Source organism: Euleptes europaea, chromosome 10 (genome assembly GCF_029931775.1).
Source record: "Euleptes europaea isolate rEulEur1 chromosome 10, rEulEur1.hap1, whole genome shotgun sequence".
Lineage (NCBI taxonomy): Eukaryota > Metazoa > Chordata > Lepidosauria > Squamata > Sphaerodactylidae > Euleptes > Euleptes europaea.
The window spans coordinates 69756100-69900278 of record NC_079321.1 but is presented as its reverse complement, the minus strand read 5'-3'; the positions used below and the strand labels follow the sequence as shown (position 1 = coordinate 69900278).

The 144179-nt window shown below is 42.8% G+C and overlaps 4 protein-coding genes across 5 annotated transcripts; 1 reads left to right on the top strand and 3 right to left on the bottom strand.

The window, feature by feature from the left end:
- Nucleotides 1-11799: 11799 nt before the first annotated feature.
- On the bottom strand, nt 11800-37363 carry NUS1 (NUS1 dehydrodolichyl diphosphate synthase subunit). Its single transcript, XM_056856337.1, has 5 exons — nt 36958-37363; nt 18659-18781; nt 18076-18228; nt 13872-13971; nt 11800-12022 (listed from the first exon to the last, which is right to left on the bottom strand). The coding sequence occupies exons 1-5, from the start codon at nt 37361-37363 to the stop codon at nt 11932-11934; spliced, it is 873 nt and encodes a 290-aa protein (XP_056712315.1). The 3' UTR covers nt 11800-11931.
- Nucleotides 37364-39840: 2477 nt separating this feature from the next.
- LOC130483559 (nephrocan-like) lies at nt 39841-51570 on the bottom strand. Its single transcript, XM_056856335.1, has 3 exons — nt 51382-51570; nt 43925-44826; nt 39841-40288 (listed from the first exon to the last, which is right to left on the bottom strand). The coding sequence occupies exons 1-3, from the start codon at nt 51568-51570 to the stop codon at nt 39841-39843; spliced, it is 1539 nt and encodes a 512-aa protein (XP_056712313.1).
- Nucleotides 51571-59315: 7745 nt separating this feature from the next.
- Nucleotides 59316-85001, top strand: GOPC (golgi associated PDZ and coiled-coil motif containing). Of its 2 annotated transcripts, XM_056856372.1 has the most exons (9): nt 59316-59612; nt 71844-72008; nt 73861-73884; nt 75752-75927; nt 76460-76625; nt 79155-79250; nt 79855-80019; nt 82854-83034; nt 84862-85001. In XM_056856372.1, exons 1-9 carry the CDS (start codon nt 59316-59318, stop codon nt 84972-84974), a joined length of 1383 nt encoding a protein of 460 aa, XP_056712350.1. In that variant the 3' UTR covers nt 84975-85001. The 2 variants fall into 2 exon arrangements, with proteins under 2 accessions (XP_056712350.1, XP_056712351.1); XM_056856373.1 differs by lacking the exon at nt 73861-73884 and having other exon boundaries at nt 59405-59612.
- Nucleotides 85002-98353: 13352 nt separating this feature from the next.
- On the bottom strand, nt 98354-140057 carry DCBLD1 (discoidin, CUB and LCCL domain containing 1). Its single transcript, XM_056856218.1, has 14 exons — nt 139973-140057; nt 129930-130142; nt 126964-127098; nt 124489-124540; nt 123622-123694; nt 115490-115623; nt 111794-111834; nt 109990-110205; nt 105453-105574; nt 103246-103393; nt 102291-102381; nt 101839-101885; nt 100381-100500; nt 98354-99113 (listed from the first exon to the last, which is right to left on the bottom strand). The coding sequence occupies exons 1-14, from the start codon at nt 140055-140057 to the stop codon at nt 98596-98598; spliced, it is 1995 nt and encodes a 664-aa protein (XP_056712196.1). The 3' UTR covers nt 98354-98595.
- Nucleotides 140058-144179: the final 4122 nt, after the last annotated feature.

The window sequence follows — 144179 nt, the reverse complement described above, 5'->3', positions numbered from 1 at the left end:
GTCATCTTCCAAAATTCTGATTGGTTTTCTGGGCTCAGGTCACTGAGAATTTTGAGCTAAAGCAACCTTTAGCTTTGCAAAACTTATGGCGTCTTGAGTGCCTGCTGGCACTACGGCCCATCACACTGACCTCTTGACTATTCTGTAGGCCAATATGCTGCTTGAGCTCTGAAACTTTGATTCTGTGCTGGAGGATTTCAGCTTTTGGGGGAAACCATTTGAGAACGCTAGTAATAGTTATGCCTGTTGAATTTTGAAACTCTGTCTGCTTTTGCTCAAGCTTTGAACCAAACTTGTTTACTGTGTAGTTCAGGGGTGGGGAACGTCAGGGCCGGGGGCTGTATAAGGCCCGTGAAGTCATTCCTGGCAGATCTCTAGCTCAGAAGGATTTAAGACTGGCGATCCACCACCTCCCGCGGACAGGAATAGCCTCTATTCAAGGCAGATGTGAGTTTGTTTTGCCAAGAAAAGGAACCTTTTCCCCCCTTGCAGAAGAGTCGTTAGCTATGTAGCTGCTAGGACCGCCCAAGAAACTGTGTTAACCCTTTCCCACCCGGGCCATGGAGAAACGTATTCCCTCTGTACTACAAGAGGGCTGGGAGCGGAAGTGGCGAATGGCCCGCGAATAATGGTATAAATATCCAAATGGCCCTTGGCGGAAAAAAGGTTCCCCAACTTTGGTGGAGTTAGAAACCTTGCAATTTAGTTTTCTTTATTTTGCTGTTTCGCTGCTTACATTTAAACTTTGATTCTGTGGTCACTCTGACTTCTGAGTGGCTTCAATCTAATTCTAGTACCTTAGACCAGGTGATAAACCTACCAGAATTCTGTTTTATAGAACCCACGTTGCGGGTGGTCTACCATGCAAAGACAGTTTTATTAATTAAGTCTTGAGAAAGGTTGGAGGGTTGCTTTTTGGCTTCTGTTTTCTGTGGTTGAGAAAAGAGCTGGTGGCAGATTCACGCCCCAGACTTGTTATCGGTGTTACTACTGCTGCCCCCAAATGAGAACTCCTAGGGATGTTTGCCCTGTGATTTCTCGACAGTAAGTAACTGGTCTTGTACTTTCCTGGATCCCATTTTAAAACTTGTGCGTTGTGTGTGCTACTTTTTAAACTGGCAAAGCAGATCAATTTTTGTTGTTGTATTATTCATTCAAGGTCCAGTAACATCATGTTCTAAAAGTTCATCTCTCACCATCTATATCTAACTCAGGTTTCTCAGATCTGCCCTCAGAAAACAGTGGCTTCAGTGTGCAGCATCTTCCACAGTGAAGACCAATTCAAAGAATTCGTTCAGTTGCTTTGCTGTTTCTTTTAGCAAAACTTTCTTTTGTTATTTGAAGTGCCAATTGCAATTTTTGGGTGGTTTTATGCTTCTCAAATATTTAAATAAATTCCTTTTGCTTGCCTTATTGCCGACTTGCATTCATTTTGCCAGTGCTGATACTCTATGTTCATATTTGTGCAAGTTTTCCAGGTATTAAATTAAGCTTTATTACTTTTTACGGTCTTGTCATTAGAATTCTTTTTTATACCCTGCTTTTCTCTACCGAAAGTCTCAAAGTGGCTTACAATTGCCTTCTCTTCCCCCCTCACAATGGGCACCTTGTGAGGTAGGTGAGGCTGACAAAGTTTGGAGAGAAGTGCGACTAGCTCAAGGTCACCCAGTAGGCTTAATGTGGAGGAGAGGGGAATCAACCTAGGTTCTCCAGATTAGAGTCCGCTGCTCTTACCCACTACATCACACTGGCTCTCCTTAGCCATACTGGTGTCTTGCTAGGTTTATTATACCTTTCTTAATCTGTAACATATATTGTGTCTGGGCTTCACTTACTGTGGCTCTATAACCTAACATCCCCCCAAAAAAATTTGACCATCTTCACTTATGGCTACTGAGAGCCACCAAAGGCCCTAGAAAAGATTCCTCTTCACCTGATCATACCACGCAGATATCACTAGGCTCATAACCAGAAATTTTGTGGTGAGAGGATATGAGGGCAGTTATAAACCCACTGGGTGGGGCCTGATGCTATCACTGGTAGGGGTCTAGCAATGATTTTTCACTGAGAAGTAAAAACCGTTCTGCACATATTGAGAGGCAAGCATTCCTCTATGCAGGCAAGTTACAGAAGGTAGTTTGCAATTAGTGATTAAAACAATATTCCAGGCTGAAAGACACTGGACATTTTCTGTTCCTACTCCTTCCCCCAGCCCAGGGGTAGGCAAACTGCGGCTCGAGAACCGCATGCGGCTCTTTGGTCCCTTGAGTGCGGCTCTGGGCTGCAGGATCGCGGCCCCCCACCTGAGAGAAGCCACCTTCCCCGGGCGCGGAGGGCGCGCGGGGTGGTGGTGGTTTCCTTCAGTGGAGGATTGGGGCTGCACGTCGCAGCGGAGGAGAGCCTGGCATCCCTTCCCTGCCCCGGCTGGGCTCTGCACGCACTCAGAAGTCCCACAAAAGTTCTCCGCCTTTCCGCCAGCCCAGAGCCACAACCACGCCTGGGGGGGTGGGGGTGGATCTTTGCAACGTGCTGGCCCGATCACCGGGGAGAAGGAGGGAGGCCCCGATCCAGCACACACACACCCTCCCCCGCCTTCCTCACCTGCAAGCTCCAGTGCGTCACCCTCATGGCCTGCCCTGCCCTTCCACCGCTGGAGAATGCCAGCAAGAGGGGAGGGGGGAGGACACCCCTCCGCCTTCCTCCTCCTCTTCTTCCTCCTCCTCCTCCTCGGAGGCTGAGGCGCTGAGGAGGGGTGGACGGGCGGATGGCAGACCGGCCGGGGAGGGAAGGAAGGAAAGAGCCCAGGCAGCGGCAGCGAGGAGGCGGCTGCGGCCGAGAGGCGAGCGCGGGAGGCCGAGTCGGCCGGGATGCGCCAGGGCGGCCGCCGAGAGGTCAGTGGGGGTCGCAGAGATGCAAGGCCATTGTTCACATTAAGTGTTTGTCAGTCATTGTCATGATTTAATTTTATGGATACCTTACTTACAATTTAATATTTATCAATAAATAAGATAGTTACTAAGTATGAAATCAAGTTTTATTCAGTGTACCTATAGTTTAATTAAGACTTAAAACTTTAATTAAAGTTTATTAAGTTAATAAACAGTGTACCTACCTATATAATTTAAGAAATTTGGCTCTCAAAAGAAATCTCAATCGTTGTACTGTTGATATTTGGCTCTGTTGACTAATGAGTTTGCCGACCACTGCCCCAGCCTCACCTACTCACAAAGTAAACTCCCACTGCAAACAGAAGTGGCAGCCCCCCCCCCTCCCCAAATCTCTCTCCAGATTTCTGTCCAGTGTTTTCACTATGGACAATAATGTCAATAATGTCAAGGAACTGAATCCCTTATTGCAGCTTCATGTTCTCTTACACATTGGTTCAGGCTTCAGGCCTACAACAGAAAAGTTTAAGTTGGGAAATAACCGTGCTGTTACTGAAGATGCAGCAAGCTGTGACCTTTTGCGACTGAGATAAAAATCCAGGTGCTGGGAGGAGGCAGTTTCTATCCTGACTCCCTTCTAGTCTCCAGGGCTGCGAATGGTGGTGCCACATTCCATCCAATTAGCAAGATGAAATTATGGGCCTTGTCACCTGTGCAGATAAGCTCTACCACTTCATCTCACTCGGACCCTCTGGGTCATCTGGCTGGTTAACAGGGTTACGTAGTTAATTGACATCACCAACCCTGGATCTGATTGGTTCAAATGAGCTCAGGCCACTTCAGACCCCTGGTCACAAAACTTTAGCATTTTCCGTTTAGTTTTGTTCTTGGTGCCTTATTCATGGCTCCTTGATCCAACTTTGGAACTCTAGATTTCGTGCCTGCTTTATGGGTCAGAGTGGATGTTGAATGCTCAACAATTTCACCTGGAAGGGTAACATCTGGTAATCTGAACTGTTATTACTGTGCAGTTAATTCTTTTGATCTAGTTTTGTTATTTTAATCCTCACTGCTCTTTTAGAAATATTCTTGCAGTTTTAATAAATCACTTTAATTATATCTTGTGATGTTTTTTTTTCAGGGGTCTTCAGTCTAATTCCAGTACCTAGGCATACATGGCTACACCTACCAGGTTAATTGGAGGAAATTCACTCTGCAAGTGGCTGACCTCGCAAGGGTGACTTTCTTGACTTTAATCTCAGAAAGCTTGCCCCTTGGCTTCTGGCTGTTTGGGTAGTGAAAAGGGGCCGGTGGCAGCTACTAAGACTGAGATGGGGTTTTGTAATTTTGTGTGTTGCAGATCCATCCCAAGAATCCCTTGGGCTAGGGGTTCTTGACAAATAAAGAAAACAGGAAAAAAGGGAAATCAGAGAACCAAGGGAGCAGACGAGTATGAATTTGATCAGGAAGGGGCTAACTGCTTCAGCTCCAGCCCTCTTTTAGCTACCCAGCCTGCTTTTCTCCCCAGGCAATCATGACAAAAACTACTTGTACAATCCCCTTTATATTTCTGCAATGAAAAGGATTGGTGAGCTTTTTAGAAATGAACACGTGGAATTCAGAAGCAGGGCATGACATCTGCCTGGACATCACATCAAAGCACATTACTTGCCCCGCTCAGTGGACCCACCCCACCCCCCAGGCTGACAAAGGATCCTAGGCTCTTGCCCACTTAATATTCTCTTCTCAACAGTCTGCTCTTTCCTTTCCAGCTTTTGACTGATCCCCCATTTGAAAAGTGTGCTCTTCCAAAATGAAAAGGGCTGTGTGTGAGCTTTGGGGCAGAGCTTCATTTACATAAATGCTGAACTTCATAGCATTGAAGTCACTGTTCCCAGTCCATTCAGTAATAATTGTATCTCACACTAAGTCTTAGACATTATTCTGAATTAAGTTCTGGTTGCTTTCTTGCTTGTTTCAAGGCACTAATTTCAAGGTACAAACTTTTATGGTACCTAATACATTTCGTTTTTATGGCCTGAATATGCACTTACCAGCCAGTGTGAAGATATTTGAAGTCACCTGTTATTGAAAAGTATTATCCTTTGGCTTTCTCGTTCTCTATTTCAAGATCACCGTCATAGTTCTGGGTGGGAAAGTGATACTGCATTCCCAGTTTTGAATGACCTTTCAGCCTAATATTTCCATCCACAGTGATTCTGTACCAAACTCTATTCCTCTAAAGTTTACTGCACTCTATCTGTTTTTTGTCAAACAAAGCCACCCCCCCCCCAATATATCCTTCCTTGCCTTTCTATATTGCTTTGCTAGGGTGCTAATGCATTGTGGTCTGAAATTTCAGCTTATATAACAGTGATGGCGAACCTTTTAGAGACTGAGTGCCCAAACTGCAACCCAAAACCCACTTATTCATCGCAAAGTGCCAACACGGCAATTTAACCTGAATACTGAGGTTTTAGTTTAGAAAAAACAACTCATACATCAACATCTTTTGTCTTAAAAGACAAACACAATAACAGAGCTTTCAATGATACAAACAACTTTTTATTGAAAGGTAAAAGTTTGCATTTGGCATGCTTTTGAATAATGTGATTTTTGCTGTTGTGTGTCTTATCTCTCTCCCCCCCTCTGTGCAGAAATCCCCTTTAGCCTTAGGACCGTACACTATCTCTGCAGAGACTCGCTTGAGTGTTTCTAAACTAGCAGCATGAATTTTGACATGCAGCAATTCAATAAATACAGGAATATTTCATTTTGAAAATATTTGCTTATTCGGCATTTTTACTTTCTCAGCCTGACCTTTGACTTTCTGTAGGAATGGTGCTATATTAGGAGGCATGGTATGCAGAAGGCTGCTGCAGTGCAGGGCTGTTTTGACCTTTGAGGTAGGACTCATTGGGGCCAGGCCTAACAGCAACCACTGGGCAATGTGATAACAGGGTTGTTGTGAGGATAAAAAGGAGGCCAGGAGAATGGCACAAGCTGCTTTGATCCCCACATCTTGGGAGACCCAGATGTGGGGGGAGGGAGCGAGGAGGCAGGCAGATGGAGGGGGGTGGAGAGGAGGGAAGGGGCGAGGAGGAAAATGGATGGCAGAGGGGCCCGGAGGAGCAGAGAGGGAGGGGAGCAGCGAGACAGAGAAAGGCGGTGGGGGGAGGGGAGGGGCAGGGGGTTGAGCACCTGAATCCTGGAATGAATGGAGGCGGGGGATGCAAAGGGTGGAGAGGGGGGAAGAGACAGAGAAACGCAGGCTGCGGGCTGAATGTGCGTGTGCATGCATGCATGGGGGGCAAGAATTGGGCAAGATCAGGGGAGATCGGGCAAGATCTTGGCGGGCGGGGGAGGGGCGCGGGAAGCTGCCGGGAATGGCGCAGGGACAGAAACGTAGGGAGGGAGGAAGAAAGAATGAATGAATGGGAGGTTGGTGGGGGAGGAGGGAAAGAAAGGAGCATCGGGCCCCAAAGGACGCGGCGGCCGCAGCGGGTCCGCGAGGCAGCAGGGGGGAGCGGCAGGGAAAGGGAGGAGCCAGACGCCGTGGCAACACGGCACAGGGGCGGCGGAGCCCGAGAGATGCTGCGGCCGGGAACCGCAACACGGCAAGGCGCTCAGCCACAGCCTCATCCGTCCACGGGTGGGCAGAGCCGGAGAGGCAAGCAGGAGCCGGCAAACAGCTGAGCGAGAGGGAGGGGCCCAGACACCGACCAGGGAGGCCTTTTGGAGCCCCGGAAGTGCAGGACGGGAGGCTTGGGAGGGGGCGGAGCCACTCCAAGGCAGACCTGCGCGTGCCCACAGAGAGGGCTCCGCGTGTCAACAGCGGCACGCGAGCCATAGGTTCACCAACACGGTTATATAACATTCTCACTGGTGCTCATTCATTCAGGTTTCTTCTAATGTATTTAATGTCTTATATTTTGACCATTTGACATTATTTATATTCCTTTTATATTATGTTTCAGATCCCCAACAAAGCTACAGCAAAACAAGGTTTAAATTTTTTTAGTATTCTATCAAATACATTTTCACTTTACCACTGCAGTATTCTCATTTTATTTATTCAATTTCTATCTTTTGTCTTTTTGCACACATACATTTCCCTTTCCAAGCATCTTTGCAATATACATTTTCCACATTATCTCAAGCAGCTCTCATTGACTTCCATACATTATCAAATTCTAGCCTATACCACTATGGTCCCTGCATAATTGTATAGATTGAACCAAACCCACATCACCCTTAAACTACCCCTCCCTCATCTAACTTCAAGTTGCATTTTCAGAAACCCTGTTAAAGTAAGAGCCATATTTTGGGAGGCCATGATGTCAACATTATGTATATGATTACTGTGTTCTTATGAAAATATAATTACTGGAAATGTTGAGAAGATGCAGTGGACTGTGTGGGCTTAAGTGCAGCAGAGTATGGTTGAAATCTCTACTCACCAAGGAAGTTCTTTTTCCCTGTCTCACCAAGGTCACAGGTTTTAACATAGTTGGTTTCCAACATAATAGGAAAAAGAAAAGCAACTTGACTGTGCGGATTGTGAAAGTCACGATCACAAAGATGTGCAAGGTTCTTTACAGAAGTCACCTGAAGGCCCAACTTTCACACACTATGCAACGGCAGATTTGCTGCTGCAAGGACATCCAGCAATGATCTGCAGAGAATGGTAGGGCCCAGAGTACCCTGTATAACACGTTTGCATTCCCAGACTGGCTCAAGGTCATCCGGCAAGCTTTGATGGCAGAGTGGGGATTTGAACCTGGATCTCCCAGATCCTAGCCCAACTCTAACCTCTACACCACAGTAGTGTAACATTGATTCCATTTGTAAGAATTCAATGTGATCAGGAGCATCATTGCCAAGTGTCTAGCTCTCTCCGTACATCAGTGCTGGTGGAGTGCAAAGCTCTCCACTAGCTAAAGAACTCAGCAGTCCCATATAACTCAGCAGGGGAGGATGGCACAGAGCACCTCTCCCTGGGGGAGGCAAGGTGGAGAGAGGAAGCACTGAGCATGCTCAATTACTAGAGGGATGTTGTAGGTGTTCATACATTTCAAACACAAAGAAAAATAGAGAATATTTTTCTGCATCCCAATAGATACCACCTGGATAAGCAGAAACCTCATATCAAGTATGCAGTCAATTTTACTGACTTGCACCTGACGCAGGACCATCAAGTTTTCTATTAAAGCATTTTGCTCTTGGTGGTTGACAAGAGCCAGTGACATGAACTTAAACCAGAGGTCTCTACCAACATCTTTCCTGGCGTTCACGAAATGTTTTTAGAAGTGAGTAGGGCTGGATGGGGCTTTTGCCCAGGGATTGCCTGTGCAATTTTTTAAAAAAATGTTGCTTTGTCAGCAGCTGCCACCATAGCATAAGGATCTTCACAGCATGATCAAAATGCTCTTTTAAAAAGTGTTAAACAACAGTTATGCATAAGCTCAACTCCCTGGCATTTTGTGGTTGGCTCCATCTCCTTCAGCAGCCATTCTGTGGTGGGAGTGGGACCCCCTCACCCTGTGTCAGAATTCCAAAGGTACTCGCAGGTTCAAAGAGGCTAAGGAGCCTTGACTTAAACTAAGGTGAAACCAAACAGTGCAGATGGCATTGTGGAATAGCATAACCTCTAGGTAGTAACAAATTTGCGAAACAAAAATCTAACAAAACAGATCCAGCTTCAGAGAAAGAACAAATTAATACGAGAGCAAGCCAGGCAGACATGAGTTTCAGGGAGGAGGCAATAGAGAAACTGGGGGTGGAGGCAGGAGTAAGAGGGAAAAGATTAAAACCAGCAACTCCACAGGACTAGTAGGTTGGATTTCTCAATAGCTAACAAGTACACACTTGCTCAACAACTAGCAGCAGGTAATGGTAAGATACTAAAACAATCACAAACAACATTGAGCCAGGATAGCCAAACCTAGAATCAAGCATCAGCTACTACAACAGCAGACAGAGGACTGGCTACAAAGGCCAATGCAACTAGATCTGAGTGACCAAGGATTTTTTGCATTTCTCCAGTGGAACTCTCCATGCCTCTATCAAAGCCAAGGAGTCTTTCAAAAGCTAATTGTGGTATGGTATTGGGAGGGTGAGGTCGGTCAGCTGCTTAAAGCAAAGTCAGAAATAAGCAATGGGTTTTTTCCCCCATCAGTTAGCGGCAAAGGGTTCTTTCTATGAATAAGATTTAAATAATGGCCAGGTATTCTTAAATTTTTTTACTGTTGCTAGCTTGTTGATTCTGGACTGTCAGAAAGCTAGAATACAGGTATTTTAAATAAAGCTCACTAGGTGCACCCAATATCTGAACTTGCTCTTTGGATCCCAGAGGCAGCTTATATTTTGCTCACCCATGTTCAGAGCCAATAACGATTTTAATTTCAGACAGTTATTTTGCATCAGTTTCTCTCACCCATAAAGATGGGCTAATTCACAAACATCATTTCTTAAATAAATAAAAATCCATGGACTGTTTCATATGTGTAAAAACATGGATCCCTTTGGAGGGGAGTGGGGGAAAGGTGGGATATTTTAAACATCTTTTTTATAAATATGTTGACAAACGCCAGGAATGTTCAGGACTGCTTTTCAAACTAAGTATTAAATGGCATTTCCTGAAGGCCTCTAAGACCAAGGCAACATCTTTTCCCTGTACTTTATATATTGATAGCCAAGAATACGCAAAAGGGAGAGAGCTCTGTATGCAGAGAATATCCATGTAACACCATTTTCTGTAGAAAGATATATTTGTTTTACATGTTCAGATTTTATTCTCAGTAATGAAGTCCAATAAGTCAATTATTTAATCATAAAAACTTGCTTTACATAATATTTACAGGTATGCAAAGATATACAGAATATCACTGCTGCAGTCTACACTTTCACAAGACAAGATGGGGGGGGGGGGAGAACTTCCTGCAATGACATACATTCAAAGAGTAAATTGTGGATATGCACAGTGTTTTTGGCACAGTTAACTCCATTTTATGCTCTTGCCCCCAATACAGAACATAGGTAAGTCAAGAGGGAAAAACAAACACAGCTTGGATACTATAAATATTCTTTGGCAATCTGAAGCAGACTGGCTTAAAACAGGAAAATAACTGTCAGGTGTAAAAATGGATCTGATCCCCTCACTCTGCCTTCCATGGTTCTGGTCATTTGTGGTACCAGAAAAGCTTCGGCAATCTCATGGTTCTGGAGTTCAGATGACAGTTTTATCCTCAAATGATTCAATTTACGCAGGTTTCACTAGTTAACATTTCCTCTGTTAGGAAAGTCAAGTTCTTTCCTCCTAATGAAGGATATATTTCTAAATGGTGACAAATATTACTAAAATGCACTGCACATAATCATAATCTTCATTCACAGCTGAAATTAGAGGAACCCAAGCGAAGCATAAGCAGCTTCCGATACTCCAATAAATATGAATTGGGTCACAGCAGCAAGCACCATGAACAGATCTTCTTAAAAACAAGCAACATAAAAATTGACTAGTTTACTTTGTTAAAGACTTCTGTACAGATTTGATCTTTTAAAAAGGGGGGGGAAATACTGTTTTCATTCTTAGTATGATCTGGTACATTTCCCTAATTTGTGGCATTTATAAAAAAAGCCATTTACAAAATATAATTCAGTTCCCTTTTTTAACCAAAAAAATTGCACTAACCTAAATTTGCCATTCCTAATAAAATACACATTTGAAAAGAAACACCTGAACAGACACTTGTTTTTTTAATGCTTGCCAATCATACAGTCTGGGGATACAATATTAGAATAAAGTATTGAAGCAGCACAGCACGCTGTAAACATTATGTAGCACCTAAAAGGAGCTGTAGGAAATCAGTTGACAAAAATCAGTCCATGGATCTTATTTTTTTTATATTTGTTATATAGATTGCAATCACACAATAATAGAATAATCGCCACAGTCATTTATGCAGTTATTCATGTCATGGTTTACAATCCCAAAATTTAGAAATCTTCAGTGCATTGACTTAATACTGTCCTTCCCTTTGCCACAACGTGCAGACAAAACACAAATTGAATAGAATCACACTACACTTTGCTGAAAAAGTAAATACATCGATTGACACGTTTAAATGAAGACAGAATGGTGGATCTGAAGTGTAATCAACAAAATCAAATCAAGTTGGGTTTTTTTTAATATGGGGAAAAGTGTCATCACTCACCTTAGAACCTGCTTTGAACTTGTAAAATCATGGTAATACAGATGACTTAAAGCTTATATTATATATGGGCAAACTAAATTTATAGGATTCCAATACATATGATAATCCAACCAAACATCTACCAATTTCTGCCAAAGTCTTTACACAACTCACCAAGTGCCTAGTAAACCACTGTTTTCCAGTGGGAGAAAAGGTGGACTGTAATTAACAGATGAAGCCATTAGTTGTTCAAATGCTTGTTTAATAATACAATCAATCTATGATTTAAAAGCATTTTCACATTGTAAGAACTGCTTAGCTGAACTGTATATGCTTCTATTCACTTACAGCTCATTATGAGCTGCAGGATTAATTCCATTTAATTGCCAGAAGAACTGATGTGCAGTCTTAAGAAACATTTGAAGGTAACTAAGCAAATATACTCCTAGCTGTTCCATTATGGAAGTCCAAGGAGGAAGCTGTGACAACAGACCATCTTCTTCTTTTATGAGGTCCAAGTTACCTGTTGATTGTAGCTACTTTGAGCAGTTACTTCATAACTAGATGCGAAGTACGCCTTAGATTGAGGATTTGGTCACTGGAAGGAGGAGACAGCCCGCAGTGCTGCCTTACAAATTTCTGCTATGCCATATATCACAGCAGTAAAGGATTGCTTTCCCACACCTCCAAGGATGATGAGTACACACACACACAAAGTCTAGAAAGGTAAGACACTTTATTGAATTTGATAAATTAAGAAAGACTACGTACTGGACTTATATATCACGGATATTTGTAAACAGAGACACTGGGTCCTCTCCATGGAAATCCTGATAATGTTCAGCAAGAAATCATTTTCCCCAGCGCTGTTCACAGGTTGCATAGTGACAGAGGGCAGAGAAAAAGTCTTCATAGCTGATGTTCACATGTGAAGGCAAAGAACTGGGAAAACATAATTGGAAAAGAAAAACTAAGTGTTTTAAATGTGGCCAATGTGATGTGTGCCCTAGATGACGCCGATACCATTGATCCCAAACTGTAACTTCAAATAATTTCTCTGTTTTGAAAAGTTCTTCATTAGTCATTCCTTAGGAGATTGCTTAGAAGCCACAGGCAATTCCAGAAACACGAAAAGTTAACAGAAGAAAAGAAGATGGTGGAGAAAGGTCACCATAATAACTAGGGTTCCAAGCGACAGAGTCACTAAGGCCCAATGGCCACCCAAACTGGAATTCTTCATAATTTCACTTTTATAGCTTTTCTTAGCTAAAGTATTATTTAAAACAATACTGGCAATAAAATTATATCAGTTCTTTAGACCGTCTATCTGTCTCCTACTGGGTTGATGCCAAGTGAAAAGATTACCCTTGCTTCCTTGATACCACGTTACCAAAGGAAGATAATGGATAACATTCTAATTTCTGATTTCATAAACAGCTATTACTTCACATTTGACGTTATTTAACCTGCATATTTTTATTTCTCAGCAGATTTCAATTTAAACAATTTTTCCACAAAGCTCACAGTAACAACTCAACATTCAAAGCTATAATAAAAATATATTACCTTGGGATTCCACAGGGAGAAGTTATTCCTTGGTACTAAATTAGACCCACCCTAGCAACCTAGGATGCACCTTTGACTGAGCTAAGTTGGTAATTTAGCAAGCTTTCTAATTGCACAGAACATGTCTAGTATGTTTAGGGAAGGCAGTAAATTTTATGTACTGCCCACAGCAAGTATTTTTCCACCTGGTCCTTCAAAGTCTTCACACTAGTAAATTGTGCCCATATTCAGCTATCCATTTATGAAATGTGCAATTCAGTTTATGCTTCAGGGAGTTGGTTCTAGCCAACTGAAAAACACAGCCACTTCCCTTCTCACTACAACATCCTATTCTATCCCCTCCAGCAGCACATAAGGGAGAGAGGACCCTGGGAAACAATGTGGCACTAAGAGTATTGGTAGAAGGGTGGCAAGAAGAGTATTGGCAGAAATCTCTCTTCTCTCTGCTCCTCCATAACTGGAGCAAGACCTGGTCAAAGAATGAAGGGGTGCTTTTTTGCTATTTTCCCAACACACTGCTGCCCCAAATCAATCCTTTAAGGAACAGCAATTGAAGAACATGGAGATAGTAGTTATTCTAGGTCATTAACTAACCGGAATACAAGAATATAATCTTAGGTGCACATTAGAACATAGAACTAGGATCCCTAACACTTTTATGTTACCTTTTTATATAGACTAAACAGCAGCATATTTTCCCCTTCCTTCCGTATCTGTCTATTATGTCCTGAAGCATTTACTATAGATACAAAAGCAACATTTTCTGCCTGTGCACCTCCACCTCTCCAACCAGGGCAGAAATTGTCTATGATTCCTTCTGCAGGATGCCAATGCATGCCATAGAGTCCTTTGAAATGCTGCTTCCGTGGGGTGACCTTAATGCCCCCTTAATGCTCTATAACACTAAATACGTTTTTGGTCATCAATATCTGCCACCACCTGTTCAGCTACATGTGAATCTAGGGGTACAAACAAATATCCATAGTGGCCCCACACATTTTTTGCATTTGTGTAAAAGTTGGCAGACTACATCTCATTGATGAAGAAATCATCAAATTATCTTTAAATAAAACATTTGGAATTTCCACTGTACAGAGAATGAAAGGAAGAACAGACGACACTTTCATTAACACAACTATAGATACTCGTGTTCGTAATACAAGTCTACAGCCAATTCAAAGAACAATATTTTTTAATTGCAATATATTAGGCACTGTCCACTCACATGATCTCTGTCACTCTGATGTGCCAAGGAAGGAATCCTAATATGCTGTCCACAGGACCAAACTTCAGTATTAAGTCAGGGTCAGGAAAGCCTTTAGTACCTATACAAGGAGTAATAAGTTTGGTTTGTATAACTAAGACCCACTTAGTTCAGTAGAGGTTTAGCTCATTTCACCATAATATGTAACACACATTTGCAGACAGATGATACAAAGAAATTTTACAGGCCTCGAGGATGATGGCTTGGATCCCACCCAGAATTTCCATAGGCAAGGGGGGTGATTTTTGCCAATTTCCTTCTTCTATAGGAGACATGGGATTCCAACCCCACTAGCAATTCCTGGTGGTCCCCTGCTCCCAAGGAGCTTTGGGGGGGGCATTTCTTGTGCATGTAAAAGTTCTAGGCAAGATCCAAACCAATATTAACATTTTACAATTAACACTGTGTATCAGTTTTCCTTGCATAGCAATGAAAGCTGTAGTAGTTCTTCGCATTTCTCTCTTTCAAAGGAAAGGAGGTGTAAGCAGTAGAACTGAAGGTAGCCATGTAGCCCTTGTAATAATTGCATTGAAATCTGAACACATTTACTTGAGAGTAGTACTACCAACCTCAACAGATATTATTGCAAGCATGTACACTTATTCGGACCGTGCTTGATTTGCAATGCTATTTCACTTTTAATTGTACTATAAGTTTCCTGATTGAACCAAGTACAAAGCGAAGCATATACACAGATGGAAACTTCATTGACATTTTTCTTAACAGTAGCTGCCACAACCTAAGTAATAAGATACTGTTTTAGATTGGAGGCATTATTATTTTTGTAGTAGCAGCCTTTTCCAGAAAGCCTACACCCATTTGTTCAATTTCCCTCCATAGTGACGTAAAGCTTCCTTGAATCACAGCATATTGGACTACCAACATATAAGGCGTTAAAAAAAAAAAAAACACGCTGGAAACCATGGCTATAACTACTGCATGAGAAATTCTTTAAGATGACTGGGATTGTCATTGCTAACCAGCCATAGGTTGCAGTCACTACCGACCCTTCCTTACCCTGACTTATATTACAGTGCTTGAGAAGGTGCAGAAAAGAGCAACCAAAATGATTAGGGGACTAGAGCAACTGCCCTATGAGGGGCGGTTAAAACAATTAGGGATGTTTAGCTTGGAAAGATGGCGGCTAAGGGGACACACAATAGAGGTCTATAAAATTATGCATGATTTGGAGAGAGTGGACAGGGAGAAGCTTTTCTCTCTCATAATACTAGAACGTGGGGTCATCTGCTGAAGCTGGAGGGTGAGAGATTCAAAACTGATAAAAGGAAGTATTTCTTCATGCAATGCATAGTTAAATTGTGGAACTCCCTGCCCCAGGATGTGGTGATGGCTACCAACTTTAAGAGGGGAGTGGACATGTTCATGGAGGAGAGGGGTATTCATGGCTACTAGTTAAAATGGATAGTAGTCATGATGCATACCTATTCTCTGCAGGATCAGAGGAGCATGCCCATGCTATGAGGTGCTGTGGAGCAAGGCAGGATAAATGCTGCTGCAGTCGTCTTGTTTGTGGGCTTCCTAGAGGCACCTGGTTGGCCACTGTGTGAACAGACTGCTGGACTTGATGGGCCTTGGTCTGATCTAGCATGGCTTTTCTTATGTTCTTATGACTTGGGGAAGAACTCACACCAAGCTTCAGAACCATAAAGAATCCTGTTTCCTAGTTCTTCAAGTCACCAAGATGAAACAAACAAGCCCTTTTCTATGTCCTGCTTTGTACTGAAGCATTTGCTAGGTTAGATGTGCCTCCCAGATCACCAGAGGAAGACATTTTTGTAGACCCCTGAGTGTTTATCACCCAAAAAACAGAAGCTGCCATCTTCAAGCTGTAGCTAGAGATTTGAACTCTAGAGGTAACAGGCTACTTACTTACTGTAATGATACTGTTCATATGGCCAATTCTCTCTCTCTCCCCCCCCTCCCCTCCCCCCTTGGATGAATATCAATCCAGATATCCCGTCTCCTGCTTATAAATTTCCTGTTCATGAATGGTTCTCATCGCAAACAATACTGGCCTTTGATTGGATTCTCAGATGTTACTGATATGCATATCGACTTCTGATGAATGATGTGTTGACACACAATTGGATAGTATTGTGTATGCCAGCACTTGCAATATATGTTTGGTAGGCCTTTATGTCAATATATATATATGTCAATATATATATATATATAATGTTTAACTAAACATGCTATTATTTTTGATACCTTCAGTAAATTAACAGTTTTTAAATAATCTAAGGCATTGTAAGTAATCTAATAAAATTGGAGCACACCCTCCTCAAACTGTCAAGTACAAATTATTGTTTTCAAATTACTTTAAAAATTTACAAGTCTACACTATTCACAAAACTACTTCTCTTATGGCACTTACATGTGGGGGACCTTCAAGGACTTACAGGGGTCATCTCATTTTCCCCTCCCCTATTATTTCTTTTCATTTCCCTGAAAGCCTTCATAGGTCTCTCTCTTTGCTTGTGCCCTTCTCTCCTTCCCACCCACCAGCCAACCTACCTTTATCTGTTCCCATCTTCAGTTTAATCCCCCCATTAAAAATAACAACAGGATATCAGGCTTTTCTGAAAACCTGGGGCTTTTTCATGTGAGCAGAAAAATCTAGTCTGGTCATGGCTCCAATCTACAGATTTCGTATCCACAGATTTGGCCATACTGAGAATTAGATATATTGATGATTTTAACAATTACTACTGCTATAAAAGTGCAGTCTACCTATTGACAGTATTTAAAAAATCTAAATCTTTCAAGCTACATTTTGGAGGTCTTACAGTTTTTCTAAAGCTACATTTCAGCTATCAAAAATTTCTATGCCGATTGTTTCATCCAATTTTTCTTCAGTAATTTTGTGCATTGCAAAAATTATAAATAACGTCAATGTCTTCATATATTTGGATGACATTTGTACACAGTGTGCTCGGAAAGTCTAGTAGTTGTAGATGAATTTGCCTCACAGATATTATTTCTGTGTATGACATTCCATACACTTCTCCCATGTAGAGTACTCATCACACACAGGCTTGCTTTATTACAAAGGCAAATACATGACAGGCGCACAAAAAGGTCTGTGGGAAACAAGTCTCATGAATGCCATTCAACTTTACCAAAAAGAAAAGTGTAAATTCAACATTGGGAATAATTATCATTTAAATAGTGCTTTCAATGTTCAAAGCACTTCACACATCTCATCGTGCAATCTGCACAATATCCTGTGAAGCTGGCCAGAGGCCATGCCCATATTGCAGATCGGGGGGGGGGGGGAGAGGGAGAGAGGCAGGCAGGCATGACTGTGGCCACCTAGTGAGTTGGTGGCTGAGATGCTGTTTGAATGGGTGACCTCACAGATCACTCTTTTTGCTACCTCACATACACAATTTCTTATGAATTCCAAAACCAGAAATAAGTGCTTGCTTTGAAAACTATTGATACTGGACTGACCACTTTTCCTTCTACCGGTAGCTGTCCTTTTGAGTAGATAGATGCGCTCTGTATGGGGCTGCTCTTAAATACAGCCAAGTTACAACTGATGTAAAAATGCCTGACTGCCTTTTAGTAGGACCTGGATTATTTTAATACACTTTTACTATCTTCCAACTTGCTTCTCAGTTCAATTCAAAGTGCTGGTTCTTTATCTATAAAGACATCTATAAGCTGTATACCTGAATCACCATCTCTTCCTGTATGAGCCCATTCACCAATTTATCTCAGCTCAGCACGCCTTCCTTATAGTACCCTCCACTTAGCAGTTTTGTACAGCTTCTGCTAGGGCTTGTGCCTTCTTTGTTGCAGCTCCTGTCTTATTTTATTACATTTCTACCCTGCTCTCCCCAACCCAAAGGTCGGGCTCAGAGCGGCTCCAGACCACTTATAGAATGGTCTGCTGGAAAGAGTCCATAACACACCCACATTGGTATTCTTCATCAGGCTTGTTTAAGGTTGTCTTGTATGGTTTTTGAGTGCATTTGGGACTGCATACTTCTGCAGTTTCTGTCAGGTCACTTCATTGCTTTTCACAGCGCATTTTAGTATGTTTGTTGCCTGTTAATTTGAGTATGGTATCTTGAACATTGTAACGGTGGAACACATGTTATAAAATGAGCAAAACAAATCACTCCCACAGCATACTTACTACTTAGTAAGTTGTCCAAGACATTCACGTCCAGATCTGTGCATTTTCTTTGCTGTTGTGCTACTAAATGGCAAAATTTCTGAGCTGCTCTTACTATATCCGTCTTTCCATCCTCTGGAGACAGCACTTTTAATGTAGGTTGGCAATTTAAAACTGTAATAAAATATTTCAGTGACATTAAACCTCAGATGGAAAATGGCATCAGTGCTTGAAAAGCCAGCTCCCGCCCCCCATAAGTGAATGATGAATAACGCTGCATTTTTCTACCCCTTCGTTTTCTTCTCCAATTGCCCAATATGTCTCAATCAGCATTTGGAATTCATCTTACAAAAAATTAATTTTGCATATATGCTCAAGACAATATTTGCTGAGTGTGCCACATCTCAGCAAAGTCCAAATAACATTCATCATGTCATAGTGTAAATGTATGCATAATTTCAGAGACCTGAGCATACACCTAGAAATCAACTTGATCTTTTGTGTTCATGGAGATGCCATTCATTCCCACTGAAAGATCAACGGGAATGAATGCCAGCTCTTCACATCAGTATAAAGCCAAAATAAAAATCCAAAGCTGTTTTACCTTGATCTGTTTTGTCTTGATTTGCAAATTCTACTGTATATTTGGAACAGTCAAGGTTTAACAATTCCTGTTGCTGCTTTAGGATTTCATCCATCAGTCTTGAATTATTTCTCTTGAAAATACCTGGGCAGGGAGAGCAAATGGAAGACAGAAGGGTATACATGTCAGCTCACTATTCTTTTTGAGGAGATCGATGGTTGATCTTAACTCTGGCTGCAGAAATTATTTGACAGGAACTGACACAAACAATACCTTTTCTAGAACTAAGGAAGTCTGGACTTGTTAGATATTTTGAATTGCTTGGAAGAAGTGTGGATAAAAATGAACCCAAAGTCCACATAATGAATCCACAGCAAATCCACAGATTCTACAACTTGGGGAACTTAAAGTAGTGATTCAGACATTACATGATAATTGTCAAGTGTTTCTTAGGAAACCTACCTTCAGATCCACTTAATTATTTACTTACACAATTTATACCCTGCCTTTCTTCCCTCATCAGGGACACCAAGGTGGCTAACAAATCAAAAACATATAATAAAAATATCTTAAAAACCATTAAAACCAAACAAAAACACATGATTCAAATAATTAAAAGTTAAAATACATATACAATACACTAAAATATAAGGTAAAGGTCCCCTGTGCAAGCATCGGGTCATTCCTGACCCATGGGGTGACGTCACATCCCGACGTTTACTAGGCAGACTTTGTTTATGGGGTGGTTTGCCAGTGCCTTCCCCAGTCATCTTCCCTTTACCCCCAGCAAACTGGGTACTCATTTGACCGACCTCGGAAGGATGGAAGGCTGAGTCAACCTTGAGCCGGCTACCTGAAACCAACTTCCATTGGGATCGAACTCAGGTCGTTAGCAGAGCTTTTGACTGCAGTACTGCAGCTTTACCACTCTGCGCCACGGGGCTCTTACACTAAAATGCACACACACAATACCAGCAATTAAAAACAGAGCAGGAAAATAGGATCACCAAGGTAACACTAGACAAAACAAAAAAGTCTTCACTCACTGATGAAAGACAGCAAAAAAGGGGGACAGTAGGAATTCCCCTGGGGAGAAAGTTCCAGAGTTTTGAAGGAGACCCACTTTCAGGTTGCTACCCATCTAATCTCAGAAGAAGAGCTGGTTTTTATGTGCCAGTTTTCTCTACATTTTTTAAGAAGAATCAAGCCGGCTTACAATCTCCTTCCCTTCCTCTCCCCACAACAGAGGCTGAGAGCTCGAAGAGAACTGTGACTAGCCCAAGGTCACCGAGCTGGCTTCTTGTGTAGGGGTGGGGAATCAAACCCGGTTCTCCAGATTAGAGTCCACCCCTCTGAAAAACTACACCATGCTGGCTCTCTTGGCAGGGAGCAGGGCTCCGGAAGATAATTGTAGTGGTCAGGTATGTTTGTAAGGGAGTAGGTGGTCCTTCAGGTATGCTGGCTCTAAACCATGTGGGACACCTTAAACATCCACACCTTGAAATGTGCCTGGAAAAAAGTTTGAAACCAGTGTAGATGGGCCAAGAGTGGGGAGATATGGTCCCTACAACCCACTTCAGTTAACACCTTGATTGAAGCATTCCGTACCAATTGAAGTTTCTGAAAACTTTTCAAGTGCAGCCCCACGTAGAGTGTATTGCAGTAATCTAATCTAGATATAACCAGGGCATGTGCCACAATGGCCTCAGCTGGCTAACCAGTCAAAGCTGATGAAAAGTGCTCCCGGCCACAGCTGCCACCTGCTTACGCAATTTTAGGCCTGCACCCAAGTGCACCCTCCAAGCTGAAGACCAAGGGGAGTGCAACCCCCCCCCCATCTAGAACAGGTAACACCTTAAATCCTGGGTCAGACCTTCCACTCCCTATTAACACTTTTGTGCTGTTGAGATTAAACTTCATTTTATTAGCCCACGTCAACTCCAAAACTACCTCCAGGCACTGGATCAGGTTTCTACAGCCTCTCTGGGATTGGCTGGAATGCAAGACAGAGATGAGTGTCATCTGCATATAGATAACAACCCAGCCCAAGTCTCCAGATGACCTTACCCAGCAGTTTCATATACATGTTGAAAGACAAATAGGATTAGATAGATACTTGTGGGCCACAAGTCAAAGGGCTGCGCATTACTCCCTCAGCACCATCTTCTGAAGATAGGAGGACCATGAACACCACAAAATAGTGCCTCCCAATCTCAGCCCAGAAAGGTGGTCCAGAAGGATACCATAATCAAAAGTATGGAAAGGCACTGACAGGTCCAGGACAATGGACAAAATCGTACTCCCTCTGTCCATCTCCCACAGCAGGTCATCAACCAGGGTGACCAAGGCTGTTCCAGTCCCACAACCAGGCCAGAAACCAGTTTGAAAAGGATCAAAAGTGCCTTCAGATTAAGAAAGGGGGGTGAAGGGTCCACCTTCAAAAGGCCAGCCCAATGCAGACTAACCATAACTATACAAGTATAGACAGGTTGTTGCGAAACATTTCAGTGGATACCACATACTTCACATTAAACTCTGCAATACTGTCATTCCAGCAATTTTTATACCATAAACAGTCTTCACAGTAACCTTGTGGTACATAAAACTCAAGAAACCAAGACAAGTTAATTTTGTAGCAAACAGCAATCCTGGCCATGATCCACAGAATTCACTTCAGCATACCCAAAAGCCTGCATAAAGACAGCTGGAATTCTTACTGTGCATATGTGATTAGTGCCCTAATCCATCCCAAAGTAGAAATCTTGTCTCAAAAAAAATGTATATGTGTAGCACATTAAGATACAATGAAAAGAAAAATCAAACATATGCTATTCATATGGAGTTTGCTCTGTGAATCTTTGGATTATGACCACAGTGAAGTATTCATAAAATATCCTAAACAGAATTAAGCAGGAAGACAATTTTAGAAAGGGAATAAGGTTGTAGGTTTAATTGTCTGAAAAATTTAGCCCCCTCCCCAGCATTGTTCACTAGATTATTACACTGCCTTTAATTCAGTGATCTCAAATCAAGTAATCCACTTTATTAGTGTTATCATATTGCTATTATGTTATGTATAATCCTGTTTTATTGTATGTATTTACTTGTATTTTATTACATTGCTTGTTAATCTACTTTGAGTCTCACTGCGCAAGATAGATGTCAAATTAAAATTAAGCAGGCAAGGCAAACATTGTTACTATTAGAAAGAGAGCAAGTAACTAAAGCTAAAAAAACCTATGAACAGAATTTCACATAATTTGAAAATATGAATAATCAAAGATCTAGAAGGTTCCTTTTAGTAGGCTACTTCATTCATGTGTGTATGCGTGTAAAGTGCCATCAAGTCACAACCGATTTACGGCAAGCCAGTAGTTTTCAAGGCAAGAGACTAACAGAGGTTTGCCATTGCCCACCTCTGCATAGCGACCCTGCTATTCCTTCACGCTCTCCCATCCAAGCACTAACCAGGGCCAACCCTGCTTAGCTTCTGAGATCTGACAAGATCAGGCTAGCCTGGGCCATCCAGGTCAGGGGACTTCATGCCTAGTAAGGTTTTTTCCCTTTTAAACATTTCAAACAGCTTTAGAAACCCCTTTGGTTTCAGAGTCTAGAGGAGTGTACCACATGGTAGGCTAAAGTGCTGTTTGATGCTCATTAGCTACCTTGGGTGTGCAGAACTAGAAACTTATTTTTTTAAACCCAGCCACTATCTGCAATACTTCTAACAATTCCCCAAAGTTTGCCTTTATGCTAACTAAGAGTTAAAAGTTTTGATGTCCACCAGAAAAACAGGTCTGCACTGTTATATAAACGAAGTTAGTGAACACCACTCTTGTTAAGTCTAACCTTTATTTAAGAAAAACAAAGCAAAAACAGCACACTAGCTGCTTGTTTGAACCAGTAACAAGACTGCAGAGGTGACTTTGCAAAGTAAGATGTCGCAACATCAATCCTCCACCAGAATTCAGCAAGTATTATTAATTTGTTTCCAGTCAAACACAAATAGGACCTAATCTACAAAGCATACCTGACAGTGTGTTGCTCCATATTGCTAAGCAGGAATGACATGGTGCTTACAAGACATAATACTACCTGCCGCCTTTGAGTTTGAAACTGGACCCCAATTTAAAGCAAGGCAAATACAGTTGGTGCAAGTTTTCTATATTTAATATATGGTGCTCTCTTGAGACTCAAACTTGATTTTCTGTAAACTACAAAGAACAATACACTTGCTGCCCTTGTTCTCCCATATGTGTCTTCAAGTTGATTGTTAGCTTTCATATCTTCTCAAAATACATATTTTGGGTCTATCTGGTTTCTACAGTTTAAGTCCTTCTAAAACATTAATACTTGTAACAACTGTTAAATAACTGTTCCAATTCTTTTATTTTCATCCATTTCAACTTATTCTATAGGTCCCCCTGTATAAAGTCTTAGCCTGAATCCCAAACCTTATTCCATATGACCTTTAAATATTGTAAATAAATGTTAAATTTATAGTCTGCCTTTCTCACTTGAACTCAAGGCTGATTATGATCCTATTACTATGATCATTATTTTTATATATTTTATTAAGATCTATGTTAAGAGCTTACCTTCTGCCTCTCCTGTAGGGTTACTAACATTTGTGCATCTGAACTACCTACATTCAAAGACTCTGTTCTTCCAAAAAGCTTTGTTAACTGTGTAGATGTAAAGGCCAACAAACTTTAAATTTCCTTAACAGGGCACAGCAATTTTGACGAGTCCCCCCTCCTGTGTTGCAGCCCACCAAATGCCTTAAAAATTTATTCTTAGAGCAGTAGACTCTCAAGAACAGCAGAGTGTTGGGGGGTTGGGAGGAAGAGTATTGAAAAATAGCACTCCCTTAAGAAAACGTAAGAATTCCTAAATTTTCACAATGTAGCTCGATACAGTCCCATGGCTAATGTTTCTGTCACTGAGTTCATCCAGTAAGCTACTTCTATAAACAGTCATTAAAATGTGATCATATTGTTGAAGAAAACAATTTTTTTAAAGAGATCTATTGCACTCTCTTTCCGTTTTTGCATTTAAGTCCTTGTAGAAGCTAAGCAGGGTCAGCCCTGGTTAGTATTTGGATGGGAGACCACCAAGGAATACCAGGGTTGCTGTGCAGAGGAAGGCACTGGCAAACCACCTCTGCTAGTCTCTTGCCATGAAAACGCCAAGAAGGGGTCGCCATAAGTCGGCTGCGACTTGATGGCACTTTACACACACACATAGTGTAGTGAGTAAAGTGTCAGACTAGGATCTGGGAAATCTAGGTACAAATCCCCAGTCTGCCAAGGAAGCGTCCTGGGTGAGTGTGGGCCAGTCACACACACTCAGCCTCAACCCTGGCAAGTATTTGAATGGGAGACCTCCAAAAAGTACCAGGGGCATGACGCAGAGGCAGGCAATGGCAAACCACCTCTGAACTCTCTTGCCTTGAAAACCCTTTGGCAGGGGTATCAACCATAAGGCCCGGAGGCCGGATTCAGCCCTTGAGAGCTCTTATCTGGCCCGCAAGCCAGCCTAGCCAGCCAGCTTCACACACACTCTTGATCTGGGCTGGCCAGGCATGGCCCGACCAAGTGGTATTTATGTCATATCTGGCCCTCGTAACAATTGCATTTGACACGCTTGCCCTACGGGGTCGCCATAAGTCAGCTCTGACTTGACAGTAATACACTCTCTCTCACACACACACTTACACATTAAAAATAAATAATATCACCACAGTTCTATCTGTCTATCACTGCTCATACAGCTATAGCCTTGAGCAGAAAATAAAGGAATTAAAATGCCTTATTTAGTGTTGTTCTTTTGGTATTTAATTATTGCCCCTATAGATTTTGCCACAGACAGAGTAACAGAATCATTTGTATCTGATAATGGTCTCGTCACCTGCACCTTCGTACTGCCAGATGCCACATTGGACATTTCCATATTTTTAAATAAAGGAGTAATTAAACCAGCCCTCAGCTCATTAAATATAGGACAATCCATGATCATAAGTTCATTAATGGCCATATTCCTCGAAGATTCTAATTTTTCACTTGTGTCTTTCTATTTGCCTCAGTTTTGTTTCAATGGTTTTCGCTATTTTCCTTTCAGTCCACTAACCCTTTTTCCTATTGCATCTAATCCTTGATTTACATTTTGTCTTATGTAAACTGTTGCTCATTCATAAAAACCCTAAAAAATGCTTATGTTGATTTAGAAAAGTGCTTTCCATGTTTACAATATTTATATCCTGTACTCTCAATTCATTGAGTTGCCAGGATGGCCAGTTAAGATCAATTAAAAGATTAGGCATGTAAGTCACCATAAAAGGGTAAAGAAAGAAACCAAAAATAATGCAGTCAAAAAAGTAGAATTTAAGAAAACGTCTGGGTGAAGGAGTGTATCGTTACATGAAATTTACCAGATACCATGCCAGGCAAAAAGCTGCAGGGAGAACATTTCAAAGTCGAACCACTACGATGAAAGAGAAAGCCAAGTTCACACACTTACCTCACTTCAGAAGGCAATGTTAAGCAGGGCCCTTGATAGGAAGGCAATGATGGGCCTAAGCAGTTTAGGACTTTAAAAGGTAAAAACCAGCAGTTTTAATTAGCCCAGAAGCAGATCAGAAGCCAGTGGAGCTCTTTAATACTGCTGGTGTATGTTCCCTCAAAGTGGTGCCAGTAACAGAGCATTCCTGACCTTTAAGGGCGAAAGCCCTTAGGAAGCCAGGAAGGCGCTGTGCTGGCATTGGGGCCCTCCATGCCGGCGTCCGGGCTACTTAAGCTCCCATAAGTGGCCCCAATGCTGGCGGGGAAAGCTGGACACTGGTTGCCACTGCAGCAGTAGCACCCCGCCAGCATCCCACCAGTGTAAAGGCCCTTGCCGGTGTCCCAGGCTGCCATTAGGTTGTCTCAGGCTGTCCCCATTCACCCTGGGTACGCTGGCAAAATGTGACACACACAAAAGCCTTTTTTGTCTTTCGGCAGCCGTGGAATGGCTTCGGAGGTGGTGCGGCAGCGCCTCCTCCCCACCGTTCCCAGCCGCCACCAGATCAGGAATGGGCTGATCTGCATCCTGATCTGCTGCATCCTGTACTAGTGGAAGACCTGGAGTTTCTTCAAAAGGCTGTCGGCCACCTACCTCGCTTCAGACGAGCACCCAGAGTAATGCACATAAAGTGTACTGCAGTCACGTTTAGCATTCTCCGGAATCATAATATAGAGATGAAAAATAGCATCTCTCTTAAATTAACAAAAAAGCCACCTATCAGTTTAGGATGTTCAATCCAGTATAGCTTTTGATTTCATATATACTTGGAAGTAATTTTTTGTAAACTGCATACATTACCCTGAATTAATTGCATCAGCCAAATTAAATAGTACATTAATATGGACTGAACTATTCAAAATAAGTTACAGCATACAGAGTCAGGTATTGCTCCAAAAAAGCTACAGCAACATCCAGTCATTACACAGTTCAACTGCACTTATTACATTGCTCACCATAAGTTGCACACACAGGTAAAATCAAGTAGCTGAATAAAGACTGCACTTGTCATTTTTGGGTTTAGCCAAATATTTCAAATTCTTTTTCTTTGGAAGTCTAATAATTGTTGTTTTAGTCTATGGACGGTTCTTAGACCAAATACAAGGTGATAATAAACAATGAGCTAAGCATCAAATTTCATTAAAGAGAGAAAGCTGTTTTCATAGTAGGAATACAAAATAACTTGGATCCACTGGTAATTTCCACTGATGGCAGAGGTTGGATCTGGAATAAAATGGCAATTGCTTTAGATTCCCCCTTCCTTCAGCAGACTCCCCATATTTCACCCCCTATCCCCCAAGAGCAGCATTTTGCAAAGATCAGGGACCTGCAGTGAGAGAGGGGAGCCAGAAAAGTTCCATTCTGCTTTGAAAATTTAGTCTCGTTTCAACCCAAGGAATTTCTGCCAGCAGAATGCAACTTTCTCCCCTTCCATTGCTGTTTGTTTGCAAGAAAATGTTTTTATACAATTTGATCATTTTAAAAGGCATCCTGTTAAACAGAGAGTCCGCTTGGAATGTTGAGTAAACATATTTGTGTAAACTTCAATATAAGAAGAATACATAAGCAAACAGACAGATCCTAAATCCAGACTACCATTCCTGGAATCCAGAGAAGATTTCAGTGTTCTCTCAACAGGGTATCCTCAAACCAATGCCATAATCCCACATCAGCACAGAAACATCTGTGTGGTTCCCTGAAAGAAGTTCAAAATGGCTATATAAAAAGTTACTAGATTCAGAACACGAGCTGCAGATACAAACCATCTGCACAGTTTTCTTAAGTCTTCAAGGGAGGGACTGTCCTGAACTAGCTAGTCTTGTCCAGAGAACTTAAGAACTTCAATACAAACTGAACTCTTTGTTTACACATGAACCCAGCCCCTGGCCAAATCACTTCAATGTTTTGGGTTGAAGGTAGATTTTAATGCCATGCCAAACAGTTATACCTGCACTGCAGCCTATGTTAGACAGTCCTGGTAAAGTCACATCTTAGTAGATAAACTGATATAGTTCTACTTGCGGCTGCTTCTGTGCCTGGATCAGAAATAAAATCTTCACTGAAGAAGAATGCATGCCACCCCCCACCCCCATGGTTGGGTTACTGAGGTTATTGTCTAGCATATAATTACTCAGTTTGGCCCCTCTCTGTATGCACCATTTAAATGACCTATAGGAGGGATGCATTATCTATAACAGTGGTTCCCAAAGTGGGCATTACCATCCCCTGGGGGGCGGTGGGATTGCCTAGGGGGGCACTAAGAGGCAACGGGGCAGCAGGGGGGGCACTAGAGGTGGGACCCTTCAGCTGAGTTGTTCACTAATTTACAATAGATCAAGCTATGGCACCATGCTGGCAAAATTGGTGGATTTTTTCCCCCAGACTTTGAAGAGCTGGTACCACTGGATCAAGTTCATCAGTTTTGCTGAATAAATTTCAACTAAAAAGTTTTAATTTGATTTTGAATAATGTGCAATTAATTGTTACTGTTTTGAAATTTTTATTGTTATTATCGTCTTTAGTGCATCATGCAAGCCCCTATTTTGAACAATGCTTTTTATAGGATAGGGAGGCTCTGGGGTTGAGTTTGTGGATCCAAGGGGGAAGTGGCCCGAAAGGTTTGGGAATCACTGATCTAGAAGAACACACATGAGCAAGACTACACCAGTTAGTGCAGTCTGGCTGCTTCTCCTTTTAGTTTCCAATATGGATGTTGTGTTCCAGGAATATTGTAGTCAAACAAGCCCTGAGATGAATCATTTAAAGTTTAAAAACGACATTTTAACAGATGCATAAGGGGGAAGGGGGGGGAGAAACTCTCATGATACAGTCCGAGAATGCACATGACTGAATTTATCCACATCTAGACATTTCAGCAGCCATTCATGACTGCTGAACAATGCTGCCATAAAGAAGCAAAAAGACACTTAACTAGCAAGTCTGATCTCAAAATAAGAACTTTCTTTTAATAATCTGCACAGAGGCAGCTTTGTCTAACTCCCCAACCCCATTTTGCTGCCATATACAGTTTGCTGACATTAGGGAAGGGAACTTGTCCCAAGCAAGTGCCATACTTGTCTCCTCTCCCCCTCTTGAGAGCCAGTGTGGATGTTGTAGTTAAGCAGCAGACTCTAATATGGAGAACATGATTTAATTCCCCACTCCTCTGTATGATGCTTGCTGGGTGACCTTGGGCCAGTTACAGTTCTCTCAGAACTTTCTCAGCCCCACCTACCTCACAAGGTGCCTGTTGTGGGGAGAGGAAAGGATTGTGAGAAAAGTGGTGTACAAAAACTAACTCTTCTCTTTCTTCTTCTTGTAATTGGGAATGTGGAGCACACCGCTCATTTTTCTGAGAACTCCTACAATTATTTCTTCAGAATTTTACTTTAACAATGTGGTCAGAAACTACATCCAGCTGTGATCCATTTCTCTCCTTTCCACAAGGCACACGGAATGGGAAACACCATTCAGTAAGATTCCAACTGCATTTCTCTATCAGGGACAGGTTGAACACTTGCATTCTCTTTGCAAGTACAATGACTGCCTTGTCAGCCTATAGGAGTCGCAGTGTGGAAGTGCTGGTTCGGTATGTCAGCATGGTGCTGCTCAGAGCTGCCATTTGTTATGCCTACAGAATGGGAGCTAGAGCCTGTTGCTGCCACTACAGAGCACAGTGCCACCAATCCTGATGATGAAAGAAGAGAGGCCCAGTGCAATTGTTCTGCTTCCATTTTATCCTCACAACAACCCTGCGAGGGAGGTTAGGCTGATAATGAGACTGGCCCAAGGTCACCCAGCAAGCTTCTATGGCAGAGTGGAGATTTGAACCTGGGTCTCCCAGTTCCTAATCCAATACTCTAACCAAATCAAATCATTGTTTTGAATGTTCAACTCCACTGTTCATCTGTTTGAACATGTTTGTAGATCTAGTCTTTTATTCTGTGAACAATCACACACTACTTTTCCACAACTGCTTTCCTTCCCATGGTTGCTGCTACCTGCAATTAAAGACAGATTGTTAAAACAACACTTCGCTGCTGCAAAGTGAGCAAACTCACCCTTCCTCTGCCTAAGGTCCTCTGCTCAAAATACTAATCCAATATTGATTTCTGCCCCTTCCCTCATGGTTTTGTATTTTTAAAAAAGCTATAATGAACCAACCCTCTGCCAACATTTAAAAAGAAAATTATCTTGCTTTTTTACAGTTTGAAACAGTTCTAAGTTGCTTTATATAGAATCCTTGTTATGTAAACTCATCTATTGTATTACAGAAAAAGCGGAGGTAGTTTTTAGATCATTAGTCAGGGAGAAGGCAGATACTATAAGGGCTAGAAACAGGGAATTTCTGACCAGTTACATAGTTCTAAATCAGTATTTCATGTACATGATTGACAGAGTAGAAAGACCTGGCTATTCAAGAGAATACCTATATTTGATGTAATTTTGACTGAGGCATTTAGTTTCTACCATAAGATAAGGTATCTTGCTGTAGAAGGGATGTAAAATTGTACTTGTATTAGTTACAGTTCAGTGTTTAAATGTCCATGTATGTTTTTCTGTTTGCTGATTTTTCTTATAGATTTTTTCATTTTCTGCTGCCAGGCCACATTTACAGTGGGCAAAATAAAAGGCATTTCAGTTGCAAAGAAGTCCAAAGTGTGCTCCAATATTACTTCTGAACAGTAAGTATTTCTAAAAGGTAATATCTGAAGACAAACACAAATTCTGTGTGATGCCTTTTATTAGTACCAGCCGAAGTGATACAAAACAGTATGCAAGCTTTCAAGTTCTCTAGGATTCTTCATTAAGCTTAAGATCATGACCCAAGCCTGATTAAGGCTGCAATCCTGAAGGGGGGAGTGTGATGCTCCTTAGGAGCCGGCATGACCCCGCAGTGGCATAAGTGCCCATTTAACATGGGATAAGGGGCACCTACGCCATCACGGGTGGCATCCATGCTGGCGCTGGGATACAGTGGCTCGGGGTTCAGGCATCAATGCTGCCTCCTAGCAGCGTTCCCATGACACAAGTCCCCACGTCAGCATCTTGGGAGGTGTTCCTGGGGCATAGCTACCTTTAGGTAGTTTCCTAACCCCCTTTGTCCTGGGAAACCCCTTCTTGCAGCGGTAAGGCTACGCCATCTTTTTGAGTGGCACAATCCCACTGATTTTTGGGTTTATTATTTTCCTTTTTTGCGGCTGGGAAACCTCTGAAGAGGCAGCGCGGCCGTGCCACTCCCGACTGCAGTGGATCTAACCCCCACCCCCCGCCCAGGACTGGGCTACCTGAGTTTTGGAGAACCTGAAAGCTTACATACTGCTCTGTGTCATTTTGCAAGAGATTTGTGGTACCAGCCACCATCTGGACAGGACACAAAATAAACAGAAACAGTTTTGAAGCTACTACTCAATTTGAGAAAGCAAAGACATGTAAAACGAAGTCCAACATGTCTATACAAACAGATGGCCTAGTACAAAAGAGTTACAACTAAAAACTATAAAAAGGTTTTTAAAAAATCATTACTACACCTATTTTTATTTTACGTTGTTCACTTCAAACACCAAGTAAATGAAATAAAAGATGTATTCTGGACTTCTCATTTTGTCTTGGGGAGGGCCGCAAAAACTCTTGGGCCAGCCCTGAATAGAAGAGGAAAACAATGTAAGCAGCTTTGGGTCTTCACTGAGGAGAAGCTGATAAAATATATTATAAATGACTGAAACTTGGGAGCAGGCCATCAACTGAACTTGTGAATAAGCATGCATCCTTGACACCCTTTTCCTTGCAATGTATAGGATGACTACAACAAATAATACAGATGAATAGAATTGAGTTTATATATTGACTTTACTCAACTACAATTTGTTGTAAGGCTGAACCTTCTAAAGAGATCATGCTTTGTTTTTTTAAAAAATCATGCTCGAGTACAGCTGAGAGGCAGGATCTGTACATCTCTGCGCAGCTTCCTAGAACCTGAAACACTTGTGCTTGGCTTTTAAGGTATTCAGTCTGTGGAAAACACTTCCCTTTGCCATACAATTCCAGTGATTCACTTCTAAATTTGACAAAACACCAGCGTGTTAATAACATGCTTGTATCCTTAACCAAACAAAATAAAGTTTAGCCTACACAGAATTGCATCATTTGCTGGTGCTCCAGATTAATTATAATATATTAAAAAGAATACTACAATGTATGCTGAAAATGAAAAAAAAAAGGTAGCGAAGTAGTGGCAATACAGCAGTCCCCCCTCCAATTTTTCCTATTAATTAATTCCGCTACAGAGAAACAGTTTTACATGGGATCCTACTGCTGTTACTTCCAGTTTTCTGTAATTCATTATATCAGATAAATATTGATGTAAAGAAAAAAAAATACACCAAAAAAAATCTATGAATTGTTTGAGAAGCACTCATTATACTCTTATGGAAACAAATTCCTTGATCTCAGCTACAAAACACATATAGTGTTGACTAGCTGAGTTTAGGTGTGATGCACAGGTGTTTCTTGTTACGCAACTCTTACAGAACCTCTTTAGCGAAAACAATTTGACCAGATTCTTTCAGGTATAGAGCTGTGGTAAATAATGGGGAAAGCAGAACTAGATTTGTTTTGTTCATTACTGACCCAGGAATTAAGAACAGATGAAAACAATCAATTTCATGAGACACGTGAAAGGAAAAAAATATACTCTTAAATGATTTTGAACTAGACAGTTGCCTAGTGTTTCTCATATGTAACCAAATATCACTGGGTGGGTTTAAGTGCAATTATATATTGTTCAAACTGACATAGTAAAACAGTGCAATTCTGGCTATTGTTCTGTCCATTTTAGATATATTATGGCATCATCAGAATTTCTCAGTCATTTGCTGAAGGTACAGTAGAGTACCAGACAGGGCCATTGTATTGATAACATTCTGTAACAGTGTGATACTACCCACCCCAAGAAAAAATGCTCAGTAGGAATCACACTGATTAATAGGGTTACCATGAGTCAGAAGCGACTTGACAGCACTTAACACACACAGGAATCACAACCCATCTGCTGCTTTGTTTGCAAGAGATGTACAGAGGCGGCTGTGACTAAGGCGAGGTTGAACAGGGCAAGGTGGCACTGAGCCCTTGCAAACAGAGCCAAGGTTGAGCAACTGGTCCCCATGACTGTATCTGCAACACGTATCAATCACCTGTTGCAAATATTGTTATGTTCAGGAGAATACATATTTCATTCAAGCTACTAAAATTTTGATGTTACTTTTAAAACGGGTGGGGAACCTTTTTCCCACCAAGGGCCATTTGGATATTTATAACATTATTCGCGGGCCATACAACATTATCAGCTTAAAAATTAGCCAATACGTTTCTCCACGGCCCGGGTGGGAAAGGGTTAAAAGTTTCTTGGGCGGTCCTAGCAGCTCCATAGCTAACGACTCTAAGGTTCCTTTTCTCGGCAAAACAAACTCATATCCGCCTTGAATAGAGGCTATTCCTGTCCGTGGGAGGGGGCGGATCGCCAGTCTCCGATCCTTCTGAGCTAGAGATCTGCCAGGACCCACGAAGGGCCAGACCAAATGATTTTGCGGGCCTTAAATGTCCCCCAGGCCTGACGTTCCCCACCCCTGTTTTAAAAGAAAAATAACAGAGTTCTATATAAACATTTATCAGTTTATACAGAGGGAAAGATTTAGAGCTTCATACTCTCAAAATGTTTTTGTTTGGGTACAAAGAATGATGAGATCTCTTCTCTCAAATAAATCCACAGCATCCCTGTATATATGAACATTCAGCAGAAAAAGACACAGAAATCTGACAGTGAGCCATTGCTATCTACTGTTGCTCTATTCTAGCCATTCAAGATCAACAGCAGCAGAACTAGCAGCAGGCAATAACTGGCTGACACAGAACTGAGACGGTAAAGTGTTTCTAAAGCACCCTTTAAATATCCAAAATACTCATTTAAATATTCATTTGCCATTGTTTACAAACAATATGATGTGCATTGGAGACCACAAACCAATGGTCTGTGAGGGACTGAGTGGGGGTCCTTAACATGACCAAAGTTCCTGGAAGATCTGTTTGGATTGCAAAGACATTTTAAATAGATAAATAATAGCAGGGATTGAGATTTGGGTTGAGAGCAGGGGGGGTTGCCCCTTGCTTTTACATCAGCTTTTCAGCCTTTGAAGCAATCTAATGTTCTGAGGAAAATACAAATAACATATCTTCATTTTACAAAAGTTATAGCTTGCTTTTCTGCATAAGGGCCACCAAGTGTGAGATTCATGCCCTGTGGGTCTTGGCAGAGATGTTCTACCAGGCCTATAGTTGAGGACAGCAATGGTAATACATCTTTAAATTGGCCTCCCTTCCTCTTTTTAACTTCCCTCTTTCTCTCCAGTCTCCTTGTCCCTTCCTCCACCTTCTCTTCCCCTTCCCCCTTGCCTCTCCCCTTGTTTTCCTTTCCTTTATACTTCTGTCTCCACCTCCTTGAAATGCACAGCATCAATCGGGACTAGCAGTAGAAAAGAGTAGGAGTCCAGTAGCACCTTAAAGACTAACAACATTTCTGGCAGGGTATGAGCTTTCTTAAGCCACAGCTCACTTCTTCAGATTCAGCTAGAATGTGATTCTACCTAGCCTTAAGTACAGACGAGTGAAACTGTTGGCCCACCTCTTGTTATCTGGGATTACGGCTACCTGTAGAAACCTCCTCCCCAATGGAAAAATAGTTGATGGCACCATCTGTATGGAAATGTAGTAAAATCGGTCCCATTTTAAATTATATTATAAATTTTGTATTTACTATGTATATAGGTATGACATTAGCCACCCAGAGGCAGGGTGTAAATAATATTCATTATTACTATTATGTTTTACCTTATTGGGATAAACACAGTTTACAGAGACCATTTGAGATCAGAAAATCAACACATGATGATAGGATTAAGTGCTCCCTTCCCATTCATAGGTTTCACTTTCTCTCATCTAATTTGACACTATGCTTAAGGTAAGAAGTCCACAGAAACACTAGGGTTGTGAGGTCCCTCTTTGCCACTGGCAGGAGGTTTTTGGGGCACAGCCTGAGGAGGGTGGGGTTTGGGGAGGGGAGGGAGTCCAATTGCTAAAGCGGCCATTTTCTCCAGGTGAACGGATCTCTATCAACTTAAGATCAGTTCTAATAGCAGGAGATCTCCAGCTAGTACCTGGAGGTTGGCAACCCTAAGAAACACTGAAGGCACTATTTACAATTATTCACCCCAAGATGCTATAAAGAGACTCACACAGGATAAATACAGTTACTCGATTTGAGATTCCACGCCTTACTTATTCAGTCTAGGCTACCCTATATTACAATCCATGCTTTAAAGACTTTTAAGCACTTCCCAAGTGCTTAAGTGGGGCCAGCAGCCCCTAGATGTCCTTACCAACACGGCAGCGGAAAGGGAAGCAGACGGAGGAAGAGGGTCACACATGAAGCTGCCTTCTACTGAACCAGACCATTGATCCATCAAAGTCAGTATTGTCTGCTCAGACCGGTTCTCCAGGATCACAGGCAGAGAAGGGCCTTTCACATCACCTACTCGCCTAGTTGATATTGAGACTGGGAAGGGGAGTCATGAAGGAGCTAGAAAAGATTCTGAAGTGTAAGGATGTGTCACTGGCCACCAAGATCAGGTTAATTCATGCCATTGTATTCCCTGAAGAGAATTCACAGTGGGTAGCCGTGTTAGTCTGCCTGCAGTAGTAGAAAAGGGCAAGAGTCCAGTAGCACCTTAAAGACTAACAAGAATATTTTCTGGTAGGGTATGAGCTTTCACATTTACATACTGTTAACATTTACATACTAATGCTTGTCTGAATTCACTCTACTTAAAGACAGATGGATTCACATTCTAGCTGTATCTGAAGAAGTGAGCTGTGGCTCACGAAAGCTCATACCCTACCAGAAAATGTTCTTGTTAGTCTTTAAGGTGCTACTGGACTCTTGCCCTTTTCTACTATTGTATTCCCTGTTACTATGTATGGGTGTGAGAGCTGGACAAAGAAGAAAGCTGATAGGAAGAAAGTAGATTCCTTTGAAATGTGGTCTTGGAGGAGAGTGTTACGGATACCCTGGTCCGCCAAAAAAACAAATCAGTGGGTTCTAGATCAAATCAAGCCTGAACTGACCCTAGAAGCTAAAATGACTAAACTGAGGCTGTCATATTTTGGCCACATTATGAGAAGGTAGGAGTCACTAGAAAAGACAGTCATGCTAGGAAAAGTTGAGGGCAGCAGGGAAAGAGGAAGACCCAACGAGAGATGGATGGACTCAATAAAGGAAGCCACAGCCTTCAATTTGCAAGATCTGAACAAGGCTGTCAAAGATAGGACATTTTGGAGGACTTTCATTCATAGTTCACAGCGGGTAGCCGTGTTTGTCATGTTAGGAAAAGTTGAGGGCAGCAGGGAAAGAGGAAGACCCAACGAGAGATGGATGGACTCAATAAAGGAAGCCGCAGCAGCCCTCAATTTGCAAGACCTGAGCAAGGCTGTCAAAGACAGGACATTTTGGAGGACTTAGGGCGAAAACGCACGGCCGCTTGAGCCTCCTTTCTTCCCTGTTCCAGCCAGGATCGAACGAACGGCCGTGCGTTCGATCCTGGCTGGATCCTGGCTGGAACAGGGAAGAAAGGAGGCTCAAGCGGCCATGCATTTTCGCCCTTTGATTCATAGGGTCGCCAGGAGTCGGAAGCGACTTGACGGCACTGAACACACACATACGCTCGCCTAGTCCCTTTGTGGCTCCCAACCTTTTTCTGACACCAGGGACCACTAGGACTTTTTTGTTCGGCGCAGGGGCCCCAAGGCTCAGACCAAAAATCCCCGAGAATCTGAAAATAAACGTCAGTTGTAGCCGTTAGTTAAACATTAACCTTAGAATAACATCCGAACACATATATTTTTATAACAGAGAACTCAATTGAAAAATATTAACGTATGACGGGTCTATAACTTTGTTTCGCGGACCTTAATTCCGTTCTCGCGGACCCCCGGGGGTCCACGGATCCCCGGTTGGGAACTACGCTACCTTTCCTTTTTCCTTTTACCCCTTAGAAGCTCCTTGATCCATTGATCTTGAGCAGCCTCTATCTAGTGTTGGAGGGATACAAGGACTGAAACAAATCTTGCCACTGACCATGTAGCTATGACAGCAGGTAGACTTCCACTGACTATGGAAGATCCACTGATTTAGCAATTTGTAATAATCTCTTTTCCTTTCTGTAAATGTATTGAAATGTATTTGGACAGCAAGGGAATAGCTTGTTGCTGGGCAGGATATCTCTGTGTGTCTGTGAGCTAGTAACTGGGGCAAGAGTCACGGAGGGTTACAGTAAACCATAACAAGAGCTGGATAGAACTGAACTGTACTGCGCCGCCTCTATGTCTGGAGTGTTGTCAGCGCTACCCTGAATGTTGATGGGTTGTCATATCTTGAATTTGGATCAATATCCCTCAGTATGATCGGGGCTCAGAGATTTCTGCCCATTAGGGCCTCTGAGTCGGCAGCTGCAAATAAACGGTGTTCTTGAAATAACGCTCCCAGGTCTCTCTCCCCCCCCCCCACGAACCCTTGTTTGCCATCTCATAGCCTCGGGGTCCCTGTCGCTTAGCGAACGACGCTCCCGCGGCGGCCGCCCCCCCGCTCCCAGGGCCTCCCTCCCTCCCCCCGGCCGGTGGGCAGCGGGCCCGCCCCCGTGGCCGACGCCCCTCACCGTCGTGGTCGTAGACGCTGACGTAGGAGATGCCCACCGCCATGCACCACACCACCAGGCTGGCCATGTCCGCGTAGCTGGGCTCCTCCTCGGTCACCACCAGGCCCACGTGGCCCGGCAGCTTCTGCAGGGCCTTCCCGTCCCGCCGCCACCGGCTCGGGTTGCTCAGCGCCTTCCGCCCCGCCGCCGCCGCCGCCGGCTTGTGGAAAGCGAAGAACTCCGTGGCGGCCGCCGGCACCAGCAGGGCCCGCGAGGCGGCGGCGGCCACCGAAGCCGCCCCGCGCCGCCAGCGGCCGAGCCGCGAGCCGCGACCCCCGAGCTGCTCCCGCAGCCAGGCCAGGAGCGCGCGCTGGGCGAAGAGCAGGCCGTGCAGGAAGCGCCATAGCGACTCCAACGCGCCGCTCATTGGAGAGGGCGGCGGCGGCGGGGCGACCGGAGGGAGGTTCAGCCGGAGCGGCGGCCGCGCACCATCTCGCTCCCGCAGCCCTCACTGGCCCGGTTTTATCGCCCCGGCAACCTCCTCGGGCGCCGCCATCGCCACAGCCGCGGTGACCTTTGCCCCCGGGCCCACGCGCGGCGCGCCCATTGGCCCCAACTCCGCCGCCTCGTGCCGTTTCCGGGCGGATGGAACGAATGACGTGGCCCCGGGGAGGAACCGCCTCCGACGGCCTTCTGAGTTCCCAGACGAGCCCGCGTTTTCCCTCACACGCAGCGCCATCTAGTGGGTGGGGTGGGCATTCCGCTGAAAAGCCGCGGACATAGAAGCAGCAAGCGGCTGTTTTGACAATTCAGATGGGGGAAATGTGCATCTAGAGAGCGGCAAATCCAAGGTAGAACCTCCCATGCATAAGCAGCCTGTAATTTGTACCTTGGATTTGCCGCTCTACAGATGCACATTTTCCCCCATCTGATTTCTCAAAATTCTGCAGGGGGGCTTATTTTTGAGTTATGAGAATTCAGATGGGGGAAATGTGCATCTAGAGCAGTGGTTCCCAACCTTTTTTTGACCAGGGACCACTAGGACTTTTTTGCTCGGGGCAGGGACCCCAAGGTTCAAAATAACAATTCCGAGATTTTGAAAATAAACTTTAATCATAACTGTTAGTTAAACATTAAACTTAGAATAATATTTGAATATATATATATATATATATTATAATAGAGAACGTTTAATTGAAAATATTAATTTATTATGGGTTTATAACTTTGTTTCGCGGGCCTTAATTTAGTTCTCGCGGACCCCTGGGGGTCCACGGACCCCTGTTTGGGAACCAGTGATCTAGAGAGTGGCAAATCCAAGGTAGAACCTCCCATGCATAAGCAGCCTGTAACTTGTACCTTAGATTTGCCGCTCTACAGATGCACATTTCCCCCATCTGAATTCTCAAAATTCTGCATGGGGGCTTATTTTTGAGTTTTGAGAATTCAGATGGGGGAAATGTGCATCTAGAGAGCAGCAAATCCAAGGTAGAACCTCCCATGCATAAGCAGCCTGTAATTTGTACCTTGGATTTGCCGCTCTACAGATGCACATTTTCCCCCATCTGATTTCTCAAAATTCTGCATGGGGGCTTATTTTTGAGTTATGAGAATTCAGATGGGGGAAATGTGCATCTAGAGCAGTGGTTCCCAACCTTTTTTTGACCAGGGACCACTAGGACTTTTTTGCTCGGGGCAGGGACCCCAAGGTTCAAAATAACAATTCCGAGATTTTGAAAATAAACTTTAATCATAACTGTTAGTTAAACATTAAACTTAGAATAATATTTGAATATATATATATATATATTATAATAGAGAACGTTTAATTGAAAATATTAATTTATTATGGGTTTATAACTTTGTTTCGCGGGCCTTAATTTAGTTCTCGCGGACCCCTGGGGGTCCACGGACCCCTGTTTGGGAACCAGTGATCTAGAGAGTGGCAAATCCAAGGTAGAACCTCCCATGCATAAGCAGCCTGTAACTTGTACCTTAGATTTGCCGCTCTACAGATGCACATTTCCCCCATCTGAATTCTCAAAATTCTGCATGGGGGCTTATTTTTGAGTTTTGAGAATTCAGATGGGGGAAATGTGCATCTAGAGAGCGGCAAATCCAAGGTAGAACCTCCCATGCATAAGCAGCCTGTAATTTGTACCTTGGATTTGCCGCTCTCTAGATGCACATTTTCCCCATCTGAATTCTCAAAACTCAAAAATAAGCACCCATGCAGAATTTTGAGAATTCAGATGGGGGAAACGTGCATCTAGAGAGCGGCAAATCCAAGGTAGAACCTCCCGTGCATAAGCAGCCTGTGATTTGTTCATATAACAAAACGCTAGTACCTTTGTGTCTTCAGGCCGCTGGAAGTGGAAACAGGTATAACTTTGGATACACCTAGATTCCCCCAGTGTGTACTCTTAATCATGAACAGGCAATGTAGAAATGAGCATAGAAATCTTTATCCACTTTTAATGGTATACTGCCACTTTATACACATTTGCATTTTTTAGTCCCAACCTTTTTTGTATTAAATATATACTAAAGGAATTTCTTTAAAAGTATCTTGTGATTTTAGAACCATTGCCAACATACCTACCTATACAGCATTAATGCATAAACACCATTTATACTAGCTCTCTATCTATTCTGAAGCCTTGGGAAGACACCCCCCACCCCCACAGACACACACAGCCTCCTCATATGCACCTGCCTATTAATTTCAATAAGCCTAAGCACTCTTCTCTCCATAGGATGGATCTGATGGCCTGTGTGGCCTTAATAAAACTAAAAGAGAAGACACCGTGAGTTAATTATTTGTTTATAGTGCTTCTTTAGAAAACACCAAATAACCTATAATTATAGGAAAGGTATACTTAGAAGTTTATTGGATATCTGTACTTAATCTGTTTCATAGTCATAATAATCATCCATGTCTACTCTGAGAATGGGAGGATTATCAGCATTTGCTTTCTTTCTGATTTCCTTGCCCTCTTCATCTGAATAGAGGTTGTCATGAATGCACAAACGCACAATCCTTTTTGAAGACATCCAGTTCTCTCCCTTGCTTTCTGCAGGGGCAAAACACTGTCCCCCTTTGACATCTGTGCCTTTGGCTATGAGCACTCTTCTGGTTCTGAAGAGATCACAAGTGCAATTCCATGGGTTGCCATCCAGATACAGGTGCCTGAGACGAGGCAAATGTTTCAAGAGGCCATGGTCCAGGGCAGTTATCTTGTTGTTTCGTAGATTTAAAACCTGTAGCTGCCTTAAATTGTTCACTTCTTGCTCTTGAATTCTTTGTATGTTGTTTCCTTTCAGATCCAGTCTGGCTAGGGTATGTGGAAGGCTGAAGGAAAGAAGATAAACATATATCTTTAATACAGGCCACCTACTTTACAACACTTATCCCATTTATCCTCACAAGAACCGGGATGGGTGCATAAAGCTTCTTACATTTACTTATTAATACTCTACCTTTCTCACTAAGACTCAATGTGGGTTATACAGTGTATGACAATGCAATCAAATTGCATGAGACAATGCGGTAGGACTAGGATCACAAAGAATAGAAAAAATGCACAAAAAAGAATCAGACATGTGTAATAGACAATGCAAAAATGGGATTATAAGCACAGAAAGTAACGCAGTACTACAGTAATGCACAATAATGTATACAACAAACAGTGGAATTCACTACAATATTGTTGCCTTTATAAACCAGACTAGATTGGTATCGCCATGAGTCGGAAGCGACTTGATGGCACTTTACACACACAGATTGGTATCTAAGGTTGCCAACCTACAGGTAGTGGCTGGAGATCTCCCACTATTACAACTGATCTCCAGGCAACAGAGATCAGTTCACCAGGAGAAAACGGCCGCTTTGGAAAGTAGACTCAATGGCATCATACCCCACTGAAGTCCCTCCCCTCCCCAAACCCTGCCCTCCTCATGCTCCACCCCTAAAATCTCCAGGTATTTCCCAACCTCGGAACTGGCAACCCTATTGGTATAAGTGAAACACAGTCTTGCTCTGTTTTCAGTGCCATAGTGCAGTAGTGTTTAGAACTCCATATTATTGAGTTGTTCAACATTTCAGAGTATAGAGCAGTTCAAAACCAGATTCTACTGAAACAGTTGAGAGGATGTCTGAATATCTCATCCATCTATCAAATGCAAAGCATAGGCTCATGCAGCCTCAATTTGCCTCAGCATTGTCAGCATTGTGCTTCAACCTCAACTCTCTTGTTAATCAAAACTGAGCTCCCTAGTTATTAGCATTGTAAAAGGAAAGTTACAATATCAGAGGAGCATTAGGTGCTTTGGAACACAGGCAGGATGGTGCTGCTGCAGTCGTCTTGTTTGTAGCCTTCCTAGAGGCACCTGGTTGGCCAATGTGTGAACAGACTGCTGGACTTGATGGGCCTTGGTCTGATCCAGCATGGCTTTTCTTATGTTCTTATACATATTTTTAAAGGACACAACATTTTTCTTTCAGTGCTTTTCCTCCTTTAAGTGCTAATAGCACAGCAGGGGAATTGGTTTTGATTATTGAATCCACACATATGATCGAAGCTTCTCTTTCTTTCCCACATGGCTCCGAGGCTAATTGAGGCTGCAATATGCAATTGAGACCTTGCAATATGCATTTTATGTGTGATCTTCTTCTCTCTCCTCAGAAACTCTCTTCTGGCCAGCTTAATCTACACAGACAGCCATGAATGTGTCTGGGATCCCTTGCCCAATATAGTTTGTACCAACGTTGTTCTAATAAAATCAGGCTTCTCTTGGAAATGCACTGATAGGTAAGCAGGGGCAGGAATCCTACTGCCCTGGCACAGGAGTCCTTGTGTGCTTTCTTCATTCCCCTTGCAAGAGGCTGAGCACCACACACACAAACAGCCAAAGCCAGTGCTGTGTGAGTTTGGGGGCAGCCCCAACCAGCTTCTCCCAGCACCATGCTCCATGTCAAGCAATGGGGTGTACTCTAAGGGAGGTGTTCCTAGGACACCTGCCTACAGGGGAGTAGGGGAGCCTGCAGTCCCACACTGGCCTGTTAGCACACTCCCTTGCCAGAAATACCCACAACAGGTGGGGGAAAGGGCATAACTGTGGGTTGGGGTTGCCAACCTTCAGGTGGTAACCAGCTAAGGAATTATTCAGTACGCAGCAGAACGCATATTATGCCAACAGGAGGCTAGATTCATTCATCTATTCCAATCTATTCAACCATATGGATTGAACTCCTCCTTGGATTTCTTTAGTTATATTTAGCATGGTAAGTGTAGCATAGACGTATTATTTCATAGTTCAGGATAGATGTAGAGTAAGTAAATAGTATAGATTACAGTATAGACTGCAACATATAGGTTTTGCAGGATTTTTACCATGACACAACAGTTCAGAGATAGAGGGTATTGGCTGCACCTGCCACAGGTATTTTCCTTACATAGCATCGTGCTCTGGTTTAGCAAATTAATGGACTAAGAGTCACATTCCAGGAGCTGCAAGGTTGCGGCAGGATGAGTTTGTAATATTATTGTATTGGTATGAATTCCAACATTTGATGTACTATGCATGTTATCATAATATACATTGTGCCTATTTTAGATATATGATATTAATATTCAGAGGAAACCTACGAAACGAGATATAGCCGGAATCTTGCTGGTTTATATATAGTTAGAATTTTATAAGGGACATTGTTCTTCTGAGTAAGATGAATTATATGAACAGTGATATATCTGTGTATATATATTTCCCTGTATAAATAATACAACAGCTTTCTAACATATTGTATAAAAAGTGCATATGATGGTTTATCTTGTAAAATAAGTATATAATTGAATACTTGAAGGTTTTTCCTCTAAAAAGTAAAAGAAATAAGTGTGAAAAAAAGTAAAAGAAATAAGCATGTTGGTGGCTGCATACTGAATAATTCCTTAGCCGGCTGCCAAATCTTTCTATTTAGTATGCTCCTATTATTTGGTTTTCACATAACCTTCAGGTGGTGGCTGGAGATATCCTGGGATTACAACTGATCTCCATTTCACCTTGAGAAAATGGCCTCTTTGGAAGGTAGTCTCTATGGCATTATACCCCAAGGGAGTCCCGCCCCTCCCCAAACCCCACCCCCTAAGGTTCCACCCCCAAAATCTCCAGGTAACTCCCAACCCAGAGTTGGCAACCCTAGTTGGGGGTTCCTAGCAGCTGCTCCACTATGCTATGCAGATCAGCTGGCCAAGCGACCCCGGGACTCATTCCCTTGCAGGATCAGAGCTCTATGCAGCAGCAGCAGCACTGGATCAATCGGCTGCACTAGCAGACCACTTCCTTATGGATCAGGTAAGTATCACTTGGATGGCAACCGCCTGTGCCTCAGTGGGGTCTCCTGGCAAATGCTCCTCCATGGGGGTGGGACTGGGACTCTGCTGGGGGCACCACAGGCATGGCCAAGGGCAGCAAGCAATGGTGCTGTTTGACATCACTGCACATGTCTGTTTCATTTCCGTGCAGGTGGTGGAACATGACCATAACAGTTCCTGCCAATCTGCCCAGCCACTGATTTCAGCCCACCTAGGGTTGCCAGCTCGGGTTGAGAATTACCTGGAGATTTTGGGGTTGGAGCCTGAAAAGGGTGGGTTTGGAGAGGGGAGGGACTTCAATGCCATACAGTCCAATGGCCAAAGCGTCCAGTTTTTCCGGGGGAAATGATCTCTATCACCTGGAAATCAGTTGTAATAGCAAGAGATCTCCTGCCACCACCTGGAGGTTCGATAAAAATAACAGCACTCTTGCTCAATTATTTTTAAATTTAAATAAATATTTTATCAAAAGTCTGTTACACTGAGGAACCGCTCTAACTGTTGGACACTAGGAAGCATGCTGTGTGGCTTTGGGCCAGTCACGCTCTCTCAGCCTATCATACCTCACTGGGGAGAAAGGTGAGATATAAATGAATTAAAAATAAAGTGTCACTTACCTTAATGGTATAGAAGTAAGCAGGTTTTGTTCAAGTGCTAGATTAGACAGTAGTGGGCATCTCTGAAGTGCCCCATCCTCAAATGACTTAACAACATTTTTGTCAAGGAACAAATGCTTAAGGTTCTGGAGATTCTGGAATTCTTGGGCTTTAACTTTCTCTATCAGGTTATTGCTGCAGTCCATCTTCTGTAGTGTGGCTGGCAGACTGAGTGGAATTGTTTGGAGTTTGTTCCCAGCCACTTCCAGCCTAGTTAGGCTGGAAAGAAACTGGGCCCCATCAATTGATGAAAGCTGGTTTTCAGACAAGCAAAGTTCTGACAAGTTTGTCAGCTGTTTCATGTCTTCAGATCTTAGCATTTTGAGTTGGTTTCTCTCCAGTATCAGTGATAATAAGGATTTAGGCAAGTCTGGAGGAGCTTTGGTTAGCAAGTTGCCATTTAAATTGAGGAACAGAAGAGTGTGGAGAGCTGTAAAAAAGCTTCCTGGAAAAGATTGCAATTTATTATTTGCCATACTCAAGTATTTCAGGTTCAGAAGGTTGAGTGGTCCTGACACAGATTCCATATTATTTCCATCCAAAGTCAAACTCTGTAAACTGCTAAGTGAGGAAAGGGTACTAGAAGAAAGAGCCAAAATCAAATTGTTTTGTATATCAAGAACCCTTACTTTTTTTAAATCTTTAAAATCAGATTCATTTAGAACGCTTATTAAATTATCACCAAGCTTCAGTACTTCAAGGTTTGCTGGGAGCAAGGTAGGTATATGTCTCAGTTTATTCTTCCAGAGTTCCAGTATCCTCAAGGCAGCCAGGGCTTTGAAAGTGTTCCTCTCCACTGATTCTGTCCCACTGCTGGTCAGAACGAATTCTTCAAGGGCAGACATTTGACTGACATCAGAAATCTAAAGGCAAAAGCCACAGCAAAATCATTTTTTGGGGGGGGGGTAAAATTACTGTGATAATGTGCCTTCAGCTGGATCATCTCATTAGTTCCTCCATGGATAGGGTTGTCAGGTCCCTCTTTGCCACCAGCGGGAGGTTTTTGGGGCTGAGCCTAAGGAGGGCAGAGTTTGGGGAGGGAAGGGACTTCAATGCCATAGAGTCCAATTGGCAAAGGGGCCATTTTCTCCAGGTGAACTGATCTCTATTGGCTGGAGATCAGTTGTAATAGCAGGAGATCTACAGCTAGTACATGGAGGTTGGGGAGAAAAACGGCACCTCTGTACTTGTACCAAAAGGTTATGAAAAATAGTACAGGAAACTGACATATACACAAAATGCAAATATTTATAAGCTACTGGGGTGAAACTTAGACCATATACTTAACATATATACAACACAACTACATACAATATATACAATTCACACAGAAAAATAGAATGTAAGTTCCAAAGGTCTCCGCAGAGTACCAAATTCTTCTGTTCAGACACATTTAAATGAATGGGAACGATTGGCAGTAAAGAGTTACACTGAATGATATAGTTAAGAAAAAGTTAATGTTTGGAGGAGAGCAGGCCATATGCCTCCTGTTGGTCTCTGGGATGAAGATGCTGGGTTGGTTGTTGTTAGATGGCTGCTGGAGTTGTCGCAGTTAGAGTCTCTAGGCCCACATTGTATATATGTAAATAAAACCCATTGAGTTCCTTCACAAGTGGCTGGGAATAATTCTCTGGGGAATCTGGAAGATCTTCCTAAATTCCCATTATAACAAGATGCAAGATAAGCAATCCAGCCAAAATTACTTTTGTTATGAACTGTATGTGCTGTGCCAAGCTGGCACCCTCTAGACCAGTGGTTCCCAACCTTTTTTTGACCAGGGACCAGTAGGACTTTTTTGTTCAGTGCAAGGACACCAAGGTTCAAAAAAAAAATTCCGAGAATTTGAAAATAAACTTTAATCATAACTGTTAGTTAAACATTAAGCTTAGAATAATATTTGAATATATATTTTTATTATAGAGAACTTTTAATTGAAAATATTAATTTATTATGGGTTTATAACTTTGTTTCGCGGACCTTAATTTAGTTCTCGCGGACCCCTGGGGGTCCACGGACCCCTGGTTGGGAACCAGTGCTCTAGACACTTGGCATCCAACATACAGAGCATTTTAAAGGCTATAGTCCTAGGCACATTTAGAATACATGAACTCCGTGAGACTTACTTTTGCGTAAACATCCATAGGCTCAAGATGTTGGTGCCACTAATTTAAATGGTTGGAAATTGACAACACACTCAATCCTCAGCTGATATCACTGGGGCATGCAGCATGGTTTTCAATATATTCACTTACAAGCTTCTGTGTTCAATGATACTTGAAGATAAAAAATAAGGCCAAGGCCAATGGTACAAAATATATTTTATTACTCAGTTAAAATCCCCACAATTCCCTGCATGTTTCGCCAAGAGGCTTCTTCAAGGGAATCTGTTAGTTCTGCAGTGATTTTCCAAAAAGAGAATAAGATCAGTGAGTGACCGAGTAATAAAATATACTTTTACTTTATTTTACACCATTGGCCTTGACTTTATTTTACATCTCCTAATGACTGGTGCGGCCCTTTTATTTTTCCCAGTGGTACTTGAAGACACATGAAGCTGCCTTATTCTGAATCAGGACACTGGTCCATCAAGGTCAGTATTGTCAACTCAGACTGGCAGCCATTTTTCAGGGTCTAAGGCAGATGTTTTTCACATCACCTACTACCTGGTCTTTTCAACTGGAGATGCTGGGGATTGAACCTGGGACCTTCAGGATGCTAAACAGATATTCTACCACTCAGCCGCCCCCTTCCTCTTTAGTAAGTGGTTTCTGGATCACAGCCATTCTGTTTAATCTTGGACATGTTTGTTCAGAAATAAGCCCTAGTTTGTTCAATTTAGCTGTCACAAATAAATTCACAGGGCTGTACTCTTAAAGATATTTAACTTAATTCTGACTGCATTTTGTGGTTTATTTAAAATGTCCTATTATTTCAGAGACATTTTCTTTAAGTGGATAAATAAGAAACATTAGCACTAACTTCCTATTTATTTCACAGAGAAAGACGGGAGGGATTACAAGTTGAAAACATATTGTAGATGTTTATTTCAGAGATTTAAACTGTCAGAACAATGGTTCTTTGCAGAGGCACTTTTGAAGCTTGTGTTGCTACTGTTATCAGGTTGGTATTTGACAAAATAGTAAATTGCATTGATAAAGAACCTCCATTTTTCTTTCTAGTCATGACACGCAAATACTATTTCCTCTTGTCCACAAAATTATGGTTATAGTTTATACTAATGAGCAAACAGGCCTATTTGTACAAGAATAAATACCACCGGCAACTATATCAGAACTACTCTAGTAAATTTTGGCTGCAATCCACAAATCTGTCCAAAACGCAACTTCAATATTTTTGTTCAAATAGAGTGTGGCGCTATCTAAATGTTTCTTTTAGGCTCCATGCCAGCAGCTAGAGCTCTTGAGGGGGCAACCATGCAATCCTCAGCAAGTATAGTCAGGAGTAAATCTTACTGAGTTCAATGGAACTTCATCCCTAGTATATAGGATTGCTGCCTACGCTGTAATCCTGTGCACATTTCTCTGATAGTAAGCCTGACTGAATAAAGTGGGATTGAGTGCTGAGTGATCTTGCATAGGATTGCACTGCAAGGGATATTGTTGGCGCCACCCTCTAGAAGATGACCAGTCAGGTACCTGGAATGTGTGCTTTCCCCAGCCATGGTAATGAAGAAACTGAGGGCCACTGATCTTACACATTGCATTTTCAAATTAAAAAACACACATGGAAAGAAAAAATGTTTGAAGTATAACCCTAAAATCATATGTGTGAATGCTAGAAGTAGAGAGTTGCAAATACATATATCATACAGGCACACTTGCCAGAGAGCAAGATCTGGTTGTGACTTCCTATTGAATGGGCACTTGGTAGCAAGTGAAATTTCAGTGCAATCCACAAGGGGGGAGATGAAAGTGTAGAGGAGGCGGCGTGACCCCAGTGCCGGTATAAATGCCATTTGCGCCGGCGTAAGGGGCATTTACGACAGCGCTGAGGCACTTATGCCAGTGGCAGGGAGCGTTGCAGCAGCGTCACACATGGGCACCAACACAGCCATGCACACTGGCACACCTCCAGCACAGGGGGCTTGTGCTGGTACCAAAGGGGGCATGCCTGAAGGCAGGGTAGGCGTTAGCTCCCTGAGCCCTTTCAGCACAGGAACACCCACATTTGCTGGAGCAAACTTGAGCCGGCAAAAACATAGGCACCGCCCATTGAGCTGCATTCAGCGGTTCCACAGGGGTTGGGGAAATGTCCCTGTCAGGTTGCAGGCTGTGGTACAGTAAGCCACTTAGGAGGTGTCTCGGCTATACCATTCCTGGCCATGGCGCAGCTCCCCCCCCCCCCCCCCCCCGATTGCGCTGTTTGTTACAGGACTTTTAGCCAAGGCGAAAACCATAGATTAATTTTGCCTTTCATAGTGCATGATGTGTGATCAGTAGCGAGAATACCTGATTACTAACCATTCATTTATTGAACTGAAGGGGTAAAAGCAAACAAAAAAACTTCAGTGGGCTTAGTAGGATGTAACTCTGCTCAGGATTGCACTAGTAATGGTGTTGCAAAGCACAGTGAATTATGGACTAGTGGAAAGAACAGTGGTGGAATGATTACCTTGTCCCTTTTTAAATGCTTCAAGCCAGCAATAGGTATCTAGCAATAGGTAATCTCTCTCCTAGAAGGCGTTTGTAGTATTATTTTTTGTTGTTGTCAAGTCACAGCTGATTTATGGCAACCCCTGGTAGGGTTTTCAAGGCAAGAGAGGTTCAGAGGTGGTTTGCCACTGCCTGCCTCCGTGTCACGACTGGTATTCCTTGGTGGTCTCCCCTCCAAATACTAGCTTAGTTTAGCTTAGCTTCTGAGATCTGGCAAGATCAGACTAGCCTAGGGCTATCCAGGTCAGGGTATAGCATAGTGTAAATCTGGGAGATCCAGATTGAAGTCCTTTAGACTACCATGGAAGTCACTGGGTAACGTTGAGCCACTTGCTCTCTCTCAGGGTTGTTGAAAGGGTAAGATGGGGAAGGAAGAATCATGTGTACCATGAAGAAGGGCAGGATATAAATGTTCTAGATAGATTTGTAACAAGCCTATATATTTTCAGATCAGTTTTTAATAATGGATGATGAGAAAGGGCATTCTGCACATGTTCAAGGGAACTCTGGCCCCACAGCCTAGCATTTGTGAATTCTGTGTCAATCCAGAAATCGCAAATTCTTTGATCCAATATGGTTGCATTCCTAAACTACATCTTAAGCTTTCATGATACTAGATATTAATGCAGGGATCAGATTTATTGATGCAAAACAATGCTTCATATTCTTTGATCTGGATAATTAAAAGGTGTACTCATGGCTACAAGCCTGAAAAAGGAAGTGTCTCATTGAACACTAGAATTTGCCTCTCAATAAACATGCCTATGATTGGCCTACACATAGTAAGTGCACCACTGATGCTGTAATCCAGAACTCAGGAGTACTCACATGGATATAAACAGGGCTGCTAAACTCAGCAGAAAGTCAGCTGCTGATAGAGTAAAACCACCTCAGTACACTGTCTGTACAATAGCATTGCCACTGTTTGAATCAATCCCTGTAGCTGTCCCTTAAAAAAAACCTGATTTGCATCTGTTGGTGATAACATTTAGTTTCATATCTCCTAAAATTTCCTCTGCTGATTTCTGGATCTCAAACCTGTTATTAGGAAAGGAGCAAGTCAGGACACATTTAAACGTCTAGCTGGTAGTTTTCTGTAAGGCTGGCCACATGATATCAGTACCCTGAACTTGTATTGTACATGCTTTTCTTATACATGCTCAGATACACTGGATTTTCTTTTCACAATGAGCATGGGAAAGAGCCATGTCAGCATGAGCTACAGAAATATCTAAGAACTACTAACATTTCAAAATGTTAGTAGTTCTTAGAATGAGCCCAGTCTCAGACTAATCCAAATCTGGATTTCTATAGATTTCAGTCCTAAAAAATGCTAGACACAAGCCAGATAAAATTTAAGAATTAAATATTAAATCTTTTCAATCTTAACTAGACTCCGCTGCATCTAACTTTTGTTTTCTTACACTCAAAGGTGCAGTCTGGCTAAAAGCAGGTGTGGCTAACAGTACAATGACAATCCTAAGAACATTTTCCTCTTGAATAGATTGGAGAAGGATTCAGAGCAAACTTGCTTAGGATTGATCTAAGTCACAACTAAATTTAGTAGGGACAGGACCAACGTATTTAGGAATTGGTGTGCCTGTTCCAAGTACGTCTAAGGAATAATGTTTCTCATTATTTTATGGAAATCTTTCTTCAGCAGGTTTTGGGTTCAGGACTCTTTGCTGCTGCTAATAAGTGTAAGACTCAGCAGTGAAGCTGTTGGTAGCCAAGGCTGTCATCGTCTTCTTATAACTACTGGGGTTTTTATTTCTGTAATGCATATATTTCTATGGTCTTTATTAGGCAGACAGAGCAATATGCTTAACATTGTATGTTTTCATCTCTAAAACCTATGAATGAAAAAATAAAGCATCTACAGAAGGCTTAATTTATAATGTAAGCTGTATAAACACTTCAGGGACTCAGTTTTCATTGAGGAATATGGGATAGATAGTGTAACCTTAAGCAGAGTTACACCCTTCTAAACCCATTGTCTTCAAGGGACTTAGTAGCATGCAACTGTGTTTTTGATAGTGCTGTAAAGGATGTTGGAATCATGTCATCGGTTATTTCATGAGATGTAGGTACCATAGTAGTATAAGTAGAATCCAGCTCAAAACAGGGCTGAAAGGGAGCAAAAATGACTTACACTTGCCCAAGTGTTTCTTCAATGGCTTTTGCCTGACAATTCCCATTAAAAAAATCTATGCACAGTTACATGCATAGTCTCAATGAAGTCAGTGGGACCTACTCTTCAGTGAAATGCCTGGGATGAGGCTGCATGAATGTTCAAACTTAACTTTCACCACGTTACCTGCCATCAACATCTCCCCCTCCCTTTTTTCTGTTCTGTGAAACTCGAAAGCTAACTCACTGCTTTGTAATTGTTAAGCAATCCTAATATATTCAGTTACTGTATGGCTGTATTAAACAAAAATATCCTAGGTACATTTATGCAGGTTGGTTAGAGTTATTTCTAGACAAATGCAGTCAGGATTGCAGCCTTAAGGTGGCCAGACACAAAGGAGAATGGAGCTCTTCAACTTTATAAAGAAGAAGGGCTTGTTTTTCTTCTCTGCAAAGCAGCTGTAGTGAAAAGCCCCACTTCTACAACCCCATCATTTATTTATTCATTTGGGAAATGTCTCTGCTGCCTCTCCAGGAAACCAGGAGCCTTGTCTTCTAGTACATTTTGCTACCCTCAGGAAAAACTTGAGCTACTCCATGAAGAAAACATCTTACCTGGAGCTGTTTGATTTTGCTGTGGCTGATGTAAAGTTTCCTGGTAGTGGAAGCCATCTCTTTAGGCATCTGTCCAACTCTATAGCACTGCACTCTCCTTGACAAGTCACAGTTGCATTTTCGTGGGCACGTAGCAGCAACATCACTGTGAAAAGGAAACAAAAGGAATAAAATGTAAAACACCAGCATCTTTCCTAAGTAGCGCCTTCCTGAAAAGCACTGGCTAATTGCAATCCGGAACATGAATTTGTAGGCATCATGTGCTCTTTTATTCCATGGCATCTGATAAAAAGATAAATACAGCTGTGGGTTCTCCTTTTGCAAAAAGGCAGCAGAGACAGTCCCTTTGGTTAAAATATTAGCAAGCTTCACAAAGAGCAAAAGGTTTAAACAACGATAAGGAGTCTTTATTTTGGCTGGCATGGGAAATCGATCTTATTTATTGCCTGAGGTCTAATCTGCAAACACTTCTGTTATCTGCAGTTTCCTAGTTTGGTTCAATGTGACACCATGTAATTGTTGGGAGGAAAGATAAGAGCTCTTTTATAAGGGGCTATAAAATATCTGGATTTTCAATGACCATGTATTTTTAAAAAATAAAAAAAGGATCTGAAGCATCTCTTTCATCCTTCTCTGGTCACATGATTCAAAAGGAAACAAGCAACCTTCTTTCATGGGTAAAATAAATCTAATGGGTCTTTCCGTTGATTCTCTGTTTACACTTCCCTTCTTAAGTGCATATCAAATGGTTAAACGTAGAATTCTGGACATTGAATTACAAACCCTTGATAGCCTTGCCAAAAAAATTTGCTCCCCTTTGAGTTTTGAAATTTCCCTAACTACCGGTCGACTGGTTCCTTATTTGTCTGCCCTACATGCCCCGCAAATGCGTAGAGCATTTGCACTTGCTAGGTGCAATGCTCTCCTGTCAGCTTACCTTTGGAAGATATAACCAAACCAGACGTTCGGCGAGGCTATGTCTCTGCAACTCAAATTCAATTGAGTCAGTTTCCCATATCCTTCTTTATTGTCCTCAGTTTGATGTTATTCGTTACAATCTAATCGATCCTATTTTAACTAATATTTCAGGACACTCGGAGGCCCTGAAAGTTTGTCTTCTTAATGACTTGTCAACCGAAAGAACAGAAAAAGTAGCTGTTTTTTTAAGCTCAGTAACCAAAAACAGATTGGATAAGGTTAATGATTGATGGTGTCCAATATTCCTTATTTTCCTATAGCTATTCATCATTTGTATGGATCATTTATTGTATTGTATGCCAATAAAGGTCTTGAATTTAATTGAAAACCTTCTTTCATTTAAATAAGCAATTTCCAGATTGATTAAGCAGTCCATTACACTGGTCAGTTGGCATAAGGTCTTTTGAAAGTGGATTTAAAGTCTTATGGCGATACTGTCTTGTGCAAAAAACGTTACTTGAAGAATTTGGCTGACCTCTCACCTTTGGCACCTTGGGAACTGAAAATCTGTAGAATACTGGAAGAATAACTTACTGTATTTATAGGTCGACTGAGTTATCAGTTCTTGATTTTTCTGTTGAGAACCTTTTAACTTTATGAGTTACCTCAGGTAGGTAACCTTTTCTCATCACTGCATGTACTTATTTGGGAATATGGATATTTCTTATTACAACCATGGGACAAGGGAGAAATAGTCAGGGCATACTAAGTTCTGGGGGAAATTACGATTACAGGTCTATGTACACATAATTTGAAGTAAGTCCAATCGAACTTGGTGAGATTTAGTTCTGAGTCAACAGGCGTAGTAGTATCAGACTACATGTCTTATTAGATCTTCTGATTAATCAGAAAAGAAGATTTTTAATCTGCATTAATTAATTAAAATGTTTAAGCCTTATTATATTTTTAAAAGATTGCACTCATGATTACAAATATTTTTGCAAATACATTATACCAATTAATTTTCTTAAACGTTTCTTGAAAGCAAAATAGTGAGGGCACAATCACAAGCGATTTCTAGGAGAAGGAAAAATGGGAGGAGCCTAAAGAGGCCAGGGTGGCTCCATAAACAGCTTTCTAAAGATTTGAGAAATAAAAAAGAGTCATTTAGGAAGTGGAAGGAGGGCCCTATTACCAAGGATGAATAAAAACAAATAACCAGTGCTTGTAGGGAGAGTGTTAGAAAAGCTAAAGCTTAGTATGTTCAAAGTAAGAAAAAGGACATGGTAGGCCCATTGAAATGACAGGAAAGTGAAATTGAGGGCAAGTGATGAAGAGAGGGCAGAACTGCTCAATTCCTACTTTTCCTCAGTCTTCTCATGCGAGGGAAATGATGCTCAACATGGCAAAAACAGAACAGATTATGAGGAATGGGAATTGTAGCCTAGCGTCAGCATAAGGGTAGTATATAAGCACTTAGTTTCTTTAAGTCCTCAGGGCCAGATGAATTGCATCCAAGGGTACTCAAAGAACTTGCAGATGTAGTTTCTCAGCCTCTGACCGTTATTTTTGAAAATTCTTGGAGAACAGGTGAGGTGCCAGAAGATTGGAGGTGGGCAAATGTTGTCCCCATCTTCAAGAAGGAAAAAGAAGAGGATCCGGGTAACTACCGACCCATCAGCTTGACTTCTATACCTGGCAAGGTTTTAGAACAAGTAATCACACAGTCAATCCTGGAGCATTTAGAAAGGATGGCTGTGATTACCAAGAGCCAGCATGGGTTTCTCAAGAACAAGTCATGTCAAACTAAACTTATCTCCTTTTTTTCCCTTTTTTTTCTTTTTTTGACAAAGTGACTACTTTCCTGGATCAGGGGAAAGCTGTGGACATAGTTTGTCTTGATTTGTAAGATTTTTGATAAGGTTCCACATGATATTCTTGTTGACAAGTTGGTAAAATGTGGTAAAATATGGTTTGGATCCTATTAATTTTAGGTGGATCTGTTACTGGCTGACAGATCGCGCCCAAAGTGCTTGTTAATGGTTCCTCATCCTCTTGGAGAGGAGTGACAAGTGGAGTGCCTCAGGGATTTGTTCAACATCTTTATAAATGATTTGGATGAAAGAATAAAGGGGATGCTTATTAAATTTGCAGATGATACTAACTTGGGAGGGGTAGCAAATATGTTAGAAGACAGAGCCAGGATACAAGATGATCTTGACAGGCTGGAAAACTGGGCTAAAACTAATAAAATGAATTTCAACAGAGATAAATGTAAAGTTCTCCATTCAAGTAGGAACATTCAAATGCATAGTTATAGGATGGGGAATACTTGTCTTGGCAGTAGTGTGTGCCAAAAGGATCTAGGGGTCTTAGTAGACCATACACTGAACGTTAGTCAGCAGTGTGATGCGGTAGTTAAAAAGGCAAATGCGATTTTGGCCTATATTAACAGAAGCAGAGTGTCTAGATCAGTGGTTCCCAACCTTTTTTTGACCAGGGACCACTAGGACTTTTTTGTTCGGTGCAGGGGCCCCAAGGTTCAAAATAAAAATTCCGGGAATTTGAAAATAAACTTTAATCATAACTGTTAGTTAAACATTAAACTTAGAATTATATTTGAATATATATATTTTATAATAGAGAACTTTTAATTGAAAATATTAATTTATTATGGGTTTATAACTTTGTTTCGCAGACCTTAATTTAGTTCTCGCGGACCCCTGGGGGTCCATGGACCCCTGGTTGGGAACCAGTGGTCTAGATCATGCAAAGTGATGTTATCACTTTACTCTGCTCTAGTAAGACCACACCTAGAGTACTGAGTTCCGTTTTGGGCACCACAATTCAAGAAGGATGTAGACAAGCTGGAACGTGTCCAGAGGAGGGCAAGTCCTATGAGGAAAGGTTGAAGGAACTCAGTATGATTAGCCTGGATAGGAGACGACTGAGAAGGGATATGGAAAACATCTTCAAGTACTTGAAGGGCTATCGTTATAGAGGATGGTACAGAGTTGTTTTCTTTTTTTAATATTTTAAAAAACAATTAAGTTTTTTTAAAAAAACTTTACTACATACATAAAAATTACATACATACAATCCATAACCATTTCTCCAGTGGAAACTGTATAAAATCTTGTTCAATGTTGACAAACAATAAATTATCTTCAGGGGCTTTTAAACCTTCTATTTTAGCAGGTAAATAATATGCAATAAAAATCGGATACCCCGTTCCACCTTTCTCTCTTAAATCATATAAATTATTATATTTAACTCTTGGGTTTTTATTCTGCCAAATGAATTTATTGCAGATCTGTTGCCATTCTAAAATTAATATTATTTAAATCAGAACATGGAGTTGTTTTCTGTTGACCCAGAAGGTCAGACCAGAACCAACGGGTTGAAATCAAATCAAAAGCGTTTTCGGCTAAACATTAGGAGGATCTTTTTGACAGAGCAGTTTCTCAGTGGAACAGGCTTCCTTGGGAGGTGGTGGGCTCTCCTTTGCTTCATTTTTTTATGTAGAGGCTAGATGGCCATCTGTCAGCAATGATGATTCTGTGAACTTTTGTGGACCTTCCTTACATGCCCAGGGTACTGCTGATTGCCACTTTGGGGTTAGGAAACAATTTTCCTCCAAGCCAGATTGGCCAAAGATCCTGGAGGTTTTTTTCCTTTTTTTGCCATCTTCTGGGTGTGGAGTAGGGGTAACTGGGGGTGTGGAGGGGAGGTAGTTGTGAACTTTCTGCATTGTGCAGGGGGTTGGACTATATGACCCTGGTGATCCCTTCCAAATCTATGATTCTCTGTTATTCTATTTGTTCCATGCTCTCAAGCTAATGCTGATAGTTTTCTTTGCAAGATACTTCATTTGCACTGAAGCTGAATGACAAGCAACCAGCCCAAGTACAAGCAAGAATTAGAATTAAAGCCTTTACGTTTGTTCAGACTGCTCAAAAGGTAATCTTTCCTCACTTTGTTTGCCCTGGCTCAGATGTAGGCAGATCTCCAACACTTCTCAGTGGATGCCCAGAATCCTGTTATCTTCTCTGCAAACTCCTTGTCCTTCTTCAATAATCCCTTCACACCTTTGTTTTCTAAGAATGCCTCTCTAAGCAGAGTCATGCTCTTCTAAGTCTGCTTAGGATGGCACTGTAAAGGTACTACCAACTTGTCTGGCTGTTTTCTGCCCAATGTGTTCAAAGAAAATGTCATCGGTTTAGCTGTTTGCTCCTCAAAATCTATAATTGTTCACCGTATAATTCATCTACAGTTTTATCAATTTAGGGAGGTATTAACTACACCTTGGCCTGGAGAAGTCTGTCAGCCAGTGACATTAGTGTCCGGATAACATCCAGACTAGGATTACTATGATGCACTCCACAAGCTGCTGCTTTGGAAAGGTGCTCTGAAACTACAGTTGATTTGATTGGATTTTCTAGGAACTTTCCTCTTATGTTAAATTTGATAGTGTTAATCACCACAAGTCTATTTGTAACCACCACCACCCCTTTGATAGGCCCTTATACTGTGAAGCCCATTTTGTCTCTTTGCCTTTGCCTTGATTGATAATGATCTCACATCTTCTCTTTTGGTTGCCACCCAGATTCTTTCTCCATCTCCCAGTCACCATCACAGTTTTGATCAGGATGGCAATATGTTCCTAGTACTGCATTCATCTTTTGGCCCAATAGCTCTATTCACAGTAATTCTACTAACAGTTTGTTTCTTCTGATGTTTCCAGCATTTTGCACTGTAATCCATAAACTGTAGTCCGGTACTTCTCAAGTTCTGGAGTAGAAAGCAGGTATAAGCAAAACAGGGATTTGTCCTTGGATTCTGGTATTTGAATGAAGTGCACCTGTCAGTGATAAAAATCTTTATTACATGTGGAATGTTTATTTTCTACTGTTCAAACCTGTGCCTCTTCAAGAAAAAAAGCTTGTTTGTCCTGCCAAGAACAATTGCTGCCCCCCTTTACACACACAGTCACTCAGAAAACTCAAAGGAAACTACTGCTTTCTATAATCTGTCCAAAGGAACCAGGCTGTTTCTTTACCCTCCAAAGGAATCAGGGCATTTCAGCCTTTTCTCATATGATGGGGGCATCCATATGCATTTATTCACACATTCACCAATTCACAGGTTAAAAGGAGGCAGCGTGAGGAGGTTCAGAAGAGCCTGTGGCTTGCTAGTATCAGCCACATTTCATCTGGGTTGACTTTTTCTTCTGCAGGTACTTGGTGGGGTGTGGACAGAGGCATGAGCCCTTGCTTGTGAGCCAAAGGGCTCTTGGCACATGGCTTACAGCCTGGGGCGTATGTCAGCCAGCCCAGTGAACAAGGACCTGGCATGTGTCTGTTTGGTTTGTCTTGTTTGTTTAAATGATGTTGTTTAATTTTATGAGTTTATTTTAGAAATTTCTGTGCTTTGGATCCCTTTGGTATTAAAAAGTGGTATAAAAATGTCCCAATAAAATACACAAACGTCTATGGAAAAAGAGTGCACAGGTAAGGAGTGGCAACTCCCCCCCCCCCACACACACACCTTACCTCATTGGGCTCAGCTGATTAAAACTCTTCATTTTCAAGCCCACCTCCATAGAACTGCTTCAAACAACATTGTTATGCCAGACACAGGGGGGTCTCCTTTATTGGGGGAAATTAGCTGGAGACTAGATAGAGCTACGCAAGAGGCTGGCGAGGGGACCTTTTAACCAATTCTACCCCTTAGGTGAGCTAGCCAGTTGGAGAGCAACCCAATTACGAGAAGGCTTTTATGAATTTTAAGGGTTTTATTAAAAGTAATCACAGTTAAAAGAAAGTTAAAAGAGAAAGTTAAGAGAGTTAAAATTGAAAGTTAAAATTGAAAGGGCCAAAGCAGGACTACAGCTGAACATCAAGAAAACAAAAGTAATGACTACAGGAGAATTACACGACTTTAAGGTTGACAATGAGGAAATTGAAATTGTTCAAGACTTTTTATTCCTTGGCTCCACCATCAGCCAAAAGGGAGACTGCAGCCAAGAAATCAGAAGGAGATTGAGACTGGGAAGGGCAGCCATGACGGAGCTAGAAAAGATTTTGAAGTGTAAGGATGTGTCACTGGCCTCCAAGACTAGATTCATTCATGCCATCGTGTTCCCTATTACTCTGTATGGGTGTGAAAGCTGGACAGTGAAGAAAGCTGATAGGAAGAAAATAGATTCTTTTGAAATGTGGTGTTGGAGGAGAGTGTTACGAATTCCATGGACGGCCAAAAAAAAAATCAGTGGGTTCTAGATCAAATCAAGTCTGAACTGACCCTAGAAGCTAAAATGACTAAACTGAGGCTGTCGTATTTTGGCCACATTATGAGAAGACAAGAGTCACTGGAAAAGACAATCATGCTAGGAAAAGTTGAGGGCAGCAGGAAAAGAGGAAGACCCAACAAGAGATGGATGGACTCAATAAAGGAAGCCACAGCAGCCCTCAATTTGCAGGATCTGAGCAGGGCTGTCAAAGACAGGGCATTTTGGAGGACTTTTGATCCTGGCTGGATCCTGGCTGGAACAGGGCAGAAAGGAGGCTCCAGCGACCGATGCGCGCTTCCGCCCTAAAAGACTCCAATGAGAAGTGGAGCTCAAACCGCGCACGCGCGCAGCTCCTTCGGCTCAACGCTCGAAAGGGAGGCTGCCTCGGAAAGCGCTGCGCAACAGCGCCCCCTCTGCCCGGCCCTTGGCAAGCGCGGGAAGGAGCGGCGGCTTCCAATCGACGATTCGGGAGATCCGCGCAGCCGACCCGGCGGGCCCAGCCTTCAGGGGTGGCAGGCCGAGCGAGCCGACCGCCGATCTTCGCGTCAGGGTTCTCTCTCTCTCTCTCCCCTCCCCCTCCCGCCCAAAGAGAACGAACCGTCTCCGAAAGCCTGTTGCGCATGCGCCGGGGGAGGCGGAAGGGAAGACGACGGAGGGCCTCTCTTCCGGCCGCTGTTGCCCCTCCCCCCCCGCGGCCTCTCGCGTCCCCCTCAGAGCGGCCGCCATGTCTGGGGCAGGGGTCGGGCCCTGCGGGGGGCCGGGCCCCGGGGCCTGCGGAGGGGCGGCGGGGCCGGCGGCGTCGCCCGGCGGCGGCGGCCTGTCGATGTTCCGGTGGCTGGAGGTGCTGGAGAAGGAGTTCGACAAGGCCTTCGTGGACGTCGACCTGCTGCTGGGCGAGATCGACCCCGACCAGGCGGACATCACCTACGAGGGGAGGCAGAAGATGACCAGCCTGAGCTCCTGCTTCGCCCAGCTGTGCCACAAGGCCCAGACCGTCTCCCAGATCAACCACAAGCTCGAGGTGGGGAGAGGCAGCCGCCCCCCACCCACCTACCCACCCAGGGCTGGGCGTGAGGGAGAGGGGGCTTGGGGTGCGGTGGGGGGAATGGGAGTGTTGCAGTAAAACAGGGGGTCGGGGGGGGGGAGAGAGACCCAAGATCGTTATTGTTGTGGTAAACGGGGGTCCTGGGGGGGGGGAGAGAGAGAGACCCGAATCGTTATTTCAAGAAAACAGTTTATTCTGGCAGCTGCGACCCAGAGGCCCTAACGGGCAGAAATCTCTGGCCATTTATTCATGGAAGGTTTTGCCTTGGATTTGCCGCTCTTTAGATGCACTTCCCCCCCCCCAATCCATATTCTCAAAACAGTTTTGAGAATATGGATGGGGAGAAAGTGCATCTGAAGTTTAGATGCACTTTCCCCCCATCCATATTCTCAAGATGCACTTTCCCCCCATCCATATTCTCAAGATGCACTTTCCCCCCATCCATATTCTCAAAACTCAACAATAAGCCGCCGTGCAGAGTTTTGAGAATGTGCATCTAGAGCAGTGGTTCCCAACCTTTTTTTGACCAGGGACCACTAGGATTTTTTGGCTCGGGGCAGGGGCCCCAAGGTTCAAAATAAAAATTCAGAGAATTTGAAAATAAACTTATCGTAACTGTTAATTAAACATTAAACTTAGAATGATATTTGAATATATATTATAACAAAACTTTTAATTGAAAACATTTATTTATTATGGGTTTATAACTTTGTTTCTCGGACCTTAATTTAGTTCTCGCGGACCCCCGGTTGGGAACCAGTGCTTTAGATGCACTTTCCCCCCATCCATATTCTCAAAACTCAACAATAAGCCGCCGTGCAGAGTTTTGAGAATGTGCATCTAGAGCAGTGGTTCCCAACCTTTTTTTGACCAGGGACCACTAGGACTTTTTGGCTCGGTGCAGGGACCCCAAGGTTCAAAATAAAAATTCAGAGAATTTGAAAATAAACTTCAATCATAACTGTTAGTTAAACATTAAACTTAGAATGATATTTGAATAGATATATTTTATAATAGAGGACTTTTAATTGAAAATATTTATTTATTATGGGTTTATAACTTTGTTTCGCGGACCTTAATTTAGTTCTCGCGGACCCCTGGGGGTCCATGGACCCCCGGTTGGGAACCAGTGCTTTAGATGCACTTTCCCCCCATTCATATTCTCAAAGCTCAACAATAAGCCGCCGTGCAGAGTTTTGAGAATTCAGATGGGGGAAATGTGCATCTATAGGGTGGCAAATCCAATGCAAAACCTTCCATGGATAAATGGCCTCTGAGTCCCGATTGTACTGAGGGAGAGATATTTATCCAACTTCAAGATATGACAACTCATCAACATTCAGGGTAAAGCTGACAAGCACTACAGACATAGAGGCGGCAGTAAAGTAACTGTTTCACCCAGTTCTTGTTATGGTTTACTGCAGGGGTGGGGAACCTTTTTTCTGCCAAGGTCCATTTGGATATTTATAACATCATTCGCGGGCCATACAAAATTATCAACTTAAAAATTAGCCTGCTGTATTTGGCCAAACATTTAGCCAAGAGGCATGACTGAGTGTCTGCCACATAGAGCGACTTGCTTTTGAGCTCTTCTGTCCCCAGCTGGGCCCAAGAGATTCAGGCAGGGCAGCATCCTTCTGAGCTAGAGATCTGCCAGAACCCATGAAGGGCCAGACCAAATGATTTCGCGGGCCTTATACGGCCCCCGGGCCTGACGTTCCCCACCCCTGGTTTACTGTAACCCTCCGTGACTCTTGCCCCAATTACTACAGACATAGACACACAGAGATATCCTGCCCAGCAACAAGCTATTCCCTTGCTGTCCTAATACATTTCAATACGTTTACAGAAAGGAAAAGCGATTATTACAAATTGCTAAATCAGTGAATCTTCCATAGTCAGGGGAAGTCTACCTTGCTGTCTCATTATCAAGAAAACAGTTTATCCTCATGGCAAAAAATCTTAGATGAGAAACTGTCGTTGTTGGGCTTCTCACAGGATATGTTATTAGATCTTGGGAAAACTGAAGCTTTTACCAAACTTAAAAAGCGCATTAAAGAGCTCAATTATAACAGCACTGCTTTTCGTGCTCGTCGCGTCTGTTCATCCATTCTTCGGAATACCCCCTCCACGTTGTCTGCCTGCCTATACATATTATCTGACAACTCCTCGTCTCTGTAGAGCTTTTTGCTTGGCTAGATTGAATGCTAACCCTTCTATGGTAATGCAGGGCAGAATTCTGAATATACCCTACTCAGACAAGATCTGCCCTTGCTCTTCTGGCTCTATTGACTCATTAGCCCATGCCTATTCAGAATACAGAACCTTTATTAGCATTCACAGTAACAAAACAAACAGGTAAAGAAGGTAGAGATGGATCTAAAAAAAGAATGAATACACAGTTCATCAGTAAATTTTATAATAAACAATTAAATGAGGGTTCCCCTCCTTCTTTCTCCCTCCTTTAGGACCTTGGCCAGGAACTCGGCTACCATTAGCCCATGCCCTTTTGGAAAGCCGCTTTTACGAGGAACTTCGAGCGCACTATATTTCCTCCCTTTTAACATACAAATCCAATTCCTCTGGGACTGACATAATGCCTTTTTTACTAAGCGATAGGGACCCCAAGGCTACATTGTCAGTGGCAAGATTTGTTTCAATCCTTATATCCCTCCAACACTACATATATGCTGCTCAAGATCAATTGATCAAGGAGCTTCTAAGGGATAAAAGGAAAACAGTTTATTTGCAGATGCTGACTCAGAGGCCCTAATGGGCAGAAATCTCTGAGTCCCGATTATACTGGGGAAGAGAGATTTATCCAGATTCAAGTTATGATGATACATCAACAAGTTATCCATATCTGATTGTATTACAGACGGAAAGGCGACTCAGGACAGTTGCAGTTTCATCCAGTTTCTCCTATCATGGTTTATCGTTCACTCTGACAGTCCACGACTCTTAGCCCAGTTACCCAGTGCACAGAGCAGGCTTGTAGCTAGGCAGAAATTCCTTCCCTGGCAGTCTGGAAGCCAATTATTACCGGGAGATCTCTGGGGTACTGTCACAGGAGAGGAGCTTTTCAGACCCGCCCTTGCCTCAGTTTCCCACCCCTAAAATGGGAATCAATAGCAGATTACATTGCATCGCGGGCTGGGGCTGGTTGTGAAGCCAAAAGCATGTTATTTGCTTGGTGAGCTAAGCAAACGTCAGTGTGTAGCGTGGTGTGGTGGCTGAAGTCTTTGGGCACGAGCTGTGAAAACGTGGGTTAACATCAGCCAAGAAATCTCTCATGAGGACTGTTCTTTGACCTGCCGCATGGGGTTGTTGTGAATATGTGTGTGCTGTTGAGTTGCAACTGACCCTACAAAGTGCCACCTTAGGGGGTGTTCAAGGCCAGAGATGAGCAGAGGTTAGGTTAGCCCTTGCCTTGCCAGCAGCTCTAGTTTTCCTTGGTGGTCTCCGATCTAAATACTGGCCCTGCTTAGCTTCCGAACTTTTTGGAGATCAGGCTAGTCTGAGCTATCAGGGCTGCTACTTGGGAGTATAGCACTGGATAAATCATTCTAGTCTGAGGGTATGTGATGCTCCACCCTTGCTAAAGCTAAGTGGGCTTGGGTGTGATCAGAGCTTGGATGGGAGTTGTCTTGAGAATCCTGTATCAGCTGCCTTGAATTCCTTAGTGGAGGAAAAGTGGGATAAAAGATGGGTTGTCTTTCTGTCTGGCTGTCTACTCACCCAAAATAGAAAAAGCTTGAAAGAAGTATTCAACGTGTATATCCTAGAAGTATCTTTTCTTTGGCAAATATTTCATGCCATTTTTTTAGTTCCAAGAGTTATTAATCTTTGGTTACTGTCTGAACTAAAGTCCAGTTTAATACTTTTAAATCCTGTGTTGGGGTGTAGTAGAAACAAATCAGCATTAAAACATCCACAAGAAATGATTATATATACTTTCAAAAATTGTATGTATGTTAGAAAATGCGTTTTATGCAGGTGTCTAGATTTTGAGAGCAATCCTGAGCAAATCCTTATCAGCTCCTTCAACTTTTCCTCATAGGACTTGGTCTCCAGACCCCTCACCATCTTGGTAGCCCTCCTCTGGACACATTCCAGCTTGTCTACATCCTTCTTAAATTGTGGTGCCCAAAACTGAACACAGTACTGTAGGTGAGGTCTAACCAGAGCAGAGTAAAGCGATACCATCATTTCGCATGATCTGGACATTATACTTCTGTTGATGCAGCCCAAGATCGCATTAGGCTTTTTAGCTACCACATCACACTGCTGACTCACATTCAGTGTTTGGTCTACTAAGACCCCGAGATCCTTTTCGCGCACACTACTGCTAAGACAAGTCTCCCCCATCCTATAATTATGCCTTTGATTTTTTCTACCTAAATGCAGAACTTTACATTTATCTCTGTTGAAATGCATTTTATTGGTTTTAGCCCAATTCTCCACCCTGTCAAGATCATCCTGTATCCTGGCTCTGTCTTCTACTGTATTTGCTACCCCTCCCAATTTATCATCATCTGCAAATTTAATAAGCATCCCCTCTGTTCCTTCAAATTCTTTATAAAGGTGTTGAACAACACAGGGCCCAGGACAGATCCCTGAGGCACTCTACTAGTCACTTCACTCCAAGTGGTTGAGGAACCATTAACTCTCTGTCAACCAATTAAAGATCCACTTAACAGTAACAGGATCTAAATCACATTTTCCCAATTTGTCAACAAGAATATTATGGGGAACCTTATCAAAAGCCTTACTGAAATCAAGATAAACTATGGCTACAGCATTCTCCTGATCCAGCAAGGTGTAGTTAGTTGACGGCTGGCGCCACCTCCTGAGAGGCTTTCCGGCCTGAAAATAATCTTTAAAATTGACTTTTGACAAAACCCCGTGCAGCTCTTCCATTGAGTTTCATGGGGCTACACCAGCTATTTTGCAGGCATCGAGTTACACCTGCAAAATGCCGCTTTCCTCGGTTGAAAGGGCTTTGTGAGCTAATGTTAGCTCCCCTCCAGGAATGCCCCCCCGTACCCCTGTGCAGGTATCTGCGCCAGAAAAATGCTGCGGGGGAGGCAGTACTGGTGCCCGAGCCTCATGCTGCTGCATCGCTCCACAGAACCAGCATAAGTGGCACTGCGCCAGTGTCCATGGCAATTTGAACTGTGCAAGTGGCATGGACGCTGGTGCAAGGGTCATGCCAGCTCCTATGCCACTCCACTCCCCCACCTTCTGGATTGCACAGTTAGAGTCTTCTGAGTAAACTCTTAAATGACAGGCTTCTCTCACAGTCATTTGAAATTTAAACAACCATCATCACAGCCCTCTAGGTTTTTTAAAGGTGTTCCAGCTTTGTGGGAAATGCGGCTAGCTTTACTGTGAAGCTGTCACTTCCTAAGACACAGCTGGGCACTGTTAAAGGGAGGCAAATTCAACTTTTAATTTTTATTTTACTACAGAGCATGAGAGTGCCATTTAATTTTCTGTCTCATGCTGCAGTGTCTTGAGCTGGCCCTGGGAGGAAGCATGAGGAGTAATTTGAGTGGAAGTGGTTAAATGAAGATGTGACCTTAAGTGCATTCTTATCAAATTACAATTTGCTTCCATGCATCATTAGCTGAAACCACAAGGGAAGAGTTTTGTAACGAATGTAGTTGTTTGACATTAAAACATATTTTCACACCTTTGTGAATCCGTACTAAGCTTTGAAGCACATACATAAGTATGGGAGGATGCTAAGAATGTAAAAGTGCATTGTGTACAGAAATTACTCTGAGGGGTTATAAGACACTTCTCACTTGTACAAATATCATTAGAGAGGTAATGCAAGTAGTGGATTATTTTGTAGACAAGGTTCATATAGAAGAGAGACAAACTAGGATAATTATTAATTTGATTAAAGCTGAAATGCTTGAAGCAGAATGTTCCTATTTATGGAACATGGTTCATTTTTTTGAAAAGCAGGTTACTGGTAGTGACCTAATTTAAATACGCAGTTACTCTCCCCCCCCCTTCCCCCCCCACAACACCACACTTTGAATTAGCTTGAACTATTACTAGAGAACTGTAGCTTGATACGAGCTGTCACAGATACGTGAGGTTTTGTTAAACAATATATTCAAGGATAAATTCCTGCCCCAAATATTTGCATTTATAATAATGAGCCTAACGATGTACAAAACAGTTACAGTAGAGAAAATAAATATACTTGCTATGGCGTAGTACAGATCTGTTTTATGCATCTGAAGAAAATTGGAAGTGACTTGGTAAATATTCACTTTGTAAATTTTATCAAGCAAGTCAGTATTATGACATTTTGAGAAGTGAATGGGAAAGAAACCCCTTGAGAAGAATTTGAGTTGAGAAAATTAAAAGTGACTAAAAACTGAGCCTGCTACAGGTGTGGGCCAAGTGGTTTACAATTTAGGGTATGACTGGTAAACGTTTCTGACAACGATAACTTCTGTGTATGCACATGTCATGCTCATGACCCCATTGGTCTTAAACCTTTAGATCTGGAAACCCCTTCATCCCCAACGCTGAACTTGAACATTTGGAAACTGAATACCTATTTATATCTTCACCAACAGAAATGACTAGGGGTTCTCTTACAAATTCACCTTCTGCCATTCTTGATACATACACATTGGAGTACGAGATTACTACATCGTCTTTTTCAGTATGAAGTAAAATCTGTGCGCTCATCAAACAGGAACAGAGATACTTAAATCTCAGTGGATGCATACACTACAAAAATAGGCGATACAGGATACATGAGGAATATACAGTATGGAGTAGCATCAAGAATAAAAACAGGAAGATGAACACATGAAGCTGCCTTATACTGAATCAGACCCTTAGTCCATCAAAGTCAGTATTGTCTGTGCAGACCAGCAGCTGCTCTCCAGGGTCTGAGGAAGAGGTTGCTCACATCACCTACTTGCTTAGACCCTTTAACTGGAGATGCCAGGGATTGAACCCCTGGGACCTTATGCATGCTGAACAGATGCTCTACCACTGAGCCACAGCCTCTCCCCAATGGAGGGGAATTAAAAAAATTAAAAATGGAATTTTAAAAATTGTCTAATTAACTCCAGTCAATCAAACTTATGTGATTATGAAATATGGTAATATAGTTGTCAAAAATACCTTTGGATAGCGCTGCATGTTGTAAATATTCTGTTCTACTTGAGTTCTGTGTATTTAGACTCAGTTCAACATTCTGTATATGCTAGTGAATGAATATATATATCAGTCAGCTGTGACTTGATGGCACCAAATATATGTATATGTGTGTGTATATGAATTGACAGCACCAACTAAATATATAGTGACGTCAGGTCACAGCTGACTTATGGTGATCCCGTGGGGTGTCCAAGGCAAGAGACATTCAGAGGTGGTTTGCCATTGCCTGCCTCTGTGTAGTGACCCTGGACTTCCTTGGAGGTCTCCCATCCAAATACTAACCAGGGCTGACCCTGCTTAGCTTCTGAGATCTGACAAGATCAGGCTAGCCTGGGGCTATTCAGTTTAGGGCAGTCGGTATATAAAGGTAAAGGTAGTCCCCTGTGCAAGCACCGGGTCATTCCTGACCCATGGGGTGACGTCACATCCCGACGTTTACTAGGCAGACTTTGTTTACGGGGTGGTTTGCCATTGCCGTCCCCAGTCATCTTCCCTTTGCCCCCAGCAAGCTGGGTACTCATTTTACCGACCTCAGAAGGATGGAAGGCTGAGTCAACCTTGAGCCGGCTACCTGAAACCAACTTCCATTGGGATCGAACTCAGGTCGTGAGCAGAGCTTGGACTGCAGTATTGCAGCTTACCACTCTGCGCCACGGGGCTCTTACAGTCAATATATACACACTACTAAATTTCTGTGTATTTCTTATACTTTACAACTTAATTTGCTAGTATGGCTTTCTAAGTAATAAGAATACTGAGTGGTGTGCATTCTTTAGAGTAAGCTCCAGTTAATTTAGTAAGAATTATGAGTGAGCATTAATAGGATCATGCTGCACAAGTAGTAAGTTTCCATGCGCTTAAGGCTCCCTTAAAATACCAACCCTGTTTTGGAACAGTAATGTTAGAGGAACCCTGGGACTTGTTTGTAGTGTGAGTTTTGGTTTAAGTTGTCAGTAATTGATCACCTGTTGTTATTTATTAAATTTATTTCCCTCCCTGACCAGGGTCAGGCTCAGGGTGGCTCACATCCAGTATAATAACAACCATAATAGAAAGTCAGTTTAAAATAATAATGACATAATACATAATAATTTACCATGATATCTCTAGTAAAAATGCATAGTTATACACTATCAGATCCAGAGGCACTAATCAAACCAGAAGAGGCAAGGTGGGTAGGCTTGTTAAAAAAGTAGAATGTTAAATTCCTAAGGAATAATTAATGATACAATATTGTTTTATTTGCCACTTTTTATTGGCATACATGCTTTGTATACTTACAAATACTTTTGCAGTAATGACTCTGATAGTGTAGCCTGTGGCCTGTGTTACTGTATATGGCAAAAGTATTATATTTTGTCAGGGCAGAAAACAGAATGATGATAAGATCAAATACAACTTTATTAAGTTTCAGCACTGAAAACAAGAAATAAATCATTCTGTAACTTTACAATATGATGCTATCAAGTCCAAAATGCAAGTATAATTATGGACAAAACAGCAGAAACAAATGCCAAGCAAAAAACAATAAGCATGCAGTGGTAATAAGTAGTAGCAGGCATGGGTATGTGCATGTTGGAAGGAAGGAACCAAATTGATGAAGATCAGTCAGTAACAGTTACAGAGTGATTCTGTGTCTGTTATTGGTACTCTGAAGTTTTAACAACAGTATTCTAGAATTTTACTAGGGTATGAAAAAGTTCATCCAGAACAGGCCAGTCTCCAATAGGAATGCTAGTAGACTTTTATTTCTCCAGATAAAGTCTTCATGTTTCACCACAGTATTTTTTCCAGACCTAGAGGAGACACACAATCAGATAGGGCTGGAGAGATGTAATGTTAGACAGTGGTTAACCTCTTTGAAGAAAGATGTTTGTATTTCTTGCTACAAATGAGTGTCAGCTGCACACTTGTTTCCAAATGCAGTACTGGTTACAATGCAGTAATTTGTACAGTGATTTTTTAAGTCTGAGGACTCCAGCTGAAAACATCCACAGTGGTAGGAAAGACACCTTTGTCTTTTCCGCAGCATACAGTCCCAGGTTAGGATTGGATGCGTTTTCAGTTCATGTGGAGCAGCAGCTAGGCTCAGCAGGGCTGATCATTGTCTGCAAACAGAGATATTCTGGAACATGACTCATGATTCTTCTTAATTCTCGCTCTGGGAGAGGAGGGCATCTTAAGAGTGGGTGTTTCCTTTTCCTGTTGACCCGGGAGGCAGGAACCAAATTTGAACTTCTGTCTTCTGTGGGAAACGCCCCTTCTTCTGTCTTTGTTCCAGCCTCACAACGGGAGAGCAGTGTACCCACAGCTCTCTGTCTAGACCTATAGAAATACTTCTATTCCTTATCCTATTCTTATTCTATTCCTATTCTTATTCTTATTCTATAGTTTAAAAAAAAAGATTTACTCCTTCTTACTCTATTCTTTCCCCTTCTCTGTCTTAGAGGCAGAACAGGACAGTTTAGAGTAGTTCCCGCCAAAAAGATGGCGGATCGTCAGGACGATACTTATATTTCCCAGGGCGATCTGGACCCGGGCCTCCTAGTGGCGATGCCATCGGCCCAAGATCTGCCTTCCCACAGTCACGATGGTGACTCCAAAGGCAAAAATAAAAAAGGAGGAAGCGGCAAGAGAAAAAGAGTCGCCTCGACTCATCTAAAGACGGCAAAGCATCTTGTTGCCGCTGCCTGCTTCTCAGCCACTGCCGAAGCTTCAAAGAAAGGCGGTCAGAGGAAAGCTGCGGCTGTTACTCCTCTCACAAGCGGCCAGTTGGCTGCTCCGACCGTTGGCGGCTCGCCATTGCTCAATCCCGGTCGGAACACTTCGGAAACGGGTACAGTAGTTTCCCCCTCCCTTTCTCCTCAAAATGCTGTTATTTAGATAGCTTCTGTTGCATTAGTTTCAAATTCTAGATCCAGTTGTTCTAGGGCCCCTGATGACTGGGTGATATCTGACATAGTTCTGAAGTAGACCTGAAACAGCTGTTGCGCAGCTGTGGTCATAATGACTGAGCACCATCAGCTGGAAGCACACAGGTTTCTGTGTTCATCCACATTTTATTGCATGGTACAGCGATTTTTAAAAAGTGACTTTATTGTACATGAAAGCAGGCCTTCAGCAATATGGGCGAAGATCAGTTCTAATGAGCAGTAAAGCTTAAAATAAATTCCAACAATTTTTCATAGTAGCTAGATATTGGCTAAATCTAATTTCCAGAATGGGATTGCTTTCTGAATGCTCTACCCAAATGTTCCTTGCCAAGCCATATGGCAGCATTATCTTTCCCACTATGATTTCTGTAATGAATATAAAATGGTCATGTTTTTAGAAGCAAGACTGCTTTACTTACAAGTCAGTTTCTTAACATTTGACTTCCTGACAGTTAAGCATACCTTCATCAGTATGTTTGTCCAAGATGACAATTATAACAGCAAGATTTGCTCGGTCATTCTTGTTTGCAGTTGGAGGAGTGTCTCTTCCAAACTCTTGCAGCTGCAGCAGAGTAATCAACACAAAAGGAAACAGTGATAATAAATTATAGCACTTTTCCATTTTTGAGACTGTGGTATGCCTTCTGTCTCTTGTGCTGATAAAGTACACATTTTGTATCCTAGTGTACTTAGAGATTAATCTATTTTTCCCCTAGAGTAAAATAAAAAACATAAGGGAAAGGTTAGTACATACCTTCACTTATTCCTTAAGTATAGTGAGGGATAGGGTAAGTCACCATGGTATTATAATCTTTATGTGCCAGAAAGCATATACAAAGCAGAAATTCCTAAGAATTTTGGGGTCACAAATGGTATAATTGGTTATTTTTAAAATGTTTTTCTGAAAATTTAATCAGTCAGAATTGAGATTTAAGACTCATCTTAAAGTTTTTAAGACGCATGATTCTTGCGTCCCTAAAGGCTAGTTAAATGTTTGTGATTTGTTAGATTGCCCAAAAACAGTACAGAAAGAAGCTAGGATGCATTCCCAGCTGAAGATCTTTCATTAGTGAAGCAGATTATCAACCAGAAGTTATAATAAAGTTGAAACTAATCTGAGTCTTAGAATTGCTCTTCTGCCTTTCCATCAGTTAGAATATGATTTTCTAACCGTGTTTGGAACTTAAACACAAACATCCCCCCCACCAGTAACAGTATTTCTGTTACTCCAAGCATTCCATGTCTAGCAAGGACTCAGTCTGTTTATTCCACAGTCTCGAAATCAATTTATATCACATCGTTGCTCCTTGATAATTTATAATCACCTATCATAGAGTGGGAATTGTTGAGTGTAGAAAGTGTAAACGCAGGAGCGCTCATTCTTGATCAGTTAGGAAGAAATCACAAAGTATTTTGACTGTATGAAGACTTGTATCTTTTCTGTAGTGTGGGATTGGCAATACGAGACATACAAGATGGATAAAAAATATATATAGAATTAATTGCACATGCGCTGTCGCTCACCACTAATGTTGGCTGATTCATGTGGCCGTTTGTCATGAATGGATTCCTAGGAGGAAAGGGGGGTTTACACATGTGAAAAAATTTTCACAAAGTGATTTTGTGAACCTTCCCTGTGGAAGAATCCCTCCTGCTATTCAAGAGGATTATCATATAATACCAGGGTTTTTGTGCAGTTTTGTATAGGAAACATTATTGTCAGTCTATGATATTAGACACCTTTGAAGTATAGGAAGGTTTGCAGTGTGTGTGAGAGAGAGCCAGCGTGGTGTAGTGGTTAAGAGTGGCGGACTCTAATCTGGAGAACCAGGTTTGTTTTCCCACTCTTCCACATGAAGCCTGCTGGGCAACCTTGGACTAGTCACAGTTCTCTCAGAACTCAGCCCCACCTACCTCACATGGCTGTGGGGAGGGGGAGGCAATTGTAAGCTGCTTTGAGACTCCTTAAAGGTAGAGTATAAAAGGTAGGGTATAAAAACCAACTCTTTTTTTTCCTGTGTTTTAGCATTGTAAGAATCACTAAATTTACTGATTTTTGAACTATGTTATCTTCCAGGCCCAGCTGGTAGATCTGAAATCAGAGCTGACAGAAACGCGTGCTGAAAAAGCAGTTTTAGAAAAAGAGGTGCATGACCAACTGCTACAACTCCATGCCATTCAGCTTCAGCTCCATGCCAAAACTGGTCAGAGTGTTGACTCAGGAGCAATAAAGGCAAAACTGGTGAGTCCGGTTGAGTAAAGAGCAGTTGCATTTTACACAGTAGAGTTCTTACTAGGGTTGCCAGGCCCCTCTTCGCCACTGGTGGGAGATTTTGGGGGCTGAGCCTGAGGAGGGTGGGGTTTGTGGTGGGACTTCAATGCCTTATACTCCAGTTGCCAAAGTGGCCGTTTTCTCTAGATGAACAGATCTCTATCGGCTGTAGATCAGTTGTAAAAGCAGGAGATCTCCAACTAGTACCTGGAGGTTGGCAACCCTAGTTCTTACTCTATTTAGTTTGTGAATAGAATTTGTATCCTTCTTTTTCATTCTACTGAAGATGCTCAGGATTACTGACAAAAATATATATAGTTATTAAAAAAAATTGTCAAAAGAAAATAGTGACTGGGAAAGTTGAGAGAATTGGGATGCCAGAAATTAGGTTGATTTGTAAAATTAGGAATTCTGATTAGCATATGGTATGTGAAGGAAATCGCAGCTTTTAAGCAAAATTAAAAATTCTTTATAATGCACTTGGTCCCTTTTGTTTCACAAGGTCATAAGAAATACAAGGAAGGGATTTTTAGAGACAATTCTATTTTTGGAATTTGTACTTTATTTCTGAAAGTCTTTCTTTGCCATCCTTGACTTGAATACTTCTGCTTGTTTTCTCTTCGGATTGCCTAGTGCTACTTACTGTATCTAATGAAGAAGATAACGTTAACTTCTGAGACTAACTCATTAGATTTTACTCAGGGCTTCATCCTGCAAGTTTTGGGATACTGTACTGATCCAAGTGGATACTTCTTTCTTGGATAGGCTTACTGTTTAGAAGATCAATGCCTGTCAGTGAAAATGTCTATAACCAGGAATAGGGAGATAAGATATGTGAAACAAAGGGGGCTTTTCTCAAACAGCAGGATTCCACATTGTGAACTTCAAAAACAGTTTGCATGTGGATTAGCTACTTAAAGAAAGTAAAAACTTCTGCTGGCTAGTACAAGCCCCTTGGTAAGCCTAAGCAGCAGTTTGGGTCCCAGCTGCATATTTGAAATAAGTAATTAACCAACAGGCTTTAAATCATTTAAATATAGTGCTACATTGTGCCAGGATCTGACTATAAATGCTCTCTCTCTCTTTTTCTTTTTCGGAGGGTGTTGAAGGAAGTATATAGTTTCTGCAAAATATAATAACTTAAAAAGTACTATACATTGCTAATAGGTGACTGAGGGAGACCTGGGCCAAATAGATTCTTTTTCCAATCTCCCCTGCTTTCTCAGTGAGCTAGTGTAGTATGATTTGTAGCTTAAAAGCACATAAGTGTTTTCAGATGAAAAATACCATTTAAATCTAGATAGTGTTGATTCAAGCAAAGGTTAAATTATGTAATTCTGGATATAAAAACTAAGATTAGAAGATCTTTTAGAGATTTGCTTGTTATAATGCAGGCTTAGGTACATAGGTTATCAGTAGCTATATTTGAAGTTATCTTGGAGTATAAATAGGACAAAAATGTGCTTCAACAATTACATGAAATTCAGCTCCTTTTTTAAAAAACTTAAAAGGTAACTGCCATCTATTTGTGGAATTTGCCCCATCCAAAATGTGAAAAAGATCCCATTTGCTACAGAAAATTGTCTGTTCTAAAGTACTCCATGCAGTTATACATGTTTGCTAAGATGTCAGTCTGAATTGTTCTACTTGGGCTTACTCCCAGGTAAGTGTGTATAGGACTGTATTTTTATTTTTGTCACATGCTTAGTAAAAATGCTTGGAATAGAAAAAGCCCTTTCAGCTAATATATGGCCTTTTTCTGTTAAGCCTGCCATCTTTGCAAGTATTTCTAATCTTGAAACTTTTTTTCTCCTGTCTTAAGTCTGTCCCTTCTGTGGAGGATATGGTAAGTTTGCTGACTGCCTTTCTTGTTTGAGTTCAGTGCTGTAGTTTAGCGCAGAGAATTGCACATATTGATCTGAATATTTAGTGCAACGGGATCTTACTTAGATTCTTCTCTTTTCCCCATTTATTAGCCAAGTTACCTGTGTTCAGTGCTCCTTTTAGATCTGATATTCTTCTTCGTGTCTGTATTGCTGCTGTTGATTACTGTGGCTAATTAGAAAATTCTGAAATGCATATTGGAATTGAAGGTAAACTTGGCAGATTGTTTTAAAAATCAACAGTGGTCACAAGTCCAGGCTTATACCGGTAACTCTGTCGTGCACTTGGGCTTTGAAATTGGGCTTCTCACCCAGCAGTTCCCCAAACTGCAAAGCAAACTGCTTTTGAAAACCAGGTGTTGTGATGTGGCACATCTGTCCACTTATCAAAGTCCAACAAGGATGAATCATAGAGAACAAACCCAGCAGGTCTACTCACAATCCTACTCAGGTTATTCAGTGGGTCTTACTCCCAGGAAGGTATTCTCAAGATTGCATTTGGCAAAATTCAAGAGACACTTTTTTCAAAATCTTTAAAATATAAAATGCTTTCTGCATAGTGGAGATTGAGTTTGAAATATCCTTCAAAGTATTAAGTTACCTATGAATTGAGAACAACATGAAGTTGGGTCCAATTGAGGATTTCTGCCAGTGAAGTGCAACTTTCCCTTTTCTCCCCTCACTGCAGCCCAAAATGCCCTGGGGCAAGGTGAGAAATTCACACTCCAGGGACAGAAATTCTTTCATTTGCAGAAACTCTTCTTTGAATCCAGGCCATAAAAAATGATTTTTTTAAAAATGGAACAATAAGTGAGTTTTTGATTTGCAAACTAAATACATCAGCTGTATATTTTAAATCTTTCTGTATAATAACTATTTTTATACAAATAGTTTTAGTAATCTAGATGCTTACTAAGTCCTTTGTAGTTTTGTTTTCTTTGCCTGTGTTTTAACTACTAATGCCATAGTGTATTACCCTAAATGTTCTCTTGGGTCATTGGAATATGTTCACATGATTATACCTTTTTATTAGGTTATATCTTGCTTTTCAGACAGCAATTATCTTCCAAAGCAGCTCATTTCAGTCAAAGCACACTGGTCACTGCCCTCAAGCTTACAAACTAGAATGATAAACCCTACCAGGGAAGGGAATGGAGGGAAAACATAGAGGAAGATCTGAGCAAAATAAATATTTGTATCCAGTTGGGGGCCAGCCGATCTTCCCTTGCTGGTGTTCCTCCCAGGAAGGATGGGTGAGGCCACAATGTCTATCCCATCACTTCTGCAGCAGCAGGTGAACTCGCAGCTAGAGAAGTGTTCTTTCTAGCAGGGGTGGCGAAACAAGCTCCCTCCAGCTGCCTCTTTTCTGATGGCTGGGCCCAGGCAGGCCTGCTTCTTGACATGGTGTTCTTTGTTGGAGGCTGAGGGTACAATGTTCCAGTGACCCTATCTGGTAAAAGAGATCAGAGTGTCGTTCCACGTAATTCTGCTGTCTCTGCACAGCTTGCAGTTGGCAGTTTACTTAGGGTGGGAGATTTTTTTCCAGAATTGTCATTCAGACTGCTTCATGATGTGGCAATATTCTTGGGCTAGTAAAACTTTATTTGTGGGCTTGTAAAGGTTGTTCTTATTTTCCAGGCTGTTTTTATAAATATGAAACTTTTTCTTGGATGTGATCCCCTGGTGCCATAGAGACAAGACAATTGTTGTGTGCTGTGGCTTCTTTTTCTGAGACGCTGAAGACTTGTTGATATGCTTGCAGCGTTCATATCCTTTATAACCGGATTGTTTAGCTTGTGACTAAAATAACTGGGCTTTTTAATTTGATAGGAAAGAGAACTTGAAGCCAACAAGAAAGAAAAAGTGAAAGAAGCTCAACTGGAAGCTGAGGTGAAGCTGCTTAGGAAGGAAAATGAGGCTCTTCGTCGACACATAGCTGTGCTCCAGGCTGAAGTATATGGGGCGAGACTAGCAGCCAAATACTTAGATAAAGAGCTAGCTGGAAGGTCTGTAAAATTCAGTACTCACAATGAAATTTAGTGTTAGTTGTTGTATTTTGATTTAATTGTTTTATAGGACATAAAAGTATGTCCTGGGCTGCTAGGATTCCCCTGCGCCTCTAGAGAAAGATTCTCTCTGGGTTCCCTTCCCCAGTCTGTCTGAGTCCCCATCTCCCAAACCAAACACGAACGTCAGAAAAAAGTAAACCACATGACTTGTTCAACTGCGACCAGGGACTCCAGGGATTTTGTCTCCCTCCTCGCACCTCAGGTTGTTTCTAAGATAAATGTGATGACAGGAGAAGTGTTCTTATTTCTTTGAGTTGGGGATGGTATGGAGAATTTGGGGAATTGGAGAGGTTGTGCGTATTGATTTGCAAGGGAGTCTCTGTGGAAATGTGTGTAAAAAAAGTATAGGAGGTACCCCCCAATGCTTAGCTTGCTAGTTGAATCATGTAGTCGAGTGAGATTGAGAGCCTAGAGAAGACCAGCTGAATATATCATTTAATATGTATCACATTCCTTTCTCATTTCGTAGGGTTCAGCAAATTCAGTTGCTAGGTAGAGATATGAAGGGGCCTGCTCACGATAAACTCTGGAACCAGCTGGAAGCAGAAATCCATCTACATCGGCACAAAACCGTGATCAGAGCATGCCGGGGTCGTAATGACCTAAAGCGACCAATGCAAGCACCCCCGGGACATGTAAGTTTTCTGATCTTAGTTAACATATGGATTATATTCGAACCTTTGTTTCTGTTCATAAGATGATAATCTTGTTGTGGTCCATTGCACCTCAAATTACCATGAAGGTATTTGCCTTATTTGAATGTAAAGTTAATATTTAAGAGCACTTGTAGGATGCTTATGAAAGCCTATGAGGTGGTAGTGAAAGCTGCAAAAAAGGAATTTTATGCAGCTGAAATTGTGTCAGCTAGCACTTGCCTGACACAGTTGTTTAGAATAATTAGATCATTAACGTCGCTATCTGAGGGACTACCAAATTTGATTATCAATTTGGCTCTTAGCAGTGAGGCATTCTTGAGCTTTTTTGCGGATAAAGTCTTATTGCTCCGCCATGACCTCCCGGCTAACCTTGACATAGTAAGTGAACTGGAGGCCCCTTGTCCGTCTTCTGACCCTATATTGGACCACTTCAGCCAGCTTTCTCTAGACGATGTGGATAGGATCCTGTTAGCTGTAAGGCCAACCACCTGCCTTTTAGACCCCTGTCACTCCTGGTTGATCAAGGCCTCCAGAGAGGTGATGTGGGCCCCCTGGGAGAGATTATTAATCTGTCCTTCGATTCCGGGACCTTCCCAGTGGGCTTAAAAGAGGCAGTGGTACGTCCGCTCTTAAAAAAACCACCTTTAGGCTCTAGGGACCTTGCCAACTACCAACCAGTGTTGAATCTTTCATACCTCGGAAAGGTAGTTGAGAGAGCAGCGACTGAGCAGCTACAGGTCTTTCTGGATGAAGCAGTGATCCTAGACCATTCCAGTCAGGCTTCTGCCCTGGCCATGGGATAGAGATGGCTCTAGTCGATCTCCTTCGGCATCTGGATCGGGGCCGGGTTGCTGATACTATTAGATTTATCAGCAGCCTTTGACATGGTCGACCATGACATCTTAGGCCACCGCCTCGCAGACATTGGGATTTGGGGCTCAGCCCTTCAATGGCTGTGTTCTTTCCTTCATGGTCGGGGACAGAGAGTGATGCTTGGGGAGTGCCTTAAGGTGCCTTAAGGTGCGATTCTCTCCCCCATGTTGCTCAATATCTATATGTGTCCTCTCGCCCAGCTAGTCCTCCTCTCCTGGTATGTTCCCCAGATAAACTTTCGATCGCATAATAACAACTTACTGGTGGTCGCCGGCCCAAGGAGTGTCCGGCTGGCCTTGACCAGGGCTTTTCTGCCCTGGCCCGCCTGGTGGAATAGTCTCCCAAGTAAGATCAGGGCCCTGTGGGACCTTCAAGAATTCCGCAGGACCTGTAAGACCGAGCTATTTGGCCGGGCTTATGGTTGAGGCCAGCAACGGTTCTCTCTCTAAATACTGGCCTCCCTACTCCTCTTCCCTTCCCCCGCTGCTGAGCCCTTTCCCCCCATTTTGGGGGGAGGTCAGATCCATCTATCAATCGGCAGTTAGCTATTCTGTGATTTTAGCGCCTTCAGGGGGAGTATTATTCCTCCTATTTACTGAACTGATTTGGGTTATTTTTAAAAGGTATTTAAATTGATGTTTTATTGGTTTTATTATTCTGGATCTTGAAAGCTGCCCTGAGCCCAGCCTTCTGTCTGGGGAGGGTGGGGTAAAAATGCAATAAATAAATAAATAAATTTTGCCAAAATGTACATTCCCCTCCCTTTCACCAATCCTACGTAACGTTGTAGAGATAGTGCTGAGAGACAGGTATGCACATTTGGATCCTCAGGATATTCTGTGTGAAATAAATTTTAGTTGAACCTTTGCTAGTGACGTCTTAAAAGTTAATGCCAAACAGTGCAAAGCGTTTGCATTTTTCAACTTCCCTGAACTTACTATTGCATCTGAGAAGGTCACTTTCAATATCCTTCTAAATGTGTAAATACAGAAACCTTAATTGTAGTCATCCTACTCCCAGATTCTTAAATGTTTTTATACCTAATCATTAAAATGCCCAGTTTTTTTCTCATGGTATGAGCCTTTCTGGGAATCATAAGATGTAAGTTGTTCTATAGAGAAACTGGAGCACAGGATTCCACTTGGACCTCTCTAGTGCGAGCACAAAGCCATATCTTTTAAAAAATCTTGTTTTACCCATTTATATTTTATTTTGTAACTTGGAACATGTACATGGAATTACCTTATGCTGAGTAAAACCACGGGTCTATCAAAATCAGTGTGGTCTGTCCTGACTCCTGTGTGAGGAGGAATGTGTGCATGCAAACCCAGCAAAAAAAGCCGAATTCATTTACATTATTGACTTAATATTGGCTTGGTGTGACATCTGAGTATAGCCTTAGTGTGTTAGTTGTAGGAGTGCAGTTCCAACTCTAGGAAGCTGAAATGAAATTGACAAAGGCGTTTTACCCCACAGAGGTGTACACCTTTGAAAAATCTCTAACTTGAGCAGGTCCCAATTTAGGTTGGGCTTGGAACAGAGCTAATTGGGCATTATAATACTTTCTGTCATGTGATTCTCCTGAAAACCTTAAGAAAATATTGTCTTAATCATGTTTAATTTCTTTGAAATTAGGAACCAGATTCCTTAAAGAAGAGTCAAGGAGTTGGTCCAATCAGAAAAGTTCTGTTGGTGAAAGAAGATCATGAAGGACTGGGCATTTCAATCACCGTAATAAATGAGTTCATTTTCCTTTTTCTAGTCACAGTATTTAGGGTGCTTTTGCAAAATTTGCACAAATTTTATTGTGTATTTCCTGTTGTACCAGCTTATACTGTTTATGTTAAATGTTTGTAGTTTTAGAAATACGCTGGAAGAACTCTTATCTGATGTTAGGCTTGTGCATGTACTCAACTTTAAGCACTCTGTGAATTGCATGATTCATAAAAAACACAGAGTAGCAAAGACATTATTCTATTAACATGTTTGATGGATAACAGCGTCAGTTAATTAATTTTAGAAAAGTGGTTTGCAACCTTTTTTGCTCCATTCCCCCCTTTCACCATTGTTCAGAATATAATTACCCCCTTCCCACTCTTAACTCAAAATTAAAAACAAACTACAATTTTACAGATCGTACATAATCTACAGGACATCACACTTTGCTGAATAGCGGTCCCAATTCCCCCCACCCCCGAACTCTAAAATCCCCCCTGGGGGGGAATTCCCCCCCTTGTTGAGAACCCCTATTTTAGAAGTTGAGTTAAAGAATGCCTGCAGTTCTAGGCTAGCAAACACTTTGAAATGGCTGAAGGCTGGCTTGTTGTTGTCACAGGGTGGAAAGGAGCATGGTGTTCCCATCCTAATCTCTGAAATCCACCTGGGCCAGCCTGCTGATCGATGCGGAGGGCTGCATGTTGGAGATGCCATTCTGGCGGTAAATGGAATTAATCTGAGAGATGCCAAACATAAAGAAGCTGTAACTATTCTTTCCCAGCAGGTAATTATTATGACATCCCATAATGTACTCTTTAATATGCATGCATGTGACTGGTGGCTCTTTGGGGGGTCAGGAATGCTTTGTCATTTTGAGCAGTGATTATGAACCTCTCAGTTCAAGTGCTAAGAGGAAAGCTGTATTTGTTATTGGGACACCAGATGTGCTGGGTAATCAGGAGTGAATATTGTTGTGTTTTTCATATGCCGAAGAACTGACAGTGAAACTTCATCAGACTTTTATGCTTTATATGTTTCAACATCGAGTTGTTTAACATGTTGAAACTTTAATTGTTATGAAATGAAGAAAGAAGTGGGCAGCTTCACTTCTTTTACCTTGAGAATTGGATGCAGCTGAGAAAAATGCCAATTTCCCATTAACCTTGTGGCTCATTTTCTATAGTGCAGCTGAGAGTTTGGAACCCAGCCCCTGTTTCAGGACTGCTTATTTTATTCCACTTTCTATAGCAAATGATGTGACTTTATTGTCAATTCTTCTCTTTAGACAGAAGGTTGATAACAAAGCAACAAGTTGCAAACAGACAGCACAGCTACCTTTTCAAATTTAGTTTAAAAACTAGTCCCATAGTCCCATAGAAAATAAAAGAAAATAATTTTTAATGTAAGGCTAACATCCACATTCTGGTGGAATTTCACTGCATATAATCCAGTGTGGGCATTATTGTTTCATGTTGCTTTAATGCTCCGACTCTTCGGCTTGGACCTTATACTCATGTTTTTCACAGAACAGAAGGCACTCGTGTACTTATAAAAAGGGGGAAGCATCTGGCCATTTTCCATTCCTTCTGTAGGCCCCACAACCACCACTTTGACTTCCATGATGTTGCTGGAGAACCACTGCCCTTGGAGCATATTTTCAGGTGGCACGGAAGGCTGCAGGGGGGCAGGGAGGTGGGAAAATTGCCCTTTATTTAGCGCAGCTCTCGTCGTGCTGTGCAGGAGGCAAGCCTGGGTTCTAAGGAACCACACCAGTATGCAGGAGATTACTCCAGAGTAAGCACCATCAAGCTATTTAATTCAGAGAGACTGTGAATTGCGGCAGTATGTAGTTTCACACAGCAGTTTCACACAGCTAATTTTTTTCAGCTAAGGAAGATCCAGGTATCTACTGACCCATTAGCTTACCTGGAAAGGTTTTAGAACAAATCATCAGTCAGTCCTTGAGCATTTAGAAAGGATGGCTGTGATTACTAAGAGCCTCGAGAACAAGTCATGTCAGACTAATTTTATCTTCTTTTTTTGAGAGAGTTCCTACCTTGTTGGATCAGGGGAATCTACGGACATAGTTTATACTGACTTCAATAAGGCTTTTGATAAGATTCCACGATATTCTTGGTAAAACGTGGTTTGGATCCTATGACTTAGGTGGATTTGTAACTGGTTGACAGATGGAACCCAAAGATCTCTTGTTCATGGGTCCTTATCCTCTTGGAGAGGAGTGACAAGTGGAGTGCCTCAGGAATCTGTCCTTGGAAGGAATATTGAGAAGTCAGATATAATTAAAAATCGGAAACAAAATGTATTTTGTTTCCAATTTTTAATTATACACGTACATATAAGCCCACGAGGAGCCCCTTGGCGCAGGGTGGTAAACTGCAGTACTGCAGTCCAAGCTCTGCTCACAACCTGAGTTCGATTGCGACGGAAGTTGGTTTCAGGTAGCCAGCTCAAGGTTGACTCAGCCTTCCATCCTTCCGAGGTTGGTCAAATGAGTACCCAGCTTGCTGGGGGTAAAGGGAAGATGACTGGGGAAGGCACTGGCAAACCACCCCGCAAACAAAGTCTGCCTAGTAAACTTCGAGGTGTGATGTTACCCCATGGGTCAGGAATGACCTGGTGCTTGCACAGGGGACCTTTACCTTTCATCTAAGTGAGGGGGGAATTAGGTGTAGATGGCCAACCAGATATATGTATAGAGCATGATAATGGCAACATGATCTATTGTGTCAAGACGGCCTGCTGGTGACATTTGGAGTCCTTTATCAGTGATCTGAATGACCTTTTGGGGTGAGGCTATTCCTTGCTAGGATTTTCCAGTCTGCCTGTTCATTTCCAACTACCATGACTGAGTCTGGTGTGGTCCAGCTTCCTCCTGTTATCTCTGCCTTTTCTTCTGCAGTGGCCAGATACTTTGCTTACATATTTTTAATGCAAACCGTGGAAGAAGGTAGGTCTCTGACACCAAGCTCGAGGTGACAGGGAGAAATAGAGATGGTGTGGTAACAACCCACTTGATAAAGTTGTACCGTAGCCCCTGCTTTATATCATAATCTCTTATAATTCTGAGGCAAATTTATACAGAATATAATTTCAATATTTTGTGAAAGTCAGTTAATGACAATTGTTATTGTTCACTTAATTTGTACTATGCAGGGAAGGGTTTTTCAGGCTCTATCTGATCATATATGGGTTTTGGATGTAGCAATGTCAAGAGAGTGAAAAATCTTTTTATAAAAGCATATCGTTACATTCTGCTAACCATGCCCAGCTAAGGACAGCACATTCTGCCAGCCCAAGAACCTCTTGCAACAACATAATGTACCACTCTTAGCTTTGTGTGGAGGTGTTACGTCAGTTGTCACTTTATGAATTTGAAGCAGGTCCATACTATGAACTCAGTTTTTCTAATGTAAAAAGGATGTTGTAAGCCCTCACCTTATCATCTCCGGTAATGGCTGCTGGTTTTACTGTATGCATGCACATACAGTGTAAATGGGTTCCACTGTGTTGCTATTACTTGTTTCCCACTCCTTTTCTTTCTAAACTAAATTGCATTTGTTCTTGGAATAGCTGATACAATTTTCATTTTTTTTCTAGAGAGGAGAAATTGAGTTTGAAGTTGTGTATGTTGCTCCAGAAGTAGACTCAGATGACGAAAACGTAGAATACGAGGATGAGAGTGGACATCGTTACCGTTTGTATCTTGATGAATTGGAGGAAGGTGGAAATTCAGTTTCCAGTAGAAAAGATGGCAGTGGAGATGTCAGATCCTTGCAAGGTAAAGCTTTTTGCAAACTAATTAAGGTGAAATTCAAGCAGTTATTACTAAGAAGCATAGTATGTTAAATGTAATAATTTGGTTGCTACTTTTCACAACTCACTTTAGCAAACATAATCTTTTAAAATGCGTCTTATGGCCCTGTCCCTTTGTTTGCTTTTCCAGTATGCTTAGGATGCTGTTTCCCTAGCCTAGACCAACAACTGTGCCACTTCAGTGTCACAAGATATGAAATTAATCCACATATTTATTTGGCAAATTCAGTGATTTCCCTTTACGATTTTGCCATAATAGTGCTGTGAAGCAGGTATGAGTTGCTCTCAGTGCCCAGTGTGTGAGCAAACTAAAGTATATATGTTTAAATAATAAATTCTGTTCTTCAATATGGGTTGTTCTGATTGTATATATTTTGCAAATGGTGCAGAGCCCTCCCTTTATTCCCTGTTCTTTCTTTCTGTGACATGATTAAAGATATCTTCTAGAGTAGTGAAGTTCAGCTAGTTATAACGAGACAACTCAGTTCTCAAAATCTGGCTGGGCTGCATATGCATTTTCTTATTGTGCGTGTATAGTTTGCATGGAGTTTCACAAGGTACTTTGGGCTGGTTGGAATGTCTTGCTCCCAGCACTAGCAAAACAGTTTTATAGTTAAGAAACAGGTTATGTGGGGAGGGGGGAAGACGAGGAGCATATTCATTCCCAAGACCCTACAACAGCACATGTAGCTGGAGAATAGGTTAGCCAGATTCAACTGCAGTAGCACCTTTGAGGAGTAGGTGATACAAGTGGGAACCTACCAGGACTTGTGGGATGCATCTGATTTCCCCCACCTGTTTCCCTTTCCTGAAAGCCCCCATAGCCTCTCCCCTTTTCATGTTTCTTTCTCTCCTTCAGGGGTTGCCAGCATCCTGGTGGGGCCTAGAGTTCTCCTGGAATCACAGCAGATCTCCAGACTACAGAGATCAGGTCCCCCTTAGGTTGGCCAGCTCCAGGTTGGGAATTTTATGGCGATTTGGAGGTGGAGCCTTGGGAGGGTGGGTTTGGGAAGGGAAGCATCCTCAGCAGGCTATCATGCCATAGAATCCTCTTTCCAAAGCAGCCATTTTCTCTTGGGGAAATAATCTCTGTCATCTGGAGATCAGTTGTAATTCTGAGTATCTCCAGCCCCCACTTGAACTGCAGACAACAGAGATCTGTCCCCTTGGAGAAAATGGCTGCTTTGGAGGGTGGACTGTGGCACTACATCTTGCTGAGGACTCTTCCCTCCCCTAATCCTGCCCTCCTCAGACTTCACCACAAAATCTCCAGGAATTTCCCAACCTGGAGCTGGCAACCCTCGGCTTCGCCCCAGTGAGTTCTCTCTAAAGGCCAAAATAGGCCTTCCCCCTCCCCCTGCTTTTTACTCACTGAAGCAGGGGATGCTGTGGTTGCCTAGCAACAGCTACTGAGGGAATCTGTTGCTTAAAACTACAGGAACTTGTTTTATCATTTTTGGGTTTTTTAACACCCCCCCATGTTTTTTGTTTTTTTTTAAAGATTTCACATTTTCCTGCAAACCTGGTTCCCTTTTTAAGTTTGTAGAAAGATCTGTCTTGCCTGTTCACAGCTCTAGTCACCAGATTTAAGTATCCAAAGATTTGGCTGACTTTGGTTTTAGAAGGTTATTTTGGCTTTGTCTGCTATATCTTCTTCAGAAATCTAGGAATGACTGTTCCCCCTGAAGTAAAAATTAGTTTATTCCTTACCAGCAAAACCTTGTTGGTTTTTTGTGTGCAAATTTTAAAAATCTACATTCTTTTTAAAACTTATTTTTCTTCTTCTTGGCAGTGTTTGATAAAAAAACAAGTACTGGTGGCCATGAAAATGGAGACCTAGGAAATTCAGTTGAAACTGAAAAGACTGTATCTAAACTAGCCCAGTCTGCTGAGAGCTTAGCCTAAGGAAACAAACACACAAATGACACAATCATCAATAATCCTTCCTCAAGATGGACTGTAGACCGTTCCACATTCTGAATGCCACAGAAAGTTTTAAAGAAAGACTATTTAAAAGGTTTAAAGGAGCTGTATTACTGTTGCGTGAAAAAAACTGTTCTGTAGATTACCTCAGGGCTTCATTATAAGTAAATCTAAACATGTAAATCTCCCATTTTTTCTAAGAAGTTGCATGTCCAATGAATTTCCCTTGAAATCTAAGAACCAAAGCATGTTCTTTCCAAAGACTTTTCTTAAAGTCAACTTTGGATCTTGTTTGTGAAAAAGGTCTGGAATGACAGAGAAACTTTGACAACTGGTTCCAACAATTAACAAAAGGAGAGAATTGGCCTCCATTCAGTACTGAAATAGCCTTCAACTGTCAGACATAAGGAGGACATGAACTCGGCATTGACTCACGGACTTATCTAATTATTTTAAAGTGTATCTTGTAAAACGGTGAACAACAAAATGTCTTTGCAGATTTTCACAACACACAGTTTTGCTTTAAAATGTAGACATGCAAGCCACTTAGGCTGTTAAATATTTATTGTGAAGTTTAATCTATGAACTGGGTCTCACTGATACTCTTATTCATGATATCTACCAGCATTATTTAATGCAGTATATATCCATGCTTTCCTTTAAACTGTTTCTTGCCAATCAATGCTGGATTAGAAATATTCTCCACAGGTATTAAACAGAATTGTTTTCATATGCAAGATTAGTATAAAACTGGCTTTTTGAAATTATGTCTGCCCTCACGGTCGCGTGTTTTATGTTAGTCTCATACATTTGTACCATTGTATCTGAGTCAGGGTGGAGTCCAGTGACTATTCTTTCTACTACACAAAGGTTTTCACAGTTGCTGCACACAATATCTCTGTGACATTGGATTGCCTGAAGGGGCCCAATTCCCAACAGACTTTTAATTCTGCTGTGCTTTTGATACTATGCAAAAATCTGACTTCAAAACAACATAGTACACAAATTTATTGAGCATTGTTTCCCTTCAGACAGCCCAGTTTCACATACGTCCCATCCACATTATGGTACTGCAAAGATTGCTGTGTTTGGGGTGGGTGGAATGGCCTTCTGAATGCATTCTTAGTCATACCCTTTATAGAATATTCCTTATAGGCATGATTCTATGAGAGGTATTAAATAAGACAGTTTAGGCTAGGTTTCCATTAATTTTTTCAGTAACAGTAGCAGATTCGCATGACTTTTAGCATGGCAGGGCATAAGTGATTGGGTACATAAGTGTTAAATCTGTAGTTCAGCAGTCCTGTGATGGTTATAACTCATATCTGGGTTATGGCTTGACATGCCACTTTTCTATCTGTCTCTTGAAGATTTCTGGCAGTGGTAAAACAAAAATGACCACGTATCACAGTTCTTTAATACTCCTCGCTGAAATGTCTGTTGAAATGCCAGTAGTCTGAAAGCTCCAGATACATGGAATGGTATTTGCCCCAACTCTGGTGACAGTTGTTTACTATGGGGCAGAATGCTGTAGGCAGCCAGTACTCTCTGTGGTTAAAGTTGTGAGGAGGTGTTTTAAAGCTATGTCCATGTGGTGGGCATAATTGTTTCCAACTATAAATTCACTACCATGTTCATGCTATGCTATGTTAAGAAGGTTATGTAAATTGTCCCTAAGTAAGTTGGAACTGTGTGCATCCTGAATTTTGCTGGGGGGACACTCAGGATTGGGAACCAGATTTGTTGCCATATAGCAGCCCTAGTGCTTTATAAAAAATACTTCTTCTTTTATTTTATTTTTTACAAAGTTAATTTAGAATATTGCATAATGGATGGATATACATCTGAAGGCCCAAGGTATTTTAAGGATACAGTGATATTAAGGACAATTGTCTTGGCTAGGTTCTGTTATGCGTGTGTGTATATATATTATTAGAACGCACACTCTCCATATACCAATTGTTAAAAACCATGTAATACCTTTTATTATAGGAAAAAAAGCATGAAATGCCTGCTTTCCCATTCACTGTAAATTGTACTGTGTAAAAATGTATTTTGAGAGTGGAAATAATGTAAAATTACAGCTTTGCAAGTGTTTTTTCTATAGAATGTACATAAATGGAGAAAGTCAAAGGCCTTTGGAGTATTGTCAGTTAACCTTATGTTTAATGTTTAAAAAGTTGTGTTGTAAAACACATTTACATGTGTCTCTCCTAGGTGCACTATATATATGTTTATAGAGAGATCTTTAAAATGTAAATACTTTATGCAAAGATTTTGCTATTTATAAATTCTTTAAATAGTTGCTCATTCAGTAATGTGTGTTTGTATCATTCCATTGATTGACGCACTGTGTTTAATTTGCAGTATGTTTTTATAGATGCTTCTTTAATACTGTATATTAAGAACATTAAAGTAATCTTAAACCATAATAATGCCTCCATAAAGAGCCCATTCTTTAAAGCAATCAGTCAATTCAGAAAGAATGTGGTGGTGTTTATGAACGTACCTTTACCTGCAGCATGTGGCATTTTCTGGTGGCTTAAAAAAATATTTATTTATTTTTATGCAGACACCAAACATGTTGCACAGCTAATATCCTTTTTTTACATTGTGGGAAATTCAGTCACAAGTGAGGGACCTGCAAGGAATTGCTGGGGGAGGGGAAATCCTTCTTTTCTCCTTGCCACTACCTTCAGATCTCTTCTCCCCTACCCTTGGCTTTAGCTCCTCCCTTGTCTCTCCTTGCTGTCTCCACCTCCCATGAACCCAAAATTATGTCCAAGCTCAAGTGAGATTTTTTAAAATCTGTGCGTTCTCCTAGGTTTGCAGACATTGTATGATAATGATAGCTGATCTCATTGCATGGAATTGGCTATCCATACAGGGATCAGCCCTTCACCATATTACTAGATACAATGATTCCGGCACACTGCGTTTTGACATGGGAAATAACATGGAGCGATTTATGAAAAAGGTTTCCCCAGTGGCATTTGTGTAAGTGCACAGTACTCGGTATCTCATTTCTTTAGCAAGAACCCATTTAAAGTATTTCTCTGGTGTTTGTTGTTTTTTGGTCGTCAAGTCACATCTAACCCTGGTAGGGTTTTCAAGGCAAGAGACATTCTGAGGTGGTTTGCCATTGCTTCCCTCCATGTCATGACCTTGGTATTCCTTGGAGGTCTCCCATCCAAATACTAGCCAGGGCCAACCCTGCCTAACTTCTGAGATCAGACAAGATCAGGCTAGCCTGGGGCTATCCAGGTGAGGGTATTTCTTGTATTAGGATCTTCAATTTTACTCTGTCCAAAGGGAGCCCTGTACCTCTTCCTACATCCCATTTTTAACAGTATTCCACGGAACGTACAGATAGCTTGGTGCAGTTCAATAATTTCTGCTCTCATGGACCAGAAGAATGTTCTTCTCTACTTTTGTTCCATCTGGATGATAACATAGAATCCTACATTGTCACAATGGTACTTGAACATGTTCTTTTTGTTGTTTTTCTTTTTTCCAAAATGAGACAGTTTCTGAACATTGTTTACTGGAATTACTGTGTTCATCTTCATGGCCTCTGTGCAGTCCCATATGGGAATTGCGCATGCATAGGCCAGCCGCAGATTCCTACTGGAAAGCATCTTAAAGTTAGCCCAGCAACAAGGATTGCTTTCACCTCTGTTAACTATCCTTCCTGCCCTTTTGCACTCATGATGGAGGGGCGGGGGAGCATCCTTCAGTTCTTTCTGATACCATGGTTAGAGGATGCTTGGATTGCTTCATCTGTATCTTTGTTAACTTTCTAAGGTTTTTTGAGTATTTCTTCGATCCTCATGCTGTTGTTCCTCTTGGTCCCTCGTCGATTTGTCTTGAGGATGGCTGTCTTCAAAAAATCTAAGAATTGCGGGACTTGGTGAGAGCGGGTTCCGAACCGCCTGTGTAATCTTCCAATAAAAAAAAGAATTCTTCCTCTTCCAATCACTCGAAGAAAGCAGCCTCTAAACCTGAAAAGTGTGGGCTGTCAACTTCGAAGGCACCATCGCCTCTGAAGGAACCTTCGATTTTGACCCCTCGGGGGTCGGAAGTCTTCCACTCCTGAAGTAGTGGCACCTGCGATCCAAGGCAATGGCTACCTGGATGACTGGCTGTTGGTGGGGGGATTCCTTTACAGCTCTATCTGACCAGGTGGCTATGGTCCATAAAACCCTCCAACAGTTGGGCCTGATTGTGAATCATGCCAAATCTAGGTTAACACCCACTCAATCCATAGAATTTAATGGCTCTGTATTAGACTTCGAGTCAGGGAAGGCCTTTCTATCTCAATCTAGGGTGAGATCCACCTGTGAGCACTTGTCCCGTGATCATCCCATAAACAAACACCCACAGACGAGTAGTCCAAAAGAGAGTTGATTTATTGGAAGATCTACAGGTTAACTGCAGCTAAGAGTCAAGATGGCACTAATGGAAACTAAAAGTATGGTGCAGGACCTATATCAGAGAGCATAGAACTATTCAGGACGCCATGGCAAACCCCCTCCCACTGAGGTAAGATTCCCACAGAGTATTGAGACAAAACAAATAGTTGGCAGTAGAGCCGACCTTGGCCGGCACCTGGAGATAACATCCTCTGTTAGATCATGTTTGGCATTCTCTGTAGCACAGGCTAGGCCTGACACCACCGCTCACCTCCTCACTTGCTTTCTCGCATGTCAAGGTTCAAAAACTGCTAGGCCTGAAGGCTTCCACCACAGCAGTGGTTCCATACGCCAGGCTACGTCTCAGACCACTACAAAATGAGTTTATACCAGTGGGTTCTCAAAGTGGGCAGTACCACCCCCTGGGGGGGTGCGATTACCTAGGGGGGCACTAAGAGGCAAGGGGGCAGCAAGGGGCGCTAGAGGTGGGTCCCTTCAACTGTATTGTTCACTAATTTACAACAGATCAAGCTATGGCACCATGCTGGCAAATTCGATGGAAACTATCAGAATTTTTTTCCAGACTGAAGAGCTGCTACCACTGGATCAAGATTATCAGTTTTGTTGAATAAATTTCAACTAAAAGGTTTACATTTGATTTTGAATAATGTGCAATTCATTGTTACTGTTTTGAAATTTTATTGTTATCTTCTTTAGTGAGACATGCAAATCCCTATTTTGAATAATTCTTTTTATAGAGTAGGGTAGGGGGTGCTGGGGTTGAATTTGTAGAACCAAGGGGGGGGTGTGGTCCGAAAAGTTTGGGAACCACTGGTTTATATGGAAATTTAAGATTAACGTGGACCCCCATGTGGCGCTTGTTGTCCATTCCTTGTGCTGTGATTAGGTTGACGGCTGAATGAACGCAACCTTCTGACGGGTGTCAAATTTGGAATCTCACACGATTTCCAGCTATTTATAGATGACAGTGGGTCCCCCATCCCACAAGCTAAGAATTGTCAGTAAAGGGGAGATGGTCACTGGCTGAGTCACGTCTGCACATTAACGTGTTGGAGCTTAGAGTGGTCAAATATGCTCTCACTTCTTTTTCTGAGCTTAGAGCCGACTCCAGCGTCCTGGTGGCCACCGACAGCACTGCCACAAAATACTACCTCTGCAAGCAAGGAGGCACAGGGTCCGTCGCCCTATGTCAGGAGGTGATAAGAGATCTGGGAGTGGGCAGTCTCAGCTGTGAAGGCAGCTTGTGCTGAGGCAGGGAGGCCTTGTCCACTCCCAGTCCATGCCCACTTGACTAGGGCACACGCCTCTTCGGCTGCCTTTGCCTCGCACCTGGACTTGTAGGACGTATGCCGAGCACCGACGTGGTCCACACCTTTTACCTTCGTCTGACACTACCTGATGGACGTCGATGCAGGAGCAGATGCTGCTGTGGGAAAAGTGGTGTTACGATCCATTCTTCAGTGATCAGCCTCACAACCACCTCCGCAGTAAGTGAGCGTTTTATTCTTCCATGTGGGTCTGCAGAGGCCACGAAGATGAAAACAGTGATGCTCACCTGTAACTGTTGTTCACTGAGTGGTCCTCTGTGCAAGCACACATCCCTCCCTCTTTCCCCGCTGTAGACTGACTCACTGCCTTGTGGGGGTTGTCTGGGATGGACATAAAAGTATCAGTGACCAGAGACTTAGACCTGCTTCAAAAATTTTAATTGCCTTTGTCAAAATGGAAAGAATACAAGTTAGATTCATATAACACTTCAATAGTCTGTAGAAGTATAGTCACTTACGAAACCATTTATAGGAAAAGTTATGGGCAGACACTGTAGTTTGACTATTGTCAAATGAGAAGTTATTTAATGCGTTTAACCCGTGATGGTAATAATTTCAGACACTTTGAGAAACTCATGAGTCAACATCCAAATCATTTATTCTTTGTGATATTTAAGCAAGTAATTAGCAAAGAACTAATGGAAATACCAAAATTTAAACAAAAGTTTGGCTCTAGGATATGAAATACCAACAGAAGTATGGGATTTTGTAGTGATGGTAGGATCAAGGTTTACTGTTTGCCTAACCTTTAGGAGAAATTTATGTCAGATGATACATCAGCTTTACCTAACCCAAAAATTAATCACTAAAATATATAATGCTTGTTTAGGCTCATGTTGGTATTGTAATCAAGAATCCATGGATTTTGTCCACATGTGGTGGCACTATCCAAGGGTGACTAGGTTTTGGAAGCGTATTGCAGTTTTGATTCGTGCTGGTTTAGAAAGCGTTGTTGAGAATACTCCAGAATGTATGTTATTAAATTATGTTTCTAGAATTCCAAGGAAAGTGGAACCAGTTGTCTTAAATCTGATCCCTGCCACATGCTTAGTCTTTGCATGGCATTGGAAATCAAAAGAGTCTCCTGAAATCAATGAGTGGTTAGCCAAAGTAAAAAACAAGTTTCAAAGAAATGAAAACACTGATGAGAACCAGTCAGTGTGGGTTAATATAATAAATTGTAGTCAGTGAAACTTCCCAGTGCAACATACAGGGCTTGAGGGGAAAGATGCCTTTGATACGGCCTTCTATTTTCTAGACAAAATATGTTAAGGAAAAATTAACTTCAGGTGCAGGGGGGAGCAGAGGCTGCACACTTGAAAAAAAATGATATAGCTGCCCATGTGGTATATAAGCAGTAAGCTTGGAATAAGAGTAGAAAAGATGTGCATGTCAGCCTATTTGATAGGTTGTTTAGATGCTGCCTTTCCATTGCAATGAGAATTCTTGAGGTGTTGCATAAATCAATAAGCATTTATCAAAAGTTTTAAAGCCAGAGTAGGAATCTAATTAAATAATTTTGAATTTGTCATGCATAACATGGTACTGTCAGTTCAAGCGAATAAAGATGTTGGAAACATTTAATTGTTGTCACAAGGGGGCAGCAAATTCCTATTTCAGGGTTATTGCAAATTTTACCTAAAAACGTAAAAACCCTGGGCAGCATCCAGCCATACCATACCCCAATTACTCGCCATGCCCATGAAATGCTGCTTGTGATAGTTAAGAGATCTTCTGGAGTAGGAACTGAAGCAGCATGAGAGTATTTGGAAATTGTACAAAATAGGAAATTCCCATTTGTATGTAAAAGTATTTTAGGCACACCCTTGGCCCAACTGTAATGATCAGACATCTCTTTCACTGTGTATATATGTGCTGGGGAAGTATTGACTAAATTGTGTATGGGATACTTATGTGAGGCTGGAATAGTGTTTATTGCAGTTCGGCTGTTCACTTTTTATCAAACTGTCTTAAAAGAACAGTTGGGGTCACTTCAGGATAAATGGCTTAGCTGTAAACATGAAGAAAAGCTACCTGAAGGGAAATCTGTGCATTACATTTGGGTGTTGTTTCCTGCAGGCAGTTTCTCTGCCTCAAGCCACCAAATACAGGACAATATGCATACATCTTGTGCAGCAAGTTTTGTTGTAAGAAAATACAACCTTGATAACCATAGCTCTGAAATATGAACCTTCATAGCCATAACATGGGGAGAAAGGATAATGTCCCTGTCATTTTTCAGACTGTGTAATAGGAGATAACACAAGGACACCCAGGCATCCTTCCTTATCAGAACTAATGTTTATTTTTCAGAGGGGATTCGTGTTTTCCCCACTTGTCCTTATGTAGTTAAAAACAATTTATCTGACCTGTACATAAGGGCATGTTTTTAGAATGGCAAAATGACAACATAGTAGAACAAATCATTGTAAGAGCAGTCAGACTCCTAGTAAGACGAGTATCCAAAAACTTGGATCCTTAGGGGTATTTTTTTAAAAAAATAATGAAATATGGACAGATGTGTTTTGGAAAGGTTGCTCTGTGAAAAAGCAGGGCTGGGCCTATTCTTTGGCAGAGTGCGAGAGCCCATGTCGGGGTTGCTAAAGGGCATAATTTGTTTCAGCACTGGGTTGCTGGGACCAGTTTTTGAAGTTTCTTCTTGAGACTCCAAAATCTTCTGGGCTTTCTTTGTGGACAAGGAACTGGCTTAGTGTCTTTTCTAATTTTTCTCATTACTTTGAAGTTCTGTAGTCCTAATAACTCATGTTGTGCTTAGTTTTCAGATGCAGAGCCAAAGTGCTGTCCTCATATATACTTCTATAATCCCCTGGCATGGATTATGGCAGGAAAGGAAGAAAATGGCCTTGCACACTAGCTCTGCTGGATCAGCAGAGTCCTGGCACAATCTGCCAAGCCCTGCCTCTATACATTGTCCGTTTCAGTACAATATAAATACAGTTCCTCCACAAGTTGCATTTAAATGAATCCAAGCTCCGCCTTGGCTAATATGTGATTGTATCCTATGTGTGGATTCATACAATCCCCTTATTCCGATTGTAATGGTTTACAAAGCACTTCTATGGATAAGCCCATGCTTTATAAACTGTTTAGCATATCTTCAGAAGAGGGCCAGTTGTGCTAGGTATCTTACTGAGATAACCAACTGTGCTCCTCCTCTCTTCTGGTCTTTGTGGAAGTAGCTCTTCCTACCTCAGTTCAAAGACACTTGACCGGTGCTTAGGTGATGGAGGAAGGATGACAGCTCCGCAGCAGGAGGACAGCTGTGCTGTAGTTCTCACAGACACCCTTCCTTTTGAGAACAGCAGGGCACGATGTGCTTAGCCATAACAGACTTCACGGGAACTGTTTAGACTAAAGGCAAAGTGTGGAGCCTTGCCAGGGTCACCCGTGTAAGGATTTCAGTTAAGAAGATAGAAGCTGGAGACTGGCTCTGGGAGGCAGAAAGCAGAGAAAGTGGGTCGATAACACAAATGCCTTTAAGCTAGCCAGCGTCTGCTTGTCGAGTTCCAGTGCTTCCAGATTATCTAGAATTCTTAACCATTCCAACCTCTTGAAGACTTTTCTTCTTAGCCAGACATAACGCCTTACCCTGCAACGAATGATTTGGCAGATTCTTAGAAGACTGAGTCTGCCCATGCGGAAAGGCAAAGACAGAAATACTTACCCATTTTTTTATTCAGTTGTGATTTATATTCTATAAGATCTTCTCTTATTAGTCCATTGATTTCACACTTTCCTGTATGTGCTCATGACTATTGTTTAATCTAACTACCATCTGGTAAAATTAAGGCTGTTACTCTATCCGTAGTTTATTATTTAACGGCAGCTTTGAAAATACGCCGAAAGATATCAAGTTATGCCTAAATGCTCATTTGCATACAGGCTCTCATTTTGCACTGGAACTGTGACTTCCCTTTGCGCATGAGGAATGCTGGTGTGAGGGCCCTGACGTGGCCACAGGTGCTCTGGATTAAGACACTGGTTGCCAGTCAGCACTGACAATGGTGCTGGCACACCACAAGGTATGCCCGGGCTGCTGAGCAGGTGCTGTTTATATGCTACAGCTCTACAAATTGCCATGACCTTGCTAGCTCGGTCAACAATCTCATTTTCTCAGCAAGTTATGTTGCAGCGTCGATGCTAGGAAAATGTGGTACCCTCAAAACAGATGTCTTGTAACAAATGGGCCTCAATCACATGTCTGTTGCGTTTGAAACCCCTAAGGTAATTCACCCTTCCCAATACAAGGATGCATTACAGCATGTAACACCTGTTCAGAAAAGAAAGGTTTGTCCTGGGCATATAACCTTTGTCTTTCTTGTACTGAAATCTGGAAAATGCTACAGCCTGGTTGTACAGCAAAAGGACTACCAAGAGCTCACACACACACAATCCTCAGTCCTAACACTACTATAAACACACATCTTACACAGTGCTCAAGCAGATGTCTTACAGGCTGAGCCCTCTCTATACACCTTTTATTGCTGCAGGAACCACCCATTCTGCAGTAGAGAGCTGCCATCACATGTTTACAGTGAAACCGCACTTCACTGAGACCTGTTTCCTAATGACTGGGATGAGAGTATCAAGTCCCAGCATTCTGTTCAATGAATGGATATCTGCAAGCTAGTTACAGTTGGTCACTGCTGTCCTGGATCAGATTCACCCCAGAGATAGAAATGAAAGGCTCTATATCCTACTACAGTACAGCTCACAGAAGCCCCATTGTTACTTTAATAATTAAGTACGACTCAAGAACAAGACATTGTTTTTAAGCTAGTTGGTTCCTTGATAAACTTGCAGTGTTATCTCTAAGACACCTTCAGGATCACAGCCAGATTGACCCCCCCCCCTAAAAAATCAAATAGCTGGCCAGCTAAATGAAGCTTACAAAGGGTCTGCGTGGGGACGATTGTTGTTGGTTAGTCTTTAATTACTAAGCTATCTGCATTGAGTAGGCTTCCCCAAAACCCCCATGTCTTGGAGTTACAGAGAAAATATATACTGGGTTTTGGAGTTGCTTTTTTAAAGAACTTATTCATGAGAGCAAGATTTGTCATTATAAATTTAGTACAAATTATCCAGTTAGGGCTGCAATCTGGCCAAAATTCAGAAACATCAAATGAACAAAGGCTGTGTTATAGAGATTTTTAAAAGCTTGGTTTGGTGAACAATGTTTCCATTTTTTGTGACCAGGTTTTTGCCCACCCAAACAAGACCACAATTTTCTTCCTTTGCTGGTTTAGATTTGGCTGAAATCTGACAATAGTCTAAGATGCTTACCCTTTTTGATCTGGTGGAATATTCCTTCTGTAATTAATCATGTAGTTTCACGGTTCCTATTTTAATCAATAGGAGCCAAAGGACAGGCAAGCTGTTCATTTCTGACAAAAGCATGCAAGAGGGAGGAGCTGCCAGTTGTATGAACAGCACTAGAATGACAGGGGAAGAGGGCCTGAGTGCGAGATGCCTCCATTTTAATAGCAAGGGTAAGCTGTAGTTTTCCTCCCCTGACTGTACATTTCCCAGCAGCATGGCCACTGTGGGAAACAGGATGCTGGGCCCCTGGTCTGATCTATCCCACTGCAAAGAAAAGCTGTGGCATAACCCCAGCCATGACAATGCAATTGTAATATGATTTACACTCCATAGAGGGAGCAGAGGTATCATTACGACTGAACATCTTGTAATTGCATTTAACCAAAGACTTTCCAATCCAGTCTACCTGGGGTGGGGGGAGAGACAGGATCCCAATGTAATGAAGTTGCAAGAAGGCAGCAGCCATAATGCATCGACAGAGCACCGATTTTGCATGTAAGGGCCCAGGTGTAATCCTTCTGTTTATGCTTTACACCGGTTTTCTGTTCAAGGGTTTCACAAGAAAAAGGCAGTATATCATAAGACACACCCTGACTGCTGAAAATGGGCGTACTTGATAATGTACACCAGCGGTTCCCAAAGTAGTGCCTGAAGGCACCGTGGTATCCGTCGATGGGTTTCCTGGCACTTGCTTGCTTCTTGAGGCTTATGTCTTGGAACAGAACAGAAGCAGGTTTGGCTTGCTCCCTATCAGTTGACTTGACAAGCAAAGCACAGCGTTTGTCTGTGGCAAGTGTGTCACAGCTATGCACCCTTGGCTTTGCCAAGCACAAACTTTCTTGATTAGGTCTCTGAGCTTGGCAACCTCTCCCTGTGGCCACACAGGAATTATATCTTCTCTTTCTTTGGGAACAAGCTAAACAGAATTTCTTCCTCCAACCAAAGTCCTGGCTCCCATCTCCTTAGGGAGAAAGATTAAATTCCCTTTTCCATGCAAGGTATCCTGATCTATATCTTACTGATCCTTCCAGATTATGACAAACTTTATGTCCTTTCCTCCTTTATTCTGCAATGCCTTCTGAACATTTTTTAAAGTTATCAAATGAACAGTAATAATTGTTTGAGGATTTATTGCCCTGACCTGGATAGCCCAGGCTAGCCAGATCACATGAGATCTCAGAAGCTAAGCAGGGTCATAAAAAGCTGCAGTTTGCTACATTACTAAATACATGGAAGGAACGAGGGAAGAACGCTGCATATTTGGCACCATTCATGTGTGTTGAGTTCTGGTGTGCTCCTTCTCCTGAATCAGGCGGTTTTGGTGGTGGTAGTGAAGTCTAGAACATGGGTATTTAGGATTCTTCCAGTGTGTGGTACGCATTTCTACCTGATCTGAGACACGTCTTGCAGGGTGCAAGGTTCAGACTGGCATATATTTCCATTGCACTTCGTTTTTTGACATTAGCCAGTCCACACCCCAACGCATTAACGTTGTGATCGCAAGCATGCTTACCTGTAGTCACTGTAGATTCTTCTGATGGGGGTAAATTAGTGTAGGACTGTCTTAAATATTCTGTGACTACAACAGAAGCAATGACAATTTTCCCGCACTGATGAGGATACGTGACCTTAGGGGACTTTTAACCCAGGACTGTCTGTGCTGACTGGGTAGCTCTACTGTGGCTTTTTCCAACTCGATGTGAAATCTTTTTAAATGAGAGATGCAGATAATTGAAAGGAGTGGACCACAAAACATGAAGTTCACTGTTGAGCTATGGTGCCTTCCAAAGTTATGGGTAGAAATTCAGTGCCTTGCCCTTTCCCATTATCAATAAAGTCAGTATAAGTAATGCCAAGATAATACTGTCTCCTGTGAACTGTTGATTCAGGTTTTTTTGGTAGAGAATTTGGATAGCCAGGGCACAGAATTTTACTTTTAAAGTCCCAAGCACACACAGTTCTGCACACTGATTTCGAAACACTCACTTTTCCTAGGATGGAGGCTTAGGGTTGCAGTGTGGAACTAGCACAGTACTCAGGTACAGTGGGATCGACGACACACAGAGTCTTCCACAGGTGCCAGGAACTCTTTCTCCAGAAAAAGTGGGTGGGTTCCAGCTACAGAAGGTTCCTTACACTAGGGGAAGGCTCCGCCATGAGCTAAATGGAACCTTTTTGCTCCGACACAATATTTGTTCCATTAACTGAGAATACTCACTGCTATGGTCAATTGCTCTCATTACAAAACTCAAACACATAATAAAAACAGGTTGTAAAAGTCTTTAAGTTATTTTTCTTAAATTAAAAAAGTATGTAGTAATTGCACATATTAGAACAGAGCACCAATATCACTGCAAAGGCTTTTGATGGTGAAAGCTGGCATGAACAGCACACTCACCTTCACCTCAATATTCTTGTACAAAAGCAACATATGCATCACTGTAAGTTGTCCATTTCAGAGTCCAGACTACAGGGACACAAACTCTCTCCTTGGATTGTAGATTACAGGAGAGCTGTCACTGCAGTTTGATTTACTGGTGTTAAGCAGTATCTGGGTGTTGAATAGCCCTCACTTGCCAAGGAACTAGCTTGGGGGTTTTGATAGCTAGTATCATAGTCTATTGTGGTTAAAGTATTATTGATTTTTGGCTTATCATAATCCTTTTGACTTTGTGGCATTTGGTAATCTCTATTCCCAGCATCAGCCGTGCATGAGGCAGAGAAACTGCCTGCAGTAAGAGAATGTTTTTGAGCAGAAGGAACAGCAGGAATGTTGTAGCAGGTTTCAGAAGGCAAAGCATTCTCTCTTCCAATGTGCCGCTCTATAATAGGAGTAGCGTATTCAGGCTCCTGATTTGTCAGAGGCAATGCATAATCATGGCGGTTAGTTCTATGTGGGTAGAGGTAATAGTTCCCAATGTCTGTGCTACCTTTCTTCTCATCCTCTGTGTCCATTGGTTTGAAAGTGGATCCCTTCCGGGTTACTGTCCCAGTTCCTATCATGAGAGGCTGTTGGTAATCTAGAAGGAAAAGAGGCAGTTCTGAAAGTCTGTTCAGGCTGAATATAGGTAGCCAATGACCAACTTAATTCAGGCCGACTAATGGCTCAGGCCGAAATATTCTTAAGCTTTCAGCAACATGCTTTATTATTGTCCTGGTGGAATGCTCCGAATTCTATGACTTGTGAGGGAAAACAGGCAAATAGCCACCCATTCACTATCACTACATGGAATCAGAAATGAACTACAGTAAGTATTCTTCTTCAAAGTTTACCGGCAAATTGATGTGTAAGAAATATCAGAACCCCTCCCCTTAAAATAAATGTGTGACAAGAATGATCAAATTAGTGTTTTTGGAAAAGAACACTTCTGAAAACCAATTCAGACATATAAATAAGGTGGAGAGAAAAGGTTAATAAGATAAGCTTCTCCCCTACTCTTAGAACCTCAGAAGTTGCCATGTGAAGATGTATGTGGGATCCCACTATCTGAAGTACATGGGGATAGAGAACTCTGCTTTGATTTTTCTAAAGCAGCACAAGAAGAGAAAGGACAGTTTACTTGCCTTCTCACCCATCTGTCTGCAAAGAAAGTTTAAAGCCTCTCTAACTCAGCCCAAGTCCCAAGAAATATGACAGAGTTCAAGAAAAAAAACCCATGCCCGCTACATCCATCACTCAGCCTCTGGAACTCCCTACGCTAACACATCATAATTGCAGGTCATTTTCATTTTTTGGACCATGATGTTTAGGCTGATTCAAGAAGCCAACCTGCAGAGGCCTCCAAGGGGGTTTCTAGCTGGACAGAAGGTCATCTCAGCAGCTCTCTCTCAAACCACTACTCATAAGCAAGGTAAGATAGTAATAACATTACTCAGACAAATGCCCAAATTGATTTGATAATATATCCCATCAAAGCTGTCCATTTTAACTCCACATTTAAGCTTGGTCATTGTTGTCACAGTTACCTTTGAAAAATACCATCTATGATTGTATGTGGGATGTTTAACTGCTCCTATACGATCGGTAGCAGTTTAAACAAAAAGGAAGCAGGGAGTTAAGTTGTGAGATACAGCATTTATCTTACCATGTTAATCTATTCTGCCAGTCAAAGGAGAGGAAAATTCCCTTTGTGTGCTTACAGTCCAATCTGAAAAAAGCTCTCTAAGCATATTGTTATGCCTTAATTTCACTGGACCATGTAGCTCACTTTCATGAGTTACTGATATGGACAGATACATTTCTCACCCAATCACATTTCTACATAATGTTTTACAAGAGTGAGTTACCTGCCAAGTCTCTCGTGACCAGATCTAGCTTTTGTGGCGTATCCTTCTCATTATTATAACTGATGGTGAATTCAGTAGACTGATGTCTGACAAAGGGTTGTTTGATTTGTTTCCACCAACCTAGGAGAGCAACCAAAAGTTCAAGTCCCAACAACTTTAAAATGAAAAAAAAAAGAGAGAAAAATCTAACATTGGGCCTTTTGTAAAAGGAATAAGCACACAAGTGAGAAGGCAGAACCTATTAAAATAAGATTTATGCTTCCAGAGAAAAAAGTTAACTAGACATAAGCTGTTTTATTTTTGTTCTCTAGAAAAAAATATGTAAAACAAATAGTATAAAAGTGCTAATATTTTTATTTACTTAAATGTTGCTGACACAGCAATTCTAAACTCAACAATCCCAAATCCCATAGCTTTCAGTGGAACTACTGCTAAATATGTTTAGGATCCTACCAAGTAGCTAATATCAGCTTAAATGTTCAAGGTACCTGTGCAGGTATACATATTTGAATGCATTTAGCTTCAAGGATATCTTGAGGAGATTTTTTTTTTTTTTAAGTAAAGGGTTTGAGTTTTTTTGTTTTTCATTTAGCCCTCTTTGGAACAGTCCTCCTCAACGTCAGCCTGCCGCTGAGATTTTGGCACTAATGGTGAATCTGGATTTGCTGAGCGTCTTTTGAAAGTAGATTCATGAGAGAGGAGAACAAGTCTAAGTTCTGTTTACATAGGCAGATCATGAGAGGGAGGGCAGGAAGGGTTGTGTCAGTACCTGGCTTTTGTGGCCCTTTCTTACATGCCCAGGGTAATGCAGATCGCCACTTTGGAGTCAGGAAGCAATTTTTCTCCAGGCCAGATTGCCGAGGGATCCTGGAGGGTTGTTGTTGTTTTTTTTTTTTTGCCATCTTCTGGGCATGGAGTAGAGATCACTGGGGTATGTGTGGGGGGAGGTAGCTGTGAATTTCCTTCAATGTGCAGGGGGTTGGACTAGATGACCCTGGTGGTACTTTCTAACTACATGATTCTATGAAGACAGCTAATGCACAAAATAACCTGTCCAAATATCCTTGGAGGAAGATTTTCCACAACATTACTTTCCCCATGAGATTAGTTCTCACTGCTCCCCCGCCCCCGCAGGTATATATTCAACTATGTACTTACTACACACAGATTCAGCCACAAGGATTCAAAGGATCAAGGAGGCTAGACATTCTTAAAATAAACACATAAATTGCTACTGGCAGTATTTTGTGTATTCTGCAGATTTCTTCACCTTATATATGGAAAGATACTGCACAATGGCTGCAGGTTTAGGCTGACGATACCACTTCAACGGAGGGGTAACACCCACTGCACCCCATAAGCAATTATTACATAATTAAGGGCTTCTGCAAACAGGACATGACATTTTATTCTCTGGCCATCGTGCTACATAGCTAGACATGACAATTTTACACCAACCTTTTTTCCTGGTGTCACATGAGCAATAATTAACTCCTTTTTCTCTCCTATAATGAAGAAAAAGGGTGAGGGGATTTAGACTGAATGCAGTAGTTTATTTCAGGTAGTAATTGTAAGCCTTAATTGGCATACCAAGAATCAGTCCAGGGTTTCAGGCACTGTATTTTGCTAGTTTTGCTACCAGAGGTAGCTTAGTTAGAAAAGCTGGGAATAAAACCACAAATGGGCGAGAATCCTGGATACAAATCCAGGTTTAAGTTACTTTCCCATTGTGCTACCAAATTATGAAGGGAACCATAATGATGATAACAGAATGGAATGGTCTCCCTGAGCTGCCAATTATTCTTGAACCAAAAGCAGCTAATGAAGAGGCTGTATATGTCCAAAAGCCCAAGTGGAAAATATATATTATGTTCCCCAACTCTGAAAAATGAAAAATAAAGGTGACATACTTTTGTATAGCAGCACAGATACAGACTCCAGATATCAGGAACAGGAAAAGCACCACCAGTACTGGAACTATGATGGCAGCAAGTTTCCATCCTTAAAAGTAAAAAACAAAAAAACACAAATAATATATGGACAACACCACTTTGAGAAATGGACTATATGTATACATACTTATGACCATTGTAACAATATACAGAGAGCTTAGGAAGGTCAGACCGACCACTCTTGCGAATAAATGGGCTTTATTTCATTGCAAAAAGAAACAAGTTTGTCACAAGTCCTCTACAGAGGTAAACTTAGTGGACTGCCTCCACTCATGTGAACCTGCCTTGGTTCTGAGATAATCCAAGCAGGACCTCGCTGTTGGAACCTACCATTGCAGAGGTTTGGTTGGCAGGGACTTGAGGGAATCCTAAATTATGGAACCCCCTTCCCTCAGAAATATGGTTTGTCCACATAACATGGCTAAAGCAATTTATCGAAAACACATATTGGTCACAACTTATTTTCAGGCATTTAAAAACCGACTTTAATATTTAGGAATTTTGAAATGTTCTCCTTTTCAGTTAGTTCGCCAATTCTCTTCAAATTCTTCTGCAGAGTAGGTACGATGATGTAAAAAACCAACCAGTGTACCCATATTTAAAGGCTCTCCTCCACCCCAAAGTTGTGCTATGACTTCCTCCTTAGTTATCATTAAAAAAGTATAGGCACATGGTCAAAATGAAGACTATTATATTACCTAAATTGGTTTCTGCTGAAGGTATGGGTTCTGTAATACTTTGACCTTTTCTCCTAACTGAAATGCCTGGGCTTTGACTTGGTCTTTGCCAGAGTGGATTTATGAGCGAGCCATTAACTGTAAAACAGAAGATGAAATATATTAAGCCTAAACACATTTTTGGGACACACAAGTCCTACAACCTATTAATTGTCTTTTGTAAAAAGCTGTTTTACCTTGTGTTATGCGGCAACCAATCAATTCCACCTTAAGAGCTATTTTTTTGTGCCAGCTCTGTGGAACGATCCTCACATACCGGGCCACTATAGGAGGAAAGAAATTATTCCTGACGATGTCTCTATGATTAGAGTTGGCTTCGAATACCTGAAAAAAAAGATCAAAAGTGTATTTAACTTACACATATTTAGCGCAACTAATCAAAAATATGACACACTAAAGAGATATACATATAATATGCAAACCATCCAGCTGTCCTCAATCAAGGCCAGGGCCTTCTCAGCTCTGGCACCAGCCTGGTGGAATGCTATGCCCAGCGAGATTTGGGCCCTGCTGGATTTAAAACAGTTCTGCAGGGCCTGCAAAGCTGAGCTGTTTCACCAGTCATACGTTGAGGACAGTGACAGTATTCCATCATTATTCCATCTAGCTGGCCTCTCCCTCACCCGTTTTCTCCATCTGAATGTTGTGCTGCTGTGTTATGTTACATTGTCAATTAAGGATGTAGTTATTTTTGCAACTGCATTAGTGTTTGTATATGTTTGCATATGCCCTGGGATTTTATGGTTACTTATGTAGTTATGTGAAAGATGTTTAACTGTTTTTAGAATGTTAGCCACTCCGAGCTTGGCCTCAGCCAGGAAAGGGCAGCCTATAAATCAATCGAACAAACAAATAAAATGGTGCCTCCAAGGATCTGCAGGTGGTAGTATGGAGGCCTCAACACCCCCTTTTCCCCAAGGTGGGGGAAAGGGGGAGGGAAATGTTCATGGCAGTAAGACAATGGAGGCAGCCCAAGCTTGGCTATTTATACCCTTCCTTCCCATGCTGTATGGCTAACCTACATGCTGTGAGTAAAGAAAGTTCAGAGGTGGCTATTCAGCAATTTTTGCAGTCAATTCATAATAAGAGGGTGGATGTAAACACAACCAGAATCTGCATTATGTTACAAAAAATGCCTATGAAAGTTTTGACAGAAGGCCTAACATTATTTTATTTATACAAATACATGAAGTGACATTTTAAAATAACTATATTGCACATACATCAAAAGAAGCTGAGTGAAAAGACTCTGGATTCAATTGAAACTGTATGACACAGGAAGACACATGGGAGATTTGCACTTGGGGAAATAATTCTTAATGCAGCATACTATGCTAAAGGGCAAAAATAAGTTTTCTTCTGAATGAAGTTGAAAACAAATAGCTTTGTAAATGATTAACCTTGAGCTCCTCAAATTCTCATTGTAGGTAAATAAATGGTTCAAGCGCTTTAGGTCCCAAGGTTGATAAAACTGAGGTTGCAGATTTCAAAGAAACAAAAGTTTATAATCCTTAAGAAATAGATTTGAGAATGTGATGACGAAAAGTGCTAGACTGAGCAGTAGTTTGGTACATGTTACATTCATGGAAATTTAACAAACAATGTAAAGTCCATGGTAATAAGTAGCTCTGACCTTTGGCTTAGGATGTGTTCCCAATGTCATCCTGCATACATGTTGCTTACCTGGATAAACACTCATTGCCCCCAAACTGTAGGCTGTGGGCAGCATGTCTCATCTCCCCAAGAATACTCTGATTCCACTAATAGCCTCCAGGTTTAATTTAACTGAAAAGCGATTGGTCCAGACTGACAGCTAAAGTTTTCCCAACTCTGACACCTTTTCTGGTCCAATGAAGAGAGCAGTGAGCAAAGAGAATGTTAGGTCCTTTATCATTTGAGACCCACCCCATCCCTGTATAGTCATACTTAGCTTAGGTAAAGGTCCCCTGTGCAAGCACCGGGTCATTCCTGACCCATGGGGTGACGTCACATCCCGACGTTTCCTAGGCAGGGTGGTTTGCCAGTGCCTTCCCCAGTCATCTCCCCTTTAACCCCAGCAAGCTGGGTCCTCATTTGACTGACCTCGGAAGGATGGAAGGCTGAGTCGACCTTGAGCCGGCTACTTAGCTTAGTCTAGCCTAAATCATCTCTTATCTGGGGAAATGCTTATCCAGCTTCCTGCAGTGAAGAGGCGTCTCCAGCTTTCTTACCAAGGTTTCTATGTTCCAATGTACTGCAACAACAGTGCAACTGAAGTTTTAAGGCCTTCTCAGTTACAACGGGCAGATTACCCAGCATAAACCCAAAAACTGTAATGTGCAAAAGACAGACGTAAAGTAATACTGAAGGGCTAAAAGAAAAACAAGAAGCTTCTCCCCGTTACCTTTTCTTCACTGCTTAGAATTCCTTTGTAAGTCCTCCATTTTGAGTTATTTTTATAGTTCACAACAAACGTCTTAACGTAGAAGTTAAAATTAAGCATCGTAGAACCTGTAGTTCTAATACCTTATAATAAAAGAGAAAATAAAAACCTGTTTGCATTTGTTGGTTACTAAGCATTCTAGCACAATTTTCCTCTTCAAAACAGGATTCAGTTATTCTCTGGAACAGAGTTAAAAGATATCCCTACTTGAAAACCTTGAAAACCTTAGCTTCATGCGACATCACATTCACCATCACACTGCCTTGAGCAAATGCAGGGTTAACATTGTCAACAATGAATGGAGAAAGTACTTCTGTGTTTGTGGAGTACCTTCTCCTATAACAGGTGATGGGAATCCTGTATGATATGCCGGCTGAGGCCTACAATAATTGCGTTTACATGCAAGTAATAGATAAAAATCCTTTTTACTGAAAACAGGAAATAGAGAGCACAATCTATACAGCATATAAACCAAATTACTTAGTATTTAAATAGATTTGCACCCCAGTCCTAAGCATTGGTTAGCTGTTAGACATCCAAGAAAGGAGTCCCACTGCCTAGACAATATAATTCTGTTGGGATGTGATCTAAACAGGTTTAAAGCCACTGATTTCAACAGCATCGAGCATGATTGTGCTAGGTTGAGACTGAAAAATGTGAAGGGCAGACATGTTCTCCAAACATATAATGAACAAATACTAGGGAGCCACAGTCAATTGTAGTTTCTGCGAGGTGTCCACCCCCCACTTTTGAATGTCTGAAAGTCACTCTTTGAGCAGCAAACTCAACTTCTGTATGAAGTATGATTCAACTTCACTTAACCACAGCTTCCTCTCAGATAAGAAACAGGGCTTCTTGTTAATTATCTGGGAACTTCTGCAATGCAGACACCTGCCTCCTGAACCTTGGAACAGAACAAGCAGGGGACCTGGAAGGACTTGTGATGGCATCTCATTTTCCCCTCCCCCGCTACCTCCTCTTTCCCTCCTCTTGCCAATCCCCATAGCCTCAACTTTTCTTTCTCTCCGTCCCAACCACCGACCTATCTACTTTTGCCTGCTCCCCACCTTCAATTGTTTCATTCATACCCCTGCCTTTCTCCATAACGGGGACTCAAAGAACTTCATAATTCTAATCTCTCCTCCGTTTTATCCTCACAACCATACTGTGAGGTAAGTTAGGCTGAAAATGAGAGCTTCCGTCGCAGAGTGGCAATTCCAATTTGGGTCTCCCAGATCCTACTCTGAAGCTGTAAGCACTACACTGGTTTTCACAGGGTGGCTGACACTGAGCAGTACCATGCTGCCAGTCCTGGGTGAGTCATGCAAGTCCAGGACAGCAAATCCTGGTAGTCACTGTCAGGGCTGGCCCTGAAGAATCCTCCATCAAAGACAAAACTGCCCTGGAAAGGACTCTGACCCCTCTTCCTGCCTATTACTGACAGAAATCAAAATCTGAAGGCTGGCAATATTGCTGTGGTTGTCTAAAAATGGCCACTGAATTTTGCTTCCCTTAAAGCTACAGGTGCTTTCTATTTGGAGGAGTTATCCCCCCTTTTTAGATTTTTTTAAAATTGCAAAACTGGGGTGTTTTTCAGGTGTGTAGGAATATCTGTCTTGTCTGTTCATGGCTCCAATCTCTGGATTTAAATATCCATAGATTTGGCCATGCTGAGAATTAGATATACTGATGATCACAAACCTTGGGCTTGGATCCAGCATTGGGCAAGTGGAAACATGAATTCATTCAGCACAGTTCTGCTTGCACAATACTAGTACTGTCCTTCCTATATATAAGAGTGCCCAGAAACTGAATGCACTAAGAACCTGCTCAAGCAGAAACAAAACTGGGGATACAATAAATTTGACTTAGTGCAAGTGGCTACCATGGCCATTTTATTGTGTTTCTGCTTGTGCAAGAGCTCTAGCACAAGTTGAAATTTTGCACTAGATCCAACCCATGGTACATAACTTAGTCCCCAGCCATTAATAATTCAGAGGCAGGACAGAAGAAGGTAAGCAGTTTTCAGTAAGTATGTGTGTGCGGGTTGTATTTGTGTGGGGTTGCCTTATATGCAAATAGAAGCAAATGTACAATTTATGGATTCTGTGGGGGCTCCAGAATGTTTTCCAGCACAGGGTTGTGCATCCTCTATTTGGATTATCTTACAAATTCTAGCATAATGTCAGACATTTTGTTAATTTAGTGCAACAATGATTGTCTCTCATCCAAAACAATTAATTCCAAGAGTTCCTGCAATATGGTACACAATTAGAGAAGGGAAGTACACCAGGTAAGAATATTTGAAGAGAAAAAAAAGTTTGATTAACAATCCAATAGATCAACTGGATTCAGGACATTACAGGTTTTTTATAAGGGAATCTTTAAAAAGCTACAATCATAGACCTAACTCCAAAAACACAAGAAATAGGTACAGGGAATTTCTTTCTTCGTTACCATGGAGACTTAGCAGGTTCCTGTTCATAACCAGCCCTAATTCATCTTTTTGCAGCTTATCAGACAATCAATCATTACGTTATTCAGTTACTGAAAAGACATATTGCACCTTAACCTGTTGCCATGAGTGTATAAAGAATTTGGCTTAAAGGCCTAGTTTTGTATTTCAAATTGTCCTGTTAGTGAAGGCGGGGGTCCAGTTTTTAATCATTCTCTTAGGGTTCTATGGATTTTAGCTGCAGTGACATGCAAGACATTAGAATCATAGAATCATAGTTGGAAGGGACCACCAGGGTCATCTAGTCCAACCCCCTGCACAATTCAGGAAATTAACAACTACCTCCCCCCACATCCCCAGTGACCCCAACCCTCCCCCCGCCATGCAGGATCCCACAATCAAAGCACTCCTGACAGATGGCCATCTAGCCTCTGCTTAAAGACCTCCAAAGATGGGGACTCCACCACCCCACCCGAGGAAGGGCATTCCACCGTCGAACAGCCCTCACCGTCAGGAAGTTCTTCCTAATGTTTAGGTGGAATCGCTTTTCTATTAGTTTAAATCCATTACTCTGTGTTCTAGTCTCTGGAGTAACAGAGAACAAGCTAGTTCCCTCATCAACATGACATCCCTTCAAATATTTATTTGAAATATTCTCCCCTCAACCTTCTCTACTCCAAACTAAACAAACCTAACTCCCTAAGTCTCTCCTCATAGGGCATAGATTCCAGACCTTTGACCATTCTGGTCGCACTCCTCTGGACACACTCCAACTTGTCAACATCCTTCTTAAATTGTGGAGCCCAAAACTGGACACAGTATTCCAAGTGAGGTCTGACCAATGCAGAATACAGTGGTAGTATTACTTCCTTTGATCTAGACACAATACTCTTATTGATGCAGCCCAGAATTGCATTGGCCTTCTTAGCCGCCATATCACACTGTTGACTCATGTTCAGTTTGTGGTCCACTAAGACTCCCAAATCTGTTGACTCATGTTCCCCATTACTGAGGGATCTCCAAAAAGCCACTAAAACTTTAATCTTGTCTTACATTTACATCCAACCTTTCCTCTAAAGAGCTCACGGTGGCTTTTAAGCCCTGCACAAAATGCCTGCAAGGCAGCAGTTCTCAAACTTTTTGAAGTGGGACCCACTTCTAAATTTACACTGTGGCACCCATTTGTAATTTAACTCCATAACACCACCACCCATATATATAAAAAAACAAGATTTTCACATCAGTTAAATACTGTACAATTTTTTCTTTAATAAACAGCAATACTTTGTGTAATAAACAGCAATACACACACATTTATATACACACACAACCCCTTTCAGAAAGGCACAAGGGGCCTTCCTAGTCTCCCTGACTGCTTCCATCCCTGCCCGTCTCTCTGCAACCCCTTCTTTCCTCAATCATCGGGAAGGGGAGAAATGCCTTTTCCTCTTTCTTTCTCTTTTCTCTCAGCAGCAATCTACCTGCTTCAGGGGCTGCTGTTCTTCATGGGAACAGCAAGAGAGATGGTCTTCTCACACTGAGGCTGGGGACCTACCCAGTTGTCAGGGCGTGAAGCTGCCCCCTTCACACTCCTTGGCTATGGGATGGGGGGGCAGTCTCTCAGATCAGACTGAGGCACTCCAGTTGCTGTGACCAACATCCTAGCGGGCTTCACTAGGAGGCGTGGCTGTCTTGTGGAAGAAAGGATTCACCCACAAAACATTTAGGCCTGTCTGGATGCTGCACCCGCCACAGCAACCTATGGGGGTGTCCTGCCCCTCAGGAAACAGACTAGCTTTGCTGAGGACAGAAGTGGTTGTCTGGCTTTAGGTGCTGAGGCTGCAGACCTCACAGCGTGTGCTGCTGCAACCCCCAGTGGCTGAGTCACAGTCTGTGAGCCACCAGTGTCAGGCCTAATTAACAGGAGAACTTGTAAGGGAACTTGTTGTAAATGTTAAATCACGACCAAAACAAATACTTAGCGAGAATATACTGCATTCACATCTAATGTGGAGAAAGAACACTGTTCGGTAGACAACTGACCTGTTATTCTTTTCCTCTCTCCCAGGTCAATTTCCAGCCACTGTCGGTGGTTGCTCTGGTTTGCTGCCCAGGATGGCCCTTGAAGTTTGAGCCAAGCCTTATCTGGAGACCACCGAACCAACTCCCCAATTTCGTTGGTTTCATCCCAGGATGACGATGCAGTAATTAGGCTGTTGGAAGCCCCTCCTCCTTCTAAGTTCAGCGATTTATTGCAACCTTAATATTCAAAATGGAGGAAGGATTGTTTGCCATGACAAATGCTTTATTAGCTAACAGCAAAACTGTGTGTTGGATCCCATGCATCCCCGATGGAAAGAACTGGTGCAGTCAATCTCTTGCCTTCCTCTTCCCCCAGCAGACCCCTGGGAGTGCTGCGAGAAAGGTCTGCCCAGCCAGCAGCTTCTGCAGACATGTAGGATCTAACCCAGTAAATAAGGGCATCAGTATAGCAGAATTAATTACATTCAACAACTGCTCATTAAATTCAGTGACCTGGATCCTATGACATCATTCCCTTCGTGTTTCTCTCCAGCCACTGCAGAGGGTTTCTTCCACTGTGAAGCCTGCTTCCTCTTGCTGCTAGTACTTCTGCATGTGCAAAGACTCCTTCAAAAACACTGATCCTGCACACATGCAAGGGCAGCAGAAGAAGCAAGCAACACAACTGAGGAAAGCTTCTGTGGCAGCCAGAGAGGGATGTGAAGCCTATATCACATATTTACCAGTTCCTGTAAAGTTCCAGTGCTCTTCTCACTGACCTATGAATATCAGCCTAGACATCACTCTACCCCAAATGCAGAATACATGCTTCTGAACATTATTCTTGCCCATCTTAAAGAGCTTCCTCAAAACACCTAAAACTAATGCTAGCTATGTGGCAGGGGAGAAGAAACAATCTCCAAGTACAGAACACATGGTGCTGATGTGATGACGCAATTGGTTACTTTGCTGAATCAGGATTCACGGGCAGAAACCACACAAATCATTTTGGTGTGCCCAAAGTTAGACTCTCTGGGGATATAATGTTCAAATCCCCACTTCAGCGGAGGACAAAGCATACCAAGTTGAACCTTACAGAACCAATTACTAAGCTGGATTGACAGTAATGAGCAACTTTTAGCCTGTTCCTATAAATCTTGGGATTCCTCCAAAAGCTACCAGATGTTCCTCAACAAGAAGATCAGTAGTGACAACTATGAATATCATTTTTGCACTATTTACAGATTTTCTCCTGAAATGCTTCTATTAGTCAGTATCTGCTTATGTGAGGAACAGCAAGGCTCAACAGGCCTATACAACTGAAAGCATCCCCCAGACTATGACTGAAGAGCAATGCAATGCTGAGAGGTTTCAACACATTGAGGCTGCTCAGTAGGTAGGCAGTTATGGAAAGGCTCCACAAAGACAGCAAGTTTCATAACCACTGATCCAAATAGACCACTGTTGCAATTTATTCTAAAGGCAACATATATTATTTGGCTGAGCATATATTTCCATATGCACTTCAAATACCAACAAGAAATATGTAATCAAGATAATTTAGGAGGTAAAGCAAGTGCTGCATTGTTATCGCAAGGGGCTGAGGAGCACAGAAGAAATCTTAGCAGTGAACACGTAGGAACACTTACTCAACAATGAATTCTGTAAAACTCAGCAGAATTACCTCTAAAATAAAAAATATACAGTAATAAAAATAAAAAATATATACAGTATTTGGCTTGTCTTTTCTTCTTTTAATAGGGCTTATATGAACAAGGTTTTCTGGATTGGACTTTAATGTATGAAAAAAAAGAACATTTCTTACCATTTGAGGTAAAAATGAATCGCTTCTCTGACAGAGAGCCACTGTAAAGGAAAAGAAGAGCAGTTATAGTTTGGATTACTTACTCTCAAAGATAAGTAAGTCCATTTTATGATTAAACTACTTAAGTCTACTTAATTGATCTTCAAACTTGCTGCCCCTGACGTACAATCACTACATCTGCAGTATGTGAGGAAATAATGTTATGTTAGCATTTCAGAGCTGTTCTCACTACAGCCAGAGAACCTGGTGCCAGAGTTGAGGGTAAGGATGCCAACGGCAGCCCATTCAAATCCTACGCATTCCGCGTCAGGGTACTGATGCTGCTTTCTGTATCACAGCAAAACATATCTTTATTGATTTTTCTTGATAACAATACTGGAAATATACTGAAACCTGCAGTTGTTTATAATGAACTCTTATTTCATAATGGGCTGGGAAGACTTTTAGAAAAACAGATGCTTTGAGCTAGCATTGTATAGTGGTTACAGTGTCAGACAGACTAGGATCTGGGAGACCCAGGTTTGGGAATCCCCACCCTGCCATGGAAGCTTGCTGGGTGAGCTTGGGCCAGTCTCTCACACTCAGCCTAAACTACCTCATAGGATTGTTGTGCAGATAAAACAGATGAGAGGAAACAATGTAACCCCATTGGGAAGGCAGGCTATAAATGAAGTAAAATATTTTTTAAAAAAATAGAAAAGCTTTTAGCTATGATCTTGTGTCTCTCTAAGTTTCTATTTAGCTAATGACTACAAGTTAGAATGTTTTTCTTCCAAGAAAAAAACATTGGTTAAAGACTGCAATTATCAGCAAACTTTGAAGAACATCCTCAAAAAATTTCAATAGAAGCCTTTAGTCATGGGTTCAATTCTACTTCCATTATATAAATTGAAGTTTTAAGTAGAGATGCAAATTAATCAAAATTCAAACCAAGTTCCCTCTATTCTTTTATACACTAAACCCCATTGCCAAATAATGACAACTGGTAATCCCTAGAAATGATGGCTCTTCTGGTACTTCACTGTCCACCCTTCACAGCTACACAAGGATAGGGCAGAAAAGAGATTTAGCAGATTAACCAACAAGCAGCTACGAGACGCAGCAGATGCTCCCACCAAAATGAATCATCCCCTTACGTATCCCCTTACGTATTTCTGCATAAAGCACTGCCATTTTCCACCAATTGTGCAGTCTCCAACTAGCTTAGAGAGAGCTTTCTTGATCTAAAAGAGCAGAAGTAGATCCCATTCAGTTTTCTGCTCCTGCATCTGCCTGCTAAGGCACAAACATTTTGCTTTTACTTTCTGAATGCAGGGGGAGGAGGAAGGCTATTACATCCCCCTTTCTCCTCCTCCCCCCCCCCAATAGGCAGCATGCCTCCAGTGGAAAGAGAGGGAAAGTATTACTGGTAGAAGGCAAGCTGGGAAGAACAGAGGCAAGCATTCACACCCAACAAAAAGCAGGAACAAATCAGAGGTGATGTAAGAGACTTGCAATGAAGAACTTTTAGCTCTCTGAGAGATGAGCAGTGAGGAACAAATCTACAAGATCTGAATCAGCGTAGCAGCAGTCAAGCAGGGCAGGGGGGAAAGCCAAGGTTTTTTTAGTTCAGGACTGAACAAGTCAGAGTAGTGTGGGATCTGTTTATTCAGATGGGAGGGGGAAACTGTTAGACCAAAAACCAGTGGAAATGAATACACAATAGAAGAATATGAACAAGTGTAACAATGAAAAAATTTAAAGGGAGCTTATCATTTTCTTTGTGCACCTTCCTAATTGTAAGTCCCATTTATTCAGTACGGGAGTAAATGAACCTATAGCAGTGGGAGAAACTAAAGAGGTATGAATCAGTGCTTGGCTGGGCAACTGCTGCTGTTCCCCATCCAAGTAACATGCTCTGAGCTTCCAAAGGAAGAACAGGATAATTTAAAAAAAAAGTGCTCAACTCTCTCATCAGTTTCAATAGGTCTTTGCCTGCACTGCTTTTTACTATGGATTTCTATACGAAGGGGGTTGAGTTGCATCTTGTATAATGTTAGTATATTATCGGCTTTAATAGTATTGTGATTGTTTAAATTAAATTAATTTTGAGGACGGTATCAGTCCCTAATGGAAATACTTTAAATAATCAGTTGAGTGGATGCATGTAAAACAGAGTGGCTCTGGGTTCATGAAAGTTGAGCACGTATCACACACTGCATGTAAGTCAAGCATGTAAGGTTTGCACACTGATGCCACAGTTAACAGCAATCTGAATATGCTGAAAATTAAGCCAACGTCAAGGTCAGGGCTGAACCACCTCTAAGCAAACAATTCATCTTGCTGTCATCCGATTCCAGTACAGACCTTCAAGGGCTCAGTGCCCACAAGCAGCAGCTTTCACTGCAATCAATTTCAATCTTTGTTACAGCAATTAGCGAACATTCAATTTCTATAAATTACACATCAGGCAGTGCCACTATTTACAGGGCACTGGCAACTGGCCTTTTTGTGTCTCAAGAAATTTTACAAAGGAAGCGCACCCCTGCACTGGGTGGGCAAGTGGTCAGTGAAAGGCACTACATTAGTTCTTTCATTCTTCTGGATCTTTATTTTCACTCTATTACAGTGTAAACCTGGCACAACTTGTGTGTTAGCAAGTATGGGATCAAACATGCTCTTTTTGCTATTTCTGTTGGAACCAAAATCTGCACAACGAAGGGCAAAAAGCACTCAAAACAAAACATCTTTAGAGCCAGAATTAAAGCTCATTCCAGAGTTTTTCGGTGGCCAGGGACGGTGTGGCCCAGGCACCACCGTGGCGCCTCCAAAGCCATTCCCTGGCCACCAAAAGGCTTAAAAAAGCCTTAAAAAAAATTTTTTTTGGGGGGGGGGGAAATGGGGCATTTTCCCCACTTAAAATGGTGTTGTCAGAGGGGACTTTCCCGGTCTGAAAGGGGTCAAGAAGCTGCCTACTGGCAGCTCTGCCCCCAGGAATGCTGGCATGGGGATTTGCGCTGGCAGGCCACCAGTGGGAGGCCAAGCCAGCATATCAGTGCTGCGCTACTGCGCCAGTGCAGGAAGTCCAGCATGAGCGTCCCAATGCCAGCATCCCTGCCTCTCTCAGCGGCGCAAGTGGCCCAGACGCTGGTGCAAGCGGTGTGGACACCAGCGGGGCCACTTGCATGCTTCCTGAGCTCTTTTGGCCCCAGAGCTCAGCAATGGGCTGCCAGTATAAAAACAACCATCTACGTGGTTTTCTGAAGAATGCTTAATAGAAGTGTTTATGGGTAGAATATCTCCCCAAGAGCCTTAATCAGCCTCTCTGCTGAGCAAGTTAGCCAATATTCTAAGAAGAAGCACATGGTGCCTCCACAACTACAAACGGGGGCAACTTATCCAAAAGCTACTTGAATGACAAGGGGCAACAGCATCTTGAGGTACAAGTGCCGCCCAGCCTCATGGTCCAAGGAGGAGGCTTGTGATGAAAAGCAGGGCTCAGCCGTCCCTTGATGCACCTTGGCTCATACTACGCTCTGGATAAGTCCTATCACCACTCCCTCAAGACAAATAAGGAGTGGAGATATCCTGACAGTGTCGAATAGTCCACTCAGCTGGAAAAGCAAAAGCCCCACCTGTTCTTTGTAGTGTGGTGGAGTACTGAGGTCTTTTTTTTTGCCTACACATAATTAAAAGATAAACACACACAATACATACTCCTGTGACAGGATTCCATTGGCCAGAATTCCTTGATACCGACTCGCTCCTTTCTGTTGAATCACACTTATCTGGCCACCCAACTCATCCGCAATCACTCCAGCATGGATGGCAGATTTGCAGAGCAAGGAGGTCTGATGTACAAAAATCAAATGAAAGTTGAGTAAAAGCAAGATTTTAGTAATTAAAAAACAACTCAAAAAAACCCTCACCAATTACTCCATAATAACGTAAGTCTTTTAAGTCCTTACATCCATCAAAATTTCAAAATCTAAAAAGAAGAAACCAAAATCCTCGGTATATATTACATAGATTAACTGGAGAAGAGCATTCATTGTGAAAAAGTCACAAAAGAATTAAATAAGTTTAACTGTTCAACAGATATGTTCCAAAGTTAATGTTTAACAATTGTCAGCTAAGGCTTCCTGGCTTTCAGCCTCTGCCCATCCCCCCCGGCATCTACACCTCAATGGAGACCTGCCCGGCTAATCGTTACTGAGTTACCAGGTCCCGCGGAACAATGCCTGGGAGCCCTGGCAATCACCTAGCTATTTCACACATTAGTTTCATGTATGGTTTTTCCTGTGAGTAGTTACCGGCTGTTACCTTCTGTATTGTTTCCTTATACCTAAGTCATGAAGACAACTCTGCCTCAACTCGGCCCTATTGTATTATGTCCTGAAACTAATCAATCCTATTGTATGTATCCTTTAAATGTACTGGTGTTTCCCCATGTCTGCATTCTAGCCTTATGTCTCAATGGACCCCCTGAACTCGCTGGCTTTCTTAAATAAAACATTTAACACGCGATTATGTCTGGAGTAAAGTTCCTTATGAGAGAAATGCAACGAGGTGCTGGAGTCTCACAGTAGGCTAGAATCCCTCTTTATTATTATTTTTGTACTAGTAAATAGTTAAGGAGTAGGATGTCCGGACGATCCACTAACCCGTTCTTAATGGATGAAGACCTCCACCAGAAGTACTGGTGTGGGGAGAACCGGGGAGAAGCAACTCTGGGACAGCACCCGGCCGAGTTCGCTAGTTCCCCCGAAACGCCGGAGTGGTTTCCCCTTGCTTGCCCAGCCCGAGCTGCGAGACAGGATGGGGGGCGACAGACAGCCAGCGACGGCACCCGACCTCGGCAATTTTCATCGAGGACCGCTTATCGCCCTATACGGAGAGGGAGAGGAGCGGAGCCGATAATGGCTGACGACCGACCGGTGGGACGGCCCCTCGACCATCCATGCCCCGGGGACCCCAGCCCTTGGTACCAGGGAAGAGGAAGCCCTGCTGCGTGGACAGAACCAGGCACTAACCCTGCAGAACCGGGATCTTCAGGAGCAACTGCGAGCTCTCCAGAGACATGGCAGCAGTGTTGGGAGCAGTGAGAGACCTTCAAACACCAGTCAGCGCAAGATCACCACCACCCATCCCACCCAGGCGACCTGCAGCCTGGGACCTGAAGGTGTCTTTTGACGGGTCCTGTGCCCAGCTGCCCCACTTCGTACTCCAGTTGTCCGGCTTCATGAAGGATCAAGGAGAGACTTTCCCTTCAGAAGAAGCCCGGGTCCGGTATGTGATCAGCTTGCTGGAGAAGGAGGCGGTGGAATGGGCGGTGACGGTGACAGAGACCGAGCCCGGAATCCTGAAATCATTGAGTGTGTTTATGTCGGCTTTGCAACGCCGTTTTGAAGATCCTCACAGGGGGGAGAAGGCCAAGATTGCCTTGCATTGGCTGAGGCAGGGGGCCCGCTCTGTCATAGAATATGCCCAGGAGTTCCAGTCCCTCTCCTGCAAAATCCGAGAGTGGAGCGAAGCCACCAATGTTCAACACTTCCGCGAAGGACTGCATTGGGAAGTGTTGGACAGCTGTTTAACCCTGGGAGACCCAGAGATGATCGACGAGTGGATCAGACAGGCCGCCCAGGTGGAGACCCGTAAACAGACGCTCCAGTTCTCTAAAGATCGCTCGGCAAAAGAGTCCTCCCGAGCCCCCTTCAAGGGAGCCACCGCGGGAACCTCAGCGGGAGGGGAAGAGCCGCGGGGGATTCTCCGAGGAGAAAGCGCACCACTTTAAGGAGGGAGCCTGTTTAAAGTGCGGCAAGATGGGCCACTTCGTAGCGAGTTGCCCCAACGGATCGACGGATTTGCCCGGGACCAGAATGCCCCAGGGACGTAGATCTACCCCGGCTTGGATCCCGAAGCAGAGGAGTACGGAGGGGACGACCTGCTGACACAGGGCGGCCGCCTTACACGCAGACCCGGTGCCTACTTTGTGCAACCACGATCAGCGCTGTTAGTCCAGGGACTCGTCGCCGGCAAAAAACGGGGAGAGCCTTCTGTGAAAGTATCGGCACGGAAGGCTACCTCAAATGACTCCAATCCAGTCCCGGACAGGGTGAGTGACCAGAGAGACACCCTTTTACTGCCCGTTGTGTTTAGGAACCCCCGGGGAGGGGAGCCAGTTGCTGTTGTCACAATCCTGGACTCTGGTTGCTCCCGGACTTTGATAGCTCAGGAGGTAATAGACCGCCTGAAGGTTGGGACTAGAGAACTGGAACAACCCGTACATTTCCATCAAATGGATGGGAGTGAACTGCAGGGGGGTCCCGTCCATTTGCGCTCCCGCAAGGTGTTGTTGGGGGTGGGAGACCACTGGGAATAGATCCACTTTACGGTGGTGCCTAAGGTTTCTTACCCAGTAGTTCTGGGTAGCAACTGGTTGGCGGGGCACAACCCTAGTATCGACTGGAAATTGAGACGGGTGGTGTTTGGAGCTCCCCAATGCGAAAGACACTGCAGGGAGAGCTAACCCGGAGGGGAAGGGGGGGACGCCGCGAGGGTTGAAGCGACAACGCTGCCCCCCGAGTATAGAGACTTTGCGGACATATTCGAGGGGAAGGACTGTGATTTGCTGCCCCCTCACCGCACAACGGACATTAAGCCGTCCAAAGCCAGGGTCTATCCCATGAGCCCACAGGAGAAGGTTGTCCTGCGGGAGTTCCTCGACAAGAACTTAGCCCGGGGATTCATACGGCTGCATTTTCGTCGCCCTGCTTCTTTGTGAAGAAGAAGGGGACCTCGGATCTCAGATTGTGTATGGACTATAGGGGACTCAATGCTATTACCGAGACTAATGCTTACCCTATTCCCCTCATCCCCGATCTCCTCAGTCAACTCCAGGAAGGCAGGGTGTTCTCTAAACTTGACCTGGCGGAAGCCTACTACCGGGTCCGGATAAAGGAGGGGGATGAGGCGAAGACGGCTTTTTCAGGTTGTTATGGTTTGTTTGAGTTTATGGTCATGCCGTTCGGGTTGTCTGGAGCTCCGTCATGCTTCATGCAGCTAATTAATGAGATTTTACATGATCTACTGTTTAAGGGGGTGATCGTTTACTTAGACGATACCTTAATCTACTACAGGGACCCAGGTGAACACTGGGAGTTGGTGAGGGAAGTCTTGCGCCGCTTACGAGAGCACCATTTGTATGCTAAACTTTCGAAGTGCGCTTTCAACCACAACCAACTGTCTTTTCTCGGGTATGTCGTATCCCCCGAAGGTTTGATCATGGACCCCGAGAAGGTTCGGGCGGTCCGAGAATGGGAACCCCCCAGGACTCGCAAGCAGGTCCAGCAGTTCTTGGGGTTCGCTAATTTTTACTGCAATCTCATCCTGGACTTTGCCAAGGTTGCCCTGCCCATTACGGACGTGCTTAAGACGAAAGGCAAAGGGCAGGCGGCTACCGCTGCTCATTATCAAGTGCCTTGGGATGATCATTGCCAGGCGGCATTCAAGGTTCTGAAAGGGCGCTTTACCTCTGAACCCGTCCTCGCCCACCCCAACTGTTCACGTCCATTCACCCTCCAGGTGGAAGCCTCGGAAAAGGCCATGGGGGGCACGCTCCTTCAGGGGGATGCTCAAGGGGTGCTCCGACCCTGCGCCTATTTTTCCAAGAAGTTCTCGGGCCCCGAACTTAACTGGCCTATTGGGGAAAAAGAGGCCATGGCGATCAAGCATGCCCTCACGATCTGGCGCCAGTTCCTGGAGGGGGCAGCTGAACCTTTTGAGGTCTGGACAGACCACCGGAATCTGGAGGCGATTTTGGGGCAGAGGAAGCTGTCGGCCAAACAGCTCCGCTGGGCGGACTTCTCCAAGTTCCGTTTTACAATCAAACATGTACCGGGGAGGGAAAATAGTCTGGCGGACGGGCTGTCCCGGATGCCGCAGTATGACTGCAAGGTTGAGCGGTTGATAGGATCCCTCTTTACCCCGGAGCACCTAGGCTTGATCCCGGGAGGGGCAAGCAAAGGGGTGCTGACCAGAGCCCGGGTGGCGGCGACTCTGCCAGACCCGGTTCCCTCACAGGACGAGGCGGACCTTGCCCCCCGGATCCCTGGCAGTCCCGGGGGATTTTCCCGAAGCGGTACAAGGAAGGTGGGTTGGGGCTCTTCAAGAGGAGCGGGGGAATGAATCCCTCCCCTCCCAGGTGGGAGAGGACGAAGGACCCCTTAAGGATAAGACCTATGTTCCCCAGAAACTGCGGCGTGATGTGTTGGAATGGAGCCACAGCTCCAAGACAGGGGGCCATTTTGGGTTCGTAAAGACTTTGCACCTGGTGAGACGACGTTTCTGGTGGCCGGGGATGCGCCAGGACATTGATAAATTCATCAAATCTTGCCCCGTGTGTGCTACTAATAAACACCTGATGGGGAAGTCCCCCGGATTGTTAAAGCCCCTAGAGACTCCGGGGGCGCCCTGGCGGATGATCGGAATGGACTTCATCACCGACCTCCCGCTTAGTCAGGGGAAGTCAGTTCTTTGGGTAGTCACGGACCTCGTTTCTAAGCAAGTCCACTAAGCAAGTCCACTTGAGGGGATGCCCTCAGCCCACAAGTTGGCTCGCCTGTTTGTTCACCAGATCTTCCGTCTACATGGGTTTCCACAGAAGATCGTGAGACTGATGGTCAGACAGAAAGGGTGAATGCAGTGGTGGAATGCTACTTACGTTGTTTTGTGAATTACCACCAAGACAATTGGGTTGACCTACTACCGCTGGCTGAGTATGCGTACAACAATTCGGTACACTCGGCTACAGGTTTGAGTCCATTCAAGGCGGTTTATGGAATGGAATTCGATCCCTTGGGTGCAGTTGATCCCCCGCCGGGGGGGACCCCCTGGAAGTGGCTGCGTGGGCTAACACAGTAAGGAATACTTGGCCCCAGTTAGTGAAGCAGTTGGAACAGGTGAAGGAAAGGTACAAAGCGCAGGCGGATAAACACAGAACGCCCCAATGGGACCTTAGGGTCGGGGAAAAGGTTTATCTCTCCATGAAGAATCTCAGGTCCTTACGTCCATGTAAGAAACTGTGTCAAAAGTATGTGGGACCGTTCCCAATCTCCCAGGTTATCAATGAGGTCACTGTAGAGTTGGATCTTCCTAAAACCTTACAGGGGGTACACCCAGTGTTCCACGTGAGTTTGTTGAAACCCTTTGTGCCGGCCCCCGAGTGGCACCCCGAACCCGCTGTGGCAACCCCAATCATGGTTCAAGGGGAACAGCATTTCGAAATCTCCAAGGTCTTAGATTCCAGGGCACGGAGAGGCCAGCTGGAATACCTGGTACACGGGAAACACCTGAACTCTAGCCATGACGAATGGGTGTCCGCTGTACATGTGAATGCCCCCACCCTGGTAATTATCCCACCAGACTGAGAGATCCGGGGGAGGAGTCTTTGGGGAGGCGAAATGTCAGCTAAGGCTTCCTGGCTTTCAGCCTCTGCCCATCCCCCCCGGCATCTACACCTCAATGGAGACCTGCCCGGCTAATCGTTACTGAGTTACCAGGTCCCGCGGAACAATGCCTAGGAGCCCTGGCAATCACCTAGCTATTTCACACATTAGTTTCATGTATGGTTTTTCCTGTGAGTAGTTACCGGCTGTTACCTTCTGTATTGTTTCCTTATACCTAAGTCATGAAGACAACTCTGCCTCAACTCGGCCCTTTTGTATTATGTCCTGAAACTAATCAATCCTATTGTATGTATCCTTTAAATGTACTGGTGTTTCCCCATGTCTGCATTCTAGCCTTATGTATCAATGGACCCACTGAACTCGCTGGCTTTCTTAAATAAAACTTTTAACTCGCGATTATGTCTGGAGTAAAATTCCTTATGAGAGAAACGCAACGAGGTGCTGGAGTCTCACAACAATGCAGTAATTCTCATCCACACATGCTTTTCAGAAAATCATTAACGCAGTGGGCTGGATCCATGGTTCTCTTCTGAGCAAGCACCCTCCCACTGAAGGACGCTGCACTTAGCAGTAGGGAATCACCAAATGTAATTCAGTGTCCTTTTCCCATTATATACGTGGAGAAGAGCAAGGCCACACGCTTTAGTAGTTTCGCTGAAGACTTGCTGAATACGACACACCAGCAAGGCAAGGCTGAGGAAATTTGCTAAATTTGGTTATTGCAAACAGACCCGGTGCCTGTTTTGCAAACCAAACAAGAGGAACTGGCTCCAAACTCCACCTGACATTTGAAGTATTATACCAATTAGACGTTCTGCAAACACAACTGTATGATGGGGTTTACAAACCCTAAGTGTACCCCAGAAGGCAATTAATTTTAAAGGGACATCTGGTCACCACATTTTTGTTAGATCAAAACAGGCAAAGTTATTTTCTTCTTCCATACATGGGAGTTAGCTATTATGCTGCTCAGCAGTAGAACACATGCTTTTCTAACATACATTCTTTCATCAAAATCCTACTTTGATTTGTTAGCTTAGGACAGTGCTAATTTAAACCTTTCTTTATTTTAAGCTTTTGGAGACAGCATATGAACAGCATACTAAGTTGGAGACAAGACACAGGTACTACAAGCAGGGAACCCCCGTAAGGACTTATAGGGCATCTCATTTCCCCCTCTCCTACTAGATCCTCTCCCCATAGCCTCTCCCCTTTTACTACCTTCCTTCCCACACACTAGCCAACTTATCTTTATACACCCCCTCCCAAAAAAATCTTCAGCTTTTCCTTCTTCCCTCTCTCTTACAAATTTTACCCAGGAAAACTATGGCGCAGTTAAGCAGTGGCAGCCATTGGGCCCAGATCCACAGTGGGGAACCCACAAGGACTTGTGAAGGCACTTCAATTTCCTCTGTATCCCCCTCCTCACAGTATTTCCTCTTTCCCTCCTCCTGGCAGCCCCCATATCCTCACCTTCCCCTGGTTCTTTTTTCTCCTTCCCACCCACCAATCAACCAAACTTTTATTTGCACCCCATCTTCTGCTATATTTATTAATTACTTCATTTATACTCTGCCTTGCTCCACAATGGGGACCAAAAGTAGTTTTTATTATTCTCCTCTCCTCCATTTTATCCTCACAACAACCACATGTGGTAGTTTAGGATGAAAATGTACGACTAGCCCAAAATCACCAAGTGAGCTTCTACAGCAAAGTGAGGATTTGAACGTGGGCCTCCCAGATTCTACTGTGAAACACTACACCACATTGGCTTTTGTGGGGTGTCTGGTGGTTTCTGCCAGGCCTGACCCTGAAGAGTCCTTCCTCAAAGGCCAAAACATTCCTGGAAAGAGCCCTGCCCCCCCACACCTTTTACCAGCAGAAACCAAGGCTTCAGCTGGCAATACTGTTGTGGTTGCCTAGCGACGTCCACTGACAGAAATAATCTCTTAACACTATAGGCACTGCTCCTATTATTTTGAGGAGTCTTAACACCTTAGTGTTTGGGGTTCTTTAGTTTATTTTTTTAGATTTCGGATTCTTCTGCAAACCTCAGGCTTTTCTCAGGTTCTTAGAAATCTGTCTTGTCTGCTCATGGTGCCAATCTCCAGATTCAAGTATCCACAAATTTGGCCATGTTGAGAATTAGATATATTGATAAAATAGCCTGATATAAACAGAACACTCAAACTGCACGAGCCCTTCAGCTCACAACTGTCTTCCAGTCTGGCTATTACAACAACTGTTCTCCACTTTGCTTAGCTGGCTGTTCTAACTGCCTTTGGACCCAGGGCCTAATTTTTGGTGATAATTTTTTGTAGAAATGACAATGCTACCATTCCATGATTTTCCTCTAGAACTTTCTTTGTCCCAAGTACTTACGTCTCTGTATCCTTCCACTATATTCCCAGAAATATCACCTGCTATCTGTCTGCAACCAGCTGGACAGTACCTGCTGCAATGGATAGAGAATTCATTTTGAAGCATGGAATGTCATACACAGAGCAAATACCTGTTTTAATGACATGCTGTCAGACAGTATAACATTAGCACAAGATTGAAAAACTGATTCTTTTAGGAGGAAGCTATTTTCAGAGTTAAGACATATTTGTGCATTGTATGTATTGGGATACAAACAGCAATGGAAATTTATTTTCCCCTGTTTAATTCCCTACTATTGCCCTGCATGCTCAAGGAAAAGCAACATGACAGTGGAGAATAGCCCAGCCATACACTTGCACAGAGTTGTTCAGACTCAAACAGCTAACTTGCATTCCATTCTTCTTTACAACAACTGCAAGGAAGGCTCATTTCAAATGACACAGAACTATTTAAAGTAACACTGGTAAGATTTTCATCCAAATTAGGTTTAATCCTGCAAGCCAGTTGTATTCTCAAGCCCCAGCTTCCACTACTTCCCGGAGCCCTCAGTATCATAGCACAATGCAAGTTTACCTTGGTGTTGCTGGCATAACACAACAGTTAGAGTTCTGGGGAAGCATTGTGTCATTACTGTGGAATGAAAAGGCTCAGGAAGACTTCTGTGCCTCTCCCAGACAAGCATCTGGTAGATAATCACATATTAAAATTTAGACACCTCCAAACGTCTCCACAAGACACATTCCTGTGGTCGGCAGCAGGGCCTCAAATGCTTTGCAAGTGGTCATGTACCTTATCCAGTTACAGTAGTAAGTGTGTTAAGTGCAAGATGCATCATGACAGCCCTCGAGCACCTAAACCTATATTTACCTGTATTCAGTCTCCGCATGGTGGTTTGCTCTCTCCAGACATGTGATTAGATCTGTTGCAAATAAAAGTTATTATGAATCTGGAACATATACCACAAACACATAAAATATTTGGGTAGTCAATTGAGACGGAAATGTTTTCTCAAGCTTGCCTGAAGAGAAACCAATTCTCACCTTGTCCAACGTACTTCCCCTCCTCAACTTTTCCTCATTCCCCTTCCCCCACACCCTGCTTTGTTCAGCTGGATTCTCTCTTCCTTCTGCACAGGGAACACTTGTGCCAGACCTCACACCAGAATAGACACATTAGTGAAAGGTATCCTTCACTTCTGTATCCTGAAGCAACGACAAGCCAATGGTAAAATTCAGTGCGGAAGCTGTTTTTTCCAGTTACTAAAAGATTCTTGCACATTCTACAACATCAGGTTGGCAAGCACTGGAAAGGAAGCAGCCATACAGTTCCGCTGCACTTTGGTAGGGCAATTATGTGGGCCACATTTAGATGTCAAACTCAGTCCACTTGATTTACGATGAGAATGAATTAGAAAATTCTTGGGTTTATGTGCTTCTATCCCTTATTCGCAGAGCCAAAGATGAAGATTTCCTGGTGTGAAAGAAACTGCAGATTGGTGTATCATCAAACAAGGTGTTTGTTAAAGCGTCATTTGTTTCTAACCAGAATCAAACTGTAGGCAAGAAACGGACCAGAGATTGTTAATGCACGTGACATACACGTCCCAATTATTTAAAATTTCTTTTACATGAGAAAGGCTTCAAACTTGGCTCTGTATAGGAGGGGAAGAGAGAGGGAACAGTTTGAGACAGAAAGTCCTCAGACTCCCCCGAGTTTGTTCACAATGTCTGAGTACAGGAATCACATTGTAGTTTTACTTGGCCTTTCTTACACATATTAATACGGCCTTTCACTGTGGATGATGTCCTGTCTTATTAACTTGGACATACAAAGGTAGGTTTTTAGACACATAACTTGGGACCCAAAAATTCCTGCATGTATATCTAAGATGCTTCCACGCATATACAGGATTTCCACAATTTCTGCCCCCGATTGCAGCCCCATATGCTGCAGAATGCTGTTTTGCATGGATCTCTCAAAGCACATGGGATGCTAGACCAAAGCCAGGTTTCTATAGGTTTGCCTGGCTCCTCACTCACATTCAGAAGGCTTAGGGAGAGAAGAGTTATTGGTGCAGCCCCATCTGGCTTCCTCCCCACCTCCACAAAGAAGGCAGGAAGCCAGATAAAAGCTGGAGTAAAAAAAAATTGCTGTTCTCACTAGAACATTCCTTTTTTACAGAATCATAGAGTTGGAAGGGACCACCAGGGCCATCAAGTCCAACCCCCTGCACAATGCAGAAAATTCACAACTACCTTCCCCCCACACCTAGTGACCAGAAGATGGCCAAGATGCCCTCCCTCTCATCATCTGCCTAAGGTCACATAATCAGCATTGCTGACAGATGGCCATCTAACCTCTTCTTAAAAGCCTCCAGGGAAGGAGAGCTTACCACCTCCCGAGGAAGCCTGTTCCACTGAGGAACCGCTCTAACTGTTAGAAAATACTTCCTAATGTCTAGACGGAAACTCTTTTGATTTAATTTCAACCCATTGGTTCTGGTCCAACCTTCTTGGGCAACAGAAAACAACTCAGTACCATCCTCAATATGACAGTCCCTCAAGTACTTGAACATGGTTATCATATCCCCTCTCAGTCTTCTCCTCTTCAGGCTAAACATACCAAGCTCCTTCAACCTTTCCTCATAGGACTGGGTCTCCAGATCCCTCACCATCTTTGTTGCCCTCCTCTGGACACGTTCCAGCTTGTCTACATCTTTTTAAAATTGTGGTGCCCAAACCTGAACACAGTACTCTAGTTGAGGTCTAACCAGAGCGGAGTAAAGCGATACCATCACTTCGCGTGATCTGGACACTATACTTCTGTTGATGCAGCCCAAGACTGCATTTGCCTTTTTAGCTACCGCATCACACTGCTGACTCATGTTCAGTGTTTGGTCTACTAAGTCCCCAAGATCCTTTTCACACACACTACTGCTCAGACAAGTCTTCCCCATCCTATAATTATGCATTTGATTTTTCCTACCTAAATGCAGAACTTTACATTTGTCTTTGTTGAAGTGCATTTTATTAGTTCTAGCCCACTTCTCCAGCCTGTCAAGATCATCCTGCATCTTGGCTCTGTCTTCTACCGTATTTGCTACCCCTCCCAATTTAGTATCATCTGCAAATTTAATAAGCACCCCCTCTATTCCTTCATCCAAATCATTTATAAAGATGTTGAACAACACAGGGCCCAGCACAGATCCCTGAGGAACTCCACTAGTCACTTCTCTCCAAGTGGATGAGGAACCATTAACTAGCACTCTTTGGGTACGATCTGTTTTCCATCACCACCATCCTGCCTCAATGAGGTTTAAAAGCCCAGGGAACTCAACTGTACCTGTATGATCACTACTAGCAAAGGACAACAGAAAGCCCCGTCCAGACACATGGGACCGGCTTTCAAAGTGAATAGTTGCTGCATTGGAATCCAAGATAATTTCTTCAGGGGCAGGCATATTGCCACAGTATGGTCCTAAACAAAGAACAAATAAGATATGAAAAAAAATGTTGGTAGCCTAGACACAATAACAACTATAAATGGTTCTATTATCTGTGGAATTTTATCTAACTACATAAATATTTGTCTTTGGAATGTTGATTTGTAATCTTTGAAGTAAGTAGATTATTGCCATTCTGTGCTGAGATTAGTTTAACATTATACACCAAGTGCAGAGGGCGGCATTAACATTTTGGATTGGATTTTTGATAGCTTCAAATAGGTGACTAGCACTCAATAGTCTCATCAGCCTCTGAAGTACAGCATTCTTAAAGGACAATGATCAGCTACACAAAAAGTCCACTCAAAGGCAGCAGGATGTTTCATGTACTTTTTATAAGACTGTATCCGGAGATGCTACCAGAAGTAACAATTTTAGATATAATTGCACACTCTGGGGCTCCAGTGTAGAACTGGATAGCATTGGTGGAGCAGCAGGACTTAGCTGGCACCCTAAGCCTTTCCAGCCTGTCCCCACTCTCCTGGCACCAGTGTAACATTATGCCATCAACAACACTGGCATAACTGGAAAAATTCCCACACAATTTGTGGAGGATGGAAACATAACTGCCCCTTCCCCGCCCCTTGGTGCAGTGTAAAATACCAACATTCTGTAGTCATTCACAGTTCTCACATGAACTACAGAACCCCCAGGGAGACCCAGAACACCCACTGCTCAGATGACAGGTCAGGAGGCAGCGGCCTCATGTCAGAAATGCTCGTAACACACGCGGCTTTGGTGATGGGAACTCTAAAGAAAGGGCACTTTGTACATAGACAGCCAAGAAAGAGAACAAACATTGTGGTAGCCTATTGGTAACACTGTTCTCACAACATTACAAGTATACCACTTTAGAACCCTCCATTCCTCCAACTGGGGATGCAAAGACAAACGCACCCCACACATGTGAGCAAGAAAGGAGCATTCTTCCCCAAGCTGAGATTGCGAGAAAAATTCTCCACGCCCCTCACATACCTACTTGGTGTGTTGCCTCAACAATCCTCCATTCCTCAAAAGGAAGTACTCCTTTCCCCTAATCTTATTTGGACAATACTTTAGTTTATCAGCCCTCCTCAAGCTCATTGCTCAGATCGTAATTCCTAACTCAAAAAATTTCTAATTCACTTGCAGGAAAGAAAATATTTTTTATTAACATACTGAAAGATCTCTATATTAATATAGAGATAATATGTCCCACATAAGCTAGAGACACACTAAAGCAGGTTTTTTGGGAAACAGGAAGAACAGGAAAGACTGTTGCTCTTTTATACCATAAAGGTCACATGGAGCCCCTTTTAACCCTTCCCCCCCTTTCCACACAAGACCCAACTCTGCCTATTTTCCCACAGGTACTTTTCTGCAGTCTCTTTCTCAAGATTCTCAGTGTCCTGTCTATTGCTCAGGTATAATTAAGGCTGCTGACTCAGTTTACGCTGGTTTGTCTGGGGTCCACGAATCTTTTACCTTATTCCAGATGACTGCAAACACCTGCACAAAAAGCCTAGACAGTCAAAGTGCGATGTCAGCAGAACATCTCACTCAAAGATTTTTTAGTCTGGCTTTTTTGGTTCAGGAAACTCTACAGTGGAAGCAAAATCCATGGCTATCAACCCTGAGTGATTCCTGAATTAATCTGCATTATTACTTCTTTTTTTTTAACTTTTGGTCTAAAAACAACATTTACAGACCACTTTTCTCACTGAGACTCAAGGTGAGTTACAAAATATGAAACAAACAGCAAAGTTCTCCGATAACGAAAACAATGCAGTGGCTAGGATTGAAGAATCGGAAAACAATGCAAGCAAATAAGAAAAATCTAAGGTGACAAAAGTAAGGTTTGTCATACCATACTGAAAAAAGGGTTCCAAAGGCAGAAAACACTGAATTTTATTAAAAGGAGCATTACGTGCAATGAACATTGCAATATTCTAACAATACTATCCCAGCCCGCTGAGCTGATCCATTATACCATAGTTTTGATCCCGGTATAAGAATGCCCTTCTGAACATTTCTGCTTTGTATTTTGTGAGAAATGACAGGCACATGGGGGCCTTCCTGATAGCCTCAGGCAGGCTATTCCATAATGTGGGAGCCTCCACAGAGAAGATGCAGATTATGTAAAACTGGGCTTTATTCTTCTCTTTCTGTACACATACCTCCTGACACTTTCTTCATCACTTCATGTGTCTGATTAAATGGGCTCTAGTCCACAGAAACGTTATGCTACAATAAATTTGCTAATCGTTAGGTATCACAGTAGTACATACCAATACACAGGGTATATTTGGGTCTTCATCTAATCCGCAATTCCACAAGAGTGCAGAAGTAAAATTTTACTACTGACCACAGAATTCAGCTTTTTGAATCTCAGCACACTTATTCTCACTCCTCTAAGCTTATACATATATACACAAACACCCCAAGTGTCAAGCGCTTGCAGCAGCTAGGATATATATGATTCCAGTCCCTGCTGAAATCTTAAAACAGAAAGAGATTTGGATTAACAGGGTGCAGAATATTAACTTTGCTTTTAGTGTGACATATAAACAGGTCATATTCCATTTGGAATTTGAGCACAGTCCTACATGGACTCTGCTTATGGAATAAAGGCAAATAAATCTTGAAGTAATGCTGTATGTTACTCTGTGACTTTCTAATGGTAGCCACATCATCTGGTCCAGTACAAAACTACATCATCACTTAAAGAAGGTGGATAAAGGGGGGGGGGAAGTGGACCTTTTACTCCACTCAAACGGAATGCAAAGCCTTTTTAACAATTCAGTGTTACCATTATATCCATACATACCATGTACTGTTGTAGAACTTTGGATGATAAGATAGTTAGAGTCACATCTCTGGGATTCAATATCCAAGTCTCCAATTTTAATGACCAGCCGTTTCCCCCGAGGCACCTGAATTTTCCTTTCACAAACAGTGTGGTTGGGATAAGTCCCAGGATAATTCTTGGATGCCAGAGTTCCACTGTCCTGATGAAGGATCATAGGTCCACATCCATCTTCTGTTTGGCAGACAGGGAGAAAAAGAGGACTATTAAAAGTCATTCATTATTCCTTTTATCAATATGCATATGAAGTATAACGCCTCCTCATGTAACTGACTGCACATTATTTTAAACAATTTCATACAAAGAGCATGATTGTGCCCAGAGGTAAGGTGTAGTGCTAAAGAAACATCACTCATTGGTTCTTGTAGGTTATCCTGGCTGTGTAACCGTGGTCTTGGTATTTTCTTTCCTGACGTTTCACCAGCAGCTGTGGCAGGCATCTTCAGAGGAGTAACACTGAAGGACAGTGTCTCTCAGTGTCAAGTGTGTAGGAAGAGTAATATATTGTCAGAAGGGGGTTGGGTTTGAGCTGAGTCATTGTCCTGCAAAGTATTAAAGGTAATGTGCAAATCATTATCCTGTAATAATCAAGATAATGAGGGTGTGGTATGTTAATGTGGAACTATTGTATCCTGAAGTGATCTGTTAATATGTGGAATCCAAGGCTAATCCGCATGGCTATTGTGGACTGTAGTCTTTGTTAGTCTGGAGGTTTTCAGGACAGGAAGCCAAGCCTTATTCATTCTTAAACTCTCTTCTTTTCTGTTAAAGTTGTGCTGATGTTTATGAATTTCAATGGCTTCTCTGTGCAATCTGACAAAATAGTTGGTAGAATTGTCCAGTCTTTCAGTGTCTTGGAATAAGACCCTGTGTCCTGTTTGGGTCAGTCCATGTTCAGCCACTGCTGATTTCTCAGGTTGGCCACCTTTACGGTGGTGCCTAAGGTTTCTTACCCAGTAGTTCTGGGTAGCAACTGGTTGGCGGGGCACAACCCTAGTATCGACTGGGAATTGAGACGGGTGGTGTTTGGAGCTCCCCAATGCGAAATGCAGGGAGAGCTTACCCGGAGGGGAAGGGGGGGACGCCACGACGGTTGAAGCGACAACGCTGCCCCCCGAGTATAGAGACTTTGCGGACGTATTCGAGGGGAAGGACTGTGATTTCCATCCTATCAGTGACTCCTTTAATAAATGGCAAGAAAAACTTTTGAAAAAACAACCTACAAACAGTGTTTAAACCCACCAAGAAAATACAACAGATTCTACGATCAGCAAAAGACAAAAGAGACCCCCTCACCTCTGCAGGAGTATATCGTATACCTTGCAGTTGTGGACAAGTTTACATCGGGACCACACAACTCAGCATACAAACAAGGATAAAAGAACATGAAAGATACTGCAGACTTGGCCAACCTGAGAAATCAGCAGCGGCTGAACATGGGCTGACCCAAACAGGACACAGGGTCTTATTCCAAGACACTGAAAGACTGGACAATTCTACCAACTATTTTGTCAGATTGCACAGAGAAGCCATTGAAATTCATAAACATCAGCACAACTTTAACAAAAGAGTTTAAGAATGAATAAGGCTTGGCTTCCTGTCCTGAAAACCTCCAGACTAACAAAGACTACAGTCCACAATAGCCATGCGGATTAGCCTTGGATTCCACATATTAACAGATCACTTCAGGATACAATAGTTCCACATTAACATACCACACCCTCATTATCTTGATTCTTACAGGACAATGATTTGCACATTAACTTTAATACTTTGCAGGACAATGACTCAGCTCAAACCCAACCCCCTTCTGACTATATATTACTCTTCCTACACACTTGACACTGAGCGACACTGTCCTTCAGTGTTACTCCTCTGAAGATGCCTGCCACAGCTGCTGGCGAAACGTCAGGAAAGAAAATACCAAGACCACGATTCACAGCCCAGATAATCTACAAGAACCAATGAACTCTGACCGTGAAAGCCTTCGACAAAACATCACTCATATTTACTGTTGAAACTGTCATGTGCTGAACTGTCATGTGCTGAGCTGCTTTAACACTCCTGCTCTCATCTCGATGAATGAAATTAAAATTAGAGGAAGCAGGAATACAAAGAGAACAGTATGAATCTCTAACCCCATGTAAGGCTTTGCAGAATATAACCATCTCCAGGATCCTTTCATCTACTAGAGACATAAGCCCTGTTCACATATTACATCTTCATCTGTTTGTAAGAAAGAGCCAATGCATAGTCACTTCACAAATGAAATCAGAGACCAGTGGTCTTAATTCATGCATCACTGTCTGATTCAAGAAGCATGCAGAAAAGGTCATGAGCAATAGCCATCACTAAACATTTAAGAGACAGATGTTTCTTACCATCTTTTATAATAAAACAAGGGCACTGACATTACATCCTTCAACAGCCACAAATACATCTCTGCACACTCTGTTCTGGTAGCAGCCAATAATTTTAATGTATAAACTGAGAAATACCAAGGTCTTCCCTGGAACACACTGACACAGAGTTCCATTTTCAGATGGGGTGGGAGGCACAGACATTACCAATGGTCATACTGTTGATTGCCTGGCTACTGTGCTATGCTTGTCCACACACACAAAAAGCCAAGATAATTTTGGAAAGTAAGAAACTCCCATGTTAAAGGTCAAATGAATTATGGTCAATGCTGTAAAACAGGTTTCTGCATGAGAAAACAAGAAAAAAACCTTATTCAGCATGACCAATTATTAGTCATTGGAGTTCTGTGCTCTTTGATATGATCAGGCTGTACAGCAACAGAAACAAAAGCTTTGATACCTTGTAGAATATGTGCATATTACATGCTCACATGTGTGCACATGCGCACACACAATATTGGATGTAGTCCACATCTGAGACTTACAGCCTGATCCTTTACTTGGCAGTCAGTCCCACTGAGTTCAATAGGGCTTTCTCCCAAGTAAGTGTACATGGACTGCAACCTTAAGTTTTCCTTCCCTCACTGGCATGTGGCTTGTCTCACCTAGAAACACTGTTCTGTAAACATTTTCTGCATACCACTTGCTCTCTGGACTACATAGTATGCTACTCGTTGATCTGACAGGGCTGAGCCAAATGCTCTCTAGTGAATATATTCTTTCTTATCCTGCCCATCCCCCTGCTTTTTACTCACAGAAACTCCAAACCTAGAATGCCGTGGTTGCCTAGCAACAGCCACTGAGGGAATCAGTTTATTAAAGCTACAGGTGCTCCTTTTATTATTTTGGGTTTTTTAAAACTCTCCCCCCATTGTTATTTTTTTAGATTTCACATGCTTTTGCAAACCTGGGGCATTTTTCAGGTTTGTAGAAAGATCTGCCTTGCCATTCATTGCTCCAGTCTCTAGATTTAAGTATCCTCAGATTTGGCCAACTTTGCTATTATATAGATTCTGTGCTTCCATCAAAATTACGGCACCACACACAGTGGCTGATGAGAAACTGGGTACAAAAGAAAAAAACACGTCTGAAGGATTTATCAGCATGAGAATGCTGTGGGAATTTAACAGATACTTTGAAAGATAAATAAAAGAAAATGCAATTGTACATGCATTTCTGAGCATTATTTTTCTTTAAGAACAAAACTATAGTTCTACAAACTTCCATCCTGTGCTCATACACCTCTCTGCCTCCAGAAACTCAAGTCCAACCAGTGCCCAAAAGATTCAAACTTCAGGAACAAAAGAAGTTGGAGGTTTTCAAGCATTCCTGTTAACAGGGTCTGGAGAAGTCAAACTACAACAGTAATGTTTCGAAGAAAGGAAGGTGCAGTCAGGAAACAGATAAAACAGTTTAATCCTTGCTTGGCATGATGCAAGGAACAGCATACCAAGAGATGCAATTGCTAAATACTGAGAGAAAAATCAGAGCAACATAGTCAAGTCCTTGAACTGTACTTACAATTAATTTCTAGAGCACTCAAGAGTGTGCAAAGTGTGTTACAGTCTTTAACTGCATTAATCCCCTCAAGAACTCCGTGAAGCAGATCACTGTCATTTTTAAAATAGGATTAACAAATCAAGTCTGAAAGACTTACCCTTGAGGCCAGTTCATGTAAGGTAATGCCTTGCAAGCTTAGTAAATCTGCGCATGAACAGCATTTAAATCCAGAGCCTAACTTCAGCAGTCTCAGTTGAATCTTTGCAAGAATATGGTTCATATTCTTAGTAGAACATGTTAACAGTTCAGCCAAGCTATACTTGCCACTGAAACCATTTTAAATGTGCATGTTTAATGCAACAAGATAAATCCCTCTTTAGAAGAAAACAGTGGAGGTTACCACACTTTGTATCCCCAGCGATGTATTAAGAGTTTGAAAATGTTATAAAAACATCGCTTTAAAAGGGTTTTTGGATACTAATACATGGTTGGAAGACGTCTTCACAGCTAAAGGGGCCAAACAAAGTGCGAACAGTATTTTTTATAACGTTTTCAAACTCTTAACACATCGCTGGGAATACAAGTGCCGTAACCCCCATTGTTTCATGCTGCTTTCTCTTTAGCAAATGTGCAAGCACAGCCAAAGAAATAACAAAGATGTTTCTCTTAAAAATAGTCCTAAGGATAAATTGTGTGGAAGGAATGGCAGCCTCCTCTTCTGGAAGCTTGTCCCAGTTTTCCCTCCTGTATCTGCCATAGGATTGCCAACCTCCAAGTGGCACCCGATGATCTCCTGCTATTACAATTGATCTCTGGACAACCAAGAACAACAACTATGCCCATGCAAAACAGAGGAAGTGGAGACAAAAGAACATGTTCTGCTGCAATGTCCCTTCTACAGCGACATAAGATCACAGTACATTCTCCCCATATTGTCATCCTTTCCTGGGAGATCGGAAGAAGCTAAAGTTTCCCTTCTCTTAGCAGACTCCTCTCAGGAGATAACCATTCAACTAGCCAAATTTTGCCTTCGGTCTAGTGCGAATCGTAAACGGCTAACTGAAAACCTTTCCCCATAGAAGATCTTTCCTCCTCTTCTTCAAATCATCCTTCCCAGAATCATCAACTTTTATTATTTTAACCTAACTTTGATTTTTATTCAGAGCTGATATTGTATCGAAATAAAACTTGATTGATTGACAAGCGAGAGTAGATCCCCTGGATGAAATGGCTGCTTTAGAGGGTGGACTCTATGGCCTTATAACCTGTTGAGGTCCCGCCCCTGGCGCCGAAAACTAAAAAAAAAAGCCATTTAAAGGCTTTTAAAATTTTAAAAGGGGCTTTTTGCCCAATAGAGAAAAGCGAGGCTGTTAAAAAGCAGGCGCAGCCACACTCTTCTCACTGCCGGCGTATCCAGGGCGAAAGGGGACAGGAGGCTGCCTAACGGCAGCTCCTCCCACCACACCGCCCTAGGAACACCCCCCCAGAACGCCAGCGCAGGCCTTTACGCTGGTGGGACGCTGGCAGAAGGCCCCGTTGGCGTCCCAGGGTGGCACTGCAGCGCCCAGAGACAGGCGTCCTAGCCTCCCCACCAGCATTGGGGCCACTAACGCCGGCGTAAGTAGCATTATGGGCTAGATCAAGCATAACGTTTTTACATCATGCTAGGGCTCTTGCACAAGCAGAACTGTTTGAAGCAAGTAAAATGTACTGTATTCCCACATGTGTTTCCACTTGCACAAATTCTTGTGCAACCAATTTCTGGGCTCTATAATATGTAGTGAGACAAGCTCTAGGTGTTGCACGAGATCTTGCCAAAGCAGAAATGTGCATTTATGTTTCTTCTTGCGCACGGCTGGATCCAAGCTATAAACTGTAGAAAATGTTTATTTCCTGCGATTCCACTAAATCACAGCAGCACATACATATACAGCCAGATTTGGGATTGGGTGCAACAGAAAAGTTGGTTGAAGGATTTATTATTTAAATAAAATTTTAAATACTATATTCCAAACTAGCTTTTGGTTGAGTGTATAAAATTTTGTTAAATCTGTGCATTTTTAATGTCTGCACCAAAGTGTAAGAGGCCTTTAATGCCAATGAAAATGAAATGCAAACAGGATGCTTTACGAAAACAGCTTATTTTTGTGCTTCCTGAATTATAGCACATTCTCCATGCTGCAACAATAGGCAATATGCCAGGAAAATGAAATATGGAAACTCCAACTGCATAAAGTTATAGACAGCAAAGAAATGAAAAATAAAAAAATATAGAACACACATTAAGGAATAGGGAAACGCATCCCCTCACTCCAGATACACCAGGTTTCACCAGCAGAACCTTACATGAGCAGAGTTCAACCAGTAATTTAAAATGTTATAGTTGCATAGTTTTTATTAATAAATATTTTATGTATATGTGAACATTTGGTGGGGTGGTGCACAGGGCATACAGTTATTAATGTGGCTCTTTTGGTTGCAGATGGAGGTACCACTGCTGTTGCTCATAATACAGGTGGAGGGGGGGACACTGAGACATAGGTATTAGTTTGAGCTGAGATTTAAACTGTGGGGCTTCTTAGGTTGCATTCTTTACCACTACATTACACAGTACCAGCTGTATTTTGTCAGTTTCTTTTCCCCACATTGTTTATTCTGCTGTACTTTGTCAGTTTCTTTTCCCCTGTGCAAGCACCGGGTCATTCCTAACCCATGGGGTGACGTCACATCCCAACATTTACTAGGCAGACTATGTTTACAGGGTGGTTTGCCAGTGCCTTCCCCATACATCTACACTTTACCCCCAGCAAGCTGGGTACTCATTTTACCGACCTCAAAAGGATGGAAGGCTGAGTCAACCTCGAGATGGCTACCTGAAACTTACTGCCCTCGGGACAGAACTCAGGTCATGAGCAGAGCTTTTGACTGCAGTACTGCAGCTTACCACTCTGTGCCACGGGGCTCTTTTATTCTGCTTTATATAAAGGTCCCCTGTGCAAGCACCGGGTCATTCCTGACCCACAGGGTGACGTCACATCCCTACGTTTCCAAGGCAGACTTTGTTTGTGGGGTGGTTTGCCAGTGCCTTCCCCAGTCATCTTCCCTTTACCCCCAGCAAGCTGGGTACTCATTTTACCGACCTCGGAAGGATGGAAGGCTGAGTCAACCTTGAACCGGCTACCTGAAACCGACTTCTGTTGGGATCGAACTCAGGTCGTGAGCAGAGCTTTTGACTTCAGTACTGCAGCTTAACACTCTGCGCCACGGGGCTCCTGCTTTAAGGAGACCTAATTACCAGAATTTTTTAAAAGGTCATCTGTACACATATTCTCTAGAGATGGGTTAATGTTTTAATGTTCTAACTACTCAGACACATGGATAAACCAGGCATGGATTAACTGGGTCAATCTATATAAAGCACGGAAAATCAATCAAGACAGTGGAATTCATGGTTGCAAAAGAAAAAGCAAAGGGACTTGGGGTGGAAGCAGAATCAAAGCAGGAAGCATGCTTACCTTTAAACTGGAATAGAAAAGAATTATTTGGCCATTCTTATTCCTGAAAGAAATTCCTGCTCTACACCATTTCTTTATAAACGGCAGAATATTTAAACTGCCCACCCTCTAGGATTGCCAGATGTTACAGCTCTAGAGTACATAACAGAAGTTGCTTATTTCAGGAGCTTAACAGTTGCAGAACACTTACTGCACCTTCACCATAGCTCTTAACATCTAGGCATTTTTTATCTGGCAAGTATCCATCCATAGCCTGTCCTTAATTTACAATGGAGAGTGGAAATTCCCTTTTTCCATCAAGAGCTGCAGAGAGCAAAGTTCACCCACAAAGTGTAAAATAACTAAAGAATGTTTCAAAGAACACCAAGTTCAGAAGGAAAACTAATGTAAACCAAGAAAAAAATCATTTTGAAATTCCAAGCAAAGCACCTAAGAAGCAGAGAACATTAGAAACAACTTCTACTGTATGATATACTGACTGTCTAATCCAAAATTCTTTGAGTTAACAAACAAAAATAGCTTTAAAAGATGGAATTACAAAGGAAAATTGAAATGTATCATAAAAATGTAAAGCTGCACTGTTCTCAAGTGACATTTGCAGGTAAAGCTCATGCCTGAATTTTAAATTCAGAATAGGTTTTGTGAGCTCAAGCTTCAATTTCTGCAAGATTCAAACCTCTGAGTAAAACTGAGAAAATTTGTCTAATCTCCAATTTGTGCAGTTTTTCATTTCAGCACTAGTCCTGTGTGCTTTGTATCTATAAAAGCTGGAGTAGGGCATAGTCAGCTTTTAATTTACTACTTCAATCCACAGCTCAGGTACCGTAAACATGCGTCTTCAATGGAAAAGACAGGCCCATGTGCATAAAGGTAGTGAATTTTTAGTGAAGTAAATGGGAAAGCCATTGTGTGCATGGATGCTCTATATGGTATAGGATGTATCACAGTGGCTGGAGAGAGGCCCTCTGTTCAGATCTCTCATGAACTCATTCCACGGTCTCACACAAGCCACTCTCGGTCTCAATTTCCCATCTGCAATGTGAAGATAATACTGGTCTACCTTGCAAGATCGTTTGTAAGGTTTTCTGGATAATGCGCGTGAAGCACTTTGAACACCACAAGTGTTATAGGTGTGTATGGCTTCTGACTGAAAGGAGAAGGCACTGCTAGATCTGGTGGCTGAACAGAAAGCCCATCTATACTGCCTCCTTCACTCTCTGTGCAAATCCTAAACAGGGCTCATTATAGTATCACAGAGCTGGAAGGGACCAGCAGGGTCATCTAGTCCAACCCCTTGCACAATGCAGGAAATTCACAACTAACACCTCCTTACACACACCCCAGTGACCCCTACTTCATGCCCAGAAGATGGCCAAGGTGCCCTCCCTCTCATGATCTGCCTAAGGTTACAGAATCAGCATTGCTGACAGATGGCCATCCAGCCTCTGCTTAAAAACCTCCAGGGAAGGAGAGCTCATCACCTCCCGAGGAAGCCTGTTCCACTGAGGAATCCCTGGCCAATCTGACCTGGAGGAAGATTGCTTCCTGACCCCAAAGCGTGATCGGCACTACCCTGGGCATGTAAGAAAGGGCCACGAGAGCCAAACACTGGCTCACTCCTTCCTGCCCTCCCTCTCATGATCTGCCTAAGTTCACAGAGTCAGCATTGCTGTCTGATGGCCATCGAGCCTCTGCTTAAAAACCTCCAAAGGAGGAGAGCCCACCTCCTCCTGAGGAAGCCTGTTCCACCAAGAACCGCTCTAAGAAGAGGTCAGGAACAGGTGGGATGATCTCTCTGGGACACAGAATCACAGAGCTGGAAGGGACCACCGGGGTCATCTAGTCCAACCCCCTGCACAATGCAGGAAATTCACAAATACCCCCCACACCCTCAGTGACCCCTACTGAAGATGGCCAAGATGCCCTCCCTCTCATGAGCTGCCTAAGGTTATAGAATCAGCAGTGCTGACAGATGGCCATCTAGCCTCTTCTTAAAAGCCTCCAGGGAAGGAGATCCCACCACCTCCCTAGGAAGCCTGTTCTGCTGAGGAATCCCTGGCCAATCTGACCTGGAGGAAAATTGCATCCTGACCCCAAAGTGTGATCGGCACTACCCTGGGCATGTAAGAAAGGGCCACGAGGGCCAAACACTGGCTCACTCCTTCCTGCCCTCCCTCTCATCATCTGCCTAAGGTCACAGAATCAGCAGTGCTGACAGATGGCCATCTAGCCTCTTCTTAAAAACCTGCAGGGAAGGAGAGCTTACCTCCTTCCGAGGAAGCCTGTTCCACTGAGGAACCGCTGTAACTGTCAGGAAACCCTTCCTAATGTCGAGACGGAAACTCTTTTGATTTAACTCCAACCCGTCGGTTCCGGTCCGCCCTCCCGGGGCGACAGAGAGCAACTCGGCCCCCCTCCTCCAGGCGCCCTTCACCCCAGCGCGCCGGGCAGGGCCTCCAGCCCACGAGGGTCCCCCTCCCCGCCCAGCTCCCCACTCGGCGCCGCGGCGAATGGCCGGGGTCCCCCGGCAGCCCCCCTGCGCAGACAGGCCGCGGCGGCCTCGACTCACCCAGCTTCTCCGCGCGGCCCCCCGGCAGCAAAGGGGGGAGGAGGAGGAGGAGGAGGAGGGAGGCCGGAAGCGCCCCGCCGCCCATGGCCGCCCCTCCCCCTCAGCGCCTCACGGCCGCCTCCCGCCGCGGCTCTTCGCTTCTCCCGCTCTTCGCTCGAAGGCAGCCGCGCCTCGGCCGGGGGAGGGAGCCGCTCTTCCCTTCTAGGGAGCGGAGCCGGCCCGAGGGAGCGCCGCCAACCAACCAACCCACCCACCCGGCTCGCCAGGGCGGGGACGACAGCCCGGCCGCGGCTGCCTCCCCCCTCCCCCTCCCGCCGGCCGTTGGCGGAAAGGAAGCGCGGGAGGCGAGCGCCGCGCTGCCATTGGGCCCCCGTCGAGGGGCGGCGCTTGGCTGGGCCCCGCCCTTCTCCCTCGCGGCCGTGGTTCGTTGGTCTCGCGGCTCGCTGGACCCCCGCGCTCCGCCGCCCCGCCCCCTCCCCGAAGTAGGCGGGGCTGCCGCCTGAGGGGGCGCCGCGCTCGAAGCGGGGCGGCCTGCCGGGGCCCAGCAGGCCCCTTGCCTCAAGCAGCCGGGCTTTGTGAGCCTTTGTGCGCGGGAGGGCGGGCCTTGGGGTCGCCTGGGGCTCCCTACGTGCACGTTGGCCCCACCCGCGTCCTCAAAACTCTGTGGGTCTTTGGTTCTTGTAGGTTATCCGGGCTGTATGACCGTGGTCTTGGTATTTTCTTTCCTGACGTTTCGCCCGCAGCTGTGGCAGGCATCTTCAGAGGAGTCACACTGAAGGACAGCGTCTCTCAGTGTCAAGTGTGTAGGAAGAGTAATATATAGTCAGAAAGGGGTTGGGTTTACTTTTGCAGGACAGTACTCAGCTGAAACCCAACCCCTTTCTGACTATATATTACTCTTCCTACACACTTGACACTGAGAGACGCTGTCCTTCAGTGTGACTCCTCTGAAGATGCCTGCCACAGCTGCTGGCGAAACGTCAGGAAAGAAAACGCCAAGACCACGGTTACACAGCCCGGATAACCTACAAGAACCAATGAACTCTGACCGTGAAAGCCTTCGACAATATTCTGTGTGTCTGTTAAGTGCCGTCGAGTCGCTTCCGACTCATGGCGACCCTATGAATGAAAGTCCTCCAAAATGTCCTATCTTTGACAGCCCTGCTCAGATCCTGCAAACTGAAGGTTGTGGCTTCCTTTATTGAGTCAATCCATCTCTTATGGGTCTTCCTCTTTTCCTGCTGCCCTCAACGTTTCCTAGCATGGCTGTCTTTTCCAGCGACTCTTGTCATCTCATGACGTGACCAAAATAGGACAACCTCGGTTTAGTCATTTTAGCTTCTAGGGTCAGTTCAGGCTTGGTTTGATCTAGAACCCACTGATTTGGTTTTTTGGCAGTCCAGGGTATCCCAGACACTCTCCTCCAACACCACATTTCAAAGGAATCTATTTTCTTCCTATCAGCTTTCTTCACTGTCCCGCTTTCACACCCATCCATAGTAATAGGGGAAATGGTGGCATGAATTAATCTAGTCTTGGTGGCCACTCCAATGACACATCCTTACACTTCAAAATCTTTTCTAGCTCCTTCATGACTGCTCTTCCCAGTCTCAACCTCCTTCTGATTTCTTGGCTGCAGTCTCCCTTTTGGTTGATGGTGGAGCCAAGGAATAGAAAGTCTTGAACAATTTCCTCATTGTCAACCTTAAAGTTGTGTAATTCTCCTGTAGTCATTACTTTTGTTTTCTTGATGTTCAGCTGTAGTCCTGCTTTGGCACATTCTCTTTTAACTTTTAGCAGTAGTCGTTTCAAATCTTCACTATTTTCTGCCAATAATGTAGTGTCATCAGCATATCACAGATTATTAATGTTCCTCCCTCCAATTTTCACCCCACCTTCATCTAAATCTAATCCTGCTTTCCTAATTATATGTTCTGCATATAGATTGAAGAGATAGGGAGATAAAATACATCCTTGTCTGACACCTTTGCCAATTGGAAACCATTCCGTTTCTCCATATTCTATTTTAACTGTGGCCTCTTGTCCAGAGTACAGGTTGTGCATCAAAACGATCAGAGGTAGTGGCACACCCATTTCCTTTAAAACCAGCCATAGCTTTTCATGATCCACACAGTCAAAAGCTTTGCTGTGATCTATGAAACACAAGCTGATTTTCTTCTGAAATTCTCTCGTATGCTCCAGTAACCAGCGTATATTTGCAATATGATCTCTAGTGCCTCTTCCTTTTCTGAAACCAGCTTGAACATCAGGCATTTCTCGTTCCATATATGGTAACAGCCTTTGCTCTGTACTCTGGACAGGGGGCTTATTGTGGAGACTTGAGAATCTGGATGGGGCAAATGTGCATCTAGGGAGCGGCAGACCCAAGGCCAAATCTCCCAGGCATCAGTGGCCGTGGGCCTTTTGAGCCCAGGGTCAGTGTCATGACCTCATCTTCGGTTTGCAGGTGACAGACAAAGTGCAGTGGGGGTGGGGAGGGGGACAATCTTCAGTTTTGCCTTTTGGACAAGGGGTGCCGCATTCAAAGGTAGCACTGCATATCCAGGTGCACACCTGCTTCTTGTATCTGTGCGAATAATTGGTATTACAGAAATTCTATAAATTCTTAAGAAATATCTTTGCACAATAAACTGGCTAGGAACAGCTGCCTCAAAGGCCATCACATATTGGGATAAACTGGCAAAAATGGATTTTACTTTTTTAGTTAGTGAGTTATAGAAACAAGTTTATCTACTTTTCTATTATTACTATTAACAACTTTCAAAACTGTTTAGACACTTCTGCGGAAGTCAGGTGATGGGTCACTTTTTAAGGTGGGTGGAGGGTCAAAAGGATATTTTTGCTTTGTTGAACTTTATAACTTTGTATAATTATAATTGATACTCTTGTATTTTCTTTTTATGTTTTTTGTTATTACTGTATTTGTTTGTTTTGTTTTATATTATAAAAATAAAAAAAATTACACTAAAAAAAAAAGGAACAGCTGCCTCTTGCAGCTCCAGCTGCTCAAAGAACAGAAACTGTGTAGGCAAGTTGAAAAGTAGGGTTGCCAGCTCTGAACATTCCTGGGGATTTGAAGCTGGAGGGTTGGGATTTGGAGAAGGAAGGGATCTCAGGGTGGTATAATAATACCAGAGTCTACCTTCCAAAGCAGCCATTTTCTCCAGGTGAACAGCTCTGTAGTCGGTAATTGCAGACCATCGCCAGGACCCACCTGGTTGGCAACCCTAAAAATCAAGTCCATATTAACTATATTTGATTTGGTGGACCTTTGCTCGGATTAAAATATGTTTTAAGGGGTGGGGGAGAAACTCCTCTGGTAATGAGGGACAGTGGCACATTGGCTGGAATCAGGTTTGTTTGTTTGTTTCTCCTTTGCTTTTCTAGGTTAAAATTTGATGTGCATACCACTGTAAATTTTCTCCAATTTGAACTTCCCTGGGATCAAATAACTGGCCATTACTTAACATACAATTTTATCTGGTCATTATTTCACTTCAGTGAGAACAAATCCCTGCCTCCTGACTGGGTTAGCAAAAGTATTTCATGCACAAAGGTCTTGCCAATCTGACCTGAATTAACAGCCTGGTTTTTCTGATCTCTTTCATAACCTGCAAGGGTATGTCTCAATCTTCAGCCAAAATTGCTTGGGATTTTCCTTCCTCACTTCCACTTTCCCCCCCAGTTTAGATAAAAGTGTAAAATCATGAATGTTGTGAAGAAATGGTATATGCCAAAACCAAACCAAAGATTGCATATGTGTGTGAGAGAGAGTGGGGAGGGGAGATAAGAGTTTGAGTTTCACTGTCTTCAGGGTTTCTGTTTACTTCACCCAAATTGGGAAGGGTTGGGTCACTCAGGCATTCGTTTTTGCTTCCCCCCACACACACATGAATGAAACAGAAAACCTATAGCTGCTCCTGGAAACCTGTTGAGCATATCCTTAGAACACTGTCTATGCCCACAAAGGTCATTTATGCATGGGTACTTTCACTCACGTTCACCTCCAGTCTGTCTTGGTTGCTCCTTGGTGTTATGCATGAGTTTTCCATCCATTTGAGATGACCTCGCGGCCAGCCCTCACACATTCCTGGACTGCCCGTTCCTCTATTAACCCAATTCTTCAATCTCTTCTGAGACGAGTCCGGGTGAAATCCCCATGCACAAGGCAAAGCGCGGGACATGG

Bases quoted from the DNA above. Each gene is read 5' to 3' on its own strand.
- NUS1 (XM_056856337.1), bottom strand. From the start codon at position 37,363: ATGAGCGGCGCGTTGGAGTCGCTATGGCGCTTCCTGCACGGCCTGCTC. The intron at 18,782-36,957 runs GTGAGGGGCGTC...CTCCCTGCCCAG, and splicing joins CAGCGTCTACGACCACGACG to GTATTTTCAAGAGAAATAAT. The intron at 18,229-18,658 runs GTAAAACAGCTT...ATTTTATTACAG, and splicing joins TCAAGACAAAACAGATCAAG to TTTTAAATTGCCAACCTACA.
- LOC130483559 (XM_056856335.1), bottom strand. From the start codon at position 51,570: ATGCTGGTGTTTTACATTTTATTCCTTTTGTTTCCTTTTCACAGTGAT. The intron at 44,827-51,381 runs GTAAGATGTTTT...TTTTGCCTTTAG, and splicing joins GCAAAATCAAACAGCTCCAG to ATTTCTGATGTCAGTCAAAT. The intron at 40,289-43,924 runs GTAAGTGACACT...TCTTTCCTTCAG, and splicing joins CTTACTTCTATACCATTAAG to CCTTCCACATACCCTAGCCA.
- GOPC (XM_056856372.1), top strand. From the start codon at position 59,316: ATGTCTGGGGCAGGGGTCGGGCCCTGCGGGGGGCCGGGCCCCGGGGCC. The intron at 79,251-79,854 runs GTAATAAATGAG...TTGTTGTCACAG, and splicing joins GACTGGGCATTTCAATCACC to GGTGGAAAGGAGCATGGTGT. The intron at 83,035-84,861 runs GTAAAGCTTTTT...TCTTCTTGGCAG, and splicing joins AGATGTCAGATCCTTGCAAG to TGTTTGATAAAAAAACAAGT.
- DCBLD1 (XM_056856218.1), bottom strand. From the start codon at position 140,057: ATGGGCGGCGGGGCGCTTCCGGCCTCCCTCCTCCTCCTCCTCCTCCTC. The intron at 101,886-102,290 runs GTATGTCACCTT...TCTTCATTATAG, and splicing joins ATCTGTGCTGCTATACAAAA to GAGAGAAAAAGGAGTTAATT. The intron at 99,114-100,380 runs GTAACTCACTCT...TTTTCCTTCTAG, and splicing joins GGTCACGAGAGACTTGGCAG to ATTACCAACAGCCTCTCATG.